Here is a 144,179-nt window from a genome sequence, read left to right as displayed (position 1 = left end):
CCACGACTACTACAACTACAATGAAACCACCTCCCACTACAACACCCGGCCAGTGTTCGGAAAGTGATTCAGTATGTGAACTTGTTGGTACACTGCGAATAGTTGGTTCTGGATCAGAGAAATGGGTACCCGAGTTATTAGACCACAATACTGCAGAATGGAGGTTACTAGCGAGCGAAATTGAAACTCAGGTAAATAATATATTAATATTTTGATATAATATTACTTTAGTATACATAACTTACATTTTTCAATTAATTTTATAGCTAGATAAAGTATACAGTAAATCACCGGCATTGAGCAAATGGTATAAGACAATAACCATCGATTCATTCAGGTATGTGTATAAATTATGTTTAAGCAAACAAATTGTAAACAAGTTTTAGTTATTAACGATTAAGATAATTTTTTTTATAATCTATAAACTAAATAAGAATATAACAATAAAAGTGATAATAGACTAGAGTTTTTGTTTACATTTCAAAAACTATAACTATACGTAATACAAATTAAATTTTTATTTCAGTTAATGTTTTTAAAATAATTTAAACTTAAAATATATTATATTGATGAATTTATTTAAAATATATGTTCTATATTATAATTCTATGATAAGTTGTCATATAGGTGTATTATCATTTTTCATCATTGTTAACTTACCACAATATGTATAGAAATGTTGAGTTACATTAACTTGTAATTTAAATTTGTTTACTAGCCCTGGAAGTAATGCAATCAGTGACGGAAAATCTGATAAAAATGCTGGGGTTCTTGTTGATTTCTTCGTGCAGCTTAATCAACTTGGACGTACAGTCAGTACCGCTGACATTCGACGTCTATTTCATGAAACATTACAGAAAGAAGGAAATCTAGGATCATCCGCACAACCATTACAATACGGAAATGGTGGTGATTATGAAGGGCTTTATTTAAAATTAGGAAGGTTTACTGTTGATCCAGCACGTACAGACTTTATAGGTAAACGTTTTATTAAATGCATATAATAAACCTATAATATTGTTTATATTATAACAAGAATTAAACATTTTTATTTATTTTCTATCAGTGTTGCCTAAACCTACCAGAACTGTGACGGCAACCGCTGGAAATGATGACGCGTGGTTACCGCAATGGGCTGTAGCTGTTATGGTTATTGGCCTTGCTTCATTACTTTTCGTATTAATATTTGGCATAACAGTGGTATTTACATTATTCTTTAGATATTGTTTTCAGGAAATATCAACCTTTTAATATTGCCTTATTACATTTTACAGCTCGTAAGTCGTAATAAAAATAATAAAAAAGTACCTCCACCAACTCTACAAGCATCCATGATTTCTGATGACCAAAATCAACATATTTATGGCACGGGTAAAAATGGTCCAACAACTGGAAGTCGTCATATGATGCATCATCCACCGTCCCATTCCAATTCCCAATATAACATCAGCTCATATGGTTACGATAATTATGCGATTGATGATGACATGATGATGTTGGATGAAGACGATTTAGAAGACGTGGATCGTTTGTACGACATGGATGCGGTTTGGTCCGACCATGACCATGAAAAAGTCAAAGTTCCACCTAATATTCCAGGGAAAAAGGTTCGAGTTTACTAAAATATTTACAATACAACTTACAGTTTTGTGATTATTATTTGTCTTTAATGTACCTAATAAAAATATATTAATTACAGCACCGAGACACACAACACGGTGGTCACTATGATAGTTGGCGGTCAACAGCGTTGGCGCCTCAGACACTAACACCAGTTCAAACTGGATATTACACTGGTGGTAGCGGTTATGGTTACGGCACAGATCCAAGTGGTTACGGAGCTGAGAGACGGCATTATCATCGAGAAGCCACGTCAGCTTCAAATCCACGATCGCATCATCATTATCCAAGCTCTCATCATAATGCCAATGCTTCTTATACTACTGGACCGAGGAAACCACCTCAGCAGTATCACCCCGACTACGACACCGATTTTTAATCAATATTTTTCATTCGTTTCTAAAACGTAATTTTCAGTTGCCATTTAGGTTGATGCCTACTAAGAATTTCCAGTAATAAATTAAAAGTATTACTGTGTACATAATAATACTCGCTCATTTATTATTTTTATATTCTTTTTTAAATACTTTATTTAAAATAAATTATAGATTTTAAAGTTATAGGTACTATTTCTTCGAAGTGAATCATAATTTAATCATTATATACAACGTATAACTCTAGTCAAACAACTGCTGAAAGTAAATTCAATTGTATGACAAAACTATTCGAACGGAAATATTGTGATTTTTTACTTACTTTTTATACCTCTTTAGATTTTTTCATTTTACTATATTATTAAACAGTTTATTATATGTATATTTTATTGAAAAAAATTACCTTATGAATTTAAGATATTTAGTTTTACACATTTTATTATTATTTTTTATTTATATATTTTTTTACGAACACTAAATATCGATTATTATAACTTATAAGTTTCTTTTCCATCGTAAGTGCTATGCTTGGGCCAAATGTAAACGTTAATTTAGTATATCTTCATAACAAATAGTTATAGAAGGCTGATTTTAGCGGCAACAATTGGGCCTTACTTTAAATATTTAAAAATTATTAAAGTACTGTTCAAACTCACTTATCTATTTTTATAAAACTTTTTATATGACCACTAAAATAGGTGACTAGTGATTCAGTCATGACCTTAATAAAAATACTTCACAATACATAAAATAACATAAACAATTATTAATTTCGTTATTGTATGCGGACTAATAAACAGTTACCCTCAGTTCAAAAAAATAACTGTAACTTTTAGAGTTTTAATAATTCATATATTTGTCTTATAAATAGGAACCAGACATAACATACAAAAAAAAAATAATTTTATCAAGTACTTTTAGAAAAAAAAATATACTTATAAGTCGTTATTATTAAGTTTCTTAGAAGTATGGTTCATACTACTTTTTAACTATTAAAAATGAATAACTTAACTTAGAATATTCATTAAAACTTAGCATGGTTTTATTAAAAAAAATTCGTGTATATTATGAAAAATGTACTATTGATAAAACGAATGTGCTGACACTGATATTCTAAAAAAATGTAAATTATTCTCGATGTGACACAACTGCTCCAAGTATAGCACTTCTATGGTATTATTATTGTAATTTTTTATGATATCTTGTGTTAACTAATTATTGTTATTATAATATATTATATGTATATATTGAAGTAGTTTTGATGTTATTTATAATTATATAATTGTTCCAGAATCCAGAAGTATTTACTAATTTAAAATGGTGCAAGAATAATGAAATCTGTAAAAGCCCGCAATGCTAAATATTATAATAGCTCCTACTTGACAAACTTTATTTTAGTATTTTGAACAGAAATAAAAATTACGAATAAGTATGAATTCTTTATTACGAATATATATAGTAGCTTAAAATGTTGATATTCGTTACAAAAAACAGAAAAAATATTATATTCATACTCATTATACATATTAAAAGTAACTGGGTATAATGTATTAATAATTCAACGATTTATCATGCTATTATGTTAAGGTTGTTTTCGATTTTACAATCAATGACTAAACAAGAAGACTAAGAAAATTATATTGATCAACCATTAAGTTGAGTCACAACGGTCTCAGACAACGTATAAAATGTAGTTATGTTCATACTATTATAATTTATAATTATAGCATTTACCAATAAAATTGATTCAATTATTAATTCAATTGTTTTGGTTTAGAGAACACTTATCAATCATTATACATTTTCAAAATATTATTTAACACTTTATAACTATAGATAAAATAATACATCTATGAATAATAATTAATTATCGGTTGATATATAAAATATTTGTATATTCGTATACAATAATTTTTAGGTTCTGAGCGGAGCTAGGAAACTGTTGGTCATTGGATGAATAATAATGTGAGTGTGTATTGGAGTAGATAATTTGATTCAAACTTCAATTTTGAGTTTGATTATTGGGAAATAGGAGATTCTCATTACTTAAAAAAAAGGTAAAACTAACAAAAAATAACAAGAAAGCGTGACTATATACGTAGGCACACAACACCAGTTTTCGACTAAGTTTACATAGATTTTAGTTTTATACATACACCATGAAGAAAAAAGTAACATAATTAATAAGATAATTAACAACCACTGTTCATTATCTATCAACTGCTGTTACCGTTCACTTGGTGACATTTGCATCCAATTAAGGTATCGGTATAGGCAAGTCCGGATTAAGACATTTTGAGGCCCTGGAGCCAAAATTTTAAATGAGCCCTTTGTACTCATTAATCCTCTGTACTTATTTACTTCAATTTTTTGTTTTTCTTTTTGAAGAAGAACTTTCAACATGTCTTTTCATTTTTAAAATATGAAGAAGAAATGAAAGATCCAAAAATTAACTCATTAAACGATAAAACATTGTTCATTTAGCAAGAGTCCAAACGAATAACGATAACAGAAGACGACCAATTTTGTTGTAAATGTGTTGTGTTGTTGTGTACTGGTGTACAAAAATAGCTTTTGCCCGTTCGATTGATGGGCGATGGCCGTCGGAAGGCGATTAATGAAAATATGTGTAGCAATAGGCTGGTAGGTATTATACACATTATACACTTTAGTAGTAAAAACTGTATATTATTATTATGAATTATTATAGAAGGCATGTGACATATGTATTTGAAAATAATGTCATCAGCAGATTTATCATCGATTTTTTTTAGGTGATTTATGCAATGTATAGCCTATAACGAAAACATTAACTGACAAATCTGAGGCCCCTAAATAAGCTCCAATTATCGAGGTCCGGGGGCCATGGCAATTTGCCCCCCTCTCCTTAATACGGACTTGGGCATAGGAAAATATCAACATAACTATATCTTCAGTTAAAAACGTCTAGAAGACGTAACACTGTAATTTGTTGTTTCCGTCTAACAACTGCGTAACATAGCAAACTTACGCTCAGCAAATTACGTATAGCTTCGTTAATTAGAGTGAATCGACCTATTATATTACTTGATGGTAAGAACATTATTTGTAGTGTTTGTATATTGTTTTTTTTTACAATTATTGTTCAATTTTTAGTGAGTTATGCATATATCTTATAGCGTAAATTAAAAATGCTCATAACTCACTAAAACCCATTTAATTATTATTGTATTAAGCGACGAAATTAAAAATCGAAGTCATTCGCCCTGAAAAAAATTATCCTCTTTCTAATAAATAAAAAAATAATGAAATTAAACCACTCTACAAGGCTTGAGAGGTTTTTATGTAAAGAGTGTTTTGGTTGACGATGCTGTTGACATGTTTGCGCATGTAGCGTAGATGGCCAGGGATAGGATATAATATTATATATTATATACACTTGTACTAGATCGCCCAGTGCCACCTTTACACACCACACTCACACAAATCACTATTTACGACCAACACAAATGCCACGGTGGTGGTGACGAAAATGCATATTACCTGAATATTGACCTTTGAAAGACACTCTAGTAGAGCCCATTACACTTGTTAAAAAAATGTAACTAAAAAAATAAGATAATTTTATAATTTAGCCTAGACCTCGACAAATAAGATAATATACACTCCTCTTCGTCAACACAACCACAAAGTCCACAATCACCACCAGCTGAACACCTATAATAGAAATCCATTTACTTGTCACTCTACTCGATCACTACCCAACCGGTACCGAAACCTTAGTTACTAACTACGATGTTGACAATAATCAATCTATAAATTTAAATCAGGAGTAATCTGATACTGTTAAACATACATAAAAGAGTATTTTACCTCCACTTATCTGTATAAAAGGTGTTGTCAATTTTATCGGACTGCTATACGATTTTCATTACATTATTGGCTTAAACAGTTTTATTTGCAAGTCAACTTCAATTCAAAAATCAAAACTGACACTTCTGATCATTATAGAGCATTTTAGTGAACTATATAAAAGACATCAATGCCTAATACCATATAATATATCAACTTCAATCTGACAAACCAAAGAGAATAAAGTAATAAAAAAATTAACTCAATTATTCCGGTTGAAGATATTGCTTTGGCGATATAAGAAATATAAGCGAACATAACACACTGTCAAAAATATAAGTTATGACTTATATCTGATATAAAACATCATCTTACAAAAACACATTGTGATGACTGACCTTAAACCCCGTTGGAAACAACAATATTATATCCATCACCTTGCTTCATACAAAAATTAAGGTGGCGAAGAACCTCATAAAAAACTTCAAATCCCATAATGTCAAAACTGCCAGTCATACGACCACATCAGAACTTTTTGTGTCACTCATCCTCGACGACATCTTCGTCTTGTACAAAATCAATAGACCTCCCAGCTAAATGTACATTCTGTGAAGAAGTTCATAGAACAAACTACTATTTTTACACCACGTTAAAGAGCCTCAAACAAAAACCAACTTGAGAACTCAACATTAATAACAACTTATCTTCTATTTGCCATACATTAATTCCAAATTTACACAGTGAAATATTCTAATTTTTTTGGTGTATTTTTGAGTTAATGTTTTGAACATTAACATTTTAAATTATATTTATTATGCATTGAACATTTAATACAAGGTTTCTCATAAGTTCCAAATACCGATAATCAATTGATGAATATCGAACATTCGTAGGAAAACAATTTACTTTTAACCATTTTTGTGAAAATTAGTGTGGCATCAATTCATTATTATAGATAAATAATAATTTATAATACTTACGTTTTCTAATTGTTTGTTTTGTGGTTTTTCTTATTACTAAGAAAAATACTTAGAATATCATAGCAGTTAAATTTTCCCAAAGTATAAACTTGATCAATTTTGGTATTTATGACCATTACTCACTCTCAATTTTGAATAACTAAGAAAATAACATAATAACAAACATACAAATTAACACGTTTTTTAAAAACTAAAACATTCTTCATTTCACTTCACATCTTAAAAGATAAATAAATAAATTTTAGTTTTGTATATAGTTTTTTGAGTAAAATCACCCGTCCATTATCAAAATTTAATTTCCATAGCATTTCTTACAATGTTCTTATAATAGTTTTCAGTATAAAACAGTACAACAGTACAGGTATATTTCATTTTTTCAAATTAACAAATAAAGCAGATAAAAAATGTGATGTAATTACATATTTACATACGCTAGTACTTACATCGTATTATCATCAATGATCCTACAAATAAAATGCTAATAGAAATGTAAGCAAATAACTCGAAAAGAGCAATGGTTTTTTAGTAGAACAATAAATTTAATCAAACAAATATGTTTCCATACATTGATTTCAACAAGTATGAACAACATACGCACATTTATGATTAGGTACATGACTTAATACGGACATTTGAACTCTTAGATTATTTATCTTAGTTTATTAAATGTTCTGACAAAACTATTGTTCTTAGAAATATTCAAAGGACACATAATCTGGATGTATATCAGGCTTGATAGTTTACAAACGTTGTTAGTTTTAAAAATATAATGTATTTACCTACCAATTATAATAAAACCAGATTATTAGTTGTGGACCCCACCCCTTGAAAAAATCCTGGTTGTCTCACTGAACTGAAATGTACGAATATTTTTAGGTATATCATAGTCTTGTAATGATATTTTGATTTTTAAGTGTGTTATAATAGTTATACGTCATAACTGTATGTAAAATATAATAATTTTAAAATACTGATAACTTGTTTTAAAATCAAAATATCAATATGAGGTGTCCTAGGTTATACATATATTCTTAACTTAAGTTTTAAAATAGATAAATTCATTCTAATATTAAAGTTAACAACACAAAATTGATTTTTGTATGCATGTTTGTAAAATAGAGACATTTATGAGCGTTCGGCGTTCTCTTAAAATAATATAGACTTAAAAAGCACTTAAAAGCATATTATAAATAATTTAAGACTAGAGTTAAAGCTGTTTTTTATCTTTTTATTTATTTTCCTATCGTTATAATATTTATGTTGGTTCCACTATCGATGATCTGGAAATCAATATAATAATGCACTGCATGTGTGAAAAATAATTTAAATGGAACCTTAAATAAAACGTGTTTACGATTACAACTCACGAGAGCAGAGAATAAACTGATAATAATAATGACAAAAGTATTACGTTGTTATTATGAAAAAGTTATGAAAGCATTGAAAGCTAAGTTTAGTATTTTTAAGAAATATTAAACCATAAAGTATAAATTAAAATTCTTAAGAATATGCAAAAATATGCAGTACAAAAATGCTAAAATATATTCATTATTATGTAGTTATTACTTAATACACCATGCTAAAATATACATCTTAAATTAGTCGTAAATATTATAAAAAATAAACTTTTTGAGATTGAAAAACATATTTTTAAAATGAACAATGTTTTGTAGATGTCAGTTTTTACTAGTATTTTCTACATAGGTATAAAGTATAAACAATAAACACGATCGAAACTAAAATAGTAAAATATATGTTTATTTACATTGTACATTATGTATAATATTTATTTATTTTAAAACATTCATTAGATTAGTTGAAATACAACATCATTAAATACAATTAATTTTTAACGTGACTTTTTATTTATATATTTTGAAAACAATATTCATCTGTACATTATCACCGCAGACGTACATTACTTATACTGCCATATATTATTAGAAATGCGATAATTGTACAATTTGGGTGAAGAAAGTTTTCAAAGTATTAATAAATTAATATAATATGTTATAATTTTAATGTGTTTATATAGGAATGTATTGTGGCTAAAAATCGCAGGAGACAAGCCCGGTTGCAATGTACATTTTTGAGAAAGTCAAGAAGAATTTTGGGTGCCAGGTGGTAAGATTTTAAGGTAATGATACATTACGTGATTAATTGAAAAGAACACAATGCATCATATATCATATATTTATAACATGTATAAATGTGTAAGTAACACAGTTGGAACGGCCATCGTTTAAAATATTATCGCTTGAGAATTATTGTGATTGCAGTAATTATTCGCGTTTTACAGGTTTTTGACGAAAACTCCAATCAGCACCCACGCGACCATGGCTATGGTTAGGACGGCCACGAACCGCGTTTTTAGTGGATCCCAGGGTGACGATCTGACCGCTGGGCATTTGGGCTGACAAGCGTCCGGCGAGCCGTTTTCGGGAGACTGATCGCCTGACTGATGGTTGCCATTGCCGTTCAGACCGCCACCGCAGCATCCGGTCACGACGACTGCATTCATCCTGGTATCGGCCACACGGTCCATTTCGATGGACGGTATCTGCGCCACACCGACATCGTCATTTGGGTTACACGCAGAGTTATCGTATCCTTTTTCGCAGTTGTCCATATCTACGCAGTTCGATATATTTTTTTCAAGCGTAGCGTGCGAATAATCGAGTGCTGAACAAAAAACATAAAAATACCAAAATTAATACTAATAATACTGTTCAGCTATGAATCACAGGAGTATTTACGAGGATTAAAACCTTTTCCCTCGCCAATAAATATAATAAACAATTTGTTTTACTAAGCAATTGACGCGGCTTAAGTATACATATTGATTACTTGTACCTACATACTATGGTATTTAAATTTTAAATTGTTAGTTAGTACGTCAGAGTACTGAGTAGTGGAAACATTGGAAACGGATAATATATAGGCAACGTACGATAAAATGTTTTGTAATTAATTGTGCACAACGTTATTCGTTTTGCAATTTTCACACAATATTTTTAACGTGATTTATTCATCGAGTTCTCGGTTGAAAAATTCTGTAATAATACATATTTGTGTCAATTTGACGTTATTCCAATACTGTTATAAATTATAATGATAAATATTTCTTATCATATTAAACATTTATACGTGTATGTAAAGTTAAAAATAAAAATGCAATGGATGCATTTGTTTTAAAAACCAACCTGCTGTTTGTATATTATGTTAGTACACGAATCTATAGATTTAGATTTTTTTCCCTAACAATTCGAGATTCCTATAAATGTATGGCAAATTTGAACTGTAAACAAACCTATATGGCATATAGCATGAAATCAACGTGCATATTACATCTATTATTATAGGTAACTAAGGACCAAAGCCGTCCGTCTGACTCGTCCAAGCGTGAGAACTATTCGTCTGGATTTCTCGTGCATTATATATTTTAAAATAGAGATAAATTTAGTGTAAGACGCGGTGTTCGTTCCGCTCACAGCGGTGAAATTTAAAGGAGAACTTTATACATATTGTATATACGCAGCTACGTAAGCCTGCGACTCCAGTGTCGAATCACGTGTGCGCTAGATGCCATCGCCGTGTCGATTTTACCGGTTCGTGATTAATTAATTATTTTAGCTTCGTATTGTTGTTATACTTTGCGCTGCACTTTGTCAATGTCGTTTAAATATTTGAACGCGCGAATGTGTACACAGACGCGATAATATTGCGCAGCGCTGAAATAATAATAACCGTGCAAGACCGGAAGTCTATTATACTATAATAGTTGAGCTCGGTGAAATGGTAAAAGAGAGAAATCGACGGCGACATTTCCGTACTGTACAGTCGCAGCAGCGATTCCGTTCGACCTATTGGCTTATGAATATTTTATGAATAAAATATGTAATAAATTATGAAATTAAAAACCGCTAAACGCGCACATATATTAGACTATACGTAATATATACAAACACGGCAGAGTTTGTACAGGCCCACGTATGAAGTCGTCTATACCCACCGGCATTTATAATATAATGATAACAATAATATTAAAATAATAACAGCATTCGTATGAGATTTGTTGTTTTTAATAATATTATGTTTGGAGGTATGCGTAAGGTGCAACAGCCATTGAGCCTATAATATATGCGCATATAAGTACATATATTGTGATACTATGTATGCGTATACAGAAAAAAACTATTATTTTAAATTTAATTTTCAAACAAAATGTATTTATATGACATGCAAAATTACAGTAGGTATGAAAATAAAAATGAATTCATGGATGTGGTCATCAAAATATAAAATGAACGGTAGTAAATTTGCAAAAAATTAATAATATATGTATATATTATAAATATACGATACGCGGGACAAACTCGGCAGACAAATTTTAAAATGGTTGATAAATTGATTTTGTCTTTTTTTGTCTTTGCTTACGAAAATGTATTGTCTTGTACTGACAATTTTCTTTAAATATAACCAAGTACCAAAATACACTTACTTATTTGTGCTAAATAATGTTTTGTGGCACGGCTATTCTGGACGCTGACAGTGGTCCGGCTTTATTGGATCAACAAGATCTTTCCTAGGTTCTTGCGCTTTCACGTTGTCTTCGGAACTATAAAAATAACAATAATTATTATAACCGTTAACAATATCGCTCGTTCGTAACAATTTAAAATCGGATCGTAGAGTATATATTTTTTGCGAAATTTGTATTATACACACCTTGACGACGATGATAATAAAAATAATAATTATAATATCTTAGGACATTTTAATATTTTATAGTGTTGGATTTTGGTAAATAACGACTGTGGCGGTTCGGCGTTCCGCGTTTATGACCACCGCACACATATATAATACGATCAAGCACTGCGACTGACGGCCATCTAACCGCCGTGAACAGTATTTTATGTTGCACTACACACGGCGATATCACGAGGTTTAATTTTGTAATAATAATAATAATAATAATAATAATAGTAGAAGTAGTAATAAAAAGAATAATAATAATAATAATACTGATGATAATAATGTATTATAATAATTGTTATTTCCTGTTGATCGCAGCACTGACGTTTAATATTAATAATATGATGATGATGATGATGATCGACCGCCGCACGCCGACGCCGCCGTCGTTGTTATCTGGCCCGCGCACCAGTATAACGCGATCGCGGTTCGAACACTCTCGCCGTACTGCCAACCCATGATTGTCTATGGATGTGTGTAGGCACCTGCCGGTCACCCACCATACCGCATAGGTACACACAGTTTTACATAGCTTAACGTCCAACCTATATTGGTGCATCGCGAAGATTTCGTACATACTTTCAACGTGAAATATAATTGTCGGGTCTTCTTGGTTCAGCCTGTATGCCTGCATTTTAAAATAAAATAATAATATTATTCTGGTCGTACACTGCAACGTAATAATATTATAAACAACACAAACACGGCGGCTGTGCGTTGTGTTTAATAGCCGGTGTTGGTCGGCAGGTCGTACCTGCAGGTCTCCGGCGAAAGTAACATTTTTCTACCGGTTTCTCACAAACTGCTTCTTGTATATTATTATTATACTGTATAGATTATAGAATATAGATGCACCGACTGACGCCCAATAGCTGTTTTACATAATGTCTTACGCTTGGGAGGAAGACGATGTTATTTATATTTTGTGTTTTGGTATTATGTTATCGTTATGCTAAGTAGGAAACGTTATAACATGAAAAACGGTTTTAAAAACCTTCAGAATGTTTTCAAAAACCTTTGGTATTACTCTATGAGACCAAATAATGAGTCAAGGTTTTTTTTTTAAATACCCATCGCACCTATATTAGACATTCAAATTCGGCCCAAATTCGAGTCCTGACAAAAAAACTTTGAAAGTTTAAAAATGTTATATGAATATAAATTAATATTAATAATAATTGAAAAATTAAATAATATACAGATTTTAGATTATCAATATTAGGTACAAAATTGTATGCATAATATAGTTGCATGTGTACATTTGTAAGTGTAATATATTTTTTTGTTGTAACTTATTGTTACCTACACATACAAATATATAATATACTTATGTACTTGATTTTTAACACTGCATTAGTGCTATAAGATATATGAAATATGATAAATTATAAAAGAAACAAATTTTTTTTAATGTAACACGACTACATTATTATTAAAATATAATTCATAAAGGTACTCGTTATTAGTTATGTTGCTATTTTTTTTAGACATCCATGATCAGCGAATGGTGATTTTATGAGTTGTCATTTTTGTTTCTTTCCGTTTTGGCGTTTTGGTGATTTAAATCATTTAGAAAACAAGTTTTCCAGCACATTGTATGTATAATATTAATTATGTCATATATTTGTACTTATATGTTCTTAAATAAAATGTCAAAAAAATACTGTGTTTTTAGTATTTGACACATTATATAACACATTACAAACAACATTTTTTAGTTGAATATTATTGATGTTAATATTTATACTTGCTGTGAGCTGTGAAGCTGTGCATTTTAAATGTATAAGATTTAATATTTGGAAATTTGTATTATAATATGTTTATATTTCTAATCCAAGAACTTTTAATACAATATTTCCAAGTGTATAAATATTATAAAAAAAAAACAATACACAAATAGTTTATCTGGAAATACCTTGAACAATAATTATCATAATACAATATTGTGAACATTCAACAGATTAAAGTTTTAAAATTATTATTCTTTCAAATACACTTTTGAATACATATTATAAATTAAAATTAATAAAATAATTCCTCATGACATACTATAAAGCCTCGTGTTTACTATAATGAACACGGTATTCATTATAATATATTTAAAAATCAAAATCAATAAATATTATACATTTATAATACTCTCACATTATATGAACGTTATGTTATAGTTACATAGTGTCAATAAATTTCAGATGTGATACGAAAAACTAGTTATTGGGTAGGCCGGGTTCTAAACCTTGATAAATCATTGTATTCAAAAAATGAACTCTGTATATTTAAATTTTAAGTTTTTTTTTTTTCCATTAGTAATACTTTGTGTTTAACATTAATTTTTTTACTATGGAAGGAATTGGCGTTACCTCCTCATTAGTGGCAGGATTAAACTATTAAAGGTTTATGTGCCTCGGGGCGTTAATCTAATAATTGCTGAGTTTAGCGAGAACAAAAGAATAAAGGTTTGAAAACAAAATGTTGGTACATATATTGTATAATATAAACCATCATCCAGCATATAATACATATGTGCTCATAAGTTTTCACACGCACAAAATGGTCTTTACATGGTTGATATCAAGATCATGCATTAATCGGGACTGACCTCGAGTAGTTAGGTACTAATACATAGTATGATGTATGATTTGTTGATATTATAACTTACAAGTATCATTTAACTTTTTTCGGCCATACTCATTATCTAATATATTTTTTTTTTAATATAAAAATGTCTTTAATTATTTCGAACATCTGTAATACCTACCTATCAATATAAAATAATGATAACTTTATCATTCTAATCGTTATCTGTTTTAATTTGTGTGGTTTGAATGCGATAATACCGTTTAGTAATGTTCATTTGAACGTATTTAAATTTAAAGGCAATGGACATAACATTAATTAATAGTTGTATTTAATTTTCGATTTATAAAATATTAAATTAAACGCTTTCGTTCTAACTTATAACCATCCACTTAGTTCTCTAATATACTATATCTATCTATTCATAATATCCTAGGTGACCCCTGGAGACCTTTACTACGGAATTGGTGTTTGGCTTTCTAATAAACGACTAAAATCAACCACTTAATGCCACGAAGATTTCTTCACTCGAGAATCATTAAAACTTAATATAATTCATTACTTTTTTATTATTAGTAATTAGCATGTGAGATTTTCCTTTTTTTGTTAGATTTATATTTGGTTGATAATAGTTAATAATTTTTATTCAAGTAGGTACCTGATGGTATTGGTATACATATATCATTCACATCATGTTGTGACATTTATTAATTATTATTATAGTATTTACGAGGTGGTCCATTTAAATGTTTTACATATTAGGTAATTCAATGTCATTGCAAAACAACATTTAAAAAAAAAAATATTTTTACAAATTGTATTGTTATTATTTAGTTTCTTACTTTTTTAATGACAATATACATTTTTGTGTCATTAATACCAAAGGAGAATATTTTTTGTGGGTATTTTGATACAAAAAAAAATTGAATTTCGAACAAGTAATTAATTAGTTATAACTTGTAAGTATTTAAAGTTTTGATGAGTTGAGTAGTGGAGTAGTGGCACAAGGGTAGGTACACCGAAAAATGTAGGTTCACAACTCCGCTTATCGACATTTTAAATACTTATAAGTTATAACTAATAATTAGCTACTCGTTCGAAATTCGTTCATATGTTTCGAAATACTTCCAAAATTATTCTGCTTTGGCATATATGAAATTAAAAATGTATTTTTCATTAAAAAACATAAAAAAATACAATAATAATATAATTAAAAAAAAAACAATGTTTTGCAATGACACTAAATTATTAAAAATATTATTTTCAAAAATGTTGAAATTTTTCGACATAATGAGTAGACACTTCAATTTATTACCTTGTATTTTGTACCTCCGTATAATAGTATTTTATATATTCAATATATAAGCGATAAGGAATTATTAAACATTGATAAAAACTCTGATATTATTTATTTGTAAATATAATGCAGTTAAAATAATAAGGATCGAAGTATAATAATTATTATTTTTGTATAATAAACATAATATTATATAAGTTTACAAACTAAGCCGAATAGTTTATTTTTGGTTATTCAAAGTTCAAACTAATTAGAAGTATTTTAATCAAATTTGTTGGCGTTCACTAGATAAATTATGTGTAAATATTGAATATTCACAACATAATATTAATGTTTTACATTTCTCGGTTCTTCATGAGAGACTATTTTATTGGTCTAAAATTATACAGTTATAAATATTTCATCGTGTTACAGACTTACAGTTTATATTTAAATTTTAAATAACTAATTTTGTTTTCGAATTCCATTGATTCGATATATTTGTTTCATATAATTTATTGTACTCGTACATTGTGTACATTTCTATATTAATTTAAAATTATAAATTTTCTTTTAAAATTTAATTTTCAATAAAAGCATTTTGTTTAAAAATGATAATATACATTTTGTGTAGGTGCCTACATTAATTCTGTGTGATTTTTGTGTTCACTGTTGTTTACAACAGAAGATCACTTATTATGTTATACAATTTATTTTTAAAATATGTCTGTATGCTGAAAGTAATTAGCTCGGCTCATCATATTATCATCTTAATTAATAATATTGAAGTACAAATTATAAATATAGATATTTTTAAGTAAAGGTATATAATATTAAACTAACGTCGACGCTTTATATAGTAGGTATCGATACTACAGAAGTATAGATATGAAAATTCAATCATTTTTACACAAAGTATGTTATGATGTCATAATTGTAATTTTTCGTGAAAAAAAAAAATAAAAATGTACTAATTAACTACTATAGCCTAGATTGGCACTGCTTTACCATGGTAATTTTAATCACATTTAATACTGTACGCTTCGGTAGACAACTATATATACGAGAATATTGGAAATCGGCATAACTATAATTATTTTCAACTTAACATTTTGATCATAACTTAATTTGGACGACGTTCTTTAAGCTTAATATTTATTATTATTACGGTTTTAATTACATTTGAATTGTATTGTGTACACTTATGGCACTTACATTTAATATAATGGTAAAGCTTTCTGAAAAATGACCGTAACAGAATAATTTTAAATTTAAATATAAGACAATTGTATTCAATTTTATTATTGGTTAAAAAAATTCATACAATTAGGTTGGTTTTACGAGGCATGATTATTATTATCTTGGTGTGGGTGTTTTGGACAAAAATGACATCTGCATCCGGGCGCCATAATATTGTAAAATGTATTAATTGGCCGTAATTCAAACTATAATATTGATCAAAGTATACCTATATTTATATTTTCCAATGTTTGATTTATAGTTGGGTTATTATCGCGTTGTAATATTACTTTACAATAAATTCGTATCCGAAAAATACATTTTCTCACAATTACAAGGAAATTTCAAAAAAAAAAAATAATATCTTTGATAAGTACCATCTGTATTCAGCAGTATCTACCAAATCTCTAGAGATGCTGCATAAACTTTTAAACTTTTTTTACCATCTCAAAAAGTGTTTTCCAACAAAGAAAAAGAAGCTTTAAAACTAATAGTCAATACATTCTTCCAGTGATCGACCCGCATCAAAAGACTGCCCACGATCTGGTAAAAAAAGCCGTAGAGGGTTCTTTTTTCTATATTTTATTATGTCATTTAACGTCTTTCAATTGATCATTACACTTCAACTCACCTAAATATAAAAACTTCTTAAGTACATGCATCTGTACAAACTGGAGTTATTCAGGTACAAACACAGTGTAAACAATAAGTATTTGTACATTGCACATTGTACTGCAGAATGTTCACCATAGTTATTTTAAAAGAAATTGTTTTCAATATAAATTTCTGTGGTATTTTATTAAAAAAAAATATTCTTTTAAAAAACCAATAACTTTTTATGCTAATAATAAAAGTACTAAGATATTTACAAGTAAATATTAACGAGTACTTACTAGTTATTACTAAAATTACTAAATTACTTCTTTCTTTATTACCTTCACCGCACAACCAAATGTTACAAATGTTAATATTAGTTTAAAAAAACATAAAAATTATGAAAACAATATAGTATGATGAATAGTGCTTAAAGCTATGCTGTTTCTTAACTTTATGGTTTATTACTTATCTTACAAAAAAAATAAACCGAGGACACAGTTTTCCATGTTTACAAAATCTGTTTTTCAGATATTTATTTGCATCAAACATTTTCTATTCGTTCTTGGTTCTTACCCATCAGATATATTAAAATTTGCATGGAAACGTATTTTGGTTCATATAACTTTACTCAAGTTTAGTCCTCAGTGTTTAAGTTGGATTATTTCTAAAAAAAAAAGTTAAATTATCAATTAATTTATATTCAGGTTTCTTATCATAGATTTATACATTTTTAATATGCGTGAATTAGGTAGCTATTATAATTTAATTGATAGTTTGAAAATATATAACTTTAGATACAAAATTTATTTAGTCTTAGAATAATTTGAACAAAATATGTGAGTTATATATATACAGAGTTCTGATAGTAAAAATGGCGAGAATCACATGTCATGGTCAGATTTTGTTAAATACTTAAACGCGCTATTTACACATTCATTTCACTCGTGATTGGTGTACAACACACAATTTCCAATGCTATTCAGAGTAAACCATAAAATAAATAAAGCAAAATGCACTATTTCCAAAACATTTTACAGAACCTACTTTTTATAGATTACGTTTTATTTCCCACATCGAAATCCAGTAATTTTAACTAGGGTCTAGGAATTGCATGCGCCAAACTACCTAATTTGGGTTGGTGTTTATAATAGTTATACAACTATTGAATTCTTAGGATATTTGTTAGGAATAAACTCATTGATGGGAACAAACACACAATAATATGTAAGTATGTGAACAAGAAAACATTGAAGTTTTATTTTACAACAAGTGTAATATAGGCTGTACACAATTTGTATGATAATAATTAATAACTGATAAGCATATTTAGCATTATCGTGTAAATGTCGTATATGCGATAGCGGTTTGCGGACATAAGTTATAACTTACAACTAGGTGTAACCGGACCACGATCTCTGAGACTTAAGAAGAAAATAAACATTAACAACAGGAATACCAAATGGCAGTTTCGTGGAAATTTCATATTCGTCGACACACTATAGTTGTGATTTTCAGTAGTAAGACTTGAGGGCTAAAAGGTTGAAGGTGGTGTTATTGTCTATAGATTGCATTCAAAATATCGCCAGTGGTTTTTTATCATTACCTGTTTAAAGGCCGTACTTATTAGTTACCTACTATATTAACGTATTACCTATTTATTTATATCAAACATTGAACATTTGAAACACGTAAAAAACAAATTAAGGTTGTTCTTATGGCAATTTGGAATGCGTTAGGTGTTTTTTTATATTTAATTAATGAAGCTTGAAACATTATGAATTAGTTTAAAATTCAATTATTATTGACTTTTTTGTACATGTACATTGTACACGTAGTAACAATAAATAAAGAACACGATTTCCTTTGGTTTATAAACGTATTTATAATATAATATATTATTTTTACATCTAATTGAAATTCCGATCCGACGTCAGTGGCGCCTACTTTTGAATTAAAGCACTAATTTTTTGCGATACATTTTTATTGTCTTAAGTTTTTAAAGTCACATAAATATAAGTGAGTTAAGTATACATGAGTTTATCTATCCTAGTTAAAAAAAAAAATAATGTTTTCGTTACTTCAATTCGACGATCACTTTGTCTTATTGCCTCTATATTTCTTTTATTTATTATACTTGTAGTTTAACCAATAATACTTTTCATACGCACCGTGGTAGTGAAATTTTTATTCTTACTCCATGGCCTCCAAGGACTACATGGCCATCAAACCCATACTATGTACATGGTGTCTGCGACCCGCTTTTGTATAATATTGTAGTTTAGAAAAATAGCAAATACAGCTTAAAAATAATAATTTGTCATCAACTTTGGAGAAAAAAAACAAAAGTTTTATTTAATTATAATTATTTATAGTTAATGGCGTAATTATTAAAATTAAAAATTATAATTAAGAATAAATTGGAGCTTGGGCAGTATAAAAGAAAATATACTGTAATTATTTTAACCTTGTAATTACTTTTACTAGGTACTAAATTAAAAATATTAAATGGTACCTAACAAAATTTATATAAAAGACATATAAGTCCAACCAATATAATTTAAATACAAACTATTATAAATTAGGTTACCCTATTTATATGATATACGATATAAAATACTTACTTTATAAATTTTAAGAACAGTAATAACATAAAATGTTTCTAATAAATTTGACATTTATTTTTATAGTCATAAAATATATTTTATAAATATTAGAATACCTAATTATAATAAAACATAAAAAATATTATAATGAGCAAATAAAGTTTTCGTCACCTAATTTCGACTTTTATATTTTCAGTAACAAAGGATATTAATTAACGATTGGGTTATATTTTCTTAGTTTACTCATTTTTTGAGTGAAATGGCCGAAAGGGTGTTTTAAAAATAATTTAATACAAATACATAGGTACCATTTTTCATCGTAAAAAATATAAAATATAGTAAGTCATTCATTTTTTTTAAGTGTTTGAAGTTTAAATTGCCAAACTGAGCGAAAATGAAAGAGTTTCAAACGTCTGTCTTCTTTTAACCTGTCCATTTTTTTTCTTTTTAGTTTTTATATTTATAATTTTGTACTCCATTCGCAGTGTTATTATATGATTGTTTTTTTATGATTACTAATTTTCACCATTACACACGCACACTTGATGTGTAAATATAATATAAAATATATTTGAATGTGAATTATTATGCTACACTTCTAAAACGTTTTAAATTTAATCACTCACGATAAAGGTGCAAACTAGATCCACTGAAATATCAAAACTGTTTTTAAATTAGTCTGTACTATAATATTATTAGGCATTTTAAAGTCTTTTGGAATACTATTTACAATAAATTATTTTTTTAAATTGTATTTAAAATTTTCTAAAACATTCCTAAAAAACCACAAGTATAATGTTTTATACTAAATAAATTATATTTTAAGTCTATACTTAAATATAAATATATATTCAAGAAAGATAACAAATAAATAATTTTTGGAGTTATTCATCTAGCCAAAAAATATAAAAATAGACAGTCAAAAAAGTTCATCATTAGCCATTACATATCTGTAAAACCAAGTGCACTGTAAAATTTGATAGTAGGTACATATCTCAACTCACATACAGATTTGATCAAATGAATATTAATTTTTAATATATTGTTTATAGTTCTCAAACTCATGAAAAACTATTAAACATTGATATTTTTTTGGATACTGTTATAAAATATCTATTATGTTTTTATAATTTAATGTTTAAGAATATCAAGAATAAATATGAAACATATCAAATCTTTGAAACTAGATTAAGCATTTTTTTTAAGAAATTGATTTGAAAAAATTTGTTGACTATATCGATCAAACAATGAAAATTGTAAAAATTTATTTTTTGTTTTACAATATGTATTTCTGAAAGTTTTCTTGGATATTACAACGTACAAAATTAATTTTAAAAAAAAATTGTTTTACTCGTACCTCTAGAAAATATTTTTAAACCTAAAATAATACAGAAATAAAACGCATTCTTTTTTAACGGATATTTCATCTTTTAATTCGTAGTTTTTTGAAACTTTCTTACAAATAGCTGAAACATTGACAAGCTATTTTTTTTTCATGTGATACTAGCTTCTCTAGAAGTATTGAATATAATCTACAGTGAGATATGAAAATGCCTGTTATATATTTATATGGATATGCAATATTAGTAGCAATCTCGAATACAAGTTTTTTATAATATAGAAAATAGAATAATACGGATACTTATATGTTACATTATTGGAATTTTAAATTCCATTCAATTTTTCTCATACGAATTAGTGTATTGATGAATTAATTATTATGTATTGTACCTAGTTATTTCATTGTGAAGTTCAATGTTTGTAAATTATATTTATAAATTTATATATGGTAAATTAGTCCGTATTATGTAATACCAAGAACAAATATAATGCAATATACATTTAATTAATTTCAACAAATCGTCAAAATACATGAACAATACGAACTGTCCAATGAATTTAATACGAAGTATACCTACTTCATAATTCAATATATATTGTATACGGTTATGCAACATGTTGGTTGCTATAATAGTAGCTATACGTTCGTAAATTCATACATTATTGTTTGTGGAATTTTTTAAAAAAGAAACTATAACGCCTATAAATTTAATATAACATAACATTAAATTAAACTACTGAACTTCTATAAAAAAAATGTGTTGACCATTTCGAAACTTTGTTCGATATTAGAGCGCGGTATCATTATCGTAGCATTGAATAATCGCTCTAAATGATTTCAATTTGAAAAAAATAAAACCGAAAAAACGTAAATCGTTCGACGGACCACGCAGACAAGTTAGGTCAACACGACGACGGGGATGTAATATACGCGTCAAGGATAACGTTGTACGGCCGGTAATGTACGAGCCGACCGAAGTTTGAGCTTTTCGACTTTTGCGAGAGAAAAACCTGACCGCGGTCCCGCAGCGTCCGCGGAACGTTGTCATGGAAAACCGCCAACACGGCCGCTTAGGCTTGGCCAAAGATCGACAACGCTGACCATCGCACGAATATCATGGATATATATATATATATATACTTCGCCGTATACGTGGCGATGTGTTGGTCAGCGGCCGTTTCGCGTGCACGGCGGCATGGTGCGAACGGGGACGCCAGTGCGGTATGTGGAGGTGAGGGGCTGCGCAGCGTATACCACCTCTATCACGGTATATATATATATATATACACTCATACACCTATTGGTCCGATACCACAGCATCACCATTGTGTACCGGTGGTACAGCGCTATTACCGTCGACGTGGGGAGGAAACGTCGACCCGCTTATATTCGTATTATATAATATATAGTAAGATGTTGTATACAATATGTAGTTAATAGATGACCGACTGGCGACTGTATAATATATGATGTCGGTAACTTTGGACGGTAACGATATATTATATATATATATATTATATATACGTGTATGTAGTTTCGTACTGTGTATACCTATGGCACAAGCGGTGCAATAACGCGGCAGCCGAGCGCGGAGAGCAGTACCGCGACTATGACGACGACTACGGCGACGACGAAGACGGGATAATGACGACGGATGGACGGATGCAGAAGGTGTGCACGAGAGAGGGAGAGAGAGAGAGAGAGAGTGAGTGAGAGAAGGCGCTGGAGCGAGCGAGAGTGAGAGGGGTGGCGAAGAGCGAGCGCCGGCGGAGATAGCGAGAGTGCGAGTGAGAGTGAGTGGACGAGAGGTGAGCGCCGAGGACGGTCCCAGCTGCTTTGGGCCGCCGCCGTCGAATTAGAAGCTGTGCCACCGCCGGCATCCACCGGCACTGCGCTGGCGGAAGCGGGGGCGTAGATGGCGAAGGCGGTGGAGGGATGTGGTGCCGGCGTACACTGCGCGCGGGTCGAGACGCGCGCGCGACACGCCGGGGGGCCCGTCGGTTTGCGCAAGCGGCACCGCCACGCCGAAAGCAGGGCGCGCCACAGCCTCGTAGCAGCAGCAGCAGCTTCGGCCGCGGAGGGTGCATCCGTATGGGCTCCGGCGTGCGCTAGTGGTGGTGGTGGTAGTTGACCGACGGCGACGACGCGGAGCGGATATCATACGCAATACTATATTGTTGTATCGCGCGGAGTCGTTCTCATCCCCGTCCCCGCACCTCGCCGTCCGGCGTGTTGGTGTCCGAGAAAAACCGTCGACCTTGTTAAGACGACATCACACCGGCTGTACCGCGTGCACCGTATATCGGCCACTCATTCATCCGTCCCATTCATTTGTACCGTCGGACCGAGGCACGTTTCATAGCGACGGCGGCAATGGGATCGCCGGACACAGGTCCGACCACGAAATGTTGCTGCACGGCGTCCACTCGCCGTCGTGCTGTTCGTCGGCGTCGCGGTGACTGGCCGGTGGCTGGGGACCGAAGTGCAGGGAGCCCATCATTCGCTTGAGTACCCCACTGTCCGTACTGAAACATCGTACCTACGAGCACGACAACACGATCGTCGTTGTATCGGCGCTGTCGTTTGGCCGTCCACGATCGCATTCCACGTCTCCGCGATGTACGCCGTCGTCTCACGTCCACTGCCACGCGGACAGGTTGACGGCTGTCGTCGCCGTGTTTGAGTATACGCGAGTTAGTACTGAAAGACACGACCATACAGCGGTCGAGCCGATGGGTCCGTCGCGTGTCTTTTGAGCGGTTCCAAGTCCGATGCAAGTACCCGTATACCCGTTTATGCACTAGCTGTTCTAAGGTAGTACCTAAATTATATATCATTATCATTATATCGCATACTCTGTGTTGCATGTTTAACTTATGTACACACATCGTTGTATAGTATAACATTACGTGTTGTTTACCCCCCCCCGTCGTCGTCTGTTGTATTATTAAAACGGCGAAGGAAAACTTGAAAAAAAAAACGATCTTATATCGCATTTTTCGATTACGACGACCACACATATACGGCACGACGACGACGACGGACTAATATGATAAAAAAAAACAACATTTGTTTTAATAAACAATAATAGCGTTATAACACGTGCGTGTGACGAATAATAATACATGTAGTGCAGTGGACGATATGTCAATTATTATGTACCTGCAACACAAACACCGAGGCATAGGCGCAATATAAACACAACGTTTGAACGTATGCCACTGCCGTTTTTGTTTTTATTCTGCAGGTAATATTGTCACGGCAAGTGGTTTTCTATTGATAGAAATGATTATTGAAGTATCGTCGAGGTAATTTAATTGTTATAAGCTTAATTATGTATATGCAAATGCTGTTGAAAGCATCAAAGTTCGAAATGGATAATCAGTATTGCAAATAGTTTTGGTGATTGTGGGTGGGGATGGGGAGGGGATGTGTAGAGGATGACGATATCAGCAATTTAGAGGATGGACTTCGTGTATTTCGTATAGATCATAACGACCCCCCCAAAAAAAAACATTCATGAATTGCGCCTATGACCACAGGTTAAACCCACGACGTTTATTCGTTTTTGTTTGTTTGTTTCTCGCACAGATACATTTGTGTAGCTTAAAAAATAATAACCGGAGGCCGTGGAAATCTACCTCCGAAGTCGTCGAAAATGATGTTGATCGCCATGTCTTTGGAGCCCGCAATAGTCGACGAACGACGCGTCAAGAGTAATCAAGTGACCAAGGCGGCCCGGAAGAGTCACGACGACTATCGCAAAAGATATGGCACCGGGCCATTTATCGGCGATGCTGGCAATCGTGACGACTGCCAACGTCCCGGTTACAGTGAGGATCGGACGTCAGCCGCACCAGAGGCAATAAGACCGCCGGTCAAGCGGGACAACGCTGGCGGCGGTGTGGTCCGAAATTGGGAACGATCGGATTGGGTGACCGGTGACTACGGTGAAAAGCCAGAAAACGTTGACGGGACCGTCGATTGGACGAGACCTCGAACGACCGGAGACACAGACGCGAACATTGGAGCGACGGTCGACGGCACCACAGACGGTTACCATCCGGTCCGGCGACGACTTTTCGCCGACTGCGAACGTGACGAGACCATGGCGGCCGCAGCAGCGGACGACGAGTCACCAGAAGACCACCAGCGGAGGCGGCGGCACGGCACACAGCAGTGGTTCGGCAATTGCTGGCGACCGAAACCGCAGTCCGTGGTCCCCGACGTCCATCAGCATCACCATCGACGGGTGCACTGGCACCGTCACCATCACCATCATACGCACTGTTTGCACATGTGGACGAGCAGCTGCTGCTGGTGGCTGTTGGTGTTCTATGCAGTGGTCGTGGTCGTCGCGTCTTTTGCCCGAGCCGCGCATTCCGCCAAAGATGGTAAATATATTACAATATTACAATATTATATCCGTAATCAGTATTGTTTATGGCAGTATGATGGACCGGACCATGAATAGATACCGTTGTATGGTCGTGGGCGGAAATCGGGTGCCATTATTGGCGGGAGGGAGGGGGGCTAATTTTTTGCTCCAACATATCGATACCTACCTATAAAGATGATGTTACAAAATGATTTAGGTACTTTTTTATTTTGTTTAATTTACGAATCCAAAAATTCACAAATTATTTTGTTTCTAGAATACCTTATTCCATCTTAAAATTAAATATCTGAGGTTTGAAAATGTGATACGATGTTCCTCCAAAGAAGTTCTTACAGAAATTGAAAAATATCAAAGATACCTTTATACAATTTCATTTGATAAGTGTTTTAAATTCAAATTGTCCGTCTCCTTAGCTCAGAATCATTTTTCGTATAATTACAATGATTTTTTGTGTTTATTGAATTCAAACTAACAATGTGAGCAAAGGCAAGCTCTCCGGTAAGTTATGACTAAAAAAAAGAGATGATTGTCGGTTTCCGTCAAAATAGTATTTAAACAAGGAAAATAAGGAATTATTTTTTAGTCAAAATATTTACCAATATTACTAAGAAAATATTCATTTTACTTTTCTATTGATATTCTGGGCAATATTTACAAAAAAAAAATATTAAAATTAATTAATATTAAAATATTTTTGTTTTTGTTTTTTTGGAGGAATTTAAAAAAACTTGAGGCGGCTACTGATAATGTTTCATGCGTTTTAATTCATACCACGTTATGCAATATTGTGATAGTTTCTAGTGTATAAAAATCCGTGCTCTAATTATAAAAAATCCAGGCCCAAATGTTTGATCGTTGTCCAGGTTAGGATCTAGAACACATATTGGTGTACAGGGGTTAGGGGGTACCGTATAGTTAATTGTTTTTTGATTAAACTCAGACCTGAAGCTATAATAATCGATTCGTATTTTTTTGTTGTTATTGTCATTCTTGGAATTTTAATTTATAGGTACCTAGTTCAAACATAAAATTAATTTTGGATATAAAAAACTCCCCTGTATAGTATTTGGAGGGTAACCTTAATCCCCGCTGGTAAAATATAATATACGTTATATATATTTAAACAATATAACATAAATCCCTGCAACATATCGTTATTGTTTTTATGTGACGGCGTATCACTATTCACTATAGTGAGTATAATACTAACCCACAGCAAAACTGCTTTCTATTTTCACGTGTCGTAAACATTTGTTGAGCTAGATTGGTATGCAATAAAAAAATAAGCCAGAAATCTATACAATTGAAATGGTTAGGCGCTTTGAAATTGCGTCGAGCTTACTATTATGAAAGTTTAAAATATGTTACACTTGGTTAACATTTTCTTTGAGGATCTTAGTACCTACCTACACTAAATTGGATATTTGAAAATTTAATTGACAGTATAATTAATAGCTTATAAATTATAAGTTATATTAAAATATTAAACAGTACATATAACGTTTATTTTATAATATTTTACGCCCTTGTGTTAGATTCTTGTAATACATTTTAAATTATAATTTTAATATTTCCCTTGTTGAGACATCAAATGAGAGGTAGAACGGTGGTTCAATGATTCCATATCTGACCACTGTAATCGATTACGTTCAGTCATTGTGACATTTTGCCATCATTACAGCCATCATAAATATATTATCAACAATAGAAAGCCTATATTCTATGGACGGGATAATTTATCATTATATAGAATTAACCGATTGTTAAATTATAAAGTTATAGGAGCATTCAGACTAAAGTGATTAACTACCTACATGCACCACACTCAAGCTACACTAAGTAATGTCACAGAAAAAAAAAACAATAACCGAACGCCATACTTTTTAAACAATAGTTTATTTAAATTTGTATTGCGGCAAGTGACAATATAATAATTATATAAAGAACAAAATAATTGAATTAAAAGCTTAACCCCATTCTTAACCATCACCAACTCATCGGCATTTAATTTATCTCTGAATGAAAGATTTTTATATTTTTTTTTGTTGAAATGAAAATCCATTTGTACCAAATAAAAATAATTGAAGATCGACAAAAGTCTATACTAACCAATCACCGACGCACAAAATATAATTTAAAGATAAGATAATCGGATAGAACAAACTTTGATTTTAATTAAATCATAATTTGGCCCCTAGCTTTACGTGACCTAACGTTAATTTTAAAATTATCCAAGTTAAAGTTAAAAATACATTTATAGAGTAAAATTATCATGAAAAACTGTACTAAAGCTGAGATTAAATAAAACGAGAAAGTTACATATTTCAGAATTTCAATAACAAAACTATAAATGGATATATTACTGGACATAAATAATAAATGGTAAATTATAAATCCAAAATATTTACTTATTTTAGATTATGCTGATGGACTATTACTTTTAATGTTTTAATGGAGTACATATGCTATAATCTCATATTTAGAGAAGTCAATCTTTAAATGTAGCACCTATATATTGATTCAAAACTAAATACTAATTCTATCCACTTTGAAAAAGGTTATTTGTTGACTTATATATTCAATTCTAATAGTAAAAAAAACTTATCATTACGAAGAAATTTAAGGATGCCCAAATTCAATAATAATAATTGTACTATTCTTGTGGATAAGTCTAGCGAGACGTAGTGCACAAGTATCTAATATGATAATATTTTCTACCATATTTTTATTTATTTTTACCTGATCTATACTGATTATACGAGTGTATGTACGGGTAAGATTAAACGATGAATGCCACTCAATGTAACTAATCTTTTGATAGAAAATTGATACTGTATAAGTTTATTAGTTTATGATTTTCTGATAGTTTATATAAAAAAATATCACAAATTACTTATGTATTTAAGTACCTATAAAACAGTTAAACATTATTTGATGGAACGATATTTTTGATTCATACATATAGCGTAAAGGTACTATCATAGTTATTATCATAGATTTTTTTTAAACACTTTTTTTTGTGCAATCATTTGTTTTATTGAATTTCCAAATTTTAGATTTTAAGCCTTGACATTTCAATACACGGTTTACTCAACCGTTTATTATTTTTACTGTTGAAAAGCACTTATTTTAATTATGTTTAAAGAACTCTTAACATTTAAAGAAATAGGTACTTGAGCCTATATTACATTGAAAACCTTTTTTTTTCAATCGGAATAATTTATATTGTTCTCAAATTTATAATAACAATAATTAAAACAGTTATAACACTAGCTGAGAATGACTAACATACTGGTTCTGTAAATGACTGTACATGACACACGTGTCAGCGATCCATATAAATTAAAATACAATGGCTCATCCAAAACAATACGACAGATTTGTGAACAATTTATATTTTTGACAATTTAAATTTTATACAATGAGGGTTATCACTGGTATAAATATCGGTTTAGGACGATTCCTCAAATTTTGCTTTTAAATACATGTGCAAATTTCATATAATGTAAATACACGATTTCGCATAATTTTAAATGTTACATTGCCATACAATTTTTTGCTCTAGCTACTGTAAATTGTAATTTTCGAAAAATTAATTTTTTTTTTGTTTGGTTGGTTATTGAAAAAACAAATGCAAAATAAGAAGTGATAAAAGTATAAAATAGATATATGGTTTATATTAGGTTCTCTATGTGCTCCATATGTTCATCATATCAACTATATGTGTGTACTTATACTACTATATATTAAATAGGTAGATATAACAAAAAATTATCAGCTACCTATACAATTATATTAAAATTATCCACATTAAAATAATACTTCTATTGATATATATCATGGTCAGCAAATGATAAATAATGTAGTAAAAGGTCTCTGAAGTTACGAAATGTATACTTATCATCATATGCCCTAATAAAGTGACTTCATTGCGTTCAGTCTCTTTAAGAGTTATATTCTATTTTTCATTACTATAAATCGTGTTAATCTTTACTTCTGTTTCGGACTGTGTTTCTAGTAAGACAGTTATCACTGAATAAATGGGTGGATGAGAGTTACTGTAGTTACCAACAATGTGTAAAATGTAAACTAAAATCATGTTTTCTGAAAGTTTTGTTTCAAAACCACAGAATCGTTTAAAGCACAAAATGATTGGCAATATATTATGTTACAATAATATATTTGTTTATTCAAGTTTTTGGAATAACAACGTTGCATTTAAAATTATGCGGAATCGTGTATATAAAAATTAAATTTTCATAATCGTGTTGTAGTATATGATATCACCTTAGTTTATAAAGTATTTGAAAAAAAGATACACACAAATTTAATTTAATAGTGGTTGTGGGTTTCATTGTTTTTGGTACCAGGGTCTATAATAAGTGGGTATGTATATAACCATTTAAACTTGGTAGATACATTACGAGATTTCTTCGATTCCGTCAGACTTTTTTACAAAAGGAAAATAAATATTTCGTCCAATCTTTCACCATTGCAAGATAATTTTGCCATATTCAGCAGTTAATTAACCCATAAATTCCTCCAATTTTAAGTTGTGAATTCAAGAAACTTAAGGTTAACCTAAAAATTGCTACCGTCAAACCTGGAAAGTATGGTCTAAGTATCATATATGTCAAATATTTTCTCATCAGATTCCTACAACGTATATGGAAATGTATAATGTTGTGTTGTATTATTCCATTAATGCACATCTAAAAAAATATTTTGTGTTGTAATAAGAACGATTTATTTTTAGTTAATTAATGTTAAATACTGTAAAGAATAACCACAATGACCACGAATAAAATTTGGTACCGATTAGTCCCCGATAACCTAGGCAGTTGCATAGAAAGAAACGCTGATGATTTTCATTACTAATCGGTCTTTGTATTGGAGATTGGGTACGATTGTAACAATTTTCAAGAAATGATTTGTTACAAACTAGATAAAAAATTTTTTGTTTAATTATATTTTATCACTTAAGTAACTTATTGCCTTTATAAATATATGAGTACTAAGCCTTAACTTTCTCTAGTTGCTGAGTAAATGTGAATTTAAAAAAAAAAGTGTTATAATTGTATCTAGTACAGTTAGAAATGTAACAGCTGTGGGAACAAATGTAATACATGTTTTTTTTAAAACATAAATTCCTGTTGTTTTTAACTTTTTGTTGTCAGAAACACATTTTGTTATTTTCTCGTAAAATAAATATGATATAAGCTTATTTATAAGGAGATATTGTAAATTGTAAAGTGTAACAATTGGAATATTTAAAAAAAATGTATATACTTACTACAAAGGCGGTGTCATTGGCTGTTCTACAATCTGACCATATTACAATTATACCCGGTCTCCCCTATTCAATGTTATGTTGATTAAATACCAACTTAAATATAATAATCCGAAGTATAAATACTACAATACTTATATAATTTAAGTCATTCATCTTACTGTTATTAATTATTATGTTCAACGTTCAACGTGGATTATAATATAATATACATATTCATGTTAATTTGATGTTCATGTTTAGTGCCAAAATAAGTTAAATATTCATTACTGATTATATCACATACTTTTATCAAACTATTCACAATTTTAAATTGCGTTAAAAATTAGTTTGAAATAATAAATAATGCTTCCAAAAGTGTAAAAACTAGTAATATTTGGTTATTTGATTTGAATCTGAAAATAAAATAAATGGAAACAATAATATAAGTAAAATTTTTAAACAATGAAAAATAATTTTTGTATAGTTAATTATTGTCATAACTTATGAATGTCACTGTTTAGGGAAATTCTTGAATTCAAACAGTTACAATAATTGTATATGTCTGTATTAGTACTAATGTAAAAATGTGCCTGCTCTGAATGTTGAAACTCGCGTGACCAGGAAATATAAGTAACTATGACATAAAACTACATTTAAACATATTTTCAAAAACAACCCGCATTGTATGGCACTCAAACTTCAAACTAATTTATAAATTGGTAGTAGAAATGTTTGTATTAGGTGTAAATATTTACACCTGTTAAACATTTAAATTGAAGAAAAAATAAAGTGCACGCGTGATGAAAAACGAATTATTGATTTTTTACTAATTCATTTATGGGTATAAAACAAGTAAAAATAACCATCCAACATTCTAGATTATTGATCGGATTTGTTTTTAATTTAAAGAACAAATTTACATTGAATTACTTTAAAAAAAAACTTGTGTATTTATGGATTAAAATGTTTGAGTAGGACCTATACCTATATATAGTACCTAATAATGTAAACTTGTTAGCTAAAAATTTAACTGATGCATTTGAATTGTTATATAGAGGGTTGTAATTTATAATTTAACGTATATAACAATAACTTCAGTAGTGGCAATTATTATTGTCATAATTTATGTATAATCGAATTAAATTTCGTGGACTGGTCGGCACCGGACTTTAGAGAATAGACACGAATAAAACTTTTTTTAACCGTCTAAAAAAGGAGAGAAGTAGGCGTTCTTAAAGCGTTTTATATCCATCTTATTTAGTAATGTTATTTTTCTCGCTGGAAGCGTACGTCTCGGGTAAAAGGGTCGGTAAATCATCTGGCTTGATACAGGCAAACGGGCTTCGGGCGTCCGGTCAGGCGTCCCGTTTGTCGCACCCCCTCCCCTTACTACACTGTCGCAGTTATAGCAACTACTTTTTTTTTAAACGACGGCGTCGGTGAGTTTTTGTTCCGTTTTCATCGTAGAGATAGGAAGAGAAAACATTTTTAAAATTTTGTTTCCATATATTAAAAAAAGAAGATAATACAAAAGAATTATATTTCAAGTATAGCGTAAAAACAAAAGCATTCAATTGTATCATACTATGTTAAAACAAATGTCTGTATGAAATTAAAAATAGTACATAAACCGAAACCGACTCTTTAAACTGATTTAAATGAATAATATAAAACGCTATTGTGTTTTATAGATGTTCAATAACTATATCCATCTATAAAATAATTCAAGCATGTTTAAATTCAACAAACATGCACGTATGTAAAATAATAATATTCCATTTCCCGTTTCCCGTTTCCAGAAAATTGTAAATAGAAACTTTATTACTAATATTACTATAATACAAACATATTGTTGTATTCTTGGGCTTGTGGTTTTGAAGTATGATATTAAATATTAAGTTGTTGGATATTAAAAAAAAATCATGAGTAGCTCATATTGTGTGGTGACCTGTACACCACGGCTGTACCCGTTTACTAAAGTGAACATGTTGGAATCGTTGATGTTAATTCAATTTGCAAGTGATGAAATAACGTTTACCAAAAACAATTTTGAACAATATATTTTTTGTTATATTGTGAAAATCAGTCATAATTTATTAAATCTAATCTGTTAGATGTCTTTAAACAAAATGAACAGTTTTTTAGGATACTACGTAAAAACTAAAATACAATTTAAAAGGAATTTATTTATTAAATGTTTGAGTAGAAATCCCGATGATAAACAAGAAAAATATTTTAAAAATTTAATCTAATATTATAAAAATGAACATAAATTATACAGGATATGAGATAATATAAGCCGGGAAGCCACTCAGCTGTATAGTAAGGTGTCTAATGTACCCTGGACATTGAGTGGGTCACTGTAATGGATCTATTGAATTCAATATTAAATCGCTGGAAACAAACAGCGATTATGAGTTGAAACATGCTAAATCCACCTATCTTTCTATATATATATATTAATTATATTGCTTTATAAGGAATTTATTTTTGCATTAGTAGATAAAAATGTAAAATAGAATGTTTAACTTATTTTTTCTAAAAACAAATCGCATGTATAATTTACATATATAGAATGATCATTATAATATTATTTCATAAAATATGACATACTGTTATTAACTTTTTATATATACTGACGTACCATAGAACGGTGTAAATACGTTCAGGGTATAAATAGCTTAAAAGTAATGTAAATATTTCGAAAATGTAATTTTGTAGAGAAAATAATAAGTAGTGATGAAACTTGTATAGTCCTTGTGAACAATATTTTATTAACTTTATAGAAAAGAAAAACAAATCGTAATTTATTTTTTGTTAATTTATCCAATTTCTTTAAAAGTTGAAATAAAATTTTTTTTTGAGATTTGTTTGTTGCTGTTATATTAACTTATTAGGAGTTTTGTGTTAAATTTTTAAGACTTAGCTATTACAATTAAGTTCTGTATTTGTTTACATTTTTAACTACTAAAAAATCTATTATGGAAAAAATGCTAGTATGCACTTCCAATATTTTTTAATTTCTGTAAGGAATCGTATGTTCAATTTACATGTCATTTCACTCACAGTCGAAATTGTATCAAAAATAAATTGAAAAAGTAGAATATTTCAAGTAAATAAATAGCACAAAATATATAAATATAATGTTTTGAAAATTATTTCATAATATTTGATATCTATAAAATGCTACTATAAATATTTGGTAAACATTTCAAGTCCCTGAGGGTAGCTGTTTCTCATCCCAAAATATGAAGTAACCAACAAAATAATTAAATAAGAACAATATTAAGAAAAGCAGAAAAATAATAGTTTTACATTGACAAATTGTTTATTCAGGATGATAAGTAGTCTACATATATTATGTGAAGAAAAACAAAAACTTTAAACTTAATATAGATACATAGTTATTCTGTGTTTCATTATATTTACTAAATTTTTCATAAAAATAATATGTACAATATACTACCTATATAGTATGTAAAATACGTATCTTGCAGTTTACTATCAAATGCAAATCAATGAATCATGTTTAAAAATTACCTAATTATTAGATATTTATCCAATTATGTATTTTAACTGACCTCCCAACTGTGTAGGGGATAAGTGTAGTATCTAGTGAGTCTAATTTATAGACAAATGTTGTGTTAGTTTATATGTATGGTCTGTATGTATTCCTATGTGATAATTGTTATTTTATTTAAAATTATAAGTTATTTTTTTAAGTAAGTCATGTAATATGTTTTGAACGTTAAAATTGTTAAATATTTCCAAGGCCATATAAAATGAGTAGGTATTACTATATTATTTATTATATTATACACTAATATAAATGTCGAATTCGTATGGATATTATTATTCATAGCAGCTGCATACTTTGAATTTTCTTTATATTATTTTCTTTTATAGATACATAATTTTCAGCAACATAATTAAAATCTAAATAAAACTCAAAAAATTCACCAAAAAGTGTATAGTTAGTAAATTAGGTAAAAACATGAACAATGCTAACTAAAAATTACATTACCAGTTGGTACCTACTAATAATTGGTATATTCTTGTAATCTATTTTCCACTTATGGATCAATATAAATGACAAATTAAAAGTAGAGTAGAAATTCATAAAAATGTTTCCATGTATATCCATAATTTGAAAATTTATTACAAGGTTCCTAATATGTTATTGTAATAGCTGTTGAGCAATTTGAAGATTTTCGTATTAGTATTTAATGTTCAAATATTGACAAAATGTATCAAAATCTTGAAATTTTGAAATGCAAATGGAATTTAAAAACTAATTTAATCTACTATAATTGTACCAATGCCTAGTGGTAAAATAAATTACTTTAATAACTATGATACAAAATATTATACTTAGTGACAAAAGCTGATAGACCGTCTTCGCTCAGAATCATTTTTCGCATAAATACAACGGTTTTATATCATTGAATTAAAATTTAATACACCGATTACAATAACTCCTATAGACACCTAAACTACAGAATAGTGTTATCTATTTTTTATATTTTAAAGTCTACAAATAATAATAATTTGTTTCAATTCATATTTATGGCTACAATGTTATGGCTGTATTAATATTTTAACGAGCTTACTTAATTTAAAAATAGATAGTTGTTAAAATATCTGAATGTTTACCAGTAAGAATAAGACGTCACACCAACATTTACTGTCGCCGGTCTTTGTTTCGTTTGTATCATTACTAGCGTCTGCCGCCACCTTGTTAAAATCATAATGTACATCATTTTGTACTTTTCAGTAAAATTTTAAATATTTGAATGCATATAATACCCTAAAAATATTAAACAAAACATCAGAATAACTAAGTTCATCATTTAAAAATGTAATTTCTTATTTGTTTCATGAATTCTAATTATACACTTAATAAATAAACAGATATTTTATGAATGAGTAAATATGGTATTTATATTCAGGATTTAATTGACGCATTTAAAACGGAGTATATTTAGTTTTGTTTGTTTTCTAAAACAATTTACTAAACGTAGTTTAAAAAATGCCAATAAATCCGCTTGTGAAATGCCAAACTTGTCCTCTAAGACATTTAATAAGTGGTTGATATTTTGATGTTACAGAGAAAACAGTTAGTTTTTGTGTATCTACTTTTATTGAGATATCGAATCAGTTATAATGCATTTGCACTAAACCAACAACATAGTTCTAATCGCAGCAAATACTATCAACTTATTATATACAATATACATACTGAAATTATAATATAAATACACGTACTTTCATATATAAAATTCATAAATGTGAAATATATCATTTTTATAATAATATCTTCTTAGTTTATCATTCTCGATGGACGTGGCTCCCATTATTATTATTTATGCTGTGATATTAAAATGTAGCTACAATTGTTTTATGACTACACACATTATGTTTTATATTATAGTTCCAGTTTACCACGTAAGAGCAGTCGCGGGGCAGCAAGCTCGTTTACCTTGTGATATCTCTTTGGTCTCCGACGAAGAAGATGATTTATCAGATCCAGGAGCTGATTCACCACCCCTTGACGGCGAAAGCTCCCTTGCATCTGGTGCAAATTTACGCGATGCTGTATTACTGGTTTTATGGTACCGCGATGACCTGGGAACACCGATTTACAGGTATTAAACAATTTAGTATCGTTTTATTATAAACAATAATATTTTCACTTCATAGATTAAGGTATATATAATTATCTTTTGAAATTAACAATATAGACAGTGTAAGATAATTCCATTTACATTAAACGTAATTCAAAATGCAAATTTATAATTAAAACAAGCATATATTACTTGCGATTCAATGTAATTTTAATTTTGTATAATATTATTTCCTTATTTATTTTAATTTGAGTCTATTATTTTCCAAGTTTTAAATACAAATTTATAAAATATACAATGTTTTAATTTTTAAAAGGACTTAAAATACCATGAAACATTTAAGAAAAAAACTTAATTTGTATTCATACTTACAATGATAAATTTAGTTTTTAAAATTAATAATCCTTATTTTCGATATCCTTAAAATTAATAAACTAAATGTTGATAACTTGTTTTTTGTTATATATACCAATCATATATTTGATCTTCACATAATATTTAATAACAAAATATAATACTCATTAACATTATCGTAAAATAATTATTTGAAATGTATATAATAATATAATTAAATTTGTGACATGACTATTTGTATCCCACATAGAATCATTGAAATCTTATATTACCATACTATTAAAGAAAATTGAATTTTTAATTTGAAATATTTCTCGCAACTATATTTCTAAAAGATAATACTTATTTAAATTATTGATCCATTATTTAGATAAAGTTATAACATACGAGTAGGTACATATTTACTGTTTATGCCTAGGTATCCTACGTGGCTATGCATATCATTATAAAACTTATTACGTTCGTATTTCCCAGAAATATTCACGTATCTTTAAATTTTGGTTTTAGACGGCAAATGACCATAATAAAAATGAAACAGAATAACATTTTTATGTTTAAAATCCTTCATTATTTTTCATCAACTTACAATAAAAGTGAAACAAACCTTTTGAACTTAATCATTTTCGAAGCTATATAGATTGTAGAATATAATAATAATAATAATACACGCATTACAATCACCACTGTTGCCAAACATTAGCATGTTGTGCCCTTTAATTTCTTTTCTGAATAATTTTCGTTTTAAACACAATTTGAAGGATATTTCTTTGAAATATGACTCAAAAATGAATTTAAGTTTTGTAGTTCAATACGTGGGATTAACGAAAAACGACAATAGGAAATAGCAAACTTTTAATAAATATTAAATATTGATTAGGTATGTAGTTATGTTCAAAGTTTTAAAGCGAGGAAGTTATTAATAGTAGTCGAATATAGATGTAGGTATTCAAAGATAAAATAACTTTTATGTTGCTAGTAATTAAATTATGAAATAATAAAATTATAAAAGGATCCTTAAAAATATTGTTTGATGTAGGTTTATTAAAATAATTCATTCATATATTAACTAAAATTATATTTTTTTAGATTATCTTTTTAACATATATTTTGGTTTTGATCTTTTTTTAAATTTAGTTAACATTTAACATTTAAATTTATTGTATTAAATATTTTTACATTTGTATTTTCTAAATGGATTTTTTTTATCAATTTCATTGTTTTTGTTTTAATGTAATTTTGATAATTTTCACCTTTGATGTTATGACGAGGTATAGATACATATTATGTTAATTATATCGTGGAATAATAATTTTAGCAATATTTAAAATTGGATCAAGTGTATAACCATAATATAGATTTTTTTGTGCAAAATATTAAATATAAACATCAACAATTAATTTAATGTAAATATTTGTTTGCTTTAACACAAGTATAACGATTGTAAAATGTTTTCTAATTACGGGAATATGTTTAGGTACTGCACATTAATTGTGACATGGCAAATTATCAGTTATCACGCTACAATTGATCAAGTCACTATTTATTTACTTTTCAAGAATTAAATATCGTGTAATAAATTAGGTCAAACAAATTAAATTTAATAGTATACATCATATAGATTAAAATAAACTATTCTTCGTTTGAAGGAATATTTAACTAAGTTCTAGAGAATAGTTACTGGGCGGCCAAGTTTAATTTATCATCAGAGATATTTTAATCATCTTCTAGTTATATCCCTGGTTTTTATACAGTCGGAACAATTTATTATTCTTGTTTGTCGAACTATGAAAGTTATTGCCATTTAAAATAGGAATTTTACAACTTTATTTGGAGGGATGTCCTTTAGTTTAGGTTTCTAAAATATGTAAATTAATTATTTTATTGAAATTATATGTGTATAACGGAATTCCAGTAAAAGGGTGTAGCAACCAGCAAGGTTTGCTTTGAAAAATACAGTTTATACGACTTATTATTTTTTTAATTCGAATTCCGTGTTCCAACTTAAAATTAAGTTCTTATTATATAAACATATTTTATATATACTACTACACATAACTTCACTAATTTTAACAAAACTTTGACATCTTGTCAAATAACAAAAAAAATTCTGTTTTGTTTATATTCTCAAAATTAAAAACAACATTTATACAATGTAAGGTTAAAATATAACTGAGTCGAAATTGTTTAAAAAAAAAATAATATAGTGAATGAATAATATGAAATTCGGGTAATAAGTTTGAAGTTCTTTCTTCTTTTCCTCTTCTTAGGTTTTCAATGTGCATTGAGGCCGATTACCGCAATTCTAAGCAAATTTTTCTGCATCCTATATTTCAATTTCGATTAAATTCTTTTCGACTTGGTCTATTCACCTTTTTTTTTGTCTACTTAGTGGTCTATTGTCATTGGGTTTCCAGTCTAAGACCGTATTCGTTAAACTATTTGAATCTTCACACTTGACCAGCTGACCCAATTATTCTATTTCGTTGTATTACTTCAATGCCAGGCACAGGATCTTTGTATATCTGTTGTATTATAGGTGATATTTTTCTTTTTTAGTCCATACCTATATTCTCATCAGTATTCTTCTTTCAAGAAGTGTTTGCTAGTTTTTCTTAATCTTCTTAGGTGGTCTTAGTCATGTTTCATACGCATACAGAAGAACTAAAGAACTGATTTAATAACTAAGTTTAAAGCTTACTTATTTCGTATATTTAAAATAATAATAAAAACAATTTTATATTATATAGACACATAATGTAGTTCTTCATTGGTTTAACTAAGAAAAATTATTTGAAACATTGAAAGTGTTCAAAAGTTTATGAGTTCACTATATTTTATAAGAAATAAGCAGAAGAATTAAAAAAGTTGTAGAATAACATAGTTTTAAAAACAAAAAATTAAATGTATTTAGAAAAAATGTTTTACTATAAATTTGTTTAAATTGTAGAATATCACTTTGGTGTAAAATAATAATTTTTTTATGTATGGTGTAATTATTTAAAACTACTAATTTTACTTTTAATACAAGTTTAATCTTTACTAGGTATGTCATATTCTTACTAAATATATTAAAAGAACACCCTTTGTCTACATTCAGTTTATAGGTATTTAAAGTTTGATTTACGGTGAAATTAATTTGATAATATTACTTTATTAACATTTACAATTTTAATATCAAGACATAAAACTTTAATAAAAGGTTTAGGGATATAATATTCTGATGTTCTTCGTCAAATTTTAAAATGAGTCTTAGAATTTTCCAAAACTAAGAAAACTTCAAGTTAGACGTCATCAACAGTTATTTTTTGAATGGATTGTCCATTTATATTACAATACATACAATATACATATATATATATATTTTTATAACAACTTACTAAGTTATTTTTAGTTACCTATATCATTGACATATATTTGTTATTTATATTATTTATTTTTATTGGTGCAACTCGACTTGTATTTTGTGTCTACAATTTATATTGATTTTCAATCAATTACATTTTCATTAGGTATTGTGTTTTTTATGTTATTTGGTTATTTATTTACTCCTAACAAATTGTATTTTAAATATTTATGTTATTGTTGTTGCAATATTTATTATTACTAACATGATCTTATTTGTATAATTATTTAATAGCGTGGACGCTAGATCTTCTTCTACACATTCTCATCAGCCCTATGACTCCACGTCGTATCATTTGATGACCACGGGTGCAGAAAGATGGTCTGACCAACGAGTGTTTGGTGACCGAGCACATTTTCATGTTAACGCAGACACAACTGAAGGAGAATTGAAATCGAAGATAAATAGTCAAAAGAAATCGACTGTGTCGACATATTATTCATCGGAATTACGAATCGATCGGGTCAGCGTAAAAGACGCTATTCATCTTTACCGGTGCCGAGTTGATTTTAGATTAGCTCAAACCCGCAATTCTAAAGTGAATTTAACTGTGGTCGGTAAGTCTATGTCATTTAAATCATTAAAAACATAGTACAAATTTTTCACATAGGGATATTTTGCTATAAACAATAATATTGTTTTTTATTATATAATAAAGTTACATAGCCTAGGCGATATGAGATAGTTAGGTGTAGATTTATTTATTATTTGTTAACAATTTATAAAATCAAAGAGGAAAAAGTGAGTTGATTAAAATTTGGTAGTTTAGTAAAATTGCTCAAAATTAAGCAATGTAACTCAATTATATTATAAGGAATCAAAGATTTTTCAAGTACCTATAGGTACATCTTTTTCAGGTTTTTAAATTCAATATTGCTTAATATTAAATCGATAACTCTGTTTTTTCTATAGTGTATACCAGTGAATAATAAATATGGACGTATCATCGATAGAACCTATCAATATTATTTGATGTTGTTTGTCGTCGAATTAAATTGGAAATTCCATATTATAATATTACATTTAAAGTTGAATACTTCACCATTTCGGTGTATGATTACAATATAAATAAATTATTTCGTGGTATTAATTACATTTAAAACTTTCATAAATCAAATTACAATGATTGAAAAATAATGTAATTTGTTATAATTAATTTAATGCTACGGAAAACGTTGTTATAGGGATTCCGCGAAAGAGCTCTTTAGACATTTCCATTATTAATATGATTAAGTTTAGGATTTGGTGCGGAGCGTAAGAATACACCTCTCTATCTATAATCTCTCTCTTTCTCTGTGTAACGTATATTATATATATATATATATAAAATTGGGAGCAAAACATGAAACGATATAATATATATATATATAGGTATACAAATAAAGGCAGAACATTGTATGGTGTTGCTAATAAGTAATAATGGTCGTAGTCTATGGGTAGCAGCGGCGGGAGATTACGGGCCGGGCGGCCAGCAATGCCGGGACGAGCAGCAACTACTGGGAACGAGACTTTTGGCGGGCATTATAATACGTGGGTGGGTTCAGCTTCTGTTCGGGTTGTTGCTTGGTTTTTCGGTTCGAAAAGGTGATCGGGGTGGGTTAAATGATGGGGGGGGGGGGTGTACGAGAGATGGACACGGAGTGGAAGAGAGATGGGTTCGTGCACCCGCCACCGGGCTATGTGTGTGTGTGTGTGTGTGCGTGTGCTAGCGTATTATATACAATATATATATATATATATATAAATATAGCACGAAACATCCGGGTAGAAATTCATCACCGCTGCGGCCCTCGTCGGATAGCGCATGTATAGATACCTACATGTGGAGCGTATATTTTATATTACGTCTGGTCGAATGCCGCAACGACCCAGAGTGACTCGGTTTGTCCGCGACATTCCGCGTGTACGCGTTTAAATGTTGCATCGCCACGCTGTCGTCGGTAACGCGTTCACGGCGCGGAAGCCGGTTACGCGGTTATACGTACACTTGCGACGACGCGGCGGCGTGCGCGTGTACACGCGAATGGGTGGACCGAGGACGAGAGCGAGTGAGCAGCGGCGAACAAAGTGGATGGGTTTTTTGGACGGCCGTCGTCGTCGTCGTCGTCGTCGTTCGGGGCGGTGAGCGGGGGTGGTGTTGGCGGCGCGACAGTTGGACGGAGGAAGTGTGAATATACGGACGGGCATCCGGGCAGGGTTTGACGACAGCGCGCGCTGGGTGACCGCGCGTGGGCGACGTGTAACGCGCGGAGCGGTGGCTTGGCAAGTCGTGATGGTTTGGGGCGAGAGTGGTGGTGGTTGGGCGGTGGTGAAGAGGGTGTACTTGCGCGCTGCTATATCGATCTCGTTCGGGCGGCAGCACCCGGTGGCGGTGGTACACGCGGGATGGGGACGCTGCGGCAGTGTTGTCGAGTGAAGCGGCAGCGGAAGGGGTGAAATGGCGTAGCGGGCCGGACGGGGGTGAAATGAAAAGCTCTCGAACGTTGGTGGTGTGGCTATATAGAGTCGTTGTTATTATTATTGTTATTATTACTATTGCTATTATTATTATTATTATTATTATTATTACTATTATTTTCCTCTGGGCCTGGTGACGGAAGAAAGGGAGTCTAAAGGAAATACAACCATGAGTGGGTGGGTAGCAGTGGAATGATACCGCGGACGATGGTGTATACACGGGTGCTGGCGGGAAAAAGAGTGTAGTTAGAGCGGACGAGGTAGTGATCGAGAGAGGGTTGAAAGGGTGGAAAGGTGATGGCAGGTTTTGTATGACAGAAGACAGTCATGAATCGAAACGGCGGTAGTGGAATCCGTTGATTCCTTTGCATCCATTATTGTACAGTAATCGTTACAAAGGACTGGTGACGTTGGCAATTCATTTAAAACTAAAACAATAATACATTAATTATCCGATTTCGATTTATGAATAATTGACCTGTTAACAAAAAATTAACTTTCTCATTATTGTACATATTAGCACTTCAGTAACTTTTATTGTAATTTATATATAAATAAAATTATTCATCGCAATTATTTTGCTTTTCATAATTAATTCGATAACTTCGCTCCGAATCGTTTTTCGAACGCTGAAATAATCGGTATTCCATTTAATAAATCATATATCTAACGCATTTCTCATGGCCCATACTAAAATAATGATTTACCGATGATAAAAGAATGTTTGGTGAAAAAAAATTCGATTTTAATCATATTATTTTATTATGCGTATATAATCTGATAATTGGCCTTAATATACTGAATCGGATTTCATCGTTAATTTCTAGTAGATACCTATACAACGGCACGGTGGTTCACGCTGATATTCTTAAAAATGATTTATTATTTCACCTAAAATATTTAAATTTATTTAAATTTTATGGCTCGTTATGTAAAAATGTTTAACAAAATAATGAATAATATTTATTTTACCAAAAAAAAAAAATTTACGTAATATACACCAGTATACCAGATCAAAGTTTAAAAAAGCTTTTTTAACGATAACATATTTTTTTCGTTTTTAAACACTAAGTTAAATCTAATTACCTGTCTAACATTTTTAATGAAAAAAACTGAAAGATATAAAATTATTTGAATTTTTTTGTCATTACTAGTCAAATAAGTAAAACCACATCACTTTTTTGCCCATAAAACGATCACCATAATTTATTGTGACAATGTGGTGATGAACACAACATTGTGTTCGCATGCAAGACGGGCCGCACGTACAAAAATAATTACTATACCATAGTAATGCGCACGCAATCGTCTTGTCGGTAGGTACTCTAGTCACGTATTTTACTATTAAACCCTGTAACTGGACACGACTTGCAGTTTCAAAATCATTAATCGTCTCCGCATACATTTGTATTGGTCGGGGTATTCGACGGGGACAATTTACTTATCTTCCGCTGCAATCATTGCCAATCCGGGCAATGCCATCGCAATAAAACAATAATATAGGTACCTAATAGTAGTTGGTCGGGCGTGGAGTGCGGTGAAATGGCAAATTGTTACGGCAGTTATAACAGCAGTCGCCGAGTTCTGCGAATGGAATTCGGAATGTCTCCCCTAGGTCACGGTATTTTTTATTTTTTTTTATTGCTGTTTAGTCAATCGAGACAGTTATAGTGGAAAGGGTGTGTACGCAAAAAGAATATCCGAGTAGATGATAAATTATGGACTTTTCTATAATGTGTAATAGGGTTGGCATAAATAATAAATAATGTATAAAATACGTCATATAAATATATAATAGGAAATCGATCCAAATAGTGATGATAGATACAGAGATGTGCATTATGGGTGTAAAGTATAAATTAACAGATAAATTATTAATGAATTCATAACGATGTGCTAAACGCATATGCTATTAAATTTGCGATTATTATATTATGTATTGTGTTACGCAGTGCCGCCGGATCGCATGGAAATTATGGACTTGGCCACGGGTCGACAGCTACTGCGACGACAAGACGGAGATAGCGTTAATAGCAAAAATGATCGAGGGTCGGAGGCGTCTACCACGACTACCACAACGGTCGTGGGGCCTTATGTCGAGGGATCAGACGTGCGCGTTCGCTGCCGGGTATATGGAGGTTAGTTTCGTCGGAATATAATATGTACCACGATAATAGCTGAAATCAAATTTCCATTTGTGTAGTTTAATATAATGGTATTGTACTATCCCGCAATATCTTTCGGTAGCGTTTGGAGCAGAGTTTACCGGTCACATGTTCTACAATAGGCGGCTTAAAAAAGTTATCTATCGCGTTCGCTAAAAATATTAATACTAACGGCACTACACCAGTGCAATCGTACCTCCGTGCGATATGGGGTCACGCTTAAAGCATGTATAGCCAGACTCATCAGAGTTTATCATCGTGTTTTACAATCTGGCCATAATCTTTTACGCTTATTCATTTTACTGTCTTTGTACATTGAATAATACAAAAGCAGCGGGGTGTGTACACTCGTCGTCTTTGTGCGCAGCGGTACTCACGAACGCCCTTATATTGGGGCCGGTGTGTATGCAAACATTATCAGTCGTTCCCGGCATGGTATTCATCTCGCCACTAATATTCCCCCGCCGACAGTACGGTATATACCGCCGTCTTTTCACTTACACACCCGCCGTAATTATTTATTTATTTCTATCATCGTTTCCATATTATTTAATATGCACCCATCACCACCGCCGCCGCCGCCGCCACCAACCAAGTGCGTGTTACGTGAAATATGTTTATTGTGTATATGGTGTATCTTAATTATGAAGACGACAAACGTTAGATTGGAGCTGTCCACACCACGTACGGATTCGCATAACCACACTTAGCCTTCGAGGCCCGAGTATTGAAAACAATAAATTTTTATCCTTTTCTATAGAGGCATCTGGTCATGCACACACAGTTCGTTCTCTCTGACGATGACGAGCAGAATTAATTATCTTTTTACAAAAAAAAAAAATAATAATATAAAACTATAGGTTATACATAATACGTGAATGTTGGTTTATTAATAATTCTCCCCGTTTTCGTTAAATTTATTCATAATATTCTTTACCGAGTAAACAAGTAGAACATCTCAACTATCCCTCCTAGTTCATGCATATAAACTACAAAGTAAAAATATTTATTACTTCCCTGTATTCCTATACATAATAAACCATATGTTATCATGATTCAAGTACCTTAAAAGTGAGTAGAAGCGTTGTTGATTTTTAATTTTAGATTTCGGGTAGATCTAGGGAGTTTTTGGTTTTACAGTAATGTGTGTTTTGTTGTACCTATAATATCTAATTTTAAAAGGAAACTATTACTCGGGAGAAAAAAGAGCTCAATAATTTTCATGCAACGATTTTATTATTTATTAATTAAACTCAGTTTATACATTTCTAAACCCTTTTATCCCATATGTGTTCTATGTCACCATGTGCATGCATATTTTTTATTTCATAAGCTAAATAATAATCGTCGAACAACACTATTTTGTAGTATAGATATACTTATATATACTGTATGAACAAAATATAACGATTTTTCTGTACTAACATATACTTTCATTCAACAAAAATGTAAAATAATACTAGTATTTTATTCCCTTGAAAATTGTTTGGTGGATTTTTATTTTTATAAATGTTCTGCACAATTATACCAGATTCAAATTAACTCATAACCAATGATATATTTTTAATTTCACTGCGATTTTCGAACAAATTAGCCTATTCTTAACAAAATCTTGGCTAATTTTTAGAGTGTAGGAGTGCAGTAGTGCATTAAGAATTGTTTTATTAAATATCATAATTATTGCCTTAAAACTATAATAAGTCATAATACACCACTACATGTATCGCACAAGTGAATATTGGAAGGAGACCAGTTCCCACTATTATATACATTTTTGACCACGCAAATATATTTTATTAATCATACTTTAATTGCGTATTTATTTATTTTTATTTTGAATTTATGTATTGACGAGAAGAGCAAAAACCCCTCATATACTGATAATAAAGAGTCATACTGGTATACAGATTGACAATAATTTATGAAAAATAATATAATACTTTCCATATTATAAGTTTTAGTACCACTGCAAAGTCATATTACAACTGATATTATAATAAACTAAATCTGTGTACAAGATTGCTTAAGTATTTTCTTAGCATATTATTTCAATTTCGAATTTTTTGGCTATTCTAGTAGCTAACATAAAATAATTCTATATACAACAGAGTTATTTGAATTTAATGTTACAAAACTTGAAAGGATTACATAAGACTATTATAATTTATAATCCCTGACATTTTTGCGACATTAAATTTGAATAACCTTGTACAAAATATTTCGTGCATGTTATATTATAATTTTGATATGTTAATATCGCATTAAGTTCAATGTGCATTAAGAAAATGTACATGATGTTGAAACTCAAATTAATGGAATTAACATTTTAAAATGGCATAATGGAAATGTAAAACATTATGATTATTGTTTAAATATTTAATGAAATATACATTTCAAATTATTGATTGTAGTACTTTGATTAATTTTTTAGCCTCTAATTACCTAAAAACTATCTATACTGAATACCTGAATGTCCTGAATGTCTATGTAAATTTGAATTAAAGGGCCATCATATATTTATTCTTTAGTGAGTAAAAATCAGAGATTATTTAATTTAAGTAGTGATTATTAATTTGTTCGCATATTTTAAAATTTTATGATAAAATAGATATTACAATTGTAATTACGAATGCTCAAAACCACAGTAAAAATTAAATGTACAAAAATAATTTTTATCCAATTTATACTTGTAACCATCATCTAGTATTTTCTATTTAAAAAATAATAAATTATGAGTATTATAGACCTTTACAGAGGCAAATGATCCCTTAATACTTTTGCGTATTATAAAATAATCAATTTGTTATACTAATAGAAAAAAGGGAACCAATTAAATAATGTTTTACTACACATATAATGTAGATAATTAATTAATAATAAGTAAAAGAAAAATTAAATTCTGATTGTGGCAAGAGATTTATTGGTTTACAATGACGGTAGCTTTTCTCTTTTAGTAAAAAAAACTCAAAAAGTGTCACACAAGGCTTTATAACATGAAAAATTAAATATAACTCATAAGGGAAGTGTTACACTTTTAGAAACATATTGAATAAAATCACGGAAATCGCTACAAAAAATGTTAACTATAGAAGTTATTGTAATATTTGTCTACTGTTGTATACGTATTAGCTATAATGTAAATACATTTATTAAGATAGTTGTCTATTAAATGAGTAAATTTAAAATGATAAATATTAGCTTTACAGTAATTAAAATTTACCAACCATTGGTTTGTTCGTTTTAAAGATAGAATACTGAAATGTTCTACTTTATATCAATTTAAGCTAAGTTAATAAAAAATATACCTACCTACTACAGTCTTACATATAATTTACATTCACACTTTTAACATGCTTTGAATTATAAAGTCTTACGTATTTAATGGCAGCAATAAATGTATTGGTTTTCTAATAATGAGTTTTCTAGTTTGATTTCATGGAAGTAGAATCACATCAAACGCTTCAAATAGCATTTTCTATCTATTATTATTAAATCCTTATAGGTTTTAGAAATACCTATTCTTTTTGAAAAAAAATGTAGGTATTTCATTTATTTTATTGAGATTGAAAAAAAACATAGCCCAAACTTACTTTAAGTTTTTGAAATTGTATTTTTTTAAATATGTACAATATTATGAGAAGATTATAAATATTAAAGTGTCATTTAGTTTAATTAAGTTATTGAGGTTACACAAATATATAAGGAGTCCGAGAGTTATAAAATGGTTGTTTTGTTTGGAAGTGTTGTTACCGCATTTTAAAAATAACACATCCATGCATCAACAATACGTTTTTAAGTAGTTACAACATTTGGTCTAGTTGGCATTTTATTGTTAATGTTGTACAGTTGTACCTGTTTGGTTTAATATTTCATAAAGTACTGCTTTACATAGTTATTAAACATAATAATAAATAATACAATATATTACGAGCGTATACTATTATCATAATTTTATTTTAAATAAAATAAGTTATTCTTTTTTAAAATTAATATATTACTTACTTTATAGGCAAACCAAGGCCTCGTGTAGCATGGTTTCGAGATAATCGGTTATTAAAACCAGAATCAGACGATCCTGAAGATATCAACGTTGCTCAACAACAAGACGTCACTGCTATTGATGGTTATGCGACAGCAACTGTTACATCAAGCTCGTCCACTTCTACCGGAGGCGACAACTCGGAAGGAGTTCTAGAAGTAGACTTGACTTTGACAGGATTAACGCGTAGCGATTTGCACACCGAACTCACTTGTCGAGTGTGGAATTACTTTTACGACGATGAGGAGTATTCAGTTATTGTTACCAATAGTGGTTCCAGTAATATTGATACTAGTATTGAAAAAGAAAACATGAGCGGAGAAGTTGATCCCAGTCGTTGGACTTTGAGACAACGTCAGTCTTCGCTGACAGCCGTCGTTCATGTGGATATGAATTGTAAGTAAAATTATTGAACAATTACATTATTATACAGTTATGTAAATTGTTGTGCAAAAAGTTTGGTTGGATATGTTTGTCAATTTCATTCAGTTGAATGCGCTCGTCTCTGATGATATTTGGTCCATTCATTCCTGGAAATGTGAACATAAATCTAACTTTGTAGAGTATTTGTTATATTCTACATTATTTCTCGGAGACAATAAATTGTACTAAAAAAAAAAACATGAAAAATGTTACAACAAGTCTATTACCTCATGCTGTTATAATATATAATTATACGGTCAACAATAGTCGTGGGTACAATCGACAGCCTCCCTGAAATATAAATAAAATAATAGCCCCTTCTATACTATCACGATGAAATTATATAAATTTATCACCAAATCCGCGCGTTAAACTCTCGAAAATCCCAGCGTAACACCAAAATCTGCACAATATAATCATATAACAATAATAGCCGTCATGTTTCGTACAATACATATGTAATAATATTATAATATTCTATCCCGCTCTCTTTTCGTCTCCACAGCATCAGCAGCTCTCTCTCTCTCTCTCTCTCTCTCTCTCACCCTTTCCGTCGTGTGTGACTCTCGTTAATTACCAGCCGAGTACCGAAAGTGTGTGTGTGTGCTTGACAGCTACAGTTTTCCAACGGCACAGGACACGCGGACGCAATATAGCAGTATAGTTTCGCATACACCCACACTCCCCTGAAATCGACCACCCGTGCCCCCCACGTGGGTCGTGTACTCGTGTGATGTGTATACGTGTGTATGTAAGTATAATATATACATACATATTTACATATATATATACATAAAATATAATATAATATGTACGCGTATACGTATATAATATATAATAATATGTACATGTTTATGTATCCTAGCGTATATGTAGCGTATAGAGTAATTAATTGGCACGGTACACTACACCGCCAAACGACACGTCGTTTTTAATTACACGTAGGCAAAAACACTCATTATATAATATATATAATATGTCTGTTTTGGGGGTGTTTGTGTGTGTGTGTGTGTGTGTGTGTCTGTTCGAGGGTATATGTATGTGTGTCTGTTCGAGGTCATACATGTGTGTGTGTGTGTCTGTTTGAGGTGGACGGGATGACGGTGTGTGAGAGTTACGATATATACGCGCGCGTAGTGGTTGAACGTGGCGCATATATTATAATATATTCGTACTTGGCGGCGACGGGGCCGTATAGTTGTTCATGTCACCATTTTTCACGTGGTGGCCCAACCGCCGACGACCACCTAACCCGCCGGTCATGGCCAATCGAAATTAATCGGCGACCCCGGTTAACGGCTGGTATAAATAGTAATACAATATTGTAGTGACGACAAAAACGCCGAAACGTCGAAAACTGGGATCACGCGTGCAGTGCATACTATACTAAAACACACGTAAATTAACCTTCCAAACAATATGTATACACGGATACTGCCCTCTTGTATGCACGGTACATATATTATACACTCGTGCGTAGGTTGTAATAATTATAATGGGTAATTCTCTAAGTATTTGCGCAGTATCCATCGTATAATATGTATTAATACACACTAATACACTATGTGGTACTTGTTAGTTGTTACCGTCAAAGCTCGATTAAGTATGACTATTTAATGGTAAGATTACAAAAAAGAATATTATGCACATAACCTACAAACTATATGTTAGTAAAGTCGAATAAATCCATCACAGAAAAGGTTCTAGGTAGGTAATAAAAATAAAAATAATAATAAATATAATATACGCTACGGATTAGATAACGTAGCATTCAGATATCAATGGTGTAAAACTCATCTAAGATCGTCGAGGTTTTCGTGGGTTCCTATATAGTTTGGTTTTTGGTAACGATTTCACTCGAGGCTAATTTATTCTATGCGAAGAAAAATTTATTACGATATCAAATATCCCAAATGATTCAACAAACATAATATGTTAGGTAGGTAAGTCTACTTTTACGGTCCAATGTCAGTGATTTTTTAAGATAATATATGAAAGCCATAAACTTAAATTTAAATTAAGAGTATTATGTAATAGTACTATAGTAGATGCCATACAAGTTTTTTTTGCACAAAAAAAGTCAGAGAAAAACAGACGCTTTCATTGAATTTCATTAATATTGATCCCGAAACATCGTTTCTATTATCAGGGTGTATATTGTACATACAGTTGTCACCCGATGCTTCTATAAGATCGTATTCGTTATAAGAAAAACTGATTTTCAAAAATGTTATTGGAGTGAGTATTTTAATTTCTAGGTAAATTTTCTAGCTTTTTAAATTATACCACCAGGAATTATCAGATGAACATTGGATATAATTGTTCTTTTAGCTGGGTTGATAAGGTAATGAAAATGTATTTCTATATGATTAATAACAATGCAAGCTATACATTCTTGATAGTTTGATAAACAATAGTTAGCAGTGAAGTAGAATAGTATACTAGTATACGCAGAATCTGTTATTGGAAAAGCGGGATGACAATTTAATATTGCTTTGTGTTGAAATCAAATATTGAATCTAGATTTTGGTTTTTTATGTAAATAATCAATGACACGAGCTTATAGTTAATAATTATTATGTTAATAAAGCATTATTACTATAATATAAATGTAACACACAATTGGAGTGCATCAGAGCCTATACAGTGTATACACAATATGAATTAGGGTCCATGAAGTTACACGAGCTAGTGTCTTTGCGTATATTGAAAGGCTCTATGTGTATGCACCATTTTCGTCATATTATTATACTCATAACTCATATCTATCATACCTACATCCATAACTATCGAAAGTTATTTTCTAATAAGTAATATTAATTTGGAAAGTTAATTGTGAAATAAAATATTGATACGGAACTCATGTGCTTGCAATAATAGAATACTAACATCGATTGTGTATTTCACATTCTACCTCATTTAATAATTTATTTCATTTTCGACAGTTTTTTTTTTTGGCATTCTGACCTTAAATTGTAATTCAAACATTTGCCAGTTCTGTTCAGCTGTACAGACTATTTATTAATTTCGAGTAAACACACATAATGTCTGAAGTCAGTTTTAAGCCTTCACCTAATGCAGTGCCACATGAGAATAAATTCAATTTTAGTTTTGCCACATATATAATAAGTTAGCTAGGTAATTTCTTTACCAATTACCGTATATATATATATGTCAATATATTTATGTTATCTTTGCCCGTTGCATACACATAAGATCAGTCACCAATTGTCACTTGTTTTGTATTTTCTAATGACTTAAACTATAAAACCATTCTGATATCTGTTACATAATACGACGAGATGCACTCGAGTCTAATACTCACATACCAGTAGTATTTTTATTATTGTTGACTCAATTATAAATGTGTTTTCATGACATTGTATAACTAGCGAACTTGTATTTTTTGCATCTATGCCCCGGAGGTAACTCTTACGTTATCTTTTGAAATATATCTTCTTTTAACAGTAGAAACTACATAATTTACTTTTAGTGTTATGTAATGTATTCTGTTTTTTTCCTTTAATAAACAGCTGTATTGTCTAGATTTGTCTTAACATTTGACTGAAAATGAACTTGATTTTTCTTGATCACCAACTTCACCTTTAATCTGTTGTATTTTTGGTTCTTCAATCAACTTTTAAAATTATTCACCGTATTACTTCCTTTTAGTATATAATTCAATAGTGTTGAAAGAGTTGCTTGGTATTTTTTGGGAATTTTATGTTGGCAGCGGTTTTAGTGATGGTTCTGTTAGTGTTGGATTATTTATGGGATTGTGTTGAATTTTGTATTAGCCTTGGGTCAGAATTGCCCTTAATGAGGGCGGATGAGGATGTTTTGGTGTGTTGTTACTTATTACGGCTGCAATAGGAACCGCATAACAAAAGTTGGTGTGTCGTTAAACTGTTACCCATCAAAAGTTATAAAAATGCGAAAACGATAATCTGGAATAAACGTGTGTATCAGTTGGCTGTCACACTCAGTACACGAGCTGTACATTTTTTAAATTAATTATTTTATGTATGTATATTTAATGTATGTGATCATTATTAAAATAAAACACTATCGTCTATCAAAAATTTAGTTTAAATAATAATGTATATTCAGGTTAAATAAAAAATGTATTTAAAAAAAGTACAACTTATGACAACCGTTATTGATAGTTTCTGTAAAATATTAAAAATAATGGAAAATTCATTTTTAAATGTTCGTTTTTATCAGTCGTGTGTGATTGATTTATTCAGATTTTACTATCATAGTTCAGTGTATTCCAGCAATATAATACATTCTTGTTCACTACCTGATTGTGTCACCTAGCAATAAGTTAAAACCTAATTCTTAATACTTATATTATAGAATATTTCTGTAATCACTCGTAAGTAGATGTAATATACACAGATAGAAAGTAATGGCTTAAACTTGGGATGGTACCACTCTTCTAACCCTTTCAATCTCACCTTTGGTTCAAAATTTGACTGTCCATTATCAATATAAACAACTTAAATAAAAAAGTTTTTTGATATTTTTACCGAGACAACCACAACATTTGAATACAACAATTCTATTCCAATTCATTTAGACTAATGTTCAATATAAAATAAAAAAAAACCTGAGAAATCGATCTTTGGTTAGTTATATTTTAAGAGTAACACATTATAGAGTAGATCAGCTTAACGAATATATTAAATATAGATTCAATGATAAATCATTGTTTATAAAAAATAATTCTGAACGGAGAGTGTTAGCCTATTTTTCAAAGAATATTTTTTTGCATGATAAGAATATTGCTATATTAATATACTTATGTGATAGGTATTTCAACAAGTTGCATGATAATATTATATAATAATACTAGCCGACCCGTGATTGGTTGTTTATTTTTCCTCCGGAGATGATATGTATAATTTTTTATTCAAATTTTATTGTTTAAAGTGATCGGCAAGTAAATATAAAAAACGGTTAATGAAAACGTATTGAAATGTTTCTAGTGGTATTCCTGATAAATATATTTTTATTAAAAATGAATACAGATACAAAAGATATGCTAATTAATCTGTTGTGATAAAGAGTTTTCATGCAACTCATGAGTATCTATTCTATCTCCTGTCGAAATCAAAATCATTAGATGATTCGGGTCTCCAGTTAGAGCAAATCCCACGTATAATTGTCCATGTGAAAAGTATTCTGAACAAAGATCTACGCCAACTTACCTAAATGTTTGACCTTCAGCTTTGTTAATTGTAATCGTAAAAGAAACTTCATCAAAGAATTGAAGCTGTTTGAATGAAGACGGCAAGTCATTGGGAATCATATGGAAATTCTTGGAATAAATGCAATTTCTCTTTTTGCTGCCTCAGTAGGAATTACGGCTTCTATAATATCATTTCGCAAAGATTTTATTTGCAGTTTTGTACATATTAATAGTATTATACATATTATTATTAATCATATTCTTGCATACTATTTCATAAAGTATTGGATCTCTGTCATTGTTCTGTATTTCAGCAGAAATAATTTTATCAATTTCAGCTGGCTGAATTTTCGTCTGTAACCATAAAAGAATGTGGTTATTTTGTTATTATTTTTTAATTCCACGTGGATCATAACACGTCAAGCGTGTTAGTGTTGTTGGCATAGCGCTAAAAAGAGTTTTTATTAGTACAAAGATAATGTGATTGGTGATTTCCATACAACTCTTATAATATTAAAACTATCATAGGAATTTATAGTTTATAATTTCGGCAATTGTTTATTTACGACAGAGTGCTTATACGATTGTAACTGTAGTAACTGATAAAATTAAATTATGAATAATAGATCACTCTCGGTAGTATTTGGTATAACTTTATACTTATTTTTTACTAACAAAAGTCGTACTAAACCCTTCAGAAGACAGTCAAGTTTAACAGTAAACTATTTCTACCAAATCAGTTCAGTAGTTTTATTGGTTAGGTAGAAAGCCCATTAAAATATATGTTAGTATAGATAAAGATTAACTTATACTTAAGTCAATACCCGAGTACCATATGAACAGGTTTTGCTATAATAATAGCTTAAAATTAATCTAAAATTAAAAAAATTGTATCGTGTATAGTAAATAATAACTTAGGTAGTGAAAATTGATTCACGTCCTTACAAATATTATTTTATGAATCACAGTAAAAAATCTAAAATCGTAATAATTTCGTATATAAAATTGAAAAATTAATAAAAAAAACTGTAACTTCAGCTGCATGAACAACTTATGAAGTATTTTGTATTACATTTTCAAGAGTTTTTATTTTCAAAAATTTCATCATACATTAATCAAGACGTCAATTTAAAAACTTTAAATGTATGTATACACCACAACATATTTTGAAAATCATACCATATCAAAAATATGATAGTACGAATATTTGGTGATGATTTCAAGTTACTACAGTTATTCATTTTTCAAAAACGAAAAAAAAAATCGTTTTGGTCAAAAACTGCATGTTTTTGTGTGAACACAACATTTTTATGTAAATGCCAATATTCTCTGTATTTTGAAAATTACTGCCAATTTATTCTGTTAACTTGAACCTCACTCAAACACCGCAACAAGATCTAATCTTTATTTGTCTATCAAAACCACTCTCAAAGTGGAAGATTGAAGCATTTTTACTAATTCTAAAGGTGACGCCTGAGAAAAAACCACATTAACTATTTAAATACAAATGCAATCGATATGATTTCAGAATTTAAAAACGCTACATTTTTTTTCAGTTGCAATACCTTAAAAAGTTACAACCCACATTTTTATAAAGAATTTAAAAAAATAAGTATATAGGTACTAAACAGCAGTAAAGCACCGATAATTGTTCATGTACATTATTATACCATCTATATAATAATACAATATTATAATCTACTATGATAGAGCTGTAGTTACTAAATGAGATAATTATAATAATACTACATTTAATAATTACCTACAAGGATAAACTATAAAAAAATTATAAATAAATAAATATTATAAATTAATAATCTTATGGAACGATAAATTTCCTAATTAGGTTTTAATTGTTCCAAATCTGTTGCAATTTTTCAATATAGATTTTTCCACCCGGTTCAAATATGTTTAGTGTTTACCCATTTTTTTAATGTACATTAATGTAGCGTAACATTTTTTTAACATAGAACAGTCCAACATCTTTCATGAAAAATTTGAAAAATGAGAGTAAATGGTTGACAACTGTAGGAGAGTCGAATTACGTAGTGATATTGGTATCTATATGTAGATGTAAATAATATCTTTTCGAGTATTCGTCTGCTGTAAGAACATCAGTTATTTTAAGGCGTGTCCACGCCTCACGGGATGTCCATAAACTAAAAAAATAAAATAAAAATAAAACAAATAATTGAACTCCAGCCGTTATTTTACGTGTACTGACATTTTTTTTATTCGCTCTCGTTTGTAGTTCCACCGTTGACTGTTCAAATCCTACCGATCGCAGAAAATGGCCACTTTAGTGGTATTGACAACGATTTACAGCCACCTCCGTTCACACAGTCTTCGGCGAAAATGACACCATTACCAATGCCAGAAGACGATGATCGTTTGTCTGTGCATAGCAGCAAGATTCAAGAACAACGTCAGCTGCAACCATTAACAGCTGGAAGAAAATATGAGTTACCGTGTAGGGCCTACGGATCACGGCCGCCGGCAAAGCTAACATGGTGGATGGATGGTCGGCGATTAGACACTACCCGAGAAACGGTATGAAAACGTATTTATTATTAAAATTTACTTATATTTTTATCTGATAGATGTTAAGAGTAAACAAAACAAAATTCATAAAAAAGTCACAATATTTATACGTACGTTGCACCAGCCCGGTCCATCGATTTTTGAGTTTTGAGGTAAAACCACATGTCATGCAAATTCTTAATTTAGTCCGGCGAATTCGTGCTAATTACGTGCTAAATATTTGTGCAAAAATAATTTTGATTTTCTCAATGGACCGGGCTGGTACAACGTACCTACGTAATATTTATAACCCATCAAATCAATATACACATCAATACATTTACAATTCGTTGTAAAATTTAAGTCTAGGTACAGTTTTTACATCGAAATATAATAATATATATTATACATGATTTAATAACATAATGTGCGCATTTTATTATAATTGATGATGAACTATCATAATTATACAAGTAACTAGTAAAAATAAAAAATAATGTGTATCATACTTTATACCTACATCATACACTGTCTAACAAACTATTTCCTATGGCTAAATATTAAATACAAATGATTAATGAGTTGAAATATTTGAAATTAAAAAATTTGCCCAAGTGATATTCTGTTACATTAAAAAAAAAAAATAGTGAAATTATTAGATTAAATCTAGTATACATAATTAAACAATTTATGTAGTCGGTTTTTCGGGGAGGGGTAGCTCTGAAATGTTTTGTTCGTACATAATTTGATAAAAAAAAAGTGTTACTTATATTCCTTACTTGTTGTGTGATGCATATTACTTAATTTTTCAGTATATTTTCAAATGATTAATAGGCAAATAATACTATTTTATTTGTAGTTACTAATTTAAGGTTTGTCGTTAAGTTAAGTATTTATTAAATAAAATATATTTTATTTGCGTTCTTTTTAATATCCTGAAGCTCATTGGTCGATATTTTTTTACGTTTATTTCAAATATGGTTTTCAATGTAGTTAACATTTAGTTAACAATTAGTTTTTTAACATATTATTTTAAACATTATTAAGAGTACTTAATTTTGTATTTTAATAAACATAATGAAAAAAGCTAGTATTATGATTACATTTTTTAATATCAAAAAAATATTATTAGTTAAGATTTTTAAATTTGATTTGATAAAAGAAGTTATAACATTCAATCTTAAAACTATTGAATGAGTGGTTTTCGCAATCCATTTTCTACTGATTAAAATACATTTATAAAATCAATTTCTCTAGTTTTTTTTAAAGATTACCTATATATAATTTGAAAAAAAAATGTCATGTAAATTCTATATAATATGAAATATAATTATATTTGGTTCGACTCGAAATCACCTGTCAAATGCAATGGTTCATTGTACCCATTAGTCATTTTTCTGAATTTTAAGTACGGCTTTTCAGTCTTAAACCTATTATTGAATTAAATTACATTTTCTATTTAACCTTATATCTTTATAGACGATCTCCAAAAGTACCATAATTCAGCATGCAGAAAATGCATTACAAAATGTTAATACTAAGCGGTTTTATATTATATATTCTCGGCATATAATATCCTTTAATGGCTATGTCCATCTTAAATGCAGCTTTACCTAAGTTTTAATTCAAATTCTTATATTATTAAATAATGATGTATATAAGCACTGTGTTCTTTACATAATAAATGTTGGTCTATATTCATGAATGATGAGGAAATTGACTTTTAAGTTTTAAGTTTACAGTGAATAAATCATTACATAGGAAACATTGTGCCACAAGTTTTTTCGTAAAAAATTCGAAGATAATACCGTAAAGTTTGGAACTGTTAAATTATATTAAATGATATTGGTTAAAAAAAGTTTAACGTTTGATCAATGGTTATTGATAAGGCTAGATTGGCTCATTAGCATTCTCCACATAATTTTAAAAATCCGAATAATTTATGATTGACCGTAGTCATACTATGAGTTCAAATACCTTAACTATTTGTACATAATATATTATTGTAAGTATCAGTTAATAATAAATTAATAATTCAAGTTCAAATTAACTTAATCTATACTTTTTAATGGCATATAATACCTCACTCAAACTTCCTTAATATGGATCAAGCGTACCCGTATTATACGGGGAAAATTTCTTATTTAAAAAGTCCAACTGATTTGCTGGCAACTGATTTTAAAATACAAAAAGTTTCAAAACCTGGTTTATTATTATCCCAGTTACTAAGAAAATGTTGATTACGAGTTTTATCCTATACCTTCATCCCAAAAACATGTAAACCCGTTTTTATTCCACTCTAAAAGGTTTTTCAGAAACTTTGTTCTACAGTTTGACACAGCAAAATTAATTTAAGCTTAATAAACTTAGCACCATAATCAGTGGAATAAAAAAATATATATTTTTAAATACTTAAAGGTGTCTTCTGATTATTTTAATTTAAATATCTTATTTTCTTCCATTCGTTTTAATTGAAAATAGGAATGACCCAAACAGAAAAATGAACACTTTGTTCTTAATTATTATTTCACACAAACACACAGTATGTATAATTAATGAAATGAATAATAAACATTACAAGGCGATAGTTAGAACATAATTTTTACAATATTAAGTTATGACTTATGTGTGTATAATAATAGTCATTTATTTTATGCGGTTTGTTTTTTAATTTACTTTCCCCTCCCTTCTCATATAATTTAAGTTCCACAACTAAAGTTTGCTATCGTAGTGTTGCTTCATTGTTTGAAACTTTAAACTTTAAATTTGGTTGCCCTAAACCTTTTCACTCATTATTCGTGACATATTTTTCTTTGCTGGGCTATCTCGTTTATCGCTTTTGTTACATATAAACCATTTTTTTTATATTTGTATTAACTTTTAAAGTTTCAACTTTTATTATTTTTCATTGGTTTACAGTGTGGCGTGTAAAAAATATAGAAATAAAAACTGAGATTTTTCAACAAAGCTATAGGTACATATTATAGCCATTTCCATTTTTTTTTTTTTTATTAAATTATGCGCAATATAATATTAAATTGAGTCAAGTAAGCGGCTACAGGAGGCGTAAGCGTAGTCGACTTAAAGTAGACTTTGTTTATTTATTCAAAGTTTCTTTTATTATTAAATTTTACACACACAAAACACACATACATATAACATATTATATAATAAAATACTTTGTAGCTGCAAGGTACACAACGACGAACGATCCATTATAATAATAACACTAACAACTGTAGTAATAACAGAATTTTTACTAAGGCTACATTATTGCGATACCAAACATGTTTTTATTAATTTTTTTAAAGATTTTATAGTTTTGATGGGTGAGATTTTAAAGGTTGTATTGCCTTTGATATTAAGTATTATAGTAACATTTATTCATCAATAATAATTGTACATCACATTATAATTCTTAATCTGATATATTATAGTTTGGTTAATATAATAACTTGATATACCTATCTATAGTTATAATAACATTATTGTAATAAGTACGTAATTAACACTAACTCTCCAACATATTTTAAATTAATTATTTAGTAACGTAGGTAGCTAAACATTAAACTCTTGATAACTCCTTCGCAAATAGGGATGTATTTACACAATATTAGACATAGCCAAATAGATATGTTCGTTTAAATATTGGGGAAGTTGGACGAAAAAAAAATGTAATTTAAACAATATCAAAAAAGTGCTTTCTATTTAATATAATAATCCAAAAATAAAACAGTATCAAAATATTAAACAAATGTAAAAAATATTATAATTAAAATGTTATTTAGTGAAATATATTTTTTTGATTCCAAGAACAAATTATGTTCCTGCACGGTTATTAAAAGTGTGTAGTCTCGTGGAGCGATAAAAGGTTATATAAAAGGTTGTAATAACCAATAGATACCATACAATATATTACAACTATAAAATACGGTATCTATAATACATGATGTATAATAACAAACAATAATAAGTACGATGCGATACGATGCCATCGTCTATTAGTTATAATACGCACATTATCGTTAGTTTTATAATAGGTATGAGGTACCCATGCATAAATAATGTGAATCAGAAATAAATAAACTCAATTCTTCCAAGTAATACCACAAAATATTTCAGTTAACAATTAATACTATGTACATTGTACATAACATCTTGTATCCACACACTTATTTGTGGCCTAAAACAAGTTCTACAAATAAAATCTATTTCACAATAATCCCTATTTATTTGTAATTTGGTTTTCCGAAACGTTATCAAACAACTAAAAATGTATTCAGACAGCGCAGTATGAAATACGAGTAAGCTTAAGTATTCGTAGATGTAATGAAATATTTTACTCATTTTAGTACGAAAAAGTATCGAGGCTGCCTTGGTCTTGATTTTATTCTGATATTATTTTCTCATTTATTGTTGAATTTATAGATACCTATTTTTACTTACAATCACCTAAGATCTAAATGTGTCTTATGTAACCTTATAATATGGTGATTATCGTGTTATTATATTGAGCGTATATTAACAGACTTCGACGGACGGAAATTCAACGACTAGTGTATTGACGTTCGTACCTGTTAAACCGACGACCAAATCACGTTACCAAGAACCCGGAGAAGCTGATGAGCACAGAACGACTGACTATGACGGCAGGTTAACTTGTAGGGCCGAAAACCCACAGCACCAACTGTCGACGTCCCAACGAAAGCACACAATAGCAGCTGGTAGTGATTCGTCTGATGATGCCGGAACGCCTTTCATACAAAGCACATGGTTGTTACGGATACAATGTGAGTATAATGGCAGAATTGTATATATACGACTTATTATTTTATTCATACTCGCAAATAGCTGCATATGTTTCTCGATACATACTACACCTGTGCAAATATATGTACAGAGTTCTATAAATTATTTATTATTAGGACTAAAGTTTGAAACTAACCATGAGACCGTATTGGGTAAGGAAAGGATAAAGGAAACCATTGGTTTTACTATTTTTCTTGTTTCAAGTTATTTTATCGTAGAAACATTTCAAATCAGTTTTCTTAAATTTCAAGTTAAATAGAAATGTATGTATTTCGAGTTGGCTTAACTTGTATATAATTTCAAAAGAAAACTTAAATAACAACCCCATGTTTATTAAATATATAATATCGTATGCAAACTGTAAAATGTTCTGTAGTTTTGTTATACCTATAATAGTAGGTAATAACCATTGAATATTAAAACATGTAAATACATTTTCGAACATTTGTATAACTATGATTTATTGTTTGCACTTGTTGAATGATTAACATAAAATGTTATTCCGTTTTCGTCAGTGAAAAATACTGCCAGAAATCATTTTATTTCTTACCTAAGCAAAACAGTTTATGTGGTGAAATAAAAATGTTAAATTCTGAAGATTAATTAAATTTGATCTGTTACGTATTACAGTTATAATTCTACTTATTATTAATTATTCAATACCTTACAGTATTAAAAGGAAAGTTAACACAAAATTAATCAATTTTTAGTTCCAAGAAGTTACCCTAAAAATGTTCATGAATTAATTAAATAAAATAGTTTAATTATACGGATACATAAGACTAAAAGTTATTGAAATTAAACCAAATAAATATCTTTACATTATATTACATTGTACATTTCTAAATGTAAAATATCATTTTTACACTCAGCAATAAAATACAATGACTGATAAATCTATTACTTCAATATTTTACTGTACGCCGATTTATAGTAGAAAATAAGTACCTATTATTTTTTATATTTATAAATTATTCTTTTTTAAACAATTGTAATACACTAATGCACAATCGCTTAGTGTAATTTATAAGGTCGTAAGCGGTAAGGTACCTATACTATAGCAGTTACACAATTCATTATTCCTATAGTAGCATTTAGTTGGGTCCAGATCATGAAATGGCATAAAAATAACCAATCTCTTGAAATGGGGAAATTTCTCGTTTAGTGTGTAAATATTTATATGAACATTATGTAAGTATTAAATAATTCAAACTCACTTAAGGCAAATACATCATTCAGTTTGTATTGTACCGAGGTTGTATAGTAACTATTTAGCTATATGGTGTAAACGTAAAGACGTCTAATCGGTAACATATCTACCATGTCGACATCTCTAGCTTCCGTATGTGTATGGTGTATACCTATAGTTAAAATAGTAATTTGTTGAGATGCAAGCGATAAATAAATTTACCAAGTAAATTTGACCGACTTTTTATGTTTTATAAGTTATAGAAACTTTTAACGTTTTAGAAATTTAAAACAAAGTAAATTGGAATATATTTATAGTGGAAAACTGTATTTTACGCTGAATACCCATTATTATTGATTTTGAATAATGGTAAGGCACAGGGCGTGATACATTAATTTTTATAAAATTATAATAAATTGACAATTATTATTGTTGTACAACATATAACATTTTAGAAATGAATAAATTAAATGAAGGTATAATCAAATTTTGAGATTAATTGATTATGATAGAAAATTGAGTTAATCCAATTTTTCCAATTTACCGAAATTTATTGCATTTTTACATTACAAAATTATTATCTTTTGTTCTTTGCCAATTTACCATATTAAGTATTTCCTAGAGATTTAGTTCATAATTGATGATGATAATTGGGTGTTTCACTATCCGGAGACCGACTAGGATTTCTGTAATTTGCATTTGAATGTCATGTCAACTTGTTTCTTTTTCAAAAAACTTCTACACAGACACGTATTCTCTCAAGTGACAATTCAACAAATTAAAATAGAACGGATAGTAATTCAATTATGAAACAGTTAGCAAGCAGTTGAACTCGTAGTTTAACTGTTCGCTTAAAATACGTACTTGATTAAATATAATATTTTAATGCTGTATGTTTCTTCTGGTTTTCTTATACTACTAAACAGCACATTAAAGAGATTAATATGATATGGTTTTTGATAAGAGGAATGTACAAATACGCCCACAAAATTTCATAAAAAACTTAAGTATGGTCTTGAATATAACTCATATAATAGCCAAACGTTTAATAAAAATATGTGAAATCGAGTTTCTAATTAATTTAACTGATTATATTATTATCTTGTAAGTGTATAATATATGATACTAAATATCCTTGTAACTACACATATTTAAATTAAATTGAAAAATTGCAATTTGTATCATCTACATAAATAGATAGAACGAGTACATAAAGAGATGGCTAGGTGAGGTAGATAAATAAAAAAATACTTTGAATACTATAATTTTTGGTTGTAAATGTTATATTTTTTTATAACTATATTACTCTAGTTTATAGATATTGTTTGTTGTTGCAAAAATTCTTACATATATTATTGAAATGGTAAGAAAATATTATTTTCTGATAGTTGTTTTTTTGTTCACAATGATTGTAATATACTTTAACGGTGTAAAAATGAATACAATTGTTAATAATAAAATCCCGGTGATATTATATTGATAAACATAAAATAACATATTTTTATTAATAAAAGAGCAGGTATATTTGTTTGATAATTAAAAATAATTTGATTAGATATTAGATCGAATTGCTATTTATTTATATCATTAATTGAATACTTATAGAATATAAAAAATGTTCTTAATAGGTTCTTCAATAAAATATTTTCATATTGTTTATTTTTGAATCAAAATTGTTCTTAATTACCAATGCTGTTATGTGTTTCTATTCGTGTATTTTATCGCAATAAATAATTTCTATTATTTTGTAATATTAAAATAATTAATTAATTTTTATAGTTTTGTAAAGTATAATTAATTACGATTCAAAATAATATAACTAGTACTTGATATTTCATACATTGTATTTTTATACTAGTAAAATAATGGTCCACAATTATTTTATTATTCAAATACTCAAGTCTAAAATTATAATGTACTTATCACAGTGAGTATATTATACGAATATTTTAATGACATCCTTAGTTTGAAAGGCTGGATATTAAATGCCTTGATTATACATATTTATAACATACTTCATTTAATGGTGTGTTCCACATAATTTTAAAATATTTAAAATACAATAGGTGGTATTAAATTTACGTCTAACCATACAGTTCTGCTATGAACAGCTAAACAGTTATTACCATGTTAGTTGTTAACTAAATATTTGGCTTATTGTGAAATTGTGTATTCAGTCCAAATCATTAAAGCTAAAATTTAAGTAAGACATAGACTTGCATAAAATAATAATACTTGCTATATGGTAGAATAATGCCCCAAACTTGTAAGTTTCAGAGGAGCGGTTTCGGGTTTTGTTTTAGTGTCTATAGACAGTTCTCAGTAAATTTTACCTACCAAGAAACTTAAGTTCGGTTGTTTACGACAGATCTAGTCTTTTCCTATAAATTATTGCTTCCAACAGATCGTTAGAACTTAGAAATGTGGTAAATGTATACTCGCAGTTTTTATTATTATTCTAGAGATTATATTCTCACTTACTCTAATCACGTCTTTTCTTTAATGTTTCGATTGATCGTGTGTATTTTATTTTCTAAAAAAAATGTAGTAACTCCAAATCTTAGTAATTAATGTACATTATTCAACTACCCAAGAGACAATATAAATTGTTCTCATTACCCAGCGCCAGTTTTACTTTTCGTAACTCATTATATTTGATTATTGTAATTATAATAATTAACTACAGGTTTTTCTTTGTACTTACAAATGTATAATATTAACTTTAATCATTCTTCAAGCCATTTCAATATTTACACAAATACAAAATTAATAACATCAACATTAAAGAACCCGAAAATATGTGATTGTTTAATCGATTAATCTGAACATTTAAATGTAATATAAATAATACATTCGATATAACAAATATTGCCATCAATTAAAGTTGGTACATTTTAGAGTGAAGAGTAGTTAGGTTCTGATAATAATACTGATGCTTTCAAGTACTATTAATTAAAAAAATTAATTATTCCCAATAAATATAAATTATGAGTAGTTTTGAGGTAGTAAATAGTATATTATGCAATTGGTATTTATATTATCAAAACTTTATATCACATTATTTTTGTAGGTAGCATAACTTGTTATGCGGCATATTCAGAGCTATTCTTAATATTAATGGGCTTCTATTATTTAGTGTATTACAGGTCTGTTAAAAATATTTTCTATTAATGGTTGGCGCACGGTCGACCCAACCCAAAATCTTCTATGATTCGTATTTATATATATATATATATAAGAACTTGTCTTAATTGATTCATCAATGCCTATCTGGAACCACTGAAGCCATAAGTATGAGTTTTGATCAGTAGTTTAGTTTTATGATGTAGAGACCCACTAAATTTTTTTTCAAAATTTGAGTTTTAGATTCAAGGTGGAAATTGAAAGTTTTTTTGTTTTCATGGGTTGCGGATTTTAATAGTAATAGTAAAAATTAGTATTCATTTGTAATTTGTATAATATAATGGTTGTCATCACTCGGGCAGATGAGATAAAAATATACAAAAAAATCGTTGCGTTATATAGCCTCGTTAAAAAAACTATATCTTAAAACCAGATGTATGTTTGATTCTATATACTCAAAAAATCCTAGGTTGATTTTGTTGAAAATCTCAGTGATTGTTTTTATAGATATATCAGAAAAGTTTAGAAAGCAGTTTAAACCACGTTAAAATATAAAGCAAGTGCTAAGTCCAATCTGAAACTTCAGTTGGCATCTACGTCGAATTATTTCAAAAAACTATAGTTAGGTACGCTGACGCATAGTTTCTAAGATTTAACTGGGGCAGGTACACTAAAACCGATATAGGGACATCTAAAGTCTTTATACAGCGCTGTAATTTATATTCTTTCATTTTTTCTGTGGAAACTTCGGGTTTCACTGCTATTTAGTATATTTTTATGCTGGTTAATTGACCGATTTTTTGGTGAACACTAATACATTATGTACCTAAGGCAGTATTTAAAATTTATAGTGGGCCTAAGCATTTATAATATTAGAATTTTTGAAGCCATGATGAATATTTTGATAAGGCGATATGACAAATTGTGTGATTTAACTTACTTAATTTTAATTCTTTCTAAAAGACTCTTTTAAAAAGAGATATTGTAATACTCAACGTAAGCTTTAAATCTTTTACAGTTCACTAATACTTGATTATGATAATACCTATCACAAATAAAACAATTCTTGTAAACCTTATTGATTTAACTAAAATTATTATTATTTTTTATTAATTTTGATTTTAAATGTAAAACATTTTCGTTCTTACAATAAATAGTAAATCCCTTACAATAAAATTGTTATTGGCGTACATTTTTCATGAATATATAATCCATATACCTATGTAAATTACATTTTATTTTCGTTGTTAAATAATCTAAAAAATTAAAAGTAAACTAAGATTTTTGGGACTTGGATCTTTTCATTTAAAATATAACATTATATCCACAAAAACTTATGGTAGAAGTAATCTAAAATACATGAAAATTTAACGTTTTTTAAAAATGAAAGTTAGACATTTTAATTAAACAAGGGAATTTAAATATAATGGGAAATATAAACACGGAAACATTATTCTGAAAACAATGTGTAATATTGAACCCATACAATAGAAACTTTGCTTTTGGGTTTATTACCATAGTCCATAACCATACAATATAAACCCCGTATGCTAGTATAAATCAATATATATTACGTAGAAGGTAACGTATTTTTTAAGCGTACGTTCCATTTATTCACCTTTTCAAAAAATGCTGTATTATAAAATACATACTATACGTTATAAGTTATCGTATGTATCTATATACTTTACGTATACACTAGCTACTGTTGGTTGGCTTTACTACGTAAAACTGTCATTCTGTCATCCCGCAACGCTGCGCTGCTCGTCATTGTCGTTATGTCCGGACCATTTCTCGTTGAACTCTGTCGCCGTGCCAATTTCGTATAAAAGAAAAAGTGTGCCCTGCGTACATAAAAAATAAGTTAACTCACAATGTCTCGCCGTTTATTATGATAAAAACTATACGAGTCGGTGGCATAAATAGCAAGGGCATTTTTTATTGTATATATACGGGACGGGTAGGGGTCCCATCCGCGTCGTGGTCAATCGGTCGTGAAATTGCTCTTCCACCCCTCTCATCGTCTCGTTATACAAACGACACCCTACCCGCCAAAAAGTTAAGTCACCCAGTTAATAAGTTACCGGAGCTGATACTATAGTAACTGCTGGGGATTGGAAAAAAATATATTATTGAACAGATCATATTATTATAAATTGCGTATGAAATTCCTTGGCAACGATATTACGACCATATTATATGGTACGTATCGTATCTTTTGCAGGGTGCTTGGTGCTTTAAATATAATTATCAGTTTCAAATAGTGCATACCTAATATGTATAATTTTTCAGATGTTCCCGAGACTCAAATCACATTGGGTACTAACTTACGAGCCGATGACATTCGTGAGGGTACAGACGTGTATTTCGATTGTACTGTGGATGCGGTACCACCTGCGTATAAAGTTCAATGGAAACGAGATGTACGTTATTACATATTAGTATTACAATTTATTATTTAGGATTATACTTATAATGAATTGTATTAATTTTAAATTCAAACCATTCTTAAAACCTAAAAATAAAATAGAATATATAAAAACGATTATTCTCATTGGAAATTATATTAAATGCTTATGTTTTTCAACATTGCCAATTATGAAAATCTTCAAAAATATTTTCGGCCGATAATAGTTTATTATTGTTTATTTTGTTTTTTGAATATTAAATGTTATTTTATATAAATTTGTTTATTTACAATATCTTAGGGCATTGAACTTCATCACAATGCTGGCGGAGGTGGATCTGGAAGCGGATCAACTACAACAATTATTATCAGTAATCAGTCGTTGGTGTTACAAGGAGTCAGCCGCCGTGAGGCGGGTCATTATACATGTGGTGCTGAAAACGCCGAAGGTCCCGGACCTCATAGCAAATCAATTCATCTCGATGTTCTCTGTAAGTTCATACATACGTTTGCATGTATGTTGTACACTGACAAATAATATAATTAGTTTTGTTTCAAAATAAGAAAAACTATGTTTTGAAGAAATATACCATTTTATTTTAGACGCTCCGACTTGTACACCAAGTAACAGTGCAGGAAAAGCTGTTCAACGAGTGGTTTACGGTGTGGCAAAAAAAGAAACCGTAACGATTGCTTGTCATGTGCAAGCTAATCCTGCACCAACAGAATATCGTTGGTCGTTCAACAATACAATTTCTTCAATTGCTACTGGTGGTGGTGCTGGGTCTACCTCGACCGGATCCTTGATCAAACAACGGTTTAGCAGTATTGGAAATTTAGCCGGTTCTTCTTTGAACTCATCAAGAGTGTTAACTTATGCTCCGAGAACAGATTTTGACTATGGAACAGTTGAATGTTGGGCTCGAAACCGAGTGGGTATGCAAGCGCATCCCTGCGTCTACCACGTTATTGCCGCAGGTCAGTAACCAGAATTGCCTATTTTTTTAAATATATATTGATAAACTATTGATTATATTACGTTTATATATATTTATAAATAAATGTTCCGGGTGAGTAACCTATCTATTAATTATTAGATAAATATATTTTACAGGTCGACCAGATCGTGTAACTAATTGTACGGTAGTAAACTCTAGAGCGGCCATGAATCTAAATGGTACGAGAAGATTAAGGAGTTCTAAGAACTCAGGATCCCACATTTTTATAAGATGCACCGAAGGATATGACGGTGGCTTACCTCAACGTTTATGGGCCGAAATCAGAGAAGATTCTAAAGTCCAACATTCGGACTTAGGCGGCGACGATTTAGGTGGAGATTTAGTACTTAATGTAACAGGCATTGATGAACAAGACCAACCAGGTTTCTCAGATTTAAATTCAGATGAAAACAAAAAATCAGAAAATGCAGCTTCTCCTCCGGTTAAAGTATTTGTAGCAAGAGGATTGAAACTTGGAGCTGTTTATAGAGTTGATGTGATGGCTAGCAATGCTAAAGGAAGGTCAGAACCTTTAACATTAATGGTGTCAATACCAATGGGAATGACGGGAGTTGATTCTGATGAACAAAATCAGAATGGAATTTCAAATACAATGACCACAATTGAAGGGCAAGATCCCGACCGAGCCCGGAATTTACTATTGGAACAACAACGAGAGCAAGAACGTGGTAAGCATAATTTTAATTTTAATATAAAATTAAAAAGAAAGCTGAATTTTAATGTGCACCTTATACTAAAAAAAATATACAATATTTGAGAATGTGTGTTTGATAAGCCACTTTAGCTATTTATAAAAGAATATATTAGAACAATATTATTTTTCAAAATTATTTAAAAATAGTTGGAGTATAATAGAGTATATATTATAAATCTTTAGGTACAGTATAAAATCTATTAAAGAACGACTATTGAGTTTTTTGTTTTTTAATATGGCTAAAACAAACAGATACCTCAACCATGTAACATTAAAATTAAAAATCTTATAAAATAAAAACCAAAGTAATTTATTGTAAAAACTATGTGACAAGCAAATATTTTAAAATTGCACAGAAAGTTAAAATATTAAACAAATAATCAATTAAAATATCATTCCCTGCGATTAATTACAAATTTTAAGCGTAATCAAAAAGTTTTCATTCCTAGTGTGAATCATACCTGTAGTGTCATTGAATATTTATACTTTAACAATTTTACTTCGTATAATATATTTACAAAGGCTGGCAGTAATTCCCTTGAGTAACTGCAGTCGTATTTGTCACCCTACAAATTAGTACTCCCTCGCTTCAACCAAGTTTATAATATCTAGAGGGGCAATAAGCGCCTGTTACACTATAGGTGATTATTACCTCTTGCGATTTCTATCCCCCTTACCCACCCTAGAGAATACATTTATAGGGGAGGTTTATAATTACATTCTGTAAATATATCAAATTGTACTACGGTATTAATTAAAAATGCAATTACGTGCTTAGTTATTACTTTATTAGTTGCATGAGTGTACAAAGTACACATAAAACACCAGGGGCCAGGGCAAGACAAAAATTCAAAAAGGTGTATTATTTATTTATATTTATTTAAATGCATTTATTTATAAGTACATAGATATACCATATCTTAACCTAACCTAACCTGCAAGTTATCTACTAGTTACTTAATGTTATTTTAATTTATTTTTTTATTTTTATTTCATATCGTAAATAAATTAACCTTATAGGTATAGTATAAATGAAAAAATATAAAAACCAATTTTTTTTCTTATATCTAATTATTATTTTTAAATTAACTATTAATAAAAATAATTTAAGAAAATAAATTCATGTAGATTAATTACATGATGTCACAAATCATTATCAATTGTCAAATAAAAACTGAATTCGTATTTAGGTTAAATACAAAATTCAATTTTTTTAATTTTATTCTGACTATATAAATAGACACTATATCATTAATTTCATAATACATCATATACAACAAATTATTAAAAAATAAAATAAAATGTATCTATATTGGCTATATTGTGTATACAATACAAATTACACAAAGCTAAACAATTAAAATATTATTGAATTGGCTAACATGTTCTTTAAATTTAAAAGCTTTCACGCATCTCGTTGTTTAAAAATTATACCACAACTAGAAGTTAAACTGTAAATAATATTTTACCAAATACTTTCACTTTTCACTGTAGATAGGTATTTTATTTATTTTTAAGGTCGAATCTAATCCATCGTATTTTACAACTCTTTTCTGGTTTGTTTCTAAGTACTAAAAATGTTTTTCTTTTTTTAACCGGAGATATTCTATTCAATAATGCATAGGTTAAATTATGCCTTTACGTACTTGTTAGAATCAAGACAAGACTTTAAATCTTGTTTTCATCCTTAATCCTTATGGATGACTTTGATTGAATAATTGGTTTTATTACTCCCATCCTAAAGACAAGTGATTCACAGAGTGTCACAAACTATCTTCACTTCACCTTTCTTTCTCATCTGTCAAAAGTTTTTGAAAAAATTGTATTTTACTCTATCCGCCTTTCCTCAATCATATTCTCGCTGAAGAACAGCATGAATCCCGTCTATGTCACTCTATTTCTACATACAACCTTGTGCTGACCGATTACACGTATGACTCTTTACATGCAAACAGCTAACTTGATAAATCTATACTAATTTTTTCAAAGCATTTAATCGAGTAAATCAATTCTTCATGATCAAAGTTTTCTACATAATTGGCATAGGCCCCTTACACTCCTAGTTTCGGTCTTATATAGCTAATAGATCCTTATAAGTGTCGGTTCGTGGTTCATCATAAGCTATATTTACCTAGACATGAACTGATTCTCAAGGTGTATAGAATAATATTTAAAAAATGTATAGATTAATATTGTCCTTTAAAATTAAATTGGTCAAACACTCTGTAAAAAATTGTTCTTAAAGTATTAATAGTTTATTTCAGTACCAAAAAACTGCATCCAACCACTCAGAGAATTAGTCTGGTTTAAAATATATTTCTCAGCTTTATATATAGTATATCTTAGGAGTTCTATCCCCCCCCCCCCCCCCGAATAATGACAATGGACCTGTTGTGCAAATTGTATACTGTAAGAGTTGTATTTAGTGACTTTATGGTCGAGTGGATGCTCGACGTCTTCTAGAGCAATTCAATATACTCAAAACACCAGGTTATGTAGGACACTTATTTTTATTTGAGTTCAAGTCAGACTAACTTTTCAAGTAATATACACGGGAAAACTGACAAGGATGATTTGGAATGGTTTTCTTTAGTACCAAGATAATTGAGTCTTGTTTCTGTTTCGTTCCGTCGTGTTTTTGTTTCGTTTTTTAATTGTTGATTATATAGATGCATCGTTCATTATGCAAAAATAAAAATTATAAATAATAGTACTGCAGGGTAGTTGAATTATAATATTATTATTGTCATTACTATATAATATGATTATACATACAAGTGTTACATTAATGTATACGAGTATGTGTCCCTATATTGTTAATCGTACGTGTGGTTTGCAGATCGGAGGCTACAAGAAAACGGAGGTGGCGTGGGTGATTTTCGGATGACGCGCGCCATGGCTATTGTGTTGCTCGTGGCCGGATCGTTGGTAGTGGTCGCTTGCGGAGCGGCCACGTTTCTGCGGTACCGCAAAGACGACGACGATGACGACAACGATGACGACGACCGAGACAACGGCCGTGGATCGGAACGGACTGTGGTGGACTCGGGAACTGTGTGCATCGCCGGTGCAGGGAACAAGCCAGAAGGACCGGTGCACTGTCAGCCAGTCAACACGGACGGTTGCGCGGTGCCGCCGAATGGAGCGATGCCAAACAACAACAACAACGTCGGCGTGAACTTCGGCAATGGCAACAACAACGGTGGCAAAAACATGACTTCGACGGACAGCAGCAAGGAATACCACTGCGGTAACGTCGTCGGCGGCCGAGTGGTTGGCGGCTTGCAGAGGATCTGCAGCAACACTATCGGCAGAGGCAGCGCGGTCCCGATCGGCGGCTCTTGCGCGGACGGTGGTGGATCGCAGCAGGACATCGTCTCCGGCACGCCGATCGCCCTCGTGCCGCCTTCGCGCGCGTCTCCGACGACCCTCTTGCGCGGCGTGCCGTCCACAAACAACAGCGCGCAGCAGTTGTCGTACGGCGCTACGTGCAAGCCGTCATTGCAGCAGAAAATGTCGCTGTCGGCCACCGCCTCCATCGACCAACCGGGACCGGGACGGATACCTCAGTCGTACCACAGCAGGAACCCGGACATCATACCGGCGCCGCTCATGTCGCCCGGCACCGTTTACAATAACTACGACAGCGGTAAGGATCCATGTCTGCAGTCTTGCATAAGATACATTTTAAAAGTTTTCAATAACAGACACAGCTACTTAATTTTAAAAATACGGCCAGTATCATACATAAAGACAGCCAGAAGACCTTAAAAAAATATGTCTTTCCAACCGAATTTGATTTTGTACATAAAACAAATAAACGGAATTTTATCGCTACCTTGAAACCAATTCATAGTATGTCGTCACGACCGGTGTATAAACTATAAGGTACCGAATGTATTTAAAATACGTATTTGAATCCGCGAAAAAAAAAGTATTAAGAGTACAAATACAGGTTCGTTAAAAAAATATTTATAGATAAAATGCATGCAATAACAATTTCAAATTTTTTTTAGAAACAAAATGTTACCTTAAATCAACTGAACCGAAGTTTTTTTAGCATTTTTTTATGTTTTATATTAATTTTATAAAGAATTTTATACCATTTTATTTGATGTAGGTAACTACAAGTTATTTATCTGTTTTCTTAGACAAGTAATTTAAATTTCAGGTGGATATAAGCTATAAATCACACAAAACGAATGTAATATTATTGTTCATATCAAAATGTAGGGATTGGTCCAGAAATACACTAACTAATTATTTTTAAAAATATACAATTTTATAATATTACGAGTTTGTTTAAATTACACTTCTTATTTCTTATACATTAACATTTGACTGTGATGATATTGCACGGTACGCTAGACCCACTCAGCAAAAATATACTATGAACAATAATATTATCGGACACGGACGTTTTGGCGCCGCCGTTTGGGCGCTGCCGTTTTGGCCCTGCCGTTTTGGCGCTAACTCGGTTTGGCGCTATCCATTTTGGCGCTAGCCGTTTTGGCGCCAGCTAATATTTCTATATAATATTTAAAATTACAATTTTGTTAAATATTACAATTTATTTGAAATGAAAATATATTAAATAGTTAGCTATAAAAATGTACTTAAAAATTTATAAATATAAATGATTGGTATATAATCCAAGACGAAAAAATGTCAATCGACAATAAAGATCGCACGTTATCTATTGTGACTGTAATAAAGTAAAACGATAAAAGCAAATCATGCTGTTCACACGCAAAACCATTAGATCATATATTGCATAGAATCTACAACGACGATTAGAAAAGAAAGGTCGCGAGTTATCTATATATGATGATAAAAATAATATAACAATAAAATAAAATTTGGTGTTCACCTGATAGTTCGGTGTCATTTTTGTCTAATACAGTATACAAGCACGCGGTTTAGTGAAGTGTTAATAAAGTTTATACACAGTTATAATTTAAAAATGGAGAAAATTCAATCGAAACGTGATCGAGAAATGCTTGTAAATGACGGTTACATGTATATTTTTGATAAATTTAGTGCCGACAAACAAAAATAGTTTTGGAGATGTCGTCAAAAGAATGATTGTTTGGCAAGAATTCATACAAGTATTGACAACTTAACGATTTTAAAAAAATCTGAAAATTTACACACGCATGGTTCTGATGCTGCTAAAGTTGAAACACAAATTGTTATTACCAATATTAAAAAACGGGCATTGTCCACGATGGAACAAACATCATGCGTTATCAATGAATGTACATCAAGTCTATCACAAGCGGCAAAGGTACTAAAAAAAAAATTATACAATATTACTATACAGGTTGATTCTTTTATCATAAAATACTCGTTATTTCGTCAAATATTCACTTTTTTCTTATTCAAAATATTTTTATATTTTTACATTTTTATACTAGGGTGTTCTTCCAAATAACGATGCATTAAAAAAGCAAATCAGAAGAAAAAGGAGAGTTGCTCAGCTTGCTCCACCAGCACCTTTGGATCTGATTTCATTAGAAATACCTGAAATGTATCAAACTTATTCGCCAGAAGAAGGTATCCATGAACAATTTTTATTAGCTGATAGTGGTAAAGAAATTAATAGAATTTTAATATTTGGAAGACAAACGGGATTAAATATTTTGGAACGTTCTAAGACATGGTTTGTTGATGGAACATTTAGTGTTAGTCCTTCATTATTTTCGCAAGTATACATTATTTTGGCAGAAGACGTAGGTGGTATTCATCCAATAATATACGCACTATTACCAAATAAAAAAGGTGAAACTTATCGCAAATTATTTACGATGTTGATCGATCTAAATCCAAGATTATTACCAGATTCAATTTCTATTGATTTTGAAATTGCTGCTATTAGTGCAACTAAAGAAGCGTTTCCTCAAGTAAACGTACATGGATGTTATTATCATTTAACCAAAAATTTTCGGAAAAAAATGGGAGACATAGGAATGATATCGAATTATAACAATGATGCTAATTTTTCTGTGATGGTAAAAATGATAATTTCATTAGCATTTGTACCAATTGAAGATCTGGACGTGGCAACAGATTTGCTTGCTGATGATTTACCTGACAACATTGTTCCGTTACTTGAATGGTTCGAAGAATATTATATAGGAAGAAAAAATAGAAGAAAAGTGGGTCGTCGATCACCACAATTTCCTCTAGAAATATGGAATTTATATCAAAGGGTGTTAACAAACCAAAACCGCACAAATAATCACGCTGAAGCTGCTAATAGGCGTTTAAATATTCAAATGGGGGTTACTCATCCAACAATATGGTCATTTATAAATTGCCTTAAAAAAATCCAAACAGGTAGAGACGTATTTTATGAACAATTAGTTACTGGTGGAAGTCCACCAAAAAAAAAGAAGAAATACATTGATAATGATAAAAGAATTTTAAAATTAGTGTCTAATTATGATAAAAATAGAATTTTATTATTTTTAAGAGGCATTGCAAACAATGTTTCATTAGGGTAACTATTTTTAATGTAATAATATTTTGACTATATTACCTTGTAATAATGTTTTAAAACTATTTATTTTTACTATATATTTATATTTATACTTTGACTAATTACCTTGTAATAATGTTTTGAAACTATTTATTTTTACTATATATTTATATTTATACTTTGACTATTTATTTATATTTTGACTATATTATCTTGTAATAATATTTTAAAACTATTTATTTTTACTATATATTTTTGATATAAATTCTATTAGGTTAGTTGGCGCCAAAACGGCTAGCGCCAAAATGGATAGCGCCAAACCAGGTTAGCGCCAAAACGGCAGGGCCAAAACGGCAGGGCCAAAACGGCAGCGCCAAAACGTCCTAGACCGTAATATTATATAGGAATGTACCGATAAATAATAATAAAACTTCTTTCAGATTTGGTTTATTTTATGTCACAAATAGACATATTCATATCTACCTCATTTCTTTATTTTACGTTATTGAATTTCTATTTAATTTGAAATACAGATTCTTTGAGAAAGTATTTCAAATACACATTTCAGCACATACAAGTATTTGAATATTTTTACTCATCTACTGTAAAATATGCGAGACTGAAGCCATTTAAATATAATTAATGTCCCAGTCGGTTTTTGAGTATTTTCAGGTGGGTTCAAATAGTGGGAAGATAGTGATAGTAATGGTCCTTGAGCACCAAAAAAATCCCATCTTCAATCCTATATTTCTTCGTGTAATATTTAGTTATGCTATGCTCGGTTATCGCGTACGTTTTAATAGACCACACGTTCTTTGAAATAAATTCAGAAAAATGAACAAATTTAGCCGAATAACCTTCTTAAACGCAGAGTACGTAATCATAATTTATTATCAAAAAATTTAAAAGCAAAATACTTTCCATCATAATAAATAATAATAATATGATTTAGTAATATTATTACTAATTATATAAGATAACCAAACATAACCTAATGGCTAATGTTGACTCAAACGGCAGAACGAAGAAATGGACAATTTATTCGTGTCGAGTTTCGAGTATATACTTTGATTATTGGTACACCCAAGTGATTTGTCGTGTAATTTAAAGCTTTTTTTTTACTAATTAATAGATACTATTTGGTATTTTTATAAAAATTTAACTTTATTGATATGTTTTTAACTAGTAAGTTATGAATAATATTAAAAATAAAGTTTATTGAGATCAAATTTCGAGTATGATTTATGACACTGTGTTTAATATTTTTACCGTAATGGTTTTTTAAGACACTTACATATATTTTTTATTCCACATACCAAATTAGAATACACATTTTTACAAATGTTGAAGTTTTAATATCGAAAAAATTAATTATTGTTATTAACAAACACGTAATGTTTGAGGAAGCGGAATAAAATGATGACAATAGAGAGTACTCTTACCGCGTTCTCCGTTCGAAAAAATAGTAGAAAATTTAAAAAAGCACCATGGTGCAAAAATTAAAAGACTTAAAAAAACTGTAAAAAGTGGTGTTAAAAAAATATTATTTTTTCAAAATAACAAACATTTCTCAGAAGTGTTTGTGGAAAAAGTATTGGGTATTAATATTATTTGTTCATCACTTTTTACTATTTGTTGTAACTTTTCTCATCAATTATAATACAAATGTATTTACAACTGAACCGCGCTTGTCAACAGATCTTGGCGACCCGGCTGACTCCATGACTCTCATCATGGCTTCGTCCACTTCGTCGTCTCCGATACACAACCACCGCCAACAGCAAGTCCACCACCAGCACAACCGTTACAACAACGCGACCGGACAATACCACCCGGGAGTCATGACACTTCGTCGGCCAGTCGTTATCAACACTCAATATTATGGCGGTGCCGGTGGCGGCGGCGGCACTATGCAGAGAAACAACCAACAACAACCAGACGTGAGTGTCAAAAATCAGTACACAAAATACAATTAACTAAACGATACGCGTAGTACACCGAATATTTTATTTGGTACACATTATTGATCAGTTAGAAAATAATAAGTTGATTTCGGAGAGTAATTATTATAGAATTACTTCTATAATACAGCAAAACGGCTTCTTCTCCTTCCAAACGAAACTAATACCTTCTTAATGATATATCGTCACAATTAATAAAAGCGCGTACAAACTGTAGTTTAGTTTATAAAAGTGGTTCCCAAACGTATGACACGGCGAACCCATTCTATGGGCATCACAGGCAACGACTCATAGTATTTACTTTTTGTTGCAATATTATTTTTGTGGATTTAAATTTAAATTTTATAAAAATAATTTCAACTATTAAGTATTAATATAGGTACTAATAATAGTAATACTAATTTTATATAACTGGCTATTCGGTTATCAGAAAATATTGTGTCTGAATCTTTTGTCCATCTATTTTTGACATTTAACAAATTCGACTCCATACGTATTCTTATTATAGTATGTGAGTCTGATAAGCCACATAAATGTAGGTAATGTTTTACACACGACTTCCGGGGATTGACGTCGTCTATCTTGGGCATTTTCGTACTTGGCTGATATTTTTACCAAAATAAACGAACTTTAAATGAGTTATCAATATTGATTTTTTATTCACGATGCTCATAGTATTCACTATTCACAGCAGGGCAACACACGAGCTAAAAAAGTGTACTATCGACTAAAAAGTATGGTTTCCGCTGGTGCATAGCTTGAAAAATTAACACAATCTGTTAAAATCTATATGTATTTCGAATTTTGATGCTGCCATTAAAATAATATTAAGTACTTACACAATTTCTGTCAGATTTCGGTGATCATAACGTTTTTAATTTATTACCAAATTGAGATGTTTCCCTCTCCCCTCTAGGTAATGCAATAATTATTAATAAATCTTTATAAAAGAATAAATGGGTTTGAGTTAATTTTGATTTCCATTTTTGGTTTTCATCACGCTTTACTCTGTAATCAGAAAGAAAGAAAATAATTATTTATCGTATTCGATATAAAATTATTGGTAATTTTAAAACGACTACACTTTGTATAATTTTATTTGAAACTTAATAACTATAGAAAATGGAGTTGAGTATTGTTTACAATATCTGTATCATAACAGTTATAACTATTATTAACTTAATACAATATCTAATGGTGGTGATATCTTTTTTCGAGAAAAACTTTTTTATTGCACCAGAGTAACCTGTCTGATTACAATTGTATGAGGTATGAGTTATAACTATTATTTATTAACCATATAGGGCTACTGACTATAGGGACTAAATATCTTAAAATTCTTAAGGTATCCATGTATTTAGAAAATATCACCATATGTATGGAAAAAAGCATTAAACAAAATTAAAAATGTATTAAATTACTCTCGTAAAATACGAGATATTATGTAAAATCGTTATTGTTGCACAACAAAGTTTTTATTGCTTATTGTGGATTATCTTCCATTAATAATGATAACCATGTTTATGTGGTATAGCAACGATCCGGGTTGACCAAAAATATTAAATTGTTTATTTAATAAAATAACAATTAATATTCGTGTAGAGCGTTATAGACATGTGCGGGAGCTCTTCGCTATAATATATTTTGACATTTTCACAGTTAAGCAAACTAATGATGATTTACTTAGCACACATTTACAGGAACCACACGCACACACTTCCCTTCATAAAACTTTTTATAAACGGTCGGTATCTAATCCCTTTGCGATTTGTTGTCAAAAGTATCAATTTCTTTTCAACTGTTTCAGCCAACACATTTATCCAAAAACATATTTGAATTTGTCATAAAGTTTTAATGAAATCTACTTCTTTACATTTTTCGATTAATTTTTTTAGTTCAATTTTATTTAAAAATGCATATTATTTAAAATAACAAAATCTAGTTTTGAAGGATTTTGGGCCTGAGCGTTCAATTTAAAATACATGGAAGAATAGAAGTTTTTAAGAAAATTGGTGGTGGTTTCACCAGTGGCGTGTCCAGGAATTTCCAATGATGGGAGGGATGTTCATAGCACCTATAATGTTACTTTAAATACCGCTAATTATATAGGTAATAAAGATGTGTAATAAAATAAACAAAATATGCAAAATATGAGATTTTAAAGCATACCTCTGCTAGCACTAGCTAAGGCGTGACAAAGAATAACCACGTTCAACCGAAAACATAACTAGATAGTAGCCAGTAGGTACTCGTACACTAGTCAACCAGACTGCACTAGAGTACTATGCTGTATAAATATTATATATACCAAACGCTTTCAATACTCGTTTGATAATATTATAATCGCTGCCGTAAATAACAAAAAAAGGCTCAAATTAAAATCAACTGATAACCTAAGCTAATAATTCAAAAATAATACTTCGTATATAAATAATGCGTCCATGTAGTCAGTCTATTTTACTTAATCTATATTTACTTATAAACTTAAACTATCATATTTTATTAAAATGTTATTTTACACAATATAACCAATTTTGATTCAAAAATTGGTCAAAATGCAAAAATATTCCAAAAAGATAAAAAAAAAAAACACTAAAATCAAAGAAATAGGATATAAAATACAATATGCAAAGTAAATTGTTGAATTTTAGTTCTCTAAATTAGGAAACAAATTTGAAGCAATCTCTTAAGCATTTTATAAGAAATATGCAAATGCTACAAGGTCCCACCCCTGGTAATAATACATTTAAATGAATTGTGGAGCTAGTACCAAAGACACAAATAAGGAGATTTATAGGACAATGGGGGGGGGGGGGGGAGGATAACCCTAACCTCTCCACCGGTGCACACCATTGATGTCATCTAAAGTTCTATCCAATTACTGGGTACAATTGTAAGACGCATATACAATTTGTATGCCTATTGTAGGTTTATTTTGGTAGAAAACACAGCTGGGATCGAATCGCCTTAAACAACCATGTTATTGTTGAGTAACAACAGCCGGACGGACCGGTAACGACCTAACCAAGTATAATTACAATTTACTTTGTATAAGTACAACATGATGTAATATTTACCATATCTTACCATATGATATTGCCATATCGTTGGATAGTAGATAATCTATTGTCTATATTAAACTGATTAGTCATTGGCCAACAAAAACGATGATTTTTTAAACCAATTTCAGCGACAAATTTGCAAAGCATTTATAAAAAAATTTGCTGTGGTTATAAATGAAGAAAAAATAAAATCTGCAAAAATGTTTACTAAAATTATCCGGCTTATTATGTATGAAACACACTTCTATACAACCTAGACACTTAGTAGTTGGCTGTATTTTGAATTATTAATGAAAAATATGCAAATTCCTCTAAGCCCTTGTCATAAGTCCATAACTTATACAATATATTATTAGTTACATTGTGCATGATGATATAACGTGTTTACCATGTCAAGCAGCCGATCGTGATGGTCAAAGGTGTCTCGGTGGGAGCTGCCAATTATCCGGCGACGGCGTCTTCGGCCGCGGCTTACTGCACCCTACCGCGGTCCTCTTACCACCACCACCACCAACACCACCAAAACCACAACTTGCACAACCTCCAACATCACCACCAACAGCAACAGCAACTCTGGCATCAACAGCAGCAACAACAACAACAGCAGCAGCAGCAGCAGCAGCAGCAACAACAACAGGCGCACCACCCTCAGCAGCAGCACCAACTTCCCGTCGACTTGGAAGTGGACGTAGTCGAACCACCACCGCCACCCTGGCCACCACACAATCTTACCGGCGCTTACCCGGCGACTGTGATCGTTGTCCCGTCACCGCCGTTACCCTCACCACCGGTACAACAGTCGTCGCCGGCGGCCGCGGTCATCGTTCCCGCGTCGGACAAACCACAAACGGTGAACAAACGAGAGAGCGCAGTATGACGACGTCGGAGCACGGATGTTTGAACGATATATTATAAAATATAAAATAATTATTATTTTACTGTTATCGAATAGAAAATAGTTGTAAGCATATTATAAATATTATTATTCAATTTCGTTTATTTTGTTTGTATTACTTTTTTCATTAAAATTTTTGTTTTCGTTATTGTTGGAATTTTTATTTCGACATGTAAATTATTATTATTATTATAATCAATTGTTTACGACTTCTTGTACCATAATACTATACCTGTCGTGTGTAAAGGCACACGCATATATTATACATGCACCCACATACACACCCATATACCCATGCCACACTTACACACATACGTTGTTCACTTGTTTGCACAGAATTTATAATTTCCCCCTCCCTCTAAAAATAATTCCAACACCGTAAGAAGAATATGTTTTTTTTATATATTATATATTAAATAAATATAAAATACAGTCGTATACTATAAATAGTAGTAATAATAAAATTATTATTATTACTATTATTATTATTATTATTATTATTATTATACAATTATTATTGATATTTAATTACAAAAAAAGATTTTTATTAATACAATTGTATTCACAATATGTTCGTTAATTTTTTAATTCTGTACAAATACCATTAAAAAAAATTAAAATATTATTATTGCATTGTATTTATAATGATATGTAATAAAGTTCCACTATTTCAAATGTTTACGAAAAAAGTACATTCATATAATACTATAGACATTATAATAAATTGTAAGTTGTAACATTATAAATTATTTAATAATATGTCAATAATGTCGTTATGCCATTCTAGTAGATGATGGTATACTATGGTAGCATGTGGCAGTTTGGGCTGTGATGAGGTAAGTGAGGGCGGAGCCTCACCTAAGAATATTATAACCTGGTAATTAGTTTTAATACAAATTGTTTTATTATTATATTATGAAAAGTAGAGAAAATATTGTAGTACCTAAGTCAAATTACATTTTAGAATCAAAAACAAAATCTACATTTTTTTTTAACAAATTGAAATATTTAACTTTAAAAATTTGAAAATGTTTCAAAGTTTTCGATTTTTTCTGTTTGGTATTCTTTATAATTTGTATAGATACTATTTGTGAATTTATCATTTGTAAATAAAATAAAATAAAACCAATTTTACTTAATATATTTTAATTTTAATTTGACTCAAATGAATGTAATACATTGGACAGGCGACTATTTTAAATTAGCGCCTAAATATGTTTAACCAGTGGTTTAGCCAGGATTTTCTTTGGGGTTGACCGATAATGTGTTTACACAAAGTTGGTTTAACTAGGATCTAACATAAGTTTAGCATATTGTTGCAGAGGTTTTATTTCAGGTTTCAGTACAGCCGTACAGGCTCAACAAATTTTTATTTGCATTTTGCTGTAACATTCATAGAAACAGTCCCCCCCCACCATTAGCTACGCCAATGTGTTTAACTCAGTATCTTTAGACAGTGATCTTATGATAAAAATTGAAGAAGATTTCACTGCAGTAAATGTCAAGTAAAGTTAACGCATTAAACGTCCTGACTGGAACCAACCGTTCGTATTGCGATGATGACACCGACGAAATTCATTACGAATTATCTATTCGTATAGCAGCTAGGTCAGCTGTCAGGTAATATTAGGTACCTAGTACATTAATGAATAATAATGTGACACTGGTCCCATATTTAGGTCGGTTGGGATTAGTAATAATAATTGCTCCCTATGGTACTTCTCAAGAAGCGGAAAAAGGTTTGTAAATTTATTAGTAGTATTCAGTGGAATTTATTCTTTGCCCACCGATGAGATGATAACAAAAACAGTATTCAATTTGTAAAATAGTTTTAATAATTTTTTTCAATAGTTCATTGTTCCAAAAATTTAATTCTATAGAAAAAAATATTGGCGTTAACATATTTTGATTTTGATTATTGCGTTATTTAGGTGTACCTTGGACGTTATGAAATAATTAACTTTTAGAGTCTCAATGAATGCAAATATGCAATATTTTGATTTTGTTAACATTGTAAAATATTAATACTAAAATGATAAATGTTTTTATAACAAAGATTTTAAGTCTCAATCATTCGGAAATTCTATATTGGGGAAAAAAACCCAAAATATAATATTTTTATCTATGAGAATGTCTATGAATTTGTATCTCATTGGCACAAATGTACAATGAATCATATCTCTTTTGGATTTCCAAAACAATTTGAACGACGAAATACTGGCTACATATTATACATTCGCGTTCAAATACTGTTAGAAACATAATAATAAATATATTAGAATATAACTTGCATCTCTCTATCCTACTTCAAAAAATGTAACCGTTAAATTGAACAACAATGATTAGTTGTTTATAATAATGAGAAGTTGTGAGATTTCGTACAAACAAATTATCAGTGGTACACAGAATACAAAATAAGAACTATAATTTAATGCAATATCTTAGAAACTGACCATTTATAGTCTGTAGGTGAAACCCTAAAAATGTCGTTGATTGTAAATAAAACTGGCAACTGGCAGATGAATTATATTCAATAAAAGACTGATGTAGACCAACAATTAGTTATTGAAGGGGGTATGTCTTTACTACATCATAATTCAATTTAAGGATAAACCCGGAAATATTTGAGTACTAACTTCGAAAAAAACGGTACAAAAAATCAGTAACTTACTACTAAAAAATGGCTCATTTGGAGTTCCAAAACCTTGAGTTGGATATATTCATAAATACATATAATTTTTAATTTATTAGGTTAAGTGAAACTAATTGGAAGTATCAAGTAGTGATTTTCCGTCTTTGTCTATCATGGTATGTGCAGCATAGGAAATTAGACATGTTATTATTATTCAAACGAACCAATTAATGTTATAGAGAAGCAATACTCGTACAAATGTGAAAACAGATTTTAACTTATTGTTATGTATTCTTGAAGAAGAATATCTCCCATTTTAGATTTTATTCACCTAAATTATAAAAAATCGTTACAAAAAGTGGAAATTAAAAATTATCAAATTTTCAAAATTCAATTTCTGAATAATGTAAAATCAAAAATGTGGAAAGTCTATAGCATGAAAACTTTACAACGAACTCAAATATATTTTCAGAGCTCTTATAACTTACATAGATCAATATATACGCGCGTTAGTAACAGAGTAAAGAATAAGTCAACATTTCTATGTTGCGTTAGTGTTAGAACCTTAGAAATATATAGAAAATCACCGCTCTCAATACCCTTAATATGTTATAAATTATTATAATATAAATTTTGGGCTAAAAGAGTTGATATTTTTGAATGTCACAAGATTAATCAAATTATATTTACCTACTCATCAGAACTTTATCAATAAAATCCGTAATAAATCTATAAAGGAATTATCTCTTACAAATGTTGTCAACATAATGTCGTTCGAGGTTTAAGGGGAATGATCTATTCTATTGCCCTCTTATAATGATTGCTAATGTAAAATTGTAAAGACGTAAAGTGAATCAAATAGAGTACCTATATACATTATGCATGTAGGTAATCTATAGTGCGTACTGTAAATTAGATGTCAGTATGGCTTTTATCGTTCTTGGATCAATAATGGAATTGTATTTAGAAACATTTCGTTTCTCCTATAGCTAATATACCTGTATAATATATTAATATTATATAAATTACAGGTAATATAAACTAGATCAAGGTAAGAACTTAAGAATTATTATACACAATGTTTTTTTGTTATTTTTATTATTGGTAAAAGACCCTCCACAACATAAGCAATTAGGATTTATAATGATTTAATTATTTACATATATTATTGTCTGCTTATTCTAATAATTATTCTAATGGTTTAAATTTTAGTTTAAAGTACGACGTTTGTGATGAATTCGGTGATATTGGATATTGACCGAGGATGATTGTAAAGTATTTCAAATTTAAACTAATGATTCAGGCTGGTTGGAACTTGTTCTGATGCGATATATTCGGCATTTTGCAGTGAAAATGTGTTTGATGTTCCATATACATATACACTATAGTCTATATTATTATGAGCATAAATTAATTAAGTTTTACATTTTCACATAATTTATGATAATATATTGTACTATTATTCATTTAAAATAAAATTTACATAAAAAAAATTAATAATGTAAATCGTATAAACTAAAAATTAACATTAATTAAAGGTACTTACAATTATTTTGATAATCGTTAAATCGTACTTACCTTATTGTTTAGATAGTAGAAAAGCAGGTATAATACAAGTAGGCAGATATCTGATAGATACGTTATACGTAGGTACAATAATATTATATAATTTAATAATAACTATTATTGAAGACATGGCCTTTTTCTGCCATCTAGGAATATAAGTTCGACTTCTGTTCCCGTCAAAGCGTACCTATTTCTTTGAAATACATTACAAACTTACAAATATTGTTTTGGGAACCACGTAATCGGTAGAGTATCATAAGTTATTTCTGAAAGGAGTAAAGATTCTTTTTTTTTACAGATTAGTGTAATAGTGTCTGCTTATATTCTGATTACATAACCTGCAGGTTGCAGTGTAACAAACGCGGAACATGGCAAATTTATACTCAGCAGATGACGTTTAATTCCTTTAGTTTAAAAATTAGAATGAATCAATCTAATCCTGTGAATTCGTTTTTTTACGAAAATTCAATTTTTGAGTGAGTTATGAGCATTTTTAATTCACGCCATATTATATATGCTGCGCAATATTTTGAAAACACCAACATGGGAACACAGATAATGTTCTTACCATAAAGTTTCATAATAATTCGATTAACTCTAATTTTTAAACTAACGGAATTAAACGTGATCTGCTGAGTGTATATTATTTTGCTATGTTACGCACTTGTAAGACGGAGACAACACATGCGGGTGTGGCGTCCTCTTAAACCAATAAATTCTTTATAGCCTTATAGGTGTAGGTACGTACATCTAATTTCAATAAAAAATAATATTTTGAGGTGTTACATTAACATATTATAGACAATTGCTTAGCGTATTAAATTCGACGTGTTTTCAGTTCTTACTTCTTGTACTACAATGTTCGGGCATCATATTCGGGTTTCGAACTTCCCAAAGAAACGACAAGATTCTGTGTGACCGGAAGGCGGATAGTGGTTGTAACATGTTCAAAAATCATATCACGACAATAGGTACATTTTTTATAGGCGCCTTCTACCAGCTAACTACATAATTTTAAGTGGACATCGCGCTTGTTTTATGTATAATATGTTATGAACCTACCAACCTTACCTATATGTATAAATGTATCTAACTAAACTTCCGTGAGATGGAAATTCACACATACGAGCAGTTAATATTCTTATGCATTTACCTATTCACCCATTGTCTGTTAAATTGTAATTAGTCACTACTAAGTAGGTACGTTTTTATTATTATGGAGGTAAAAAAAAATGTACGATTATGATCGAAATAATGTAAACCATAAACCTAATACACGATGCCCACACTGGTTGGTGTTATCATATTGAGTTCGCCACTCGTTGTTCTTTTACAGTTTTTCCCGCCAAAATATCGAAAACAGCGATAACAATATAAGATAACTAAAGTCGAATCATTATTCATTAATATTCGATATTTGCATTGTTCAATTATTGTTTTACTTCGCTAGACCTCCTCAACTTGCGTCTCACCGCCTTGCACCCTTACAAGTTCCTGTGCTATTACCGACTGACGACAATTTAAATAACTCATTAATGCTTAGTACACACTATCCGCGTATGTAGTATGTGTATTGAACTGGTGTCAACATTTCAGAATTACTGATTAACAACAATATCGGGTTTCGATCTATCAAGCTATAACTTTCAATCCAGAATTATGGTAAGCATACCTATTAGCATTGAGTATATAATATATATATACTTAATGATATTAGTATACATACAGTCAATATTATGTTACTGTGTACGTCACAAGGTGGTTGAACAAATCGTTTTCGATTGACGTGTGGTGTTCTAATTTTTCTCTGCAACTAAGGAAATTTGATTCATCTAGATATTTGAATGCCATATGAGATTTATTGCAAACATGGTCATTCTTTTCTCCACAATAGGTATACTTCATGATATCATATTATAACAATTATAAATTCTATCATAGACATATACCTAGGTGATTATTTGTGTTGCATGTGTAATATGAGTTGTTCTATTATACTAATCGCTTAATTTATTAAATCAAACTATGATAATTGATTAGACATTGTTTAAATATTTGTGTTATGACCCTGACATGATCACTATTATTGACAGATACCCTCTGCAATATTGTGATTAATGAGGACCGTATTTTTATACAAATGCATATTCTTCTACAATTCACTAAGAACTATTTTGATGCAAAATGTCGATGTTTTGTATATTCTCAAGTTACATTTTGTTTGCCTATTTGAGTAACAATTACTATACATTTTATTTATCTTAATAATTCTATGAAAGTTGCATTTTTTATGAATAATTAATGATTTTTTGCTCTGTTTCACAAAATGTATTTTCAAAATATAAATCTATGCCATGTGACGATCGCAGAAATTTCAAATTAGAAACTACAAAATCACATTTTATAACTTCATGTTGGCACTTGTTCCAAAATTAATATTAAAGTATACTGATATTTAAATTTTTTTTTTCTCATAATATATTTTGTAAATTTTTTAAGATCTGTTTTTTTAACACAATGAAGAATTTAAATTGCATATTTTTGAATTGTTGAAAGCATAAATATATGCATATTTAGGGACTTGTCGTGTATTATTCATCAACTAAAGGCTGAAAAAACTAGTTATTGGCTCTAATTTGTACTGACCACTTGAAGAATAAGTATACTGACATATTATTAGTAATACTGATCATGTGAGTGCCATATTATGATCAGTATTGTTCCAGAACCTTCTATAAAATTCCAATCAAAATATGTGTTCATCTTAATGATAAAAAGTTGTTTCATAGGCAAATATTGTCTTAACTTAAGTTGTTATAAAGTAATTTATCCTGGTATACTTAGGTATAATTTAAGATTTATTAAAAGAACACCACATTCAAATTTTATAATTGTTATTTTGGTTGTAGAAGTGTGTACTCACAAATTTTGATCATGTTAAGTTTTCATAATTTCAATATTTGAGTAATTTACCTATTTATTAGATTTTACCTTTAAGAAGACGCTATACCCGTAGTGTTGTCCCTGTCTTACAAGAGCATAACATATACAATTTTATGTTCAGTAGATCACGTTCAGCTCTGTTGGTTTAAAAATTAGAGTGAATTGACCTCTTATTAAAATTAAAGATAAGATTATTATCGATGGCATCTCATGGGCTTTTTATTATATTTTAATTTTAAAGAGAGTTATGAGTATTTTAAAATATACAAAAAATGTACAATTTTAAAATACTCATAACTCTCTTCAATCTCAATACTAGATCACTAATATTGAAATCAATAAAAAAAAGTTAATGACACAAATTATAAATATATAAAAATTTCAATTTTATTTAAATCTTATTTTATACTTACATTTGCATTTAATTTTTAGAAATCATCAAGTAATAATAAGTCAAATATAGATGATATAAGCAGAGAAACTCAACGGCTGGTTAGCGATAGTCATGTGCATTTACCTTATCACAAACCAAAACAAAAGTCATTGAAAGACTTTCTTAACAGACAGAAACAAACCACTGAGTATCAAGCATCTTTAACAGGTTCCAAAAAATTACTACACAAAGCATGGCAAGTAAAATTAAAAATATTTAGTTAAATAAATAATAAATACTTAGGCATAAAATGTAATTTCAATATTTTGTATAAAGTATTTAGAAAAATGTATGTCCATTTTTTCTAGAATATATTATGTATCCTTTAATAAGGTGTTGAGATATACATTTTTAAACTATTTTCCACCATGGAAAGTTTTATATATAAAATGAAGGGTGGATTTGATTGAGTGAGCATAGCAGCTATATGTTTTAAAGTTTGATCATTAAGTAGAACTATCAACATTTTAATCGTTGTAAGCTATTTCAAAATGTATTTTTTAATTATTATTACCTGACTGTATATTTGACTATGATATTAATGTCATGATACATAATTGTGATTTGTGAACATTTTACACAGCTAACAATCACTATTTTAGGATAAATTAAATATTTAAAAATTTCTATGTGTAAATGACCATTTATTAATTTCTGAGGTTATTTAAATCATTGATTATTATCAGATATTAGTTTTAACTTTTATATTAGATGTGAGGCTAGAGTTAGAAACATTACTAAGTAATTTTAACATTAAATATAATAATATTTACATGTCTCTAACCTATAAGTTAGTAATAACTAACATAATACACAATACGCATAATATAATGTAATGAGTCATGTATTTTCTTATTCTTCGTTCATTTATTTATGTATATTAATTTAGGGAATTGATAGAAAATAAAGAACAGACTGTTGAAAAATTTTACAATGAAGAGAGTGTTCAAGAAGAAAATAATGAAGAAGTATCTTTGGATAATAATCAAGCGGAAAAAAAATTTTCTTTAAATGATAAAAACTACGATAAAGGTTTGAAATAAAATTGAATTATGTGTAGGTTATACTTATTAAAATAATATAATGTAATCATTTGGTAAATTTAATGAGCCATTTAAATTAAAACCCCCAAAATTATCTATAAAATAATCTACATACTTTCTACTTTCTAAAAATTTTAATGTGCTATGTTAATATTTGTTGTTACATAGATATTTCACTTAATGAGAATCACAATAAAAGTTTATATGAATTTAATGACGATGAAGAAAACTATGACACTAACTCAATTTTAGCAAGTGAATCATCGTCTGAAGATGAAGCAATTGATGATGATGAAGATGAAGATAATTCTAGGCAAGGGGAGAATTTATGTCCAGAAGAACCTATCACTGAAGATGAAACAGAGGTTTGTATAATTATGTTTCTTTCTTTATTCAATATTAATTTTTTAATTTAATTTATTTATTATATTAATTTTTATTGATTTCAGAAAGGTAATGACAACTTAGAACATAATTAGAATCTAACAATGAAGTTCATTTTTTTAATTTTAATAATATTATAGACACTGATGACGAATTAAAAATAAATAAAGTTAAAACTTTCATCGATGATGAAGCAGAGTTGTCTGAATTAGATGGTAGTTCAGATGATGAAGACAATCGGCCTAATAATTTTCTTGATGAATCAGGAGATGAAGGTACCTAATAAAAATATCTTATGAAAAATGAAAATTTTTAATAATTTTACTGTTTTGTAAAATATTATTTTATTTTTTTAGACTGTGATATAGAATTTTCTAAGAAAAAGAAACGTAGATTAGTTTTGTTATCAGAAAGCAGTGATGATGACATGAACAGTAGAGATGAAAATCATTCAAACACAGAAATTAAATTATCACCAAATAATGTATCACCTTTATTTAATAATTCTGAAACTATTGTTTCTACACAGCAATTGATGGGTTTTTGTTCTGGACAATTCCAATCCCAACTATTGGAGGCCAAGGTTTTACATACAACTTATATTTTTTAATGTCACTAGATATATATGTATATATTGTGTTTATAGGAAGATGATAATCAAGAAGTAGATGATTTTGAAGATAATTTTGATTCTGAAGTGTATGTCAAATATTTTTGACTTATTTTTTAAGTATAATATGTGACTAATATTTATTGTTTTAGTACACAAAATTACGCTGATAGTATTACAAATGAAGATGATGATGATGTGTCTCTTAAACTAGTTTCAGCTAAAGACTTTTTTGATTCTGAAGCGTAAGTTAAATATTTATGACTTATTTTTTAGATATAATATGTGAGTAATATTTATTGCCTTAGTTCACAAAACGATGCTGACAGTATTACAAACGGAGATGATGTTGATGATGATATGTCTCACAAACTAGTTTCAGCCAAAGACTTATTTAATGATGATGCGTAAGTTAAATATTTATGACTTTTTTTTTTAAATATAATATGTGAGTAATTTATTGTTATAGTTCACAAAATTACCCTAACAGTATTGCAAATAGAGATGATGCTGATGATGATAATGTATCTCTCAAACTAGTTTCGGCTAAAGATTTTTTTGATGATGAAGTGTAGGTTGAATATTTATGACTTATTTTTTAAATTTAATATGTGAGTAATATTTTTTGTTCTAGTTCACAAAATGACCATAACAGTATTACAAATGAAGATGATGCTGATGATGATAATGTGTCACTCAAGCTAGTTTCAGCGAAAGATTATTTTGATGATGAAGCAGAATTATCTGAATCAGACTGGAGTTCTGATGATGAAGATAGATTAGTTGGTTTAAATGACAAATTAGAAGAAGAAGAAGGTGACAAAGATAAGCTAGATGAAAATATTGTCAAAGATGGATTAGACAAGATATATATGTATGATTATACATTTATTTGTAATAATTTGGTTTAAATTAATGTTTTTAAACTAAATTTAGGCGCCAACTTTTGGACGATGATAAGCAGCAAGTCACTGCGCTCAAAGAAATGCTTCTTGAAGATGGTGAATTATATTCAGAATCCAACCGAAAAAGAAAATTTCAATGGGACGATGCTGGTTAGATTTTAATTTATTTATACTTTTTCTTTAGGCATAATATCTATGTTTCCTGTACAGATCAAAGTGATGTTGCTCTAAAGAGACCATTATTCTCAGACAATGAAGATGATAATGAAGATGATGTATTAAGTGATGATGATAAGACAGAACAGTGGAGACATGAACGTTTCAAGCGTGAATCTTATTTATCAGAAGTAACAATTCAATATATATATCTAATTATTAAAATATATATATTTACAGAATGTATCACGATGATCTGATATATTAAAATGCATGTTAAATGTAAAATCGTTAGATCCCCCTTGTACACCTTTTATATCTGTACAGTACAGTTTATCTGTTGTACAGGATAAGACATTCGGTTGTTGTTTCTTGTGCGTATGTTCATTATCGCAGATCACATCAGGATTTTGGTAATGGCTCTGATATGTTCAAAACACTGCTTTGATAATTTGTAGTGGCTGTAAGAGAATAAATTTCTTAGTAGTTGTATCCCTACTTTTAGATCACCTTCTCAAATATCTCAATTTGAATATAATATGAACCTTTTTTTTCTTGGTTGCTAAAAAAACACTTTCAAAAAAAATTATTTTTTTCTAAGATCCACAGTTGTCAAATTAGAATCAGATTTTTCAACCAATGTAAACACCTATTATTGGGATATGATCAACGAATTGCAAGATTGTGAGTCACAATCAGATTGTGAATCATTATCATTAATTACCCTGAATCTAATAATGGTGCCGATACCTAAACATATTTGTAAAAAAAATATGCCATATTCTACTAACTATAATATATATATAGTAGTATATTATGTAACTAACATGTGAGCACTGAGCTAAACCGTTTAACTACCTATAAGAGTTTAAAAATAAGATATTACTCCCTAAGTCTCAAGGAATATATTGGTCGTCTACCTTTTTATTGAAAATGGTCTATAGTAGTTTTTCAATCTATTAACTTTGGATAAATCAATATCTATTTTTAGCTGTATAACTAGGCTTTGCCCTAGAAAAAACAATGAACTATAATGCTATATTGATTACAGCTATATCTCTGATATGAAAATGTAATACATGCGCTTACCTCATTGGCCCGATACTATTATAATCTGTAAGCTGTTTAAAAACAAAAATTTTGATTGTAAATCTTAAAACCTTTCTGAAATTTGTATTTATAGTTAGAATTTATACTTAAATTATCTTAAATTATTGTTAGCTTTGTTTCTTTTTTTAAACTTTCATTCAATGTTTATCCATTATCAGAATCTGTACTGTAATTTGTGTAATTAATAATATTTATTTACTTGTAAAACAGTTGTACACTTACATATATTTATCTTTTTTTTCCCAGAAAAATAAATATTCTGATGAGGATGAAAGTAATGAAGATGAAGAATCAAGTAATATTTTACAAACATCTGTATCAGTTGTGAAAAAAACCCACGTTGTATGTTTTATATACTTATACCCGGTTTCATATCTCCATACAAGATAGGCCATCATAATTTCGAGTTTTTCAACATTATTTAGTAACATGGCCCATCTTGTATAGAAACAAATGAATGAATGAATAATATATTTATTTCAATTTTAATATCATAGGTGAAGTATACAAATGGTAAAAGTAAGCTAATATCAAAAATATCTGATAGTGAAAATAAAAATGAATCAACACAGTTAAATGAAATTATTGATGAAACTGATCCAAATAGTCAAACTTTAAGTACAAAGTCAACTGATATGACTAAAATTAATAAAATAACAACTAATGATTATGCTGACCTCCAAGTTCTTAACGTAATCACATCAAAAGTAAGATTTGTTCATTAATAATATATAATGTTTAAAACATAAAATATTGCAGTTTAACAATATAATATACATTTTCTGTTACATATATATATTAGTGTCAGTACTTGTATTCTACGAATCATTGATATTTTTCAGCATAATAAATGTATAAAAGGATCATTCATGAAACGTACTGGTGACAAGTTGACTAATACATTGTTGTTTGTTAATAAAAACATAACTAATAATGATGGAACAAACTCAAAAAAGTATGAAGAAAAAAAAGAAATGAAGTCATTAAGTACAATCACAGCCACTGCTACCAGTAATCCATTTGCATATTTGATGAGAAATGACAAGAAAAATGAAGTTGGTGTTGATTTAATGGTCCGTATTATTTATTTAGTGTACTTTAGTAATTTAAATTCTGGAGTGTTATTGTTTTCCATAGTGGAATCTATACCTACAATTAACTTATCAGTTATCACATAGTATTTCCTAAGTTCATATATTTTATTATTTAGGTGAAGGTAACTAACTTTTAGTGATGGGCAAAAATTTAAAATAATTTGAGACTTTATCAAAATATTATGAGATATTTTTGAAATCTATATTGTTTTATCATTTTATTGTAAGCCTTAGCTCAGGGACCTTCAACCTTTTTATGCAGTGGGCCACATATTATTTTATTCAAATCTCAAGGGCCACATTTGTAGTAAAAAAATTCAGTTTCATTTTAAAATTTGTATGATTAAATTTTAAATTTAAAACTATTATTATTATTAAAACATACATAGTTTATCACATTATACTTAAATTATTATAATTATTTGACCATTTTTCATGAAAAACATCATTTTTATCTGAGATTTTATATTTTTTTACTCACTGATGTTAAATGTATTATATAAATATTACAAAGAAAATGTGTAAATTTGACTTTAACACATAAACGAGTATCATGCTTGTTCCAGGATCGATAAGCAACTGACAAGGAACAAGTCAATATTAATATGTAGATACCATTTAATTTATTTCACATATTTCCTAATTTTTTCGATAGCTATAGATTATAGCTGTTCCAATTTTATCGAAAAGAAAAGATTTATGCTATATTTCAAATGTGATTGCAAACCTCAAATAATGACAAGGTGGACCACGAGTGGAAGACCCCCTGTCCTAGCTAATTGTTTTAATAAATTGTGTTATACTGTGCAATAAATAATAATATCTGTTGACCGATTTTTTTTTGTATCTTCAATTAGCTATGTAAAGTTAATTTTTGAATTATTATTGTTTATTAATCCAATATTTATATATTTATGTGAAGTAGTAAGTACTAAGTTGGTAATATTTTAAACGTATATTTTTGATACAATATCAATGTTGACATGTTGTACAACTTTTGATATCTTTGTACAGTATCAGAAAAATCGGAATTATATCAATTCACAAAATTATTTTGTTGCCCATCACTATAGTAACTATTATTATTTTATGAAGAAAGCCACCAATAGGTAACCACTCTGCTGTGCAGTGGGTCATGAGCTTACCTTGTTATTGAGTAGGTCACTATAATAGTTGTGCTAAATAGAAATTCAATAATAAATCATTTTATTTGATGAAAAAACTATTCTCAGTAGTGACGGTTTAAGTTTTTAACTTTTTAATAACCGGTTTCCAAACAATTATATTAATAATAATTTTAATACTTTGAAAAATTTCAATTAATAGAAAACTTCAACTTTTAAGCCCCCAATTTTCTACGAGTAACATCACTCAAAGTAGATAATCAGAGCATCAGAAAAAATATCTTCACAAGATAAAAACACACCTACATTGTAAAACAGATGTGTATTAGTATATTATACATATAGCTGTCGAAATTTTAAAAATAATAAACAAATTCGACTATAATTAACAGTTAAGTAAAAAATAACTTTTTTACATTAATAAAAATATTTTTTTACTTTTCAGAAAATAGAGAAAACAGATAATACTATTAATCTTAATAATACATCTATTATTGTTAAAACAACCTCACAGCTTCATCGAGAGAAAAGTCAACAAACAGTCCGACCCATCAAATCAACTAACAGCATATTGAAACAATTTGAATAATTAACTTGTAATTTACATTCATGCTTTCTAACAGTTATAGGTTAAGTTAGTACATTAATCCTAAGTTTTGTATATAATCATGTGAATTTATGTTTTTATTATTTCAAGATAATTTAAAAGTTATTATATTATACCAATATGTTTTACAAAAATTAGTACATTTAATGTACTTAATTTGTAATAATACTTAATGACATAAATAAATTAAAATTATTTATGTTTATAAAATTTAAATTTTGTTGTTTGAAGTTGAAAATATATTGTCAGCCTAAGTAAAACTGTTAAATTTCCACAAAATAGCGGTTTGTTCAGACACAAGTGTAGCAATAATATTTTAAACTGTAAAAATGTCTGCGTGTTTTTTACATAGAACATAATTACCTCACCAATGTATACAATAAAAAAACTGTTTTTAATCAAATATAACAATTATATTGAATATTTTAGCAAAACTACAAATGACAGGGTTTGTCGAATTAACAATATAAACAGTCCTTAAGTACTAAAATATATTGATTTTCATAAGCCTTACTTATTTTAGCTAAACAATTTAATAACAATTAACTGTTACTGATTCCAAAGATGGACTTTTTAACAACAAAACAATTTAACAAACAAAAAATATATCATTTGGAACAGGACTAAACATATCATATGATTGTTATAACAAACATTTATTATTCATACAAGTGCTTCCTTGAACACTAATTTATACCAATGGCCACAGTAACAGCGTTTGGGTTCTCCTGAATACAGCCACATCCATTTGACATGAGACGCGTCTTCTTCACATACACAGCCAATAATTCTTGCTTCAAAGGCAGATGGAACTAAAGTGGGTTTATCACAGGTACTCACGCCACGTTTTATAGCTTTCAAATTGTATGGATCCTATAAAATAAATGTATAGGATATTGATATTATAGGAAATGCATGACATAATAGATCATTTGTAGATATTATTTAACACAACACAATTTACGCTATACAAAAAAATCAAGTTAAAAAAATATGCTTTCATTAAAGAAGGATTTATTTTTTAATTTTAATGACATTTTCTTGAATAAATAAGTAGATAGTGGCATACTAGGGCTCCACAAGTGCTGTTATTCAGATAGATACTTAGATATGAATGTATAAATGTACAATGCACTTCTTCCTGATGTCATTAGCCCCTCATGCCTCAATTACCTTAATTCAACCTAAATAAGTATATTGCCCAAGAATAAAATGTGTTCACTAGTTTAAATTTTATAAAATATCATAAACATATTATTTTAACTGAATTTAATTTAATTTTTAGTTTTATGTTGTTTAGAAAGAAATATAATTCAATTTTTTTTTTAAGAAATAAGATGGCTGCTTTTAAATGTGTAAGAATAGTAATTATAAGTGAAATATAAAAATTATTTTTTAAATTTAATTCAATATATTATCTAAAAAAAGTATACTTGCAATCAACTATTTTTTTTGCATTGATTACATTTTAGTAATTAGGGATAATATATTGGTTAGAACAATAATAATTAAAACATTTTACAATTTAAAACTGTTTACAATATTGCAACACCCCAAACAATTTGAGCTTGTCTTAGGGGAGCAGTTCTTATAAACCAACTATTTATACATAAAGGAAAAAATATTTGCTTAAAGTTTAATTTATATAACTGAATAAAAAATGTACATTTGATAAAAGTTGAATATTTTTTTTAAACTTTCTTCATGTTAAAAAAATGTATGGAGTAAGAAAAATAATAAATTATTTAAAAAAATGTTTAATCAACGAAATGCTTAAATAAACTTACATCATTCCCAGCTAGACGGCAGAGCATTTCTTTTTTTTCAATACCAGTAGCTAAATCCAAAGGATCAGGAAATCCTGAAATAGAAATAGTACCAAAAAACAATAATTGAAGTATTATTTAAACTTTTTTCAAGTGGTTACAGTTGAATATGTTTACTATGCTAAATAAAATAAAATAATATATTTTTTTAGTTATATTATATAATTTTTTAGTTACTTTTATAGTTTAATGAGATAAATATGGAAAGTAAAGATTAAATAAATTTACTTCTCATGGTCATGCATATTACAGATTTATACTTAACATTTTAAATCTAAATATGTATCTCTGAGAGCTGTGTTAATGTCTTTTCTAATTTAATTTATTTATTAGGTTATGTTTCATACATTTTATTTCTATGTCCCCAATATGAAATATATTTATGAATCTCAGATTCAAAATCTACAGTGAATATACCACTAGGTAAGGTTCCCCCAAATGTTTAATTACTCCAGATAACTTCATTGTAATTATATTGAATGATGCCACACATTAATAGGCCAGTCTTCGCCGGCATTCAACAAATCAGTAACACCCTAAAAATATAACTTAATCACAAGCCCTAATATTCCCCCTAAAACAAAATCCACCCACTCATACAGTTATATTCTGTTAAGCATGACAGATTCCTGTTACCCAAAAATTGCATAGAATTTTAAGTCCTTTTGGCACTTGTACAGATGTACCATTGAAATTCAGTGATTGAATATATGAAATATTGCTACAATAGTATCAACCTATTCAACCTTAGTAGCTATTATTATTAAAAGCATTAATATCTTATCTCAACGGTATTGATTACATTTCAGATGACCTTAACATAGTTGTATAGGTACCTACTTCTATAGCTCTATTATAATACAAATTATAATAATAATATATACTTAAGAATTTGATACATTGGATAATATAATGAATCAAATGTTAAGTAATTTTTCTAGGCACAAACTAGTTTTTGGGATATGTTACCTAATATAAATAAATGGTCGTATAAATCAAAAATTTGAAATAATATCGCATTTCATTGATTTTTATAAATAATAGCCATTACATAGTCTGTAAAGAATTCATGAAAAGGCATACCTATTTTGAACACTTCCTAGGATTAATTAGAAATGAAAAATGTGTATTTTTTAGTACTCACCTTCATCATTGACTTTGGTGAATTTCGCGGAAGAGGCAGCGAACATTCTACTTGGACTCCTAAAAATTATCTTTGAGCTCAAGGATAATAGTCTAGAATTCATTTTGTCAGAAATGGAAAAATCTAATTACAAAAGAAAGGACGGGTACGGAGGTAGGTAATAATCGCAATTCAGCGAGTTGTGAAAAAAAATTTCGGAGGTTTATGATGACTGTGAAGAAAAAACTATAAAAATTGAAAAAGCAGGCAACGCGTTATCAGCATTCCATAGAACTGATAGAACAGTCTGGGCACTTTAATCAGCGAGTCCGACGAGAGGACATACGATTGATAAGAATATCACATGTTTCGCCGAGGCGGGTGATTAGAAATTAGAATATTTTATGGAGGTAAATAATATATTGTACTTAAAAACAAATAGATACGTATAATTGTAAAAACGATACCCTTGTCGTATATTATGCCTATTATGGAATTATTTGTAATTAGTAAAATGTGATTAACTCGTTTCATGGTTTCACGTTTGACATACAGATAGCCACTGACCACTGTGAACATTTGAACGAAGTCTTACGTCAAACTTCGTGCATAATATAAATGTACCTATATCCCGTTAGCGAAGTACACTTCTTTGTTGTTGAAGATATTATGAAAACAGGTGAGAAATGTAAGTCTTAGTCTTTCAATAGTAGGCACGTAATAGTATAGAACCAGGCGCGGACTGGTAAAAAAGGGCGAGGGATGCTACATAATTTAAAGGGCAAATAAAACAAATTTTAAACAATAGGTTATTTATAAAATATTTAAACATTTTCTTTTGTTTAAATAAAATATTGTAAATACGTTAAAAATGTAAATAGGCGTGCCAAATTACAACAGCAAGGCAAAGTTAAGCAACGGCAAACTTAAGGGTCAGTAAATTGTGATTAATTTTTGCCCCCCCCAACCCCAACCCCCGCCCCATAACAATTAGAGCTAAGTTCCTCTTATAAAGATTGTGTTAATAATAAATTAAGAAAGTATATTTAATGTATATAAAAAGCTGCTCAAACAAATTAAACCTATCTTCTTATTGGCTACCTACCTACTTTAAATGTATTCTTTTTTCTTTATGATTGTTATAGTTATTACTTATTAGTTATTACATAAATAATAGATCTACATCTACCTACGATTTTATCAGAGAATTTTAACCTTCTCCTTCAAAATTCAGATTAACTTTAGGTGGGCACATTTATACCGATAGGGGCAAATATATTTTAGGGCAAGGATGCTGTAGCATCCCAGCATCCCAGTCAGTCCGCGCCTGTATAGAACAGTTCTATTAGAACTAGTCTTGAATTATTCTTCTACGGCCCGTTTCCCGTGGACAAATATTGTTAAAATAAATTACATGTTCATAATAATGATATATTACATCATTATAAAAATCAAAAATACCAAAGTATGTAGGTAATTTTTAGTTGTGTTTGTAAACTATTCTTAAAATCCAAGTTAAAGAAGATAAATGCATTACATTATTATTTTCAATTAATTTTCATTATGCAAACAAATTAATGGATTTAGGTATAAGTGATTATATTTGTTTAATGTAGGTAGGTACTATAAACCTTTCGTTTAAAAAAGGCATGTTTACCTAAGTTTAGCATGGAGGTTCTGTTGGGCCAAATAATTAACCCAGACCTAGTTTTAATCATCGTATTTCAGGGGGATTAATATGTGCAATTTAAAATACCTTCTGAAAAATATAAACCTATTACCAGCAACGGATTGGATAAATACGTTCTGGCAGATTCGGTATTTTATGAATTCCAGAATTTATACTCTCAGTCCATTTATTTTCTGGACGAATACGATCTTCTGGGATCGGATGTCTACAGCTCCAGGGGGGCGGCCCCCTTCCAAGCCTGTATTTCTAAAAATTGAATACTGTTAAAAACGAAATTTCAATAAAAACCTTTTATAATATCGAAAGTTTTCTGAAAATATTATGACTAGGGCCCTTACCTAACCAACCAATCATATCATATATCTGCAGCCGTCACTTGATGTCTAGGTATAATAATGGCCATATAATAACATAAAAAATGACCAGACATCTACAGAATTGCCCATGACGTATTAAAATAACCAAATGAAAATATGCCCAATGTTAGTTTTTCAAATCGCATTTTGCTTTACTTAAAGATATTGGATCAATAAGTGTCTTATAATAATCAACGTGTTACAATAATATTATTTATAATAACGATAATATTGAACCTTATACTCAGTCACAAGTCGCTACAAAATGCTAAAATTCTTATGCATTCCGACTGTAGTACCGAAGTACCGTCTATACTCTAGTAGTCTAGTGTATACGATACCAAATTTCATATATAGCTAACGTAAAATAATATTATTAAATAATAAAGTACTACATTTATAAAAAATATGAATAGCTCAGGATTATTAATATTGTTGAAGGCTACTATCATAGTCACTACTATAGACCTCTAAAATGTGGGTTGCAATATAATTGTAAATACGTTACAGAGCCGTCGAGGGCTCCCCCATTACCAAAATTACACGATCTTACAAACGAGTTAAAAATCTACTATAGTAAATATTTGAAAACTTTTTATACACATTTTAACACACTTCAAATTAATGATAAGAACAAATACTTGTAATATGTATAGTACTATTTTTATTTATACATAAATATTTGACTGATCAATTTATGGGATGTTATCTGACACAGGTAACGAGTGTTACCTTTTTATACACAGTCCACCATGGCACCATATCATAGTAACATCTATTTAGTGCTTTTATACGTGACCTATTGGCTAAAATTAGTTCATAAGCAATCCACTTTTCCATAAATATGAATTGTCTATAGGAATATGTAAAAAATTATAATGAATTAGATAATATAGTGATCAAAATGATTTTAATTTGTTTTTTGGTAAATATTTCATAATTCGAAACATAAAATTGATGGTATTTAACTATAGTAATATGAGTTAGATCTAAAAAACAAGAGATGCTATATTCGATTTTGGGGATGCTAAAGACACCCTTGCAAGGCTCCTGGTTTATTGTTGCATATCAGTTGAAAAATATTAAAAATACACAGCAACGATTTTAGTTATAAGCATTTATAATGTTCACATTTTGACAAAATGTATCAAATTAAAAATAATAAATGACAAATATCAAATTATTTCATAGTTAAATATTTATAAAATGCACAACTTATCCTTACCAAGGACCAAAAATGTAAAACAAAGTTGCACACAGTTTTTTTTATAGTTATTTTTTGTTTAAAGTAAGACGAGTATATATATACTCGTAATATAATATTATAAATATTAGTTGTTACGCATTACTAAATAACTAAGAATAAATTATTTAAGTTATTTTGTTGTAATTTAAAATATTATTTGTGGGTTCCTATTTGAAACTTTTAAAGTATATTATTATATATTATACACACAATGGCATAAAATCAAATCTTTTTAGTAAAAATGAATTTAACCTGTAGGTGTTAACTACAATAGTAGTACTAATGCTTAATAGTAAAATTAATTACTTTAATCACAATAATATCATCAAATATACTATATAACTAAGTAATATTATAGACTGCAGACGGACCAGTATTCGCTCAGTATCATTTTTCGTATACAACAATTGTACATCATTTAATTCAAATTAAAAACCATCCATTACAGTGATCTACTAGTAACCTACTGTACAGAGCGACATCCACTTATCCACTTTTTTGAACATGGATACATTTTATTTAATGTTTTCTTAAGTAATTTTTACCGACTACCTGGGACAGGTGATAAAGGGGAAACAGAATATTATAAACTTCCCTGCGTAATGGTAATTATGGTTTTCGTTTTTTACCTCTTAAAAATATGTATATTATGAAGGACATAGCACACTACGCTCCCGTTTTACAAAGACGTCGATTACCAAAAGGTTCAAGTTTTTTCAACACAATTTCTTTCCCACTTCATACAGACTTAGGACTGTTTCAAAAGAGGCGTGGTTAAGAATGCGTAGGTGTTTTTAAAATTGTATATAATAAATAAATTATAAAAAATATACAAAAAAATCATATATATTATTTCTTAACTGGAATTAAAAATCAAAAAATATATAAATATAAAAACCATATCGTTGGTAAATTTGGATGAAACCTTTTCGAAGGGAGCTGTTTAGAAATACGCAAACAATGGGCGGGAACCGTTTAGGATGCACCAATTATGAAAAAAAAAAACAGGAGAAGTCGTTCAACTGTCTAGTTATAGATTTTGAATGTACCTCGACTTTGAATAAGTAACTACCTATAACTGATAAATCTGAGTTTAATGGATAAATCATTACAGCGGAGACGTGTGGATCATCATCTATTTCTTAGGATATTGTATGTTCTATCTTATATTATCAATTTAACATAAATATTTTATTCATACAATAAATTTGTCTGAAATTCGCCTATATAATATTGTGTATAATTCAAAGTTAATACCGGAGTACCAAAGAACGGCGTGAATAGGTTCGCACATGTTATAAATACCTACCTAAGAATTAGTCTAAATATATTGGAAATTTAATTGTATACCCAAATAAAATAATAATAGTAATAATATCCATAGCGACAAAAAGTTTCAAGTCTCTTCAATTGATATTTTTTGAATAAAAAAAATTTTAATCCATAGAAGTAAAATCGTTAGGTTAGGCTAACACAATATTATGCGTTGGTATTTTTCGGTTGCTGAAAGAACAACTAACGAGGAAAGTTGATCAATTTATTTGACCGAGAAATCTAAATCAACATTAAAATAAAAGAAAAAAGCAGGAAAGTAGATGTCGCTCTGCTGCACAGTGTAGGTTACAAGCGCGTCACTGTAATGGATGGTGTTAAATTTAAATTCAATGATATAAAATCATTGTATACAAAAAAAGATTCTGAGAGAAGGCGGTCTATAATATTACTTAGTAATTTAGTATATATTTTTATGATATTATTGTGATTAAAGTAATTTATTTTACTAGTAAGCATTAGTATTATACGTAGTAGATTAAATTCATTTTTGTTAAAAAAAATACAACTGAAAAGTCATTGTACGTATAAAATATAATAATATACTTTAAGAGTTTCAAGTATAGGTACCCAGTACCCACGAATAATGTTCTTCATTTACAACAAAATAACATAAGTCATTATTAATGGTTACTTAGTATGTAATTTCGTCCATATTTGAACATAAACAAAGTACCTAAAACAAAAAATTGGGCTTATAAACTTTTAGATTTTTTTGGTTACAGAATAACCTACTTCCATGGAACCTTGTTTTAAATGTTCAACCTTTACCTAAAAGAGTTAACATTTAAAAAAAAATTAAGCTATTAAAATATTTGTAAATTTTGAATCATATATACATTTTGTCAAAATACGAACTTCAAATTATTATAAAAAAAATCGTACCAATGAATTTTTAATATTTTTCAACTTATATTGAAACAATATACCGGTAACCTTATATTCAAATTTTAAGCTTTTTGACCCAACAACTAAAATTTAATTGACATATATAAAACTAAAAAAATTTAAAATTTGTGGTGTATAGAAAACGCTTATATAAACATTTAGTGAAAATTTCAAGTATCTACGATATTTTTTTTAAAGGTACGCCTATAACCTACTAAATATTTGGGTATATTTTGAAAATATGAGATTAGACAGACATCGTCCTACAATTTGAGACGTATGACCAAAATTCATAATGAGTGTAACTATAAGATTAAATTTGAAAATGTCTCCATCGTCTGGTCATCACTTTGAACAAAACCCTATGAAATAAAATTGTTCTTCATTAGAATATAAACTCTCCAGAATGACTATCAGGGCCTAACAACACACACATAAGATATTTTTTTGGAAAACAACATTAACATTAAGGTTACTTACTAATATTTCATGGACAAGGCAAAGGTTGATAAGACTACCATCTTAAAAGTTAAAACTAAAAATTCTCGGTAGCGTATACGAAAGAAAAATATCATGAAAGTAACTCATAAATAGCAAGTAATACAGTAATATTATTTATGTTTATAGATTAACATTAATGACTGGGTATAATTTCTAATTTATCATAGCTTAAATCTTGTGACCATATTATTGAGGATAACAATTACTACCCTTATGGCGGGAACTCCGGGTATACTACTCGCTCGAGTTTTGATTAAATTGTATAGGCATTTTCAAAAATATCGTGTGCTTAACAATTTAAAATAAGAAGGCGTGGTACTTATTTGAAATAAAAAAAGTTTGTATAGTTAAAGCACATTACTTAAATTACATACAACACCTAGGTTTTTGAAAATATTATGTTCTTTTAAAGTTTACTTAAAAATTCAAAAATCAAAATGTGTGTAGGTAAATGCATTTTTAATTAAAAAAATGTGAGCGAACAATGAGCACTAATAGTATATCATAAGATATTTGTAGATGGTATGCTAGGTTAGGTAATACGACACAACATAGACAAATTAAAACATACATTTTTGTCAAATAAAACAAGATTTATTTGATTCGTTTTCAACACCAAACAACATAATATAATATATAAAGCTGGTAATTGGTATATAATATATAGTCAACCAGAAGCACACCAAAACGTACAATATATTTTTTGGATATAACAATATATTACGTGTAAGTATATGGAAATACCCACTGCGTAGTATTTTGTATGAAACCGCTTAATTGAAAACAGAAAACAAAAATAGTTATCGTAATAAGTTACGTCTTAATACGTTAACACCGACTTGAAATCACAAATAAAACACGGTAAAATGTCATGATATGTGAACAAAGTAGTTGTTTAACGTAGGTATCATAAAATATTTGAAATTTGAATGGTATATAATTTTGATAATTCAATAGTAATTGCAATTAAATATTCGGCCGGTTTAATAAAATATATTAAAAAAAAATTACAAATCCTTAACAATTATGAGTATACTATTATATTTTTAAATATATTTTATAGTAAGTATATAATGTAAAAGAATATCAGTGTACCGAGAATACTCGCTGACAAAAAAAAAAAAAAATTAAATTAATTACGTCACACTGAAAAGGTAAAGTTTTAAAGAAAACGATAACGAATAATTTCTCCCATAAATCTTTTGGTCGTGAAAACCTCACGCTTATTTCATAATATATACGCACACCTCACATATAATAGTATACCTACCTATTTTTATTTATTATTAAATTACAAATGGAGGCTGCAGCAGTGGCGTCTGTCCTCAAAAAATATGTTACGAGCAGATAATAATGTCACTATCACCCGATATATCCAGCGATGGGCCATAGTTGGAAAAAAAAATGATTTACAATAATGTGTTTACGTTATAACGTCAGTGGGGTACTCTGCGGGAAAAAAAGAAAACGAAGGTTTGGTCGAAACACGGTTTTGGTTATTTAGTATGATATTCTCGGGCAGAAAGTTCAAGATATTATTCCGTATATGCAGTTCTGTTCGAGTTTACGCTACGTTGGCGGAAGTATGTTGGGCACTCGGAATTTTTACAATGCCATTTCAACTATAATGATTAATAACGTGATGGGTATTATGTTTGTATCCAAAATTAGGTAGAACTGCCACGCGATGTAGTGGCCAACGGAAATGTGGTAAAATGTTATGATGTATTATAGGGTACTCCTGTTTTTGTGTTTCAAATGGTCGACTTGGGAGGGGATACGTCACTGGAGTCTGGGCGTACCCATCTATTGCAATCGGGTGCTTGAGATTAGATATTTGGACATTCGGTATCAGAACTGAATAATAAATTACTGTCAATTATGACGTTGCTTGATGAATATTATTATTATGGGGAATTAAATATTGTGTTTAACAATAATCGTATCCAGACCACGATAATTTATATTACTGTTAGATGCTACAAAAAAATATTATGTACCTATATCAGGCGCACAGGTAGGTAGGTATCTCTATAATATTTTTCGATAATTTCTGTTTATGCGTTCGAAATCGATAACTTATAATATGTGGCTTAAGTATATAAATATGATATTATAAACATATAATAATAATAGCGTTCCAATAATAATAATATATAACTTATATAATCCAAAATACATCGATTACGATTAAACATAGTAGGTTACAGTAACTAACCCGTTTGAGAGCCACGACGTGGCGTTAAAAGTGCCTAGAAACACTTCAATAATATAATATTTTAATAAACTGTAGTAAAAACACAAATTAACACATATTAAGTAGGTTTTCATAGAACCTGTCCGTAAGTATGAAAAAAAATAACACATCAAATGCGATTATAGCATAACATCGAAAACATACAATTACTATATCATAGAAAACATTATCTTCGATCATATTATTATAGGAATATATAATTTTTTCGAGATAAAGCTGGGGTAACAAAGGTAATATAATAATATAGGTGCCTTTAATTGGGGATCGACAAAGACAATAGCGTAACGATAACCGAGAAATCGTTGGACACTCGCTCATACACCATGTGCATCGTGCACGGCAGGTGTCGAATGATTGAGAAAGCTCGACGAGTGACGACGACAAAAAGTTCCACACGGCAATATTATCGTGATATAGCTTAATCGAAGTGTCCATGTCTCTTTTTCACCGCGAAAAATGATAGTTAAAACCGTTCGAACGACAGACCGAACACGATGGGCGCGCTGCAAATATTCTACCGACGATCGCACACGGTCCAATACACTATATAACGTATAATATTTTATATTGTTATGGATAATTTAGCGTCAGACGTGTAAGTCATAACATTATTTTAATGCAATATTGTCGTGTATATTATATTATAATATGTGCTCGTTTCGCGACGACGATCGAGAAACACAGCAGCCGTGACGATAAGAAGCGTCGTATCTTGTACGTAATGTATCGGTGTACATAAGTGCGTATGGGATATGATATTGAAATCGAAATCGCAAACTTTGATTTTATTTTAAATCTATATCATCGTCCGTTGAGATCGGCTGCAACTCGCGTTTTTATAGCAGTTATTCTTCAAACGTATCTTAATTTTCAAACAGACAATACTTTCGATTGTTTTCGATTACAACGTCATTGTAAAACTGACAAGTGACAACGCATTAAATTTTTTCACGGAAAAAATGTAGAAGCAAGCATACCTATTAGGAGGTATAGTATAACAATATAAGTTATAGCGCTTTAAACATTCATTACTAATAGTATAACGATCGACAGCAATATTCATTTATTATTTATTTATATAACACCTAAACACACAAATTAATTTTTTTTTCTAACGAACGCGGGACACCAGCGGAAAGCAATAATAATTAATAATAACTATTCTCAAATACATTTAATAGTTACTCTAAAAACAAACACACCGACGATTTAATCGCGACTATTATAACGGTTTAGACTGCCCAACGTTGCATCAAACTGGGGATCCACCGGTAAAATTGAATAGTGGAGAAATCGATCAAATAAATTGGGATTTAATCGGTAATTTTAGCCTAAAAAGTCGACGATCAAACGAGATGTTTCGGGGTGGGCGTTAAATTCTATATGAGAGGTCAGATTACGATAAAACAAGTTCGACGAAACGTACGGATTACTTCGTGACGCCTCGCGACTTGTCAACACGAAATACAAAACCGCACTAGGATGCGTGATTTCCGGCAATTATTACTGAACAATTTACAATATTTCTGGGCCCGTGTAGGTAAAGCAAGACGCGTCCGATGCACGAGCGTATGATAACCTAAAGCTTAACATAGTACACGAATTAAACCTAAAACCATTGATTATATAGGTATTATTAATATATTATAATATATAATCAATGCTAAGACCTATACGGAAGTTTACAAACTAATGTCAACAGTGTTGCTCAAACACTATTTTATTATTATAAATATTGTGTGTAATGTTTGTGTGTGCGTTATCGATGAGTGATAGGTCATAGGTGTGTTTACTTCACACGGTATACCAACATAATAAATAATAAATTATAAATAATTGACATGCAAAAATAACGTAGATAATATATTGTTGTAGATATCTAATTAACGCGTGCGATTTTATTATGTGACGACTGTCTAAAAAAAAAGAAACACAATGAAGAAGATTAAAATTAAAATCGGAATTAAATGCGTCCATTTATAGTACTATTGATAATGTTATGATGAAAGGAACGGGCAATATAAATAATATACAGCGATGAAATGAACAGCGAACATAATATAATATAATTATATTACTTATCATAATTCATAGGTGTTATTGGGAGATTTGGAAAAATATTGTGGCATGCAATGTTTTCGTGATTTGGGAAAAAAATATAATGTACGAGAAAATAATAATAAAAAAAAATTATGTAAATAGTAACGTACAAAAAAATTAATATATTGTTTAAATCGACATTTCTTGTATAAATTGTACTATATCTTGTTTGTTTTTGTGTATTTTTTTCCAAATGACAATATATCATTTTAATAATGAATATTACTAAAATATGATGTTAACAAAATCAAAGATAGAAAATAATAATACAAATAAAAATAATAATAATCTAAAGTTCTAAATACAAGAAGTCATATTATCACAATTAAACAAAAAAAAAAATCAAACATATAATTTAATGAAAAAACCCCTTTTTGTGCTACCGGGAGCACCAACATAAAATTTATGAAACGTTTTTTTATCGTGATATAATATAAATATATATTATGTATATATTTATATAATATACTATATGAAAAATAGTAATATTATTATAACGGGAAAAAATAAAATGTTGTTTATAGATTATTTACAAATTAATATATGTAATAACAATGAGAGAAAAAATAGTCAAAATTAAATAATAATAAATTACCATAGACAGAAATAATAATAAATAAGCATTTACTGCTCCTGCTCCTCTTCCGGTTCCTGTTGTTCCTGCGGTTCTTCCAGATTTTCGTGCAACAATACCGAAATCGAATCCTTGATCGCGTGGAACATGATATTTTTTATCTGCAGCTTATCTTCGTGATTGCTGTGGCTGCTGGACAAGTCCCGGAACTCGTTCATTAAACGGAAACACTGAGACACGTTTTCGGGCGACACGAAGTCACCGGCCACCTTGATGCAGCTGTGCAGATTTCTCACCTGCAGACGGTACACGAGCACGTTTAGTAAGAGACAATTAAAAGTGTTTATAAATATTGTGTTCATAGTATAATGTAATATATTATTGTGTGTCGGTGAACAAACGTCGAAGAAACATGATGTGTTTCGTAGAATGAAAAAAAAAATTAGAACATTGTATTAATATTATGTAGTAACTAGTAGGTGTATTGAAAAATGGCAATAACAATATATTTATTATGAAGTATAATATGATGGATTATTATTATTATTATTATGGTTGTACCTGGTGTGGGGCTCCAGCCGGAATGAATATGGCGTCACCTAGACACTGTACCACTGCATAACCCTGGACACCGTACTCAGTATACAACCGAGCCCTGAGATCTGCGTCCAAGTATGAGGATTGGTCGTGGATGGGATCGTGGTTGGGTTCCAGTGGTTCACCGCGTTCGGCGCTCACTTTGTTCAACAGGTCGCGTATCGAGTCTGCGTCCTTGGCATGATAAATGTGCCACACCGCACCAGGCAACTCTTTGGGCTCGCGGGCCCGTCTCTTACTTGCCATGTCACAGCCAGCCTCGTCGATCGCCCGATACGCTTCTGAAAAATCCATTATATAAACAAATAAAACGACTGACCACATGGATATAGTGTAGTAGGCGTGTAAGAACAAACTAAACAAATGCATTTGTAAATTAAACCAACTAAATCATATGGACTACCCATAGATTATTGATAAGTAAACGTAAAAGAAAAATCTATATAAATATATAATATAAAATATAAAAATGAACTCGAGTGCATAAAATGTATTAAGGTTCGATTAATCAGTCAAGCAAACAGTGTTTTAGCACCTTAAATTATACGGTTGCTGAAATATAATTATCAAATTGCAATAGTTAATGAACAAAAAAACTTAAAACTGTTGGAAAAGAAATTGCATCATGAACATACGTTTTAATTCGCAAGAAAATAGTTTTAATACTATAGTCAATAGTATTCAAGAGTTCAATAATGTACTATAATACAACGTATGAACTGTCACCAGAGCAACTGATAAGATCATCAAGTGTGACAAAAATGTGTTTTAGAGATTTTGAAAATATCAATTTGCTTTTCTACATAAATATTATTGCTAATATTACTTACCCTTTACGTGCCATTCATGATCAGCTTCATCGTCTTGGTTCTCACTCTTGTGCGAAATAGCTACATACACCATTACATTAACTGCATCCGACACATCCAAATGTAAATTAGTTGTACTCATCAACTGTTTGCCGGAATCGCGATTTCCAGTGTTCCCGTAAGCTGAATACATTTTTGGCCCGAGATCTGGTCGTACAAAACATGCCGGTAATCTAGCTGCCAAATTAAGATTTCCGTCACGTAGAGTATAATCTTTTAACGGCAATACTCTCATTAGATCATCAAATCTGTATCGGAAAACGCTAAATACATTACATTCGTTTTACTATTCAAGAAACATAAGAACAACTGGAGATACATTGGACGTTAACAAAGAAAATAGTTACCTTTCCGGTAAGGTGTCCGCAAAATCAGTGCCAACTGGCCAGTCTTTTAGTTTCAACAACATTTGTTTACCGTCCAAACCCTTAAGGCGCTTGCTTTCGTCCTCGAAACCATCCCAAAACTGTTTCATTGTCTTACCCTCAACAAGCATACCGGTTGCACAGTCAATCAAATCGTTGGTAAATTCACCGAAGTCGCGACTAAACGAATTAGGACTCCACAATTCCGGATTTAACCTTTGGCCCACGTCACTGACCATCACTGGCTGACCTCTTTTCCACTGTTCCTGCAAAAAACATCAATCGATTGCCGTCAAATACATGTAGGTCGTCAAAACAGTAGATTATTTGAGATATTATTTCACAGCTAAAGTAAATATAACACATTAACACAAATCTAGCAAGCCTTAATACGGGCATCAATATTAGTGTATTCGATGCGAAAATCCTGATAGCCCATTTTTATAGGTGTATACCAGAATAATACGAGTAGTTATTTTTATATTCATATATGAGTAACTGGACAGGTATTTACTTGAAATATGTCGTAGTTGGTAGGATCTTCGGGATCCAAAAGTCTCAGCAGTTTTCCTTCACATAGCCACGTATGGGGATTGTTCGGGAAAAATTCTCGGCTCTCCGCCAGTGTCATTACACGTGGTGGAAGCGGTTGGCGTGGAATGGTTCTCAGATATTTATTTTTCTTACGGACAAAGTGTTTTAATGGCTGCTGTCTTCTCTCCGGATTAGATTGAATACTCGCTCGTCTGTCATTTGAGCACTGTGGAATACAAACGAAAATAGACAAATAATTAATAATTTAACAATAATTTAATTTGCATGTGTTTATTTTACCCCGGCAATCTGTGGTTCGATGTTAATAGAATTTTGGGAACGAACAATACTTTTAGATCCTTCGGCATTATTGTCCGAAGAGCTCTCATCAAGACTTTTCTTAGAGTTTTCAGCAGTACTGTTTACCACGTTTACGGCAGCGCTGTTTTTTGAGCCCTCAGCCGGAATGTTATTTGAGTCCTCAGAAAGTTTGATTTTTGAATTATCAGCAGAATCGTTTTTCAAGTTATCGGCAGAACTGATTTCAGAATTTTCAGCAGTACCATTTTGAGAGTTATCGGTATTTGATGTGCTTGCTTGTGATATTGAGGGCACATCGTCGTCGTCGTCGTCATCAGTACTGGCGTCACCCTTAAAATACAGAAATTACATATTATAGTGATAGTATGTATCTATATATATATAGCATATATCTGAACATATTATAATATACATTTTAGAGCCCGATATTATTATGTAATTAGGTATAATAATATTGAAAAAATAAACCATATATTTTACTATATTGGGAAAAATTGTATTTGTTTACAGGCAGGAAAAAATAAAGCACAAAGCTGAATCTAATGAAAAATAAGTATATGTATTACCAATTGACACTTAAGTGTAAAATTAAAAATTTGAATTACCTATGTATATTGTATAATTATATAAAGTTATAATGAAATGGCTAGACAAAATCGTATTTTGACACTCGTATTGCTTTGATAATTTAAGCACAATGTAATGGTATATAACAATTAATATAATATTCATAATATAATTAATATAATAAATCATCGATCATTTTTATCATGAGCTTTGGTTCACCTAGTGTTACAAACACTATTTAAAAAATTGTTCCTACAAATATTGAATTACCTATCTAAGAGTTTGTAAAATTTGTTAAATTTAGTGAGCAGATTATTAAAAAAATTGTGAAGATATAAAAAAATATTTAGTTTAAATACATAGATTCAAATTTGACTAAAAAAATAAATTACCGTTTAACTATAAAAAGTCATTTTACAAATTTTAAATAGAAATAAATATTTACCTGTGTCTCAGGGAAAGGATGTTCTGGACAACCACATTCGATTGGAAGGTTCCACAAAGTACTGATCTTGTGTAAATCAGAAAATACAACGTCCATCGAATCACTGGCTACGATTTGTGTAAGCATGAGCCGCTCGACGTCATGATTATGTTTGCTGTTACAAGTCATCCACGTGAACGTGTCCTTCTCTCGCAGGTCCTTCTTAGTCATGGTCGCAGCGTCTGGAGACTCCGACGAGCCGTTAAGACGCGCCTGCACAACAATCGTTGTATATTTGTGTTAATTGTATAGGTATAACATTGTAGAAAATATTTGAAATTAAACATATCTCTCGTAAATATGTGATTCGATTTAGCATTGAAAAATAAAAGCGAACCCATGAATAATAATTTTCCTAACTTCAATTTATGTAGTGAAACGTGAATAAACACAAACAGACCATTAAAAATAAAAAACTGATAGTTATATAACATATAAGTACTTCTGTAGGTATTAAAAGAAGAATTTTTTAATTATTTCCGGTTTCAGAATCATGAGTTAATAAATTAGCAATGAATTATTTTGTTTTTAATTTCGACTACGTCTACAAATTTGTATTCACGCATATTAACAGAATATTAACAAGAACACATATTAAAAGATACAAAAATAAAGTACGATAATTTCTTAAAACATATGTCTTATTAGCTTTTAATATATGCATTGGTATGTAGTTGCATTATTTTTCAACTGTACACTTTGCAAAAACTTATATAAGAAATGGTATAAAATAACTAGAAAAATATTGATTAAGATTAACGGTTATTTAAAAATATATACATATATACCTTAACACAATCGATGCAAACTCCAAAACCACATTTTGCGCAAGCCCAGTGGTAGTTAAAAATAGTCGTAAGACAAACATCACACATTTCCCTCACGCCGTTAGCTGCTTTTTTCCATGCAATAGGTTTGCCTGCAATACATATGAAAGATAAATTTTTTAATTTACTTTAATCACGCGAAATCAATTACCTTGGAAATATGGCGACAGAGTTAGAGCTTTATTTTCTTCTTTCACTAAATAGCAAAATTGACGACCGGCCTCAACTAACACTTTTTTTGCAACTTCAACATCTAACGAACTTGGTGGACATTCCGGGTTAGGCAGCCAAAGATTCGCATCATCCTAAAATAAATGTTTAATTAATGATTTCCTTTGTATTTTAAACATAATGTGCACAAACTTACTTCAGTAATATCCAAGAAAGGATCAGGGAATCCAGCATTCATTAATTGTCCAGTTTTGTTTGTGAACAACCGACGAAATGCGTAGAACCGACAAAAAATATTATCAATTTCATCCTGCGTCATTACATCATTCTTCTTATTGTTTATGAATATACGGCATTCTCGACATTTATGTATCTTTGGCCCAGCATTTAAACATGGGCCCGATTGAAAAAACCGCACTTCACCATCATTATTTTTTCCTTTTTTTAAAGGTATGCTTACAACAACTTTGGGTTTTCTCCCTCTTTTTTTAGGAATCTTAATGGGTGGAACTTTCTTTTCTGTTTCTAAAGGCCTGGCATTGTCTGTTGTGCTTTTATTTTCCGGAGGTATCGTGGGATTAGAAACCTTTCTTTTTTTATACTTTTTGGTTCCACCACCCGTTGATGTTGACGGTTCTGAGTGCGAACTACACGGCAACATTTCTGGAGGCGAAGTTGCCTCAATATTATCTTCTGACGAGCTTTTGGAAATTTTTCTTTTTTTGGTAATTTCACACTGTAAAACTGGAGGAGTATCATCCATTTGAGAGAAAGAATGAGATGGATTTTGATCGATATTAACTCCTGCTTCTTTCAAGTCTTCTGCCCATACATGGCGTTGTAACCATGCTTTCTTTAATTTGTGATGATGGGTTTTTATTCCACTAGACATATCTGTATAAGTTGCAGGCATTAGCACAGGAGGAGGTGTAGATGGAGAAGAATCATAGGTATTCGAGTTGGTCATTGGGACATTTGAAGAGGTTGTCACTGAACTTTCTGTCTTAACATTAGTTAACGATACAGTTGTCGAAATTGTAGTTGAGATTGATGCAGGAGCAATTGTTGGAATCTCGGTTGAAGCTGTGAACGGGGCTTTTGAAATGGAAGTTGGAATAATTGTTAAATTATTCGCTAACATGGTAGATGAAATGGAAGTTGGAATAGTCTTTGGATCAATCATTGAAACAGTAGACGGAATGGAAGTTGGAACAGCCATCAAATTACTTGTTGAAATGGTTATTGGTGTACTTGATGAATTACTTGCTGAAACAGTAGACGGCAAACTTATCGAATTGCTCGAGGAGAGTGTCGTCGTAATGATCGCTGAAATTGTAGTTGAATTGCTTAACGTGATTAGTGGTGAGCTCACATTATCGTTATTAGGCAAATACATTTCTAAATAAGTATGTTTTTTGGATTTAACACAAACATTTATATCATGTGTGTTTCTGGTATCTTGAGGATCTGGTTTGGCATTTTTGTAGTTAGAATTTAAATATAAAGGAACATCAGTTTCAGTTGTAGCTTTATTAGATATCATAACTAGATCTAATGCTTCCGTTTGGAGATCATCGACTGGTACTGCGACAGGTACAAATTTCGGAAGAGCACTAGACATCATTGCATTTAAATGTGCAGGAGGGGGAGTGTCTAAATCCCTTTGAGCTTGATCAGTTTGAGGTGGATACAAAGCATAACGACCATGTGTATTTAACAGAGGTCCAGGATGATGTGGTTCCGGAGAAGAGTTGTGACCTTTTGGTTGACTAGTATTGACCGAAGATGATGATGTCCTGGAGTAATGCATGGGTTTGGCTTGTTTTGGTTCTTTATTACAATCTAATTTTACAGCAGGGACTGTGAGAATAGTAGGAGTGCGATTATACGAATAAGCTTCTGCAACAGGTATTGATGAGTTTTTGTACGAAGACTCATTTCTAACTATCACTGATGAATTGGAAGGAGGTGCGTACACATGATTTGCATTCATGTAAGGAGCATACGAGATCATATTATTATGGTTTCCACTATCGTTGGTATTTATTAATACATTTTCATGATCGAAATTCGATGTAGGAACGGTCCGACTTCTATAATGTGCTTGCTGCTATGAACATACAAATAATAACAAAAGTTTAATTTATGTCTACACATTTTCAAAAACAAAAATATATTTTGCTTATGTAAAATGTATTTTGCGCATATTGTGCATAATATGAAAAAAATACAAATTATATTTTAATTATTTGTATGAAAGCAGACTCCCCAGTGCTCACGTATCGTATATCGATAAGGATTAAATAAAAATTAATTCTCGCCAAAATCTGAGAAAAATGCGGTCATAATGTTCATTTTTATATTTTTTTGGCTATACAAATTTAAGATTTTAATCTCAGATTTCTAGTATGCCATAATCATATAATGTAATTACTCATAAATATATTATTTATTTAAAACTCATAATACCATAACTAATATTTTATATTATTTGTTCTTAAGCTTTACGGAAATGGTTATAATTAACTTTTGAAAAACTAGAAATTTGAAAAATCACAAACACTTTAACTAATTGATTTTTAAATTAAAATATTCTTATTACAAGACACTAAGTTTTTATACTAATTTTCTAATTTCAACATTATTTGATTGATAATAAATTCGATTTTATAATAGTTATTACTTATTATTTAACTAAAAAAGAAATTGTTAATTATCTGTTAATGTAAGTTATTTAAGTTTACACTCACAGTAGGAGGCCTAGAAGATGACGGATCAACAGGTGTTGATCTGGAAGGAGCATATTTATTTTTCTTATCTTTCCAATCGTCGACGCCTCGATGATTGACTGTTTGATTTGCCCCATTAAGAGACGGATGCCTTTGCTTAGATGTTTCTTGAGTCTTAGGCCCTTGACTTGGGTACACATTTTTAGGCGGGGAAGGCAAATTTGATATCCAATTGGTTCTCTGAAGAAAACAATATTTAAATAATGTTGTATTTAACATACACTTTTTTTAAAATTCATATACTATGAGATATTTCAGGGGTCACATGATTAGGTTCAAATCAAATACATACTTATTTAATAAATATGACTGATTTAAACAGACTATGATAAAGAAATCTGAAGGCAAACATCCTAACATACATTTAAGCATACAACATTGAATTTCGACACATACATTCAATTATAGGATTGATTGGGAAATATATGATATTAATGTCTGTTTAAATACAATGCATATTTCTGTAAACATAGCAAACATTTATGTTATTATATTTAATAATAATATTAACGTTAACAGATATATTATATAATATGTATAATTATATACATAGGTATATGCATAATGCAGTAAGTTGTTGTCATCTATTTTTTCGATCCTGCTCATATTTATGTTTGTTTCCAAAATCTTTCTCCAATTATGAAGGTAAAGTGTACACTATTATTACGGTATTATTTATTTAACACGTACAATAAACGTTACACGACAAGTGTACAACTAATTATTTAATTGTATACTCAATATGAAACATATTATTCTATAAAGATTAAAAGATGGATTTCTTTTAAAACAATCTGGTTATATACGTTCTATTGTAAAGATAAACCATTTATCTAATACAAATAAAATAAAATACAATGGGCACGTTGCTATTAAGTGAAATATCTACTGTGAACTCTAGTGTTTTTTGAGCTGTATAATTTAATCAGTCTGTTTTTCACGTTAAATAGTTGATGGGCTATGTATTTTTAAAAATAAGACTTTATAATTGTTTGGGAATATGTATTAATTTTATCAATGACTAGAATAAAAAAATTGTTATTTAATATATTATTAACTTTTTTTTTTTTCCGTTTGAACCGACAGCAGAGGAGGATCTGTGTGAACACTACTATACTCCTCAATATATTGTTAACTTTACAACTTATGTTTGGAATAGTCTCTAGTTTTCTATTAAATGTATGTACATTTCGTTTCTTTTTTTGTTATTACATTTCTTAAAATACATAGCAAAATTAAACTTCACGAGTTTTATGTTTCAAATTAGAAATGTATAACATAAAAAAAAAAATTACTACTGCAGTTGCATCAACAAAAAACTTAATACGATTTGTTTTTAAATATTGTATTGCATGTTCTACAATTATGTGTTGTATATTTATTGTGTTAAAGAAATGTGTTTTAAAAGTAACATAATATAATAAATAGAACCTTTAACATTTGGAAATTGACACAAATGGTACTCTAGTTACAATTTAGCCCGAGTGCTTTAGGTATTTCACAATATGATTTATAAAAATTTTATTTAAAAAAACTGTACAAGTTACAGCAACACCATTTTTGACAAATAATATTTTTATACTAAATCAAATTAAATGGTTAGGTATTGAAAACATTTTTAACGCAAAGAACAATAATTGTTTAATGTAGTAATATATTTATGGTAAGGGGTGGGGAAATATGGGGATCCCCGTAACTTTTTTTTTACTTCTTTGCATCTCAAGGAAATGTATGCTCAGTTAAGTGTTTTTGTAGTATAAAAAAAAACACGCTGAAGTAGGTAATTGGCAGTTAAAGTGTACAACTGTTTAAAATTTATTTATACGACAAATAACGTCAATAACCGCAATAATAGTTAATTCTGATTCTGAGAAAATTAACATAAAACATGGAATATTCTAAACATGTATACTATTTATCATGAAGAGTTAATATTATATTTAATTACTTACAGCTATATACTTATATTTTATTAATTTTTAAAATATAATAAGTATTTAATTAGGTTCATTATTGTTCGGAAGTTCAGCTTCAAAATTTTGATTTTAAACTTTTCACGTTTATTATTGTAAATTACTGTGATAGTGCGACGCAGGAACTAGGCACTGATTTTATTGCAATTTCATTATAATAAGATATTAAATACTAACAGTTAATACTATTTGATGCATGATTACCAATAAGCATAATATATTCTTATCATTAGTACAAGTTAAACGGGTAGGCTTCATTGGCAAGTTACTGATTACTCATAATAACAGGAGATGAAGTAAGAGAGATGAGCTAATCTTAAAAAAGAAATATTTGATTTTGTGTTACAGATAGTATACCTACGTCAAATTGGGAATATTTTTTGCTGGAAGATATAAATAATACAAAAAAAAAAAATAATGTTCAAATGCCACAAATATTTGTAATAGGAATTTTATGTTAACAAAACATTCAATCTCAAGTAACATTCAAACATGTTATAGAATATTAGAATTCTGGTAACGTATTATGTATTGATGATGTTAAAAAGTTATTATGATTTAAGGCAGCATTAGAAGTTATTGAGTTGGATGCCACTGGACAAATTCATACTCCCCCCCCCCCTCCAGACAAAAACCTAAATACGCTACTGATTTAATGAATTTGGTAAGACGACGATATTTGGTGAAGCAAAAACTAGCAGTAATTAAAAGGGCACCACCTTACAAGCGTACAGCTAGCAATATATTGTACACAGTATATAGCACATTCATGTTCAGTAGTTCCAATTTCGTGTAGTAACTAGGACGAACCGACAACGGACACGTAAAGGTAAGAATACGAGTATTTTCAGTGTTTTGGTCATTGGGTTTTTACGATATTTTAACTTTTAAGCGAACTATGAGAATTTTTAAATTGCAATATTTTACATATTCATAACTAGCTTAAAAATTAATACATCGTAAAAAACCCATAAGAAACGCAGATATTGTTCAGACCATTAAGTTTCGTAATAAATCAACTTACTTTATTACTCAAGGTTACTACACAAAATTGGATCTAAAGCAGAACAAGTGAGGTCAACTAACAACTACACATGAGACTTCTTAAATACAAGCAAACACAAAAAAATAAACATCAGCATACAAGTGCGTAGCAAGAAATTTTATCAGGAGGGAAGGACGGCAATCAAGTGTATTTCTAAATTTTGATCCAAATTTAAAATTTAAACATCAATATATTTGGTAGCTATAGGCGGGAGAAGTGTCCCTCTCCTTTAACTACACCCTTGTGAGTAAATATATTATTATTTAAATTGTCATACAAGGTACTCATAATATTCATAATTTATGCTACTCAATGAAAGACACCTTGCGATGGTTGTTGATACATTTAGTTATTTTCCTTATAAAAGTATAGACAATCGAAATTTTTTTATTACTATCAAATTGTTTTGTACCTAAGCTAGTGTTTTCCAAATATTTTCACGATTAGGTTTTTGAGAATTTATTAAGACACTAGTGAGTGATGGATGAAAAATATAAACTAATATTTCTACTACTTTTGTTTAATTCGACATAAGTTTTCAATAAAATAAAAATACAGAAAGAATGGAAAATATACCTATAGGTTTTCGCATTATTAACGGAGCTACTATAATGCATTTGTCTTAAAAAACAATCTTCAAGGAATTAATATAGTGTTGCAAAAGTATAACAATATAAACTGTAAGGAAATTATATACAAAAAAAAAAAAAAAAAACTAAAGAACAATTAATCGAAAACTCTTACCCTTTGTTGCTGAGCAAGTTTCAGACTCTCCTCGAAATGCTGATGGACAGCTGCCTCGGCTTGTTGCTTTTCTGTGTGTTCGCGATTGCCTCTCTGGTGACGGTTTACCAACCGTTCGATTTCCACCTGCCCGTAGTCGTTATTCGAACCGTTCTCGATGGGCACACCTCCACCCCTGTGTTTGCCACCTCCGGCAGGGCCTTGCGCGTACGGTGGCTGTTTGGCTCTTTTCATTTCTTTGTAAACGTCCTTTTCCGTATTTCCTCTGTGGCGAAAAATAAAGAAAACGATGCATGATAGACAACATAATATATGAGTGTAGACAAGCTCGTTATAAGAAAATCTGAACAGGTTATGTCGCGGGTTTTGCGTCGTATATACGAGAAATTTTATTTGATAAAGTGTACCTACAGACGACAATTATTAAACCTGACAACTATACAGTGATATAAGTAATAATATATTTGTCAATTTGTCAATTCGTCATGTGTACATTTCAGTGTTTGCAAACTTCTCTAGGCAAACCGATTCACGTTCGTCAACTTAACAAAATATGAACTCGATCAACCACCCACACTGTCGTCGATCGTTTTATTTTATTCTCGAATTGTAAATTTCTAGGAAGGTACTTTTTTTCTATCTGTAAATTTCGTATTTATTTTCTTATAATACTTTAAAGCTCGGAATAATATTATTGTTATTGTTTACGATTATTTATAAGGAGGAATATCTATTCCCTTAATTACATAAAAAAAAAAAAACAATGATAATATAACAATACCATGATTAGGATATTCGTCGAAACGTTTTGAAATTTGTCTTACGCCGTTAAAATGCATTAAAAATGTCTTAAAAGAGTGGCCTATTACTCTATTTGTTCTTTAAAAAATAAAATAATTTTTTTTCAAACACTGAAATTCATTGTAATAATTGTGAGGTAACAGGACAAGATGTAGAACATAAAGTTATAGAAGTATCATAGTAATATTGCATATGCATTTTGGAATTAATATAAAAAATATACGAGTAATACACAAACTATATGTTAATACCTATAGGTAACTATAACTCTATTCGATAATAACAATCAAAAAATTAAAAACACTAATGCAATAGAAATTTGATTTTCCATGACTTGTCTATCCTTGTATTCAAAATAATCAAAGACGAGTAAGTATAAATGAAAATAATTAACTTGAGTTATGTTAAGTCAACGTTAAGAATGTTTATCTATAAGTTAATAGTTTAACTATTAGTTAAATAATATTCAATTTTAAAAATTCAATGATATAATGTAAAGAAATATTAACTTAATTCAGTTATTTTTTTTTTTTTAATTACCATATGAATCCCGGATATAGTGATTAAGGAACTTAATTTATTACAAAATATTTGGTTAAAATGAATCAAATCCCACCTTATTATTACTACACTCTAGCTGTAGTGGTTTGGTCGATTATTAGTAATTACTAATTACACGTTTGTATCAATTAAATCACTATTTAGGAATATTTATTTTGTTATTTGTACCTACCTATATAAAATATTTGATTGTGGAGTGATTAAACCACAAAACAAAATATTTAATAAGTTTTAACTATACAATTAGAGATACTATGTGATACGCATGAACATGGTTTTAACTTAGACAACGTATTATTTTTTAAATTAACTGAAAAAACTAAGTTGTCACAAAATTACAGGGGATTATTTTAATAGTTAAGTTAATATAAGTTAATGATAAAATTAACAAGCTAGTAAGAAAAATTAACTTTTCAATTATTTAGCGTTAAGTTGTACCTGTTATTTAGTTTTTGCTGTTCGTTGGGGCGAGGATGGTGGTAATAGCTGTTAGCCGCAGTCGAATTGTTGTTGCCGTTTGCCACAGCAGCGGTAGGCGGTTTCCACAGCATTCCGGCTGCTCCCATGGTCGGCTGCATCGCGGACGGCGTTGGAGTTTGAGGCGGCATCGCAGGTGGTGGTCCGACGGGCGGTGGGTGAAAAGGCTGATAAGGCAACATCATCTGTGGCATTTGCGCCGCGTTCGACATGAAAAGGCTCTGGTGTTGAACGCTGTCCACGTGTCTTATGGGACCGTTCGGCGACTGAAAAATGCGAAAGGTATAACAGTGAGTTGGTGGCAAACAACGAAGGCATAGAATGTTGTTCAATAATTATTGAATTATTTTGCACAATCGATGCAGCAGCAGTACCCCCCATGTGCACCCCGCGAGATAAGGACATAATATTGTGAACTTCGTTGGGAGGTCCACAGACACGTGTGCATACGATAAGTAATAACACAATAATACATTAATATATTATTATACAAAATAATATGTCTGTGGGTAGACCCGTGAACTATAATGATTATCATTGTGACGATTATTATCGATTTTACTGACGAGACCTAGCGCCTGGTTACGTATAAATTATAATGTGTAATACACGAGTGGATGTGTACCTGTGTGTGTAAATAAATAATAAATCCCAGTAGAATGAAATAAAACAAAACAAAGATATTGTGTGAAAGGTGTTCGATTGTAATACCGGATCTTCATAGAAACATTTTTAAAAATAAATTGGATTGTCCCAACTGTAATGGGAAAGTTGAGATTTAGTTTTGCTTACAATTTTACTACGTGTGTATACCTAGGGCATAATGAAGCTTATAAAATCAAACACGCATGGACGGAGATTATTCAGACACAAAAAACTGTTCAATAATCATAATACAATAAATAATTATGTACCAAAATACTTTCAGCTTCAAACTTTAATTCACCGTCAATAGATATTAAAACTGATAGCGGTGGAAGCTTTATGATTGAAAAATGCTCATGTGCAATGAGACGAATAATTATTCATTTCATACAAACATATTATGCAAATGCAAATCAACGTTGTGCAACCAGAGGTGTTTCAGTAGCATAAAACGTGCAAAAATAATATTTGGGCTTAGAAATATTAACAACATATTATACAAAATACATGCGCTAAGAATAACAATAATTATGTATAAAATAAAAATCTTCTAAGCGTGAATTCTTAATAACATGAATTGCTATTTATATAGGGGTTTTGGCATTCGCGTAGCAAGTAATACTGATATTACACATATTATTGTAATTCTAACCGAAGCAGGCGATCTATTAAATTGTACACATATACCCAACGGTTGCCTATACACATTTCTCCTGCAGTGAATAGTCGATAAAATGCATTTTTACACTTGTGTTACTATTTATTAGTTGTCCATTCTAGTCATTGCACAATATATACATTTATGCCGAATGCCGATAATTCTATATACCTAATTGCTCATGATCAAGAAATCGCGCCGAATTCGGATAGTAATGTTGTGAGTTATTTTATCTATTAAATAAAAGTTTTAATATTAAAGTCGCGCTGGTCGTCAATGCCACGAAACAGTATATTTTAGTGAATTAAAATTTGACAATTTGATTTATTTTTACAGTCCTAATTAGCTAATGAAAAATAATAAATTATAATACATTTTACGTATATTCAAATTCGGTAGATTACCTTGACATCGTCCCGTTGTAGATCAACTGCTACACGAACGGCGGTATTTTTTTGAAAAATAATACGGCAAAACAAACACAACGCTCCACGTTATGTTATTTGAAAAAAATATATAAATAAATTTACATTATACTATACCCAAGGGCGTTCGGGTAATCTCTGGGTTTGGTATAATGATGCGGATCCGATCGGACATAGATTGCAGACACCACGCGGTAGACAGGTCGGGACGGAAAGAAAGACTACTTATTATAGTATATACCTCCGCGGGAAGTATAATATGGTTTCCTTTATAAATAATTTTCCGATACGTCAACGGCGAGGGGGCGGAGGGGGGAAGGGGGAATAATAAAAAGTTTCGAAGTCGCAGGATTCGTTCAATTTTCCAAACGGTACCCGTCGCGCAACACCCACAGCGTAAAACGTCATTATTTACATGGCACGTATAACGGCGTAATACAATAATATGACGACGACGACGACGATCGTGTGCATCGCATCGGTCTGTGTACACAACACCTATACGCTGAAACGTAATATTGATGCAATTATTCGTGTTTTACAATATAATAATATACGGACGTGACGTGCGATAAAACGTACCCAGTTTTGGCCGCGCGACCGACTGCTGTAAAGAATTATATTATTATTATTATTATTATTATTATTATTATTATTACTGTAGAGGGTTGAGCTCGGGGCCCCACACGACTTATTATCGCGACACCGGCGAGATATTTACGACCCGACGAGAGTGAGTTTATGACAACCCGGCCGGGTCTAGGTACGCGTATGATATAATAATATTTGCTTATTGTTATTATTATTATTATTATTATTATTATTATTATTGTCATCATCATTACCCGAGTATGGGTGCTATTATTATTTTTCCCACCAAAACAAACACCGATAATAATGCAATATTTAAAAATATATACCACGGTGTACAATATCCCACTCGATAATAACGCGACAATATTATGTGCGTATATTATAGCACACTTCCCGAAACCGTCGACAAACATATATTATTTGTTATCATTATGAACTTTTAACGCGAGTATAATATTGTACTACCCACGTCGACATGTCTCATTATTTTATCTTGAGTTTTGATCGAGTTTGTGACATATTTTTCTCGACCGTCTAAAAGCCGGTTTGATATGTTATAATATTCTGAGTACTTATACGCTTTTCCCACAGAATTGGTATTAATAATAATATTATAGAACGATAAGATAAAAAGCTAATATTATTTAATATTCTCGGTCGTCGCTCCAAAAGCCTTAAAGGAATAACGACTTTTAAAAATATATATATACTTACAAACTGTAAACCGCGCGAGGACCTATAACTAATAACAATGGTTTAGTACGTAAAAATTTAATAAATAATGTTCGGAGATAATAAATAATAATGATTATGTGTATATATGTAGTATTATTTATTTTATTTTCCCGTTTATAGCAGAATATATAAAGTCGGACAAATATTGGAAATCGATAAAAATGTAGGTATCTAGATTTGTATAAATATTAAACTGTGTAATAAAAATAAAAAAATAATCGTAAAATATATAATTTCATAATCACATAATATTATGTATAATTCTACACCTTACATGCCTTCAATATAATAATAATATATTATGATAATCAGCTAAAAGTAATTACCTGTAATTTGTTGAACGGCCGAAGATTTATAGGGCATGAGTTCGTTAAATAATAACGTTTATTTTTGTGTTATCTATTTAGAAGTATTTATACTGTTGAAATGGGAAATATTGAAAAGTTTAAGTGAACAGTTGATTTGACATCGAGACTCATAGCGCAATCAAATTATTTAACGCAGAAAAAATCATTCTATTAAATTTTATTTCGTCTAAATTCCATTAAATCCCATTTTATTTATATGGACACATACAATTTATATATAAGTTATAGTGTACTAACTCTACCAAAGATTAAAGCGACGAAATAAAAATGACAAATTGAGACATTTCAGTCTTAATAAAAGAGGCCATTAAATACAATAATATATAATATCGAATTTTCGACATTCAGTTTATCATGGACGTAAATAAAAATCAAACCAGAAGATTAAATTATTATTGTTTATTACAACATAAATAAAAGTGATCTCATCTATTCGGTTTTTTTAAACATATTGGTTAACTAAAAGCAATAACAAATTAGCAAAAATATAATTTAGCACCTAACTGTTTATGAGAATATAAAAGAAAAGAAGTCTCATAAAAACCCCAAGAGTTGAGTAATAATTTGCAGCCTTTTATGCACAGAAACCATTAATTATCTTTAACGAGGTGATGAAATATTAATTTTATTCCTTTTGGGGAAAGCTTTGACGAAAATTTAATTATTTTTAAATTTTGCCTTTATACTATATAATTTCCAAAATATTATATTTCAACAATGAAACTAAAGTTTAAGTATTTTAGAACTATGCTTATGCTCAAATAAACTTGTATTTTGATAATAATATATTATAAAGTGTACCTAAAATTTCATTATATTTATTTATTGTTAATTTTTATAGAATCTCATTATATAGTTATTAACATAATATAATTTGTAATACATTTATACCTTTGTATCTAATAAATTTAATTCTTTTTAAATTTTTTTTTAAATTTTTACAAAAAATACCCTTTAATAATAGGGAAAAATTACAATTAGAAAAAATATAAGATAAAGATAATAAACAATTTTTAATTTAAATTCATCAAATATATGATATCATATATCTTTTACAATAAATTTATTTTATTGATGTACAATGCTGTACAGAACTTATGGTTATAGTTTAAAAAAGTTTTCCATTCACAATTGTTGTGTAACACCAACCCCTTGCAGCACAACGAACTAACCTGACTCCCAAACTTGTAAAATCTTCTTAATTTAAAAACAAACTTTAATAAACTGTATACATTATTATTATTTCTGAAAACAAAAACTATTTTAAATATCAATTTATTGCTTTATAACAAAATATTATTCTTTGTATTTTACATTGAACTTTGCAGTCAAATGAGAATACATTTCTCGAACTCACACAATAGATTTATCATTAAAATAATATTTATACTAAAATTTACATATTGATTAATTATAACTACCGAGGCAAATTAAATAGTAACTAGTAATAATATCATTTACCAAATAAATAAATAAAATAAGTAAATTTAAAAATAAAAGTCATGATATCGATGTATAATTATAGTTATAATAATTAAGAATGTTTTGTAGCATATTAGTAATTATGTATACCTATATTTATTTATTTGTATGAATAAGTTATTTTGTTTTATAATAGCAGCTATAAAGTAAATTAATTTAATGGACTTAGGACTTAGATAAATGAAACGGAACTACCTATAAATATTATAACACATACAAGTACCTATATTTAATATTTTTATCGTTTGTAAATAGTTAAAATATTTCTTTAAGCTGTTGTTCATTAATTATTTATGATGACCTACAAATTCAAAAAACATTTGGTTTCATTTAAAAAGGAACATTTTTTTTTTGCACAAAATGACCAAAAACATCTTATTTCTTAAGGCGAATAATATAAAATATGAAATATGTAAGTAAAAAATGAATTAATTGCTTACAAATAATTGTATTTTAATTAATTAGTAAAGAACGCACATTAATTATACGTATGTATATATGATCAGCAACAGATGTCATTGATTAATTATCCATAGAGTGTTAAAATACAATTTTAAAACTATCATTAATATGATGCAATTATATTTTTCCATATTATGTTAATTGAGTTGTAGTGACATTTTAGAGTTAATAATACGATTTGAAGTAGGAAATTACAACAGACAAACAAGCTCTGTTTGAATTTTCTCTTAAAATGAGATAACCACAATATTATAATAGAATATTACATTGAGTATCTTAATTATTTTTTATTTATAATAACGTTTAAAACATAAAACTCATAAGAACGCATTTCAAAAAAGATCTCCGCTTTTGTTAATACGTTTGAATGTATAAATGTTGTGCATTACGGTGGTCGGATATTATCTGGTCGAAGCTGAGGAGAATAAAATAACCCATTAAACCTGCTAAAAATGTTGGATCTATTGCTCACGGAACAAAACACATAAATAAAATATATATAAAGTACACGAACATATTATAGAGGTCGTTTGGGTGTTAAAAAAGGGATTGTATGCTGGAAAAAAGCCTTTTGACTAATGATCTACAGTAGCCATTACTATATTTTACATCAATATCTTATATTAGGTATAAACTTATATAATATATTAGTGCCAATTGGATATGTATAGTGTGCAAATCAAATCGCCAACCGTCGTACATGATGTTATATAATAATCATTTGAACGTTTATATAACATAATAATAGTATATATATGTAAGTAGGTTTTCTTAGAGTTGGAGATATTATTGGTACCTATTGATACTGTTTGTTATCGCCCCGCAACCCCGAAATATGTTAAATGGATACCAGGTATACCGTTCGTCGGTAGTCTTTAATTTTACAATTCTCATTTATTTAAGATGGATAATATTTCTCTGTATCTTAGTAAGTTTACTCAGTTTACTGGAATTTATTACACCGAAGTCTAGTACGCGATTTATAGAAAACGGAAAAATACTCTTTAAGTTTTTATGTCGAATGTATTGTATTTATTTTATTTTATTAAATTATTGGACTGTCGCAGGTGTGTCGCTGGCTTTTCGGCTGAAGTGTATGTGTCAACCGTGGCAAATGATTACACTACCGACCGGTCTGTCTTCTAAACGTTCTTTTAAAATATTATGTTAAAAATGTAATTTAATTTATGAGTTGCTCTAAAATAGTGAAATTGCATTTTTAGTTGTTATAACAAAAACATAATACAAATTATTATTATCGTTAAAAAAATAATACGTGAATGAAATGTCTGGCAACAGTAAAAATAAAAATTAAACGCTTTAGAAAATTGTCCATTTTTTTTATGCTTATTATTATTTACTTTTGTTTGAAAGTTTTGTTAAGATACGTAAAAAACTGTCTGAGCAAGACTGACGGTCGCCCGGCAGTGCGATAACAAACAAGTACCATTATTAATATTATTGAAGAAAACGTCTCATATATGAAACCACTGTTATTACATACAATGTTGCGTAGTGAAAAAAAACATATATTATACCAATTATAAATCGATAATAAAATAAAAAAATTCTATTACGTAGCTGGATATACACAATCAGCTACTATAGGTCAACTATACAAAGTGTTTTGTGAGGCAAAAAAGAATGGAATGTGTTTCTTCGTTTCGAGATTACTGTGCGTTAGTAATAAATAATAATTCGTATCAGAAGTATATTGAATATTATTATGATTATTAACATGTGAGAGACAAAAGTCGTCTGCATAGGAAAATAAACTTAGAAACGACCGTAGTGACGTCAAAGTCTTCCGTCGACTGAAATAACAATATATATACTATTATATCGTACAACATAATACAAAAAAATTATGTAAAATGTAATTTAATTGGCTTGTTGTTTAGAAAATGTTTTATCATCATTAATAGCGTTATGCGTCTTACATATTCCGAACGAAAAAATAAAAATACATCGCAAAAGTGGACTACATAATACTTATTACACATTACATTGGGTAGGTCTTACCACTTTTATTTTTACTTTAAATCCGTTAATTAAATATTAAGTACCTAGCCCACTTATCTATGCAAAAAACGAACCACACGAATCGAAACTCGCTTGTGCGAGTGTGTCAAATTCACAAGTACAATTCCTGCCAGTGCGATGTCCATACGATAAGGTTAAATGATTATTATCCAATTATTCATTGCCTACGGCCGAAACGCGTCCTCCCCTTTCCGGATTGGGTTGTACCACGTCACCCTTCGGCAATTTTTTTTTTCGGTCGGCGAATTTCGGTTTGCATATTACTGCAGATGTAATAGTGTATTAATAATAATTGTAAACGCACACGATATTACTCTACATAATAATATATTATGTACACGCTTCCACGAAGCCGATGAAATTAATTTTGTAAGTTATTACATGGGCTAAAATATGTGCGAAAACTTTTGAACTGATTTAGTAGATAACTATACCACACAATTTTAAAAACTTTTTGACAATTTAATTTATTTACCATTTATTTATATATTGAGTGCGCCACAAATAGTAATATTACGGGATAGAGTACGAACTATTTACTTGGGTGAATTTAAATGAAAATTTGAATGAAAAATTTAAATGGTTAATACCAAAGTTCAAATGGCAAAAAAGAAACATCAACGGAATTTGCGGATACGTCAATAAGGTGTGTAATATAATATCTTGAATTCATATAACCGTATTTAAGGACAATTCACGATTGTATGATTCATTTTTTAACCGTTTCGAAGCAATCAAAACGCGTTTGAGTGATTTAACCTATATACCTATATTATAGTGCAAGCATTCGGATTTACATAACAATTTAACACTTCAAAACTGTAAGTACCTAATCGTTTGCAACACATTAAGCCGTTTTGACGGTATCGCATAAATGTAGTAAAATATGTAAATATAATCGTTTATTTTTACTATTATAATTTATTTATTATTATTATTATTATTATTATTATCATTACACGGAATCTATTATAATAATTTGATGAGAATACCGAAACGGTTTGGAGATTTATTATGAACCCCCCCGATTCAAAACTTTATGCAATACGATATTTTTTACATCATCTGCAATTTTGAATTTTATTTTTCGCTAGCGCTTTTGGTTTTGAAAAAATTACGTTTACCATGGAAAACTATTTTTTTTAAATGTAACCATAAAATATAAAAACAATTTTTTTTCTTTCGATTTGTGTAACCATTCTAATGGTTTGAATGCTTTTTTCGGTGCATTTAAATGAAAACCCAAATCACATTCCTACTTACAATAGGAGAGGTCATGCGACACAAAACCAAACAAGCGCACTCCATCACGCAAGCACACCATCACACAAGCACTCAAACACGCAAACACAAACACACAAACACACACGTACCTGCAACATGTGAGGGTCCCTCCAGACGGGTATATTGTTGAACGTAGACGGCGGCGTCTGATGTTGTTCGTTGGGCGGCGATACGGCGGACGCGTGGTCGTCGGAACCGCTGAACGCGCTCGAATGGGACCCAGACCGTTCGTCGCCCGAATTGAGCGTGCGCGACGAACTGAGACCCGAGTCAGACCGGTCAGCGGCCTCGGGGTACGGCGTGGCCACGGCGGCCGTGGCGTGCAGCGCGTTGTTGGACGAGGGCGGCTGAAGCTTTGACTGAAACGACGTCGAGTTGACAACGGTTGCGGTAGCCGTGGTAGTGGTGGCCGCGGCGGCGGCGGCGGCGGCGGCAGGGTTGACAGACGCGCCGCTGTTAGCCACTACGGCCGGATACTGATGATGACGGTTCCGGTATTGTTGATACTTTTGCTGCTGCTGCTGCTGCTGCAGCATTTGATGGTGGCGTAACTGATTATGTCGTTGTTGTTGCTGTTGCTGCTGATGCTGCTGCTGTTGCTGTTGCTGCTGATACTGTTGTCGTTGCTGATGCTGCTGCTGCTGCTGTTGATGATGAAGTTGCTGCTGCTGCTGATGTTGATGATGGAGTTGTTGTGACTGTTGTGGATGCCGTTGTTGTTGTTGTTGTTGCTGCAGCTGTTGTTGATGCATGTGTAGCTGTTGTTGTTGATGCTGCTGCTGTTGTTGATGATGGTGTTGCTGCTGTAGCTGCGGCTGCGGCTGCTGGAAATGGTGCAAAGGCGGCGGCAGCGGAGGTGGCGGCGGCGGAGGTATCCTTTTGGTTTTGTCACCGTTAGCGGTGGCTTCGTCCGTACCGCCGCCCCCACTTGTGCCCCTAACGCCGCCCAAATTTTCGTCCATGTAACTCGGCTGTGCCCAGTGCACCTTTCCATAAGCATTATCGACGGGACCTACCCACGCCAAAGGTTGTCCGTGCCCTGACGTCTTTGCACGATTCGTCTACACTTTGCCCTAGCCGAATTTGCCGATGGCACGACGCACTGCGAACAACATCACCACACATCGATATTCAATTACATACATTTGTCTCAAAATATTGTAATATTATTGCAAGTACGTTATAAACGACGCACAGTAACGTACAAAGTATATTAGGTACCATATCTAATCCAATTATTAAATAATGATGCGCGACAAGTTGGGTTCTAGTCGGCGATCAAAACGTATACACATTATCTAAGTGGGTCACCTAACCCACCTTGGTACTTAGATATATTATATATTTTAATCGGATAAAAATATAAATACATATGTTTTCCATTCGTCCTCGTCTCGACTTAAGTATTATATTGTATAGATCTTTCGGGACCTTTCTTTACATTTCGGGATTCTGTTAGTTTTTAATTAAAAATCCTGTTTTAGTCCTTTTAGCGGTCTTTATATACCAAGACTGATGTACCCGCGTATGAGATTCATCCCGAGAGTTATTGACTCTATACAGTAGAACAAAAATAATACTTAATATATATACATACCGATGTACACGAATAAACCTTTTAAAGTATTAAATTACAGTTCATATAGAATTTTTCATATAATACTCAAACGATGACATATTATATGCCACCCATAAAGTGTATGGTCACGGGCCCGAAATCATTCTGTTATTATTATTACCATGGTTATTATGAAAGACGTTCGTCGGTATCCGCTAATACTTCAATAAAATTACACAAAAATATGTACTTAAATGATTTCGACCCTATCATAAATATTTCTTTTGTTTTTTTCGTGGTTCCTGAGACAAAAACCAACATAAAATAATAATTAGTAAATACAATATAAATTGGATACACAAAAATGTGTACTTAAATGATTTCCACTCTATCATAAATATTTCTTTTACTTTTTTTGTGGTTCCTGAGACAAAAACCAACATAAAATAATAATTAGTAATACCATATAAATTGGATTCAATCGTAATCTTACGACTCGTCTCCACATATTCCTACATCTGCAAGTCGTTTCCTGGATAATTATATAATTGAACAGAAATACTTTTTGTATTAGGCATATTATGGTGTTAAATGTATATGGGTGTTTTTAGGACACTTAAGGGGGTATGTGCAATGATAATAAATGAATATTAATCATCCTAAAAAAGATTTTGAGCTGTTATTTTTTTTTTAGTGAGAAATTTAGAAATCCCAAAGGTCCAAGATCTTTGTATACTAATACATTTTTAGTACCTTAAATGTTGGGTATGGTGGAAAATCCACTTTACTAATTAAACTTATTCCAGTAATTTAAAGTATTAGTTTTTATCATACTTATACTTATTTGCATTGTCTCTATAATAAAATACGTCATAATATGTAGTTGCGCTAAAAATGTAAAACAAAACTGTACAGTAATTAGTATGAAATCTCCGTTTACTTAAAACAGTTAAGACATTCGCAGAAATTATTAAATATGCTAAAGAACCGTGATATAAGGTCATTACACCAGTTGCATTATAATAATGTAGACACGATAAACATAATACTAAAATAATATATTATGTATAATATTATGATAATATTTTCTGACGTTTACATAAACTATATATTACATTATATACAAGTACCTATACCACCTTAACAGCTGTTGTCATTATAATCGATTTGAGTTTAATAATTTTTTTTTTTATTGATTTAAAACCCGGCAACTATGGCCTTTAAATGAAAATATTATACATAGGTACAGTCAACAGGCGTACAGCCATAAATATATATATTCACCGTAAAGTACAGAAAATTATATTTTGTCAGTATAGTTAAGACTTATAACGAGCGAACACATAAATACAAAGCGAAATGAAATTTATAATGCCTGATTATTATAATAGTGTTCGAGCCATTGTATAAACCTGCACAATGTCTTAAACAGACATATTTGAATATTGTCTGACTCGGCGTTCAACACGCGCATTAAAGAAATAAATTCAAACACAAATTTATAACTAAACCAACTGTTAATATCATTACGTTATTACATATTTAATACATTAAAACGTTAAGCTGTATTAATTGCGAACGAATATATAATATAATATAATATAATATTAATTAAGCAGGTTTTTTGTACAACAATTTAAATGTACCTACCTATTTAAAATAAATGTTCAGTTACCGATTCCTAAACTAATAAATTAACAGTTCAGCTCATAAAGTTTATTAAACTCAAATATTATATACAAGAAATTCAAATTCCAAGTATCTATCTATACAATCACAACTTTACTTATAAGCATGTTATACCTATTGTTAAGATTATTACGGTGCAATAAATTTAAGAGGGGAATACGGTAAATATTGAATTCATCATAATTTTACTTTTAAGCCATTTTCGTGTAAAATAATAAACATTTTGTAATTTAAATATTGCAGATTATTTCACTAACAATTTCCAATTGAGTTACCTCACACATAATTAATATAGGTAATAGTTTATTTATTTAAACTCAACAATCGTACAACGATTAAAGAAAAATAACTGGAAATCAATAACCACCCATAAAAAAATCTGTGTGAACTTTTTAAGAAAATTATGTACAATAATTAAATGAAACTTTTCAATTACTTTAACTGCATACAAAATGTATTAAAAACCGTTTGAAATAAATAAATGTTCTGGAACACATTTGTGTTTTTAATTTTAACAATAAAACCACCAAATACATACTTTAGAAACAAATTTGATGCAGATGTTTCGTCCAATATATTATTATATGTCGTGTGAATGAAAATCTCTTCCAATGATAAATAAAAACAACTCAGTGATACAATTAATTCAACGAATGTGGCAATTAATTTGTAATTACTGCACTACATAACGATATCGGTAATAACTATAATAAGTGTATAATATGATAAAAACTCTGAACAGTTTTAAATCCTAAAAAGAGGTTGTCATATGACTGTTTTTTTTTTTTACTTGGGCATGATATTTTAAAACACTGCACCGAATTTTAGGTAGGTACTTTCTGCGGGCTCCAGACTCGGTCTCCGCCGAGAACGTCAGAAGTAAACGGAGTAGTAAATTACACTACTCGACCACATAAAGTGAAATATTTATGGAACAGAGAATACGATAATTCACCACTCGAAACAGTTTTCGTTCAAAAACAAAGCTATTATTGTACATAATATGGATACGTTTGATGTGCGGGAAGAAATACCCTGCGGCAGCTTGGCGAACCGAATCCTGTGCCCTATGAAAACAGCGAACTCAGGGCGAATATAATATATTATATAACCTATATAGAATTAGGACGGTGTTTTTCTTCAACCGGAGCGAGGGTTGTTTACTCAGCCACCTGTTTGAGTCTCGTAAAAGGGCCATTGGCGTCGTTCAATATAATCTCCCCCCGGGCCACCGATCAGCACTCCTCCTTTCACACAGCCATTACAATAATATAAGTACAACTCACGACAGTCGTAGGGTTTATATATGGTTGTTTTCACCATATTGCTGGTATGACATATTCGTTGTGCGATTATGAGTCAGCAACATGCCAACATACGTTTTAATGGTTTACACTTGTGTGTGTGTGTGTGTGTGTGTGTGTGTGTGTATATATATATATAGACTTCAAAAATACATCCACGATGATGATCTAATCACGCTAATGATTAATAATGCCGGTTCTGTACAGTAAAAGTACAAATACACGAGTATAATTCCCCTTCGTAAAAAAAAAAATCTTTTTCAAAACAAAAACACACGATGATCACTTCTGACTTATGTAATTGGCTAAAAAGAAAAATAGATAATTACATTGGTTTTCAATCGCTGTAAGACCATTTTCAAATTCACAATAGGTATGCAATATAAATATATAATAATAGATGTACGTGATGAAGAATGGACCAGAGTTAACATACTGATCAACGCATTTTGAAACTAAACTACATATAAAGTTACGAAATAAGTAATTAATTACATAAAGTTAATCGGTAGTTTATTTAAATTATATAATATAGCTTCGATGTAATTCACATATAGTATATGAATACTGTAAGATGCATATAGGTTTAGCTGATAATACGTTTCTATATAAGCAAACTTTATTTTTTTTTTTTCAGAAAAAAATGATACCACAGAGTAAGTAAAACTTATTTTCTTATTTTATAGTACAATTTAATTTTATGCTGAATTTATTTTAAGCGATAACAGTAATTAAAATTATTATTTTTTTTTTTCATTATTTTAATTAATTCATTGGTTTACCACATTATGACATCACTGAAATATTCTAGATTTCAATTAATTTCAATGTTATATACAATCGAGTTCTTACAATTATACGTGATTTATCATAGTTAGGGTTCAGATTTTTGTGTTAGAAAAGTCAAGAAATATGAAGCCTATTATACTTTCTAAAAAACGAATGCGTTTTACTTGTATTCTCTAAAAAAAAATAGAAAAATATGCTTAAAAAGGTATAAAAATTTTAAAAACTTAAATAACATAATATGTAAGATTTGTAGGTAAACATTTTTATTTTAATTAAATTCATTATTATTTTTTTTTATATGTAACTTGCATAATATACCTACAAACATGCATCATAAATATTCTTTAAAATATTCTTAAATATGAATACAATTTATTTTCGAACTATGTGTTTAATGAGCGTTTTAATTTTTCAGTCCCATTACGCTACAAACAATGCGAAGATACGGTAAAAATATAGAAATCCTGACTTTTATTGATTTCTTTAAATAATATTAAACATCATATAATTTATTTCATATTATATCATACAACTCATTTCTCTGCTAGTTAGTTTCCATGGCAACGCCATTATTGTGTCTGGGAATATCTGCGAAATTATGATGTTTGTATTGAATGAGAAAACATCCAGTAAATGAAACTTGATAGACAAAGCCACTCAGTATAAAGATTCTCAATATATAATACGTATCAAACGATCCGCAAGTAACTACCATATTATGCATTACGATGACGCTGTGTTGATGCGAGATATCTTGACGGACAGTTGTTAACTTTTGTAACTCGAGTAAAGTTCAAATATTCCTCACTCCTCGCAAAATGAACTTCTAAGCTATCTAGTTTCCACAGCAACGTTAAATATTCTGTATTAAGTATACCTACCTATATAAAGTTGAACGAAACAACGGGTCGCGGTCTAGTGACCACTGCAAAGTACATATCCATATAGGTAACAGATATTCGAAGATATCGAATAATATTGATGTTATAATAATATTTAGCTTGTAATTGTAGGAATTAAAAAAACAAAAACGAAATTCTCGCTAACGTTTGGTAAATTCACAATATAAGTATACAATATACATTATTGATATAGAAAAACCGAACAATTATCTTTCATTTCTGCAGTGAAAGTTTATAAAACAAACTGGAATACATCACCTCAAGACAGGTGGAAATTATAGATTCAGCGGCACTTTTAAGAGTTTGATCTGATTAAATATCACATCCACTCAGAGACAAATTAATCAGATGACAGATATGATGATTATGCCTTTTCAGAATATTAGGTACTAAATTATGACACAAAGAAAGTTCAAAGAATTACCATAATACACTTCTGAAACTTATTTAAATACGTATGTGTTATGATTCCAAATCGAAATGAAAAGCATTTATTCCAATGGAACTTAATATCACATTCACTTCATGGGGAATATTATACTAATCGAATTGAAAAAAACGAGTATACTATTTATTACCTGTCTATATAATATAGTTAATATACCCTACTCTGTTATATGCCGATCGCATCCAAATAAACTTAAACATGCAAACATCATATTTTACTATTTCAGGGTTGCCATTACACTGAACACATGTTGTAGGACGTTGGTATTTTATAATCTGACTGCGATGTATTAATATAAATGAACCAAAATCTGACCATCCCGCCTCAGGCACCTTTTCATGAACAAAATTCTCTCGTACGGTCACAGTGTAAACATTATAAGGGCAAACAATAGTAGCAGTGCAAATTATTTGTTAAGTTGTTTGCAATAGCCATGGAAATATATTATGATAAAGTGCATTATAATAATTAATAATACGCCAAAAATACTGTACCTACCTACAATCTACGCTCCGTCGGAAATAACTTCAAGCTCACTAAACTATTTGCTTAGTCATCGCAAGTCATTGCAAATTGCAGGTAAATAAAATAAAATTAACTGATAAGACAAAAAATAAGTTCATTTCGATGAAAATGTTTTCTATAAATAAGAAACATGACTACGAACAGTTTTTTTTAAATATTTAATAATGTACTAATTTCAATAATTATATTTTATATTATAAATGTATAATGTATATTTTATACAGTGATATAAAATCAAAATACAATATCCATGTTGAAATTCGAAAAAATTCATTTTTTTCATTACATAGGGTTTTGAGAGGTCGATACTTGTGTATAGAAATTGAAAAGTAACTTGTACTTAAATTATTATAAAATAAGTACCTAATGTAGGTAACATAATTATTTTAGTGATAACATATGTCATTATGTTATTATCGTGAATATTACAAAATTACCTACTTAAAATAACGTCAAGTTTAAATTATTTAATTATATTTCTGCAAGATATAAATTGTCAATAGTAAAGTTTATAATATACGCTATATATCATTAAACAATTTATAAGTTGCGCACAATCGAAGTTTATCACAACACAAACTACTTTATGAAATAATAGATGTCTCGGTAATACTATTTATTAAGACAGACTCGAAGACAAACGATTAAAATTATGATTGAAAAAATGTTACGTGATACCCAAAAATTATACTTTTTATATTACTAAACAGATTTAAACGAATTTCATTATATTATATATTATTATTTAAGTTTAAGTTCATGAAATTTAACCTTTGTTTATACCTATATTTTATAATAGTTATTATCTCACTACAACCCACAATTATATTTCAACCCAGTTAAGTACAAATAATATTAGTTATTATACTATTATAGTTCTAGAAGCCTAATCGTATATAAAGCCCGGGTCAATGTAATAATTAAAAGATTAAATACGGTTATTTATGTTCTTGATAACCGGCGACCATACATAAACAGATTTAAGACTATTAATGTTATTAATTAACTATAAATGTAATTTATTCAATAACAAAGCAATCGAAAAAACGTAGTCGTATTAAATTATGGCTATTCTACAATTTAGTTAAATGTATTTAGGTATATTTTAATTTTTAATTGATAAAATACTTTTGGTATTCAACGAAATAGTATGGGTACTGGGTCAGATACGACTAATCAAAATTAATCAACGAAAGTGAAATGAGAGAAAAATAATTGAAGCAATATAAGAGTTCAGTCCCAGTATATCATGGGAAAGCACACCTATTAAAGTAAAATAATAAATATTAATATTAAAATATGTCTTTTTTTTAAAATAAAACGTTTTATATGCACTCATAATTGATTATACTCGCAGTGTCTACTATAATATTAATCTAAGAGTGCTTCGTACATTTTTATTCGCCTTTGCTGAGCTGCAATATGTGGCACTTGATGAATTTATTAAACTCTAGACAGTCTGACAATATTAAACACAAATAGAATTTTAAAATTCACAACATTTGTTGGATTGTGGTTTGCATCACCATGCTGATCTACCATGATTGTTAACATTTTTTTTCTGATACGATTTTATAGTTTTTTATTTCCAATTATTTTTAGTCAGATTTGTTGAATAACTTTCTAATTGTACCTACATTTTATAGATAATATGCATATTATTAAAGATTTTATTCTTTTGAATGTTATAACGGTTCAGTATTATAAAACTATGTCGTATTGTTGTTGTATCCCCCCAAATTCTCTGAGTTACATAGCCTTGGGAACTGAATAGATTAAATAGTATATTGTTCAAATTCCATTCCTTATTTCACTGGGTACCTATTGAAGGTTACATGTTTTACATTTTATTATTTTAATAAAATACTAATTATGTAATATTTAATGATATGCAAGCAATGCGAGTACGGTTATTTTTTTTTACTTCGGACATGGTAACAATTATTATAAAGTGACGAGTAATTATTTTTAAGAGTATGTTAGGAAATTATTATTGTTCGTTAAATACTTTAACTAAAATATTCAACGAAGATGAACATTGGTATTCAAAATCACAAAATATATACCCTGAGTATACTAATTTAAATATACTTATTACATAGCATTACAATACCACCAATATTATATGTAACATATTAATATCAAGTAACTATGTGTTATAAAAAATACTTGTTTATTAGCTAGCTATTTTCTGAGAAAATAATTTAATATATTTGATGAAAAAAAAAATTCAATCAAAGAGAACGGTTTTTTGAAGTTCGATGAAAGCCGTTTCAACCTCAGAAAAAATATTTTTTTTTTTTCAAAGTATGCTTTTGCAATATCTATACGTTAATTTAGCGAATGCGTGCATCATATAAAATGTTATTGGTTATTATGTAGAAAATATAAAGAGCAGTAAAACACTTCAGTAGCAGTTTGCAGTACAATAATTATTAATTTTCAAGTGGTATTTTCGAGTGATAACGATAATCATTATAATAATAATTAATAATATATATATATATATATATAGAAATAGCTAGAATGAAAACACGCAAACCTAAATAAATGTAAAACCATAGAATTTCCCCGTTTACATTATCATAATCTAATGTACCTACTTAATAATTGAAGTCGTCAAAATAAAGAACAGTAATTGTATGAGAATATATATCATTAATACTGTCAACGGCATTAAAATTAATACATGCATAACTATATATCATGATAGTCATGTTAAGTGGATCTGTTTTAAGAGAGATTTCACAACAACATATGTACATACTAAGTAGATAGGTACACCTAAACTGTATTAAAAATTGTAAACATGTATTACATATATACACATAAATTATATTTAGGTAAAGGATTATGAACTTGACGTTACATTATTATTTAGTACTTTTATCAGTTATTCGCGCAGTAACACATTTAAGATAATATAAATTAAAACCTACACATTATCTAGTACTTAAAATTCAATTAAAATGTTAAGATAAATAAAGTATTTGCATTGAGATATGTAATATATGTATCATATTAAGTATTGTCGCTAATAAAAATAATTGCACGAACTATTATAGGTACCACTCAAACAATACATTTAAATGATAATAAATAACTTAAATAATCACCAATGTGAAAATAAATATTCTATTTATTTATCAGGAATAATGTATAATACTTTATACCTAATGCGTTAATTATTATTTATATAAAATCTATAACGATATGATTATTTTTAAATTTGTGTCAGCAAAATAATTATTTTATTTTGCCTAAATTCTGAACAATTTAATTAATATAAAATTATTAATATATAATTATTTATTTGGATGTGATGTGATGTGATGTGATGAAATAACAATAATACATCATAATATATTTAATTATTTCATATTTTTTAATTTATAATTTATTGCTTTATTATATTTCATACAGTAAATTAAAAAATATAAAACGTATTATCTAACACGCAAGAATAGGAGCCCCTTCTGTGTTTATGTAAGCAAAATAATAATTTATAAAACTATTCGAAATGTCTTATATCACATACTTACGTCCTACATGTTTCTAAATTATCTTTCAGGACGATTGATATAAAATACTCAATTTTATGAACAATTATTGAATTATATACATTAATATGATTCTGAGATTAAATTAAATCAAACCACCTCCCCGTTAACTAATATATTATTATTTATTTAGTTCTAATGCAATGTGAAAACAGCATCGGCGGCAATATAACTGCCAACCGTTTATTATGCACAATAGAAAATATATAATAATACATTATACTGAGCTGCGACCGCTTGCCAACAGAGAGAATCAGATATAACTATTTTTGTAAGACGTGGGGGATCATCACTATCTAATGGCCACGAATAATCGCGTTGAACACTCGGATATCAAGTCGGACGTGTGTAATTCGTGATGTGCTAGTTTTACCGGTAAAGATAGCGAGACAAATATTG

General features: G+C 29.8%; 7 protein-coding genes across 14 annotated transcripts in view; 4 read left to right on the top strand and 3 right to left on the bottom strand.

The window, feature by feature from the left end:
- The window catches only part of LOC111034830 (flocculation protein FLO11-like), a 16,912-nt gene extending 14,602 nt beyond the window's left edge, over window positions 1-2,310 (top strand). For all 4 annotated transcript variants that reach the window (XM_022316216.1, XM_022316215.1, XM_022316219.1 and 1 more), the window contains 6 exons: window positions 1-191; window positions 267-337; window positions 719-978; window positions 1,067-1,200; window positions 1,275-1,607; window positions 1,700-2,310. The exon at window positions 1-191 is cut by the window's left edge and continues 140 nt beyond it. In XM_022316216.1, coding sequence (XP_022171908.1) covers window positions 1-191; window positions 267-337; window positions 719-978; window positions 1,067-1,200; window positions 1,275-1,607; window positions 1,700-1,999 — 1,289 coding nt within the window. In that variant the 3' untranslated portion in view covers window positions 2,000-2,310. The remainder of the gene's footprint in view (window positions 192-266; window positions 338-718; window positions 979-1,066; window positions 1,201-1,274; window positions 1,608-1,699) is intronic.
- Window positions 2,311-8,547: 6,237 nt separating this feature from the next.
- LOC111034863 lies at window positions 8,548-12,257 on the bottom strand. Of its 2 annotated transcripts, none has more exons than XM_022316265.1 (3): window positions 12,140-12,257; window positions 11,307-11,423; window positions 8,548-9,487 (listed from the first exon to the last, which is right to left on the bottom strand). In XM_022316265.1, exon 3 carries the CDS (start codon window positions 9,432-9,434, stop codon window positions 9,099-9,101), a length of 336 nt encoding a protein of 111 aa, XP_022171957.1. In that variant the 5' UTR covers window positions 9,435-9,487; window positions 11,307-11,423; window positions 12,140-12,257; the 3' UTR covers window positions 8,548-9,098. The 2 variants fall into 2 exon arrangements, with proteins under 2 accessions (XP_022171957.1, XP_022171956.1); XM_022316264.1 differs by lacking the exon at window positions 12,140-12,257 and adding an exon at window positions 11,534-12,108.
- An 11,027-nt stretch (window positions 12,258-23,284) lies between these two features.
- LOC111034832 lies at window positions 23,285-82,791 on the top strand. The gene is made up of 15 exons (XM_022316221.1): window positions 23,285-24,008; window positions 24,786-25,588; window positions 36,297-36,510; window positions 40,481-40,803; window positions 44,656-44,841; window positions 48,878-49,303; window positions 56,776-57,074; window positions 61,573-61,834; window positions 68,458-68,588; window positions 68,874-69,063; window positions 69,176-69,550; window positions 69,687-70,259; window positions 73,125-73,934; window positions 78,465-78,706; window positions 82,190-82,791. The coding sequence occupies exons 2-15, from the start codon at window positions 24,853-24,855 to the stop codon at window positions 82,664-82,666; spliced, it is 5,244 nt and encodes a 1,747-aa protein (XP_022171913.1). The 5' UTR covers window positions 23,285-24,008; window positions 24,786-24,852; the 3' UTR covers window positions 82,667-82,791.
- LOC111034833 lies at window positions 75,349-76,885 on the top strand. The gene has a single exon (XM_022316222.1). The coding sequence runs from the start codon at window positions 75,814-75,816 to the stop codon at window positions 76,789-76,791; it is 978 nt and encodes a 325-aa protein (XP_022171914.1). The 5' UTR covers window positions 75,349-75,813; the 3' UTR covers window positions 76,792-76,885.
- A 5,471-nt stretch (window positions 82,792-88,262) lies between the features above and the next one.
- LOC111034850 (claspin-like) lies at window positions 88,263-97,732 on the top strand. 2 transcript variants are annotated; one of them, XM_022316249.1, is made up of 18 exons: window positions 88,263-88,544; window positions 90,258-90,454; window positions 91,148-91,290; window positions 91,470-91,666; window positions 91,751-91,754; window positions 91,826-91,960; window positions 92,042-92,268; window positions 92,332-92,384; window positions 92,448-92,540; window positions 92,604-92,702; window positions 92,765-92,866; window positions 92,930-93,169; window positions 93,232-93,350; window positions 93,411-93,547; window positions 94,713-94,808; window positions 94,964-95,173; window positions 95,309-95,539; window positions 97,130-97,732. In XM_022316249.1, exons 1-18 carry the CDS (start codon window positions 88,542-88,544, stop codon window positions 97,271-97,273), a joined length of 2,430 nt encoding a protein of 809 aa, XP_022171941.1. In that variant the 5' UTR covers window positions 88,263-88,541; the 3' UTR covers window positions 97,274-97,732. The 2 variants fall into 2 exon arrangements, with proteins under 2 accessions (XP_022171941.1, XP_022171942.1); XM_022316250.1 differs by lacking the exon at window positions 92,765-92,866.
- LOC111034852 (cytochrome c oxidase subunit 5B, mitochondrial-like) lies at window positions 97,667-100,535 on the bottom strand. Its single transcript, XM_022316251.1, has 3 exons — window positions 100,262-100,535; window positions 99,079-99,152; window positions 97,667-98,164 (listed from the first exon to the last, which is right to left on the bottom strand). The coding sequence occupies exons 1-3, from the start codon at window positions 100,362-100,364 to the stop codon at window positions 97,955-97,957; spliced, it is 387 nt and encodes a 128-aa protein (XP_022171943.1). The 5' UTR covers window positions 100,365-100,535; the 3' UTR covers window positions 97,667-97,954.
- Window positions 100,536-111,132: 10,597 nt separating this feature from the next.
- LOC111034872 (lysine-specific demethylase 3A-like) lies at window positions 111,133-134,123 on the bottom strand. 3 transcript variants are annotated; one of them, XM_022316277.1, is made up of 14 exons: window positions 133,095-134,123; window positions 124,271-124,575; window positions 122,471-122,735; window positions 118,670-118,888; window positions 116,116-118,029; window positions 115,900-116,053; window positions 115,710-115,840; window positions 114,883-115,134; window positions 113,850-114,200; window positions 113,530-113,775; window positions 112,998-113,281; window positions 112,612-112,898; window positions 111,746-112,062; window positions 111,133-111,480 (listed from the first exon to the last, which is right to left on the bottom strand). In XM_022316277.1, the coding sequence occupies exons 1-14, from the start codon at window positions 133,965-133,967 to the stop codon at window positions 111,235-111,237; spliced, it is 5,844 nt and encodes a 1,947-aa protein (XP_022171969.1). In that variant the 5' UTR covers window positions 133,968-134,123; the 3' UTR covers window positions 111,133-111,234. The 3 variants fall into 3 exon arrangements, with proteins under 3 accessions (XP_022171969.1, XP_022171967.1, XP_022171968.1); XM_022316275.1 differs by having other exon boundaries at window positions 112,612-112,913; window positions 133,095-134,122; XM_022316276.1 differs by having other exon boundaries at window positions 112,612-112,913; window positions 116,116-118,026; window positions 133,095-134,122.
- Between the last annotated feature and the right edge of the window lie 10,056 nt (window positions 134,124-144,179).

Source organism: Myzus persicae, unplaced genomic scaffold (genome assembly GCF_001856785.1).
Source record: "Myzus persicae strain clone G006 unplaced genomic scaffold, MPER_G0061.0, whole genome shotgun sequence".
Taxonomy (NCBI): Eukaryota; Metazoa; Arthropoda; class Insecta; order Hemiptera; family Aphididae; genus Myzus; species Myzus persicae.
This window is presented reverse-complemented; position numbering and strand designations above follow the sequence as displayed.

What these genes read in the sequence shown, in the direction of transcription:
- LOC111034850 (XM_022316249.1), top strand. An exon ending in GACTTATTTAATGATGATGC is followed by an intron (nt 92,703 to 92,764) that starts GTAAGTTAAATA and finishes TTATTGTTATAG; the next exon opens with TTCACAAAATTACCCTAACA. An exon ending in AAGTTGGTGTTGATTTAATG is followed by an intron (nt 95,540 to 97,129) that starts GTCCGTATTATT and finishes TTTACTTTTCAG; the next exon opens with AAAATAGAGAAAACAGATAA.
- LOC111034863 (XM_022316265.1), bottom strand. Translation starts at nt 9,434, where the DNA reads ATGGACAACTGCGAAAAAGGATACGATAACTCTGCGTGTAACCCAAAT.
- LOC111034832 (XM_022316221.1), top strand. Translation starts at nt 24,853, where the DNA reads ATGATGTTGATCGCCATGTCTTTGGAGCCCGCAATAGTCGACGAACGA. An exon ending in TCGCTGCCGGGTATATGGAG is followed by an intron (nt 44,842 to 48,877) that starts GTTAGTTTCGTC and finishes CTTACTTTATAG; the next exon opens with GCAAACCAAGGCCTCGTGTA. An exon ending in CTACCACGTTATTGCCGCAG is followed by an intron (nt 69,551 to 69,686) that starts GTCAGTAACCAG and finishes TATATTTTACAG; the next exon opens with GTCGACCAGATCGTGTAACT.
- LOC111034833 (XM_022316222.1), top strand. Translation starts at nt 75,814, where the DNA reads ATGTATCAAACTTATTCGCCAGAAGAAGGTATCCATGAACAATTTTTA.
- LOC111034852 (XM_022316251.1), bottom strand. Translation starts at nt 100,364, where the DNA reads ATGAATTCTAGACTATTATCCTTGAGCTCAAAGATAATTTTTAGGAGT. An exon ending in CACCAAAGTCAATGATGAAG is followed by an intron (nt 99,153 to 100,261) that starts GTGAGTACTAAA and finishes TTTCTATTTCAG; the next exon opens with GATTTCCTGATCCTTTGGAT. An exon ending in GCCGTCTAGCTGGGAATGAT is followed by an intron (nt 98,165 to 99,078) that starts GTAAGTTTATTT and finishes TTTATTTTATAG; the next exon opens with GATCCATACAATTTGAAAGC.
- LOC111034872 (XM_022316275.1), bottom strand. Translation starts at nt 133,967, where the DNA reads ATGGACGAAAATTTGGGCGGCGTTAGGGGCACAAGTGGGGGCGGCGGT. An exon ending in GGGACCCTCACATGTTGCAG is followed by an intron (nt 124,576 to 133,094) that starts GTACGTGTGTGT and finishes CGCATTTTTCAG; the next exon opens with TCGCCGAACGGTCCCATAAG. An exon ending in CCAACTACGACATATTTCAA is followed by an intron (nt 113,282 to 113,529) that starts GTAAATACCTGT and finishes TGTTTTTTGCAG; the next exon opens with GAACAGTGGAAAAGAGGTCA.